Source organism: Dendropsophus ebraccatus, chromosome 14 (assembly GCF_027789765.1).
Source record: "Dendropsophus ebraccatus isolate aDenEbr1 chromosome 14, aDenEbr1.pat, whole genome shotgun sequence".
Classification (NCBI taxonomy): Eukaryota; Metazoa; Chordata; class Amphibia; order Anura; family Hylidae; genus Dendropsophus; species Dendropsophus ebraccatus.
In genome coordinates, this window is record NC_091467.1 from 66851822 (window position 1) to 66973717 (window position 121896).

Below are 121896 nucleotides of genomic sequence, written 5' to 3' on the forward strand. Positions count from 1 at the left end.
CTATAGTAATTGGGCCTCTATTTTTCTGGGGGTCACATAGCTATACAGATAAGCCTGCCATACATTGGAGACCTCAGAGAGATGTTATGTAGGTGACTTGGTTGGACAATGATGTTGTTTTTGTTTCGATGAAACAATGAAAGTGAAAGTGACAAAGCCTTAAAGGGATTGTGTCACCTAAATTTTCTTTTACCAATTAGATTCAGATACTAAAACTTGTTTTTTTATTCTGATCTGTTTCTATTTTCTGGCTTTATTTTTTTTTAAATTTATTTCACTATTTGTACACTGTTACAGGGGTTGCCATATTGTCTGGACTGTTTTTAACAGCATTTAGTGACATGCTTTACAGCAAGACTCATGGATATAGACAACAATAGACAGAGTCTGCCCCCTTGAGAAAAATGTGAGACATCACTGAACGTACTATGTGACCTTTCAAGAGGTCACTCCACAGGGACCTGCTAAGTCTCCTCTATCTACTGATGTCACATGACGTTGCAATGCTGAACAAATCACTTTACAGCAGCCTCCTCTTATCATCACAGACACAACAGGAAGTCTCAGCTTAGTTTTAACCCCAGTGGTGAGAATGAAAACTGCAAGATCTCAGGAATATTTTATAATATAGTTAGAAAACTTTAAAAAAAAATGTCAACAAAAATTCTTAAACATATTTAACATAACATTATAACTTTTCAACAGATATCTGCCATTGGTCTACATCTGTCATGCCCATTCATGTCATAAAAAGGCTAAAAAGGGTTTCAATTAGCGCATATTGACGTTAAAAGTTACTAGTGTATGACCAGCTTTTGTAGATATAGATATATATAGAACTTTTTACTTAAAGAGTATCTGTTATCAGATAAGGAGAAGTTTTCTATGGGGATTTGCTACTGCTCTGGACAGTTCCTGACATGGACAGAGGTGGCAGCAGAGAGTACTGTGTCAGGCTGGAGAGAATACAACACTTCCTGCAGGACATACAGCAGCTGATAAGTACTGGAAAACATGAGATTTAAATAGAAGTAAATTTACAAATCTCTGGCACTTTCTGGCACCAGTTGATTTGAAAGGGAAAAAAATGGTGAACTACCCCTTTAAGTGACAGTAACAGTGTTTTGGAAATCAGCAGTGCCAACAATGTGGTTTTCCCCTTTTAAGTAGAAATAATATTATACCTGCTCCAAATGGTATAAAAGCCTCATTCTTCACAAACTTTCCGTTCCCATCTAGGAAGCGATCAGGGTTGAATTCTTCAGGTTTATCCCAGTATTTTTTGTCATACAGAGCGGAGTGTAAAAATGTGATAATTGTTGTGTCCTGTAAAAAAAACGACAATCATTGAGAGTTATTGATAAAGCCAAGTCTCTATAACACTATGGTTCGCTTACTTCCCGCTCCCCCCTGCACTGTGGATGTTTACCAAAAATAACCATCAAAAAAGGCATGGACTGTACAACTATCTGTATGGGATTATCTTGGTTCCATTGTGTTTGTCTGTAATTGTTAATTAGAGAATAGAGATGAGCGAACCTGGAGCATGCTGGAGTCCATCCGAACCCGATCGTTCGGCATTTGATTAGCGGTGGCTGCTGAAGTTGGATAAAGCCCTAAGGCTATGTGGAAAACATGGATATAGTCATTGGCTGTATCCATGTTTTCCAGACAACCTTAGACCTTTATCCAACTTCAGCAGCCCCCGCTAATCAAATGCCGAACCATTTGGTTGGATGGACTCGAGCATGCTCGAGGTTCGCTCATCTCTATTAGAGAACAATCAGACCACATTAATTAGTCATAAGTGCAGAAATTTAAATAAGATCAGTTTTTCTCTGCACTGTGGATGTTTACTCATTGTGCTCAATAAAAGATTAGAGTACAGCTGTGTTATTAGGTCACTTAGATTGTGTTTGCCTATGTTTTTAGCTAATATAACACCAAGACATAATTTTGCTTATGGCTCAGGGCAGAGGTGGTCTGCACATAAATTAGTCTTAAAGCGAATGTACATTCACAACGCCGACACGGGGAAGCTGGTGGGGTCCTATTCCCTGGTACTGGCAGGGGATAAAGCACTGGGGGCATGTCGGAATAGAACGGCGCCGTATGCGAGAACTGGGCCGCTGTTCAACAAAAGGACCCCACCGGCTTCCCCACGCCAGTGCCGTTCTATCCATGTGAAAATCTTAAAGCCAATGTACTGCTGATACATTCGCTTTAAGTGGAGTAATTCCAATGGGATCACTTTCTCCCTGCACTGTGGATGTTTACTCATTTTGCTCAATAAAAGATACGGACAGTACAGCTGTGTTATTAGGTCACTTAGATTGTGTTTGTCTATGGTTTTAGCTACTATAACACCAGGACATATTTGTGCTTATGGCTCAGGGCAGAGGGGGTCTGCTCTTTGCCCTATTCACTATCTCTCTTACCTTTGGTATAGTGTATCCCTTAAATTTGATATCATGCAAGGCGGCGTGGGGAAGACCATTGGGGACAACGCTTGCAAACCTCTGCACTTCATGGAGAACAGCATCGGTATACGGCAGAGACAAGCGATGTTCCAGGGACGGCCATATCTCCGACCCAATGACGCGATCTATTTCATCCTGCACCTTCTCTGCGGTTGAACACAAGTAAATAAGCCATTCCAGCAGGATGAAGAAGATCAGCGATGGGAATTTTACTACTACTCTTACTTACTCTGGATTTCGGGATATTCCAGCATAAATTTGATGGCCCAGCGGATGGTGGAGGAAGTAGTTCCAGTCCCGGCGATAAACAGATTGAAGGTGGTCAAGGTGAAGCTGTCTATAGAATGGTGGGGATTTGGGTTCTTGGCTTCCTAAAGAAACAAAAAGTATGTAAGAAAAGTGGGAATACGGGAAATATGCTATAGATGCTGAAAGGACATAAAGCAACTGCAAATCTCTAATATTACTAGCAGACATTAGACAGCCTGGACTTGACTTCTTAGACCTATCCCTTAGTAATGTAACATGCAGAATCCAAGTCAACTACCAGAGGTGTAACTTGAAGGCAATGGGCCCCAGTGCAAAATTTGTCAAAGGGCCCCTTAACTATAAGGTTTCATTTATAGTATTGCCTCCTTATTTGAGAAAAAGAGACTTTATGACCCCATCAGGCGCAAGGCTCAGGTGCAACTGCATCCTTTGAACCCTTTGTGGCTATGACCTTGCCAACTACAGTCCTTTTACCATTTTTGCACAGTAGTGTCAACTTAGGTAGCTAAGAGGACTGCAAAGGTTGCATCCACACCTATAGCCTGAGTGGGCCTGAAGACTTCTCTGCACATCAGACCGCATACTGTATATTGCACTTGACTACTGAGGGCTCTGCAGACTTTGCATTGGACCCACCATCCTTGACAACATGGATGTCTTCCTAGTCAATGATAATACTACAAGGATAAAGAACATTGGATCTGGTGGAGATTCTAGTAAAGGTTCTGTCTTTACCTCTTCTATTTTATTCAAAAAACAGTCCACAAAATCTCTGGGGCAGTTGGCGTCCCGCGTCAGGACGTGATTCTCAATGAGACCTCTGAGGAACGTCTGCAGCATGGAGGCGTTCTGGAAGATCTTGTTGTGTTCTCCAGGCAGCCATCTCAGAATCTCAGGGAAAGCATTGTAGAGCTGTAGCATGGAGAGACGCAGAAGTTGGTCACTTTCTGTATCTCCCAGGGGGCAGTGCATCCAGCTTTGCAAAACCACAATCCTCATCATGCCTGGACAGCTAAAGCCAAAGCTCTTCTTACCTGAAAACCTCGTTTCCCAAGGAAGGAGAGGTTCTCGTTGATCATTGTGTGCAACGTCTGGAAGGTTTTATCTTGGGTATCGAACCGATCTCCAAACACGACGGAGCAGATGGCATTGGACACAGCAGCAGTCAACTCAGGACCTGGATTAAAGGGCTTCCCTGAAAGGAGAAGAACCTAAGAGTCAAAATGGTGGGGCTGTGGACCTTTCCATAGAGTAAGACTTCCCATCGTCATTGGTGCCATTTCTTATGATGTCCCGTACAATTTTTACCACCACTTTAATGGCATGATCTCACAATGGGGAAGTTGTAGTATTGTGAGCTTTGGGGTAAATCGGTAAGAACTTCTGCTTACTGACTTCACAGCCCTGGTGAGCACCATTGCCCAATAAGCATTTCTAGGGGGAATGATGATCACACATTCAAAGTATTCGATCCTCACCAACTAGTTCACCAACTAGTTCAGAATGCACATTTTTGGAGAACCTTTAAGAAGTTCCAGGCTGTAGATAAAATTGATGCAAACTGGTGCCAAAAAGTAGAAAATACTTTACCATTGCGAGCCTTGAAGAGCTCCATCAGAAACTTGGCCTCCTCAACCACTCTTTCTTCAATGCTTTTCCTGCCCCAGCCAAAGTTACGCAGGGTGGTCAAGGCGAATCTCCTCTGGTGAACCCACTCAGGTCCATTAGAAAAGACCATACCTAGGAGAAGACAAAATTCTTTGTAGCCCTGCCATAGTATGCTCTGGTCTTAGACAATTCTTCTGATGGATTTTTACCTTTATTCCGAGCAACCCTTTCAAAAACTGGCGAAACGTCCCTCCCGCTGAAATCCTCGGCCTGTCCCAGCAGGGACTCCTTCAGTGTATCGTAGCCGTACAGGATGACGGCCGGCTTCCGACCCATGAAGATTGTGTAGACACTTCCATACTTCTCCCCGAGCTGGAACAACACAAGAATAGTGTAAGGTGAGCTCAATATAACTAAAGCCAAAACATTGTGGAAGTTCTCTAACCTTCTAACATACTTTGTGTATTTTTACTTCAGAATTCTTTAAGGGGCCTTCCAGTGATTTTTTTTTTTTTACATTTTGGATCAGATATTGAAATTCCATTATCTGACCCATTTTTTACATTTCAGAATTTTATTTAAGAAAATGGAGTGGAGAACTGCTGACAAGTGGCAAACAACTGTGGCTCCATATACCATGTGATTCCATCCAGGATTATAAAACATAGCCAAAAACAGCGCCACCCCTGTCCTCAGTTTGTAAGTGGTATTGCAGCTCAGGGAATAGAGCTGAATTGTAATACCACACACAACCTGAGGACAGGGTTGGTGCTGTTTTTGGAAGAAAGCAGCTATTTTTTTATGATCTTGGATAACCCCCTTTATAGCTTATCATTAGAACTATGTCCGCCTTTATATTTCCCATAAATCCTGCCTCCTGGGCTTTGTATCCTCTGATGTCCTTTGCCCCTGTTAAGAACAATTACAGACACTCATTGACTTCATTGCATCCTATTGTGTTCAGATAATTGCCAGTTAGACAGGTTTCTACCTGCTGCACCTATTCAATTCTTTGTTCTCACTTTCGTGAGGTTTTTTTAGGTCTTTTTGTTGTGGAATAGTTCTACATGTTACACACTCTATACCATCTAGTCGCCATATCTTCCTTATAGCTGGTGTCTCTAGTTATAAACAGATTCAGTAGCGCACTCCACTCCCTATCCGGGTGCAAGATCGGCCTCGTTCAGTCCATTGTAGTCTATGGCGCGGATGAGTTGGGTAATGCAGCCACCAGGGAGGGGATGTCACTACTGTATGCTTACCTCCCTGGAGAACCAAGGATCTGGCATGTTAAAATTCCATTCCCCGACACTTTTCTCCCTTGACATTTGTCATCAGGGGAAAGTCAAGATACCACTGTGCACATTACAGCCTTCCAAGCTTATAGTAGCATTGTCTAGCAAAAAGAGAGAGACTGACGGGCCAATCGTAGAGCTGCATGCACCCTCTATTGTGGCTATATGGGGTGCATTCATGATGTAGGGGGTCCTAAGGGATTGCATTACTATATATGACATGTTGGGGGTCCTCGAAATGATGCTGTACCATGATTCTATAGCTCCATGTTGCACCTCTATATAACTTTACATACATATACCCCATCTTATCGTACAGGAGGGGCCACCATCTTGGCACCACCATCGCTGCCCAGCATTTCCCTGGCACGTGAACATTTTCCATTAATGTTCTTGTGTTGCCTTGAATAACTGGCTCAGGATCTGCTCCGGCACGTCTCTGATCCAAGCTGTTATATAAACATTGGGCTGGTCCTGTTTACCAAGTGCGGCGCCACCTACTATGTGTAATTTGTTCAGTGTTTTTCTGCCCCCTCCCAACTACTAAGACAGTGTGTTGCTGCTGGGGTAACCTCTAGGATCGATTAGCCATGACTGCTATTGACCTATGTGTAAATAAGGAGCAGACCTGACCAATCAATCCTGCAAGTAGAAAATTAGAGAAAACAAAGTCTCCTGCACCCACAATCCCCGAGATCAGCGTCCAAGGGTCAAAGCTTGTCACATGTTACTATATCAGAGTCATAGATGTGCAGAGTAGAAATCCCCTTTAAGGGACTTACCTGGGTGAAGGTGTCATAAGGTCTAATTTTATCGATCTGGTGCAGGTTGCCGATTATAGGCAATGGAGTCGGACCTGGAGGTAAACCTTGCCTTTTCCTCCTTGCAGATATAAAGAGAAAGACCAGGACTGTAAAGAGTCCAATGAGCAGAGCGGACAGCATGTCTACACTGTGCACTCTATATACTGGGTCTGAACACTCTGTATACTCTGTGCACTCTATATACTCTATCTGCTCACTCTGTATACCCTGTGAGCTCTGTATACTCGATCTGCACCCTCTATATACTCTGAACTCTGTATACTCGATCTGCTCTCTCTGTGCCCTCTGTATACTCGGTCTGCACCCTCTATATACTCTCTGTCCTCTGTATACCCTGTCTGCTCCCTCCGCTTCCTGCTCCAGCCTGGGGCTGCCTGTTTAATACTCCTCCACTGAGTGACTCCTCCTCTGAGCGTAAACTTTCCTCCACAAATATAATCTGATGAAAGCGAGTGACACCTACACAGTGCGTTATATAATTCTTATAAAGGTTCACTGCAAGTTCTCAAGAGTCCAGAAACTTGTCCTCTTAGGAACTTTAAACATCCGGACAGTCACAGACTCTCTGGACTCTCTTCTACCACTCTTTATCTTCTCCCCATAGTGCAGACACAGCTACTGCTTACTTTGCTCTTGCCTCATCACCCCTTTAACACGCAGGGCAACTATGATGAGAAGAGTGAGAATGGTGCCACTCTTGTCCTCAGTTTGGGTGTGGTATTGCAGGTCAGTGCCATTGAAGTGAATGGAGCCAGGCACACTTTGCTCATCTCTAGTTTACCTATCTGTAACCTTTGCACTTAGTTAGGAAGGGACTATTGCCCATTTGGGGGCTGCTATCCAGGGCAGAGCATTCAGGTAGGCAGGGACAGGGGTGCGGGTGGAGATTAGGTCGGCAAGTCCTTACCTCTGCCCTGACACATCTTTTCTGTCTCATAACCCCAAACAACTAGTTAGCGCCTTTATATAAGGGGGAACATACAGCTTGGAGGCTCCGGATGGCCCAGACAGACAACAGTAGAGATAATTGATCCACCGACAAGCACAAGTAGCTCCCTGCAGGGCCGCCATCAGGAATTTCGGGGCCCCATACAACCAAAGTGTCTGGGCCCCCCACATTAATAATAAAAAAAAAAATAGTGTGTTCGACCCACGCCTTGCTGGGAGGTATAATTTGTTTCAGATCAATTCTAGAGAACTGGCTCATATTCCCCATTTTCCCCAGTGGCTTAAAATGTAACCTCTGTTATACAGTTATAAAATTGGTGAAACTAAATGTGAACAAGGTGCAATGTAAATGTCACCATACAGACACTTACTTGTATAGCTGCCTCTTGTGCTCTGTATGCAGTGCATTATATCCACCCCTGCAACGTACAATTTATAGCGTGTCTACAAGCCCAGCGGGGCTCATTATGATGGAGACTAAAACTTATACAAGAGTGGGGTAGGGGTTCCCCTGTATTCAGAATGCTGTTGAGTACTAGGCAATGCCCCGTTTGGGGTTATTGAATTTGGAGGGTCTGGGGGGCTGTTTGATTTGTATATGTTCACCAATATCCCCCCCCCCCCCCCCCCCCGGTATGCTCACTAACATAGAATATGTTGATAAGGCTAATATAATGAGGCTGTTCCATGTTAGTGAGCATATACAAATCACCCCCCCCCCCCCCAGGCAGACTAGTTTAGCTCACCCAAGCCAGTGATAGCGAATACATGGCAGTGAGAACGCTTTCTAGGAGATCCTGTTTGTGCAGCAGAGGTGTCTTTATCCTGCTCTGCATAGACCCTCGAAATTCAATAACCCCAAACGGGGCATTGCCTAGCACTCAACAGCATTCTGAATACAGGGGAACCCCTACCCCACTCTTGTATAAGTTTTAGTCTCCATCATAATGAGCCCCGCTGGGCTTGTAGACGCGCTATAAATTGTACGTTGCAAGGGTGAGTATAATGCACTGCATACAGAGCACAAGAGACAGCTATACAAGTAAGTGTCTATTTGAATTGCACCTTGTTCACATTTAGGTTCTACAATTTTATAACTGTATAACAGAGGTTACATTTTAAGCCACTGGGGAAAATGGGGTATATGAGCCAGTTCTCTAGAATTGATCTCACACACAGACACCAGCACACATGTATACAGACACCAGCACACATGTATACACACATACAGACACCAGCACACATGTATACAGACACCAGCACACCAGGGCACAATGAAGTTTGAACTTCTGCAACCTGGAGAAATCACCTGATATCACCTGCAGTCCTATGTAACACCACATAACACAGTGGTATCTCTGAGTACAGATAATGTAGTAGATTTCACCTGCAGTCCTATGTAACACAACAGATAACACAGTGATATCTCTGAGTACAAATAATGTAGTAGATGTCACCTGCAGTCCTATGTAACAGCACAGATAACACAGTGATATCTCTGAGTACAGATAATGTAGATATCACCTGCAGTCCTATGTAACACAACAGATAACACAGTGATATCTCTGAGTACAGATAATGTAGTAGCTGTCACCTGCAGTCCTATGTAACACCACAGATAACACAGTGATATCTCTGAGTACAGATAATGTAGTAGATGTCACCTGCAGTCCTATGTAACACCACAGATAACACAGTTATATCTCTGAGTACAGATAATGTAGTAGCTGTCACCTCGGGGCACCCCTACTAAATGATGTTCTACAAAATAAGAAAACCGTCATACAGTGACTCACAGGTGACGTCTTCTTTGATCTGAGGCGTCACTTTCCCTTTTCCTCTCCATCCGGCCCAGACCTCCATGATGATTCCTTCCAGATACGTTTCATCCCCTTAGAACCTGCGAGACAAACAATTTAGGCTCCGCACATTTCTAGCAGCTTCCTTTCCTTTCTCCCCCCTGTAGGCTCCCATAGTAACTGCGCTGTGTGGGATGCCCTCTGTATGTAGGATCCCCTGCTGTGCCCCCATGAGCTAATAATGCCCCCAGAGGTGCCGCTATGAGCTAATAATGCCCTCAGAGGTGGCCCCCATGAACTAATAATGCCCTCAGAGGTACCCCCATACACTAATAATGCCCCCAGAGATGCCCCCATGAGTTAATAATGCCCCCAGAGGTGCCCCCATGAACTAATAATGCCCCCAGAGGTGCCCCCATGAACTAATAATGCCCCCAGAGGTGCCCCCATATACTAATAATGCCCCCAGAGGTGCCCCGATACACTAATAATGCCCCCAGAGGTGCCCCCATATACTAATAATGCCTCCAGAGGTGCCCCCATACACTAATAATGCCCCCAGAGGTGCCCCCATACACTAATAATGCCCCCAGAGGTGCCCCCATACACTAATAATGCCCCCAGAGGTGCCCCCATATACTAATAATGCCCCCAGAGGTGCCCCCATACACTTATAATGCCCCCAGAGGTGCCCCCATATACTAATAATGCCCCCAGAGGTGCCCCATACACTAATAATGCCCCCAGAGGTGCCCCCATATACTAATAATGCCCCAAGAGGTGCCCCCATATACTAATAATGCCCCCAGAGGTGCCCCCATATACTAATAATGTCCCCAGAGGTGCCCCCATATACTAATAATGCCCCCAGAGGTGCCCCCATACACTAATAATGCCCCCAGAGGTGCCCCCATATACTAATAATGCCCCCAGAGGTGCCCCCATACACTAATAATGCCCCCAGAGGTGCCCCCATATACTAATAATGCCCCCAGAGGTGCCCCCATATACTAATAATGCCCCCAGAGGTGCCCCCATATACTAATAATGCCCCCAGAGGTGCCCCGATACACTAATAATGCCACCAGAGGTGCCTCCATATACTAATAATGCCCCCTGAGGTGCCCCGATACACTAATAATGCCCCCAGAGGTGCCCCCATATACTAATAATGCCCCCAGAGGTGCCCCCATACACTAATAATGCCCGCAGAGGTGCCCCCCCATGAGCTAATAATGCCCCCAGAGGTGCCCCCATATACTAATAATGCCCCCAGAGGTGCCCCTAAAAAAACAAACATCCTACTCACCTAATCCGTGCTGTGCAGGCAGCAGCTCTTCCTCCTCTTCGGGCTCCATCTTGCGAGCCGCAGGGACGGGACTTCCGGCAGGCGTGATGACGTCACATGATCACGCCTGTCGGAGAGGCACATGATCACGGCCCGGCCTCCCATAGGCTGCTGGTATGAAGTGCCGGCAGCCTATGGGAGAGAATACAGGAGGAGGACGCTGACAGGTCCTGCTCCTGTATTCTGATCACTTTAATGTTCCGCCCGCTCACTGTGCTCACTGTGCGGGCGGAACATCAAAGCGATCAGTGCATCCCGAGAAGCTGCGCGGCCGCAGCTTCTCTGGATGCTCAAAAACAGGTGGCAAGGGGGGCCGTGCGGGCCCCCCTAGCGTAGCGGACGGGGGGCGGCGGCCGGCGGGCCCCCCCCCATGTCTCTTAGGGTCCAGGCCCCATACGGCAGTACCACTTGTAGTGCCCTATCGGCGGCCCTGGCTCCTAGGCCCCTTCATTACACCTCCTGTCTCTGCCTGGACCTTCTCCAGGTACTTAGCAGAAGGAAATTCGGGGTCACAGCATTCATTATTTTCCTACCATTGGCAAGCAGATACTTTTACTTCCGTTTGCTGTGTCATCATGAAAGAAACCTGTTTTTCTACAGACCTACTCAGTGCTTCTTCATATAGACCTACCCTCTCATTTCTCCATTAGGCTGCGTTCACACTACATATATTTCAGTCAGTATATGTATATTTCAGTCAGTATATGTATATTTCAGTCAGTATTGTGGTCCTCATATTGCAACCAAAACCAGGAGTGGATTAAAAACACAGAAAGGATCTGTTCTCACAATGGTGAAACTGAGTGGATGGCCACCATTTAATGGCAAATATTTGCTGTTATTTTAAAACAACGGCCGTTATATTGAAATAACTGGCAGTATTGGCAGTTATTTACTGTTATATGGCGGCCATCCACTCAATTTCACCATTGTGTTAACAGAGCCTTTCTGTGTTTTTAATCTACTCCTGGTTTTGATTGCAATATGAGGACCACAATACTGACTGAAATATACGTAGTGTGAACCCAGCCTTACTCTGCGTTTCATCTTCTAGACCTGTCCTCTCCGTTATCCTGCATTTCCTCTTCTAGACCTGTCCTCTCCATCACTACTCCTCTAGACCTGTCCTCTCCATCACTACTCCTCTAGACCTGTCCTCTCCATCACTACTCCTCTAGACCTGTCCTCTCCATCACTACTCCTCTAGACCTGTCCTCTCCTCTTCTAGCCTTGTCCTCTCCGTTACCCCATGTTACCCCTTCTAGACCTGTCCTCTCCATTACCCTGTGTTCCCCTGGGGTGGCCTGCCGCAGAAAGTCCATCCTGCCTTGTCGTTGGCATTGGTGAAAAACAGCGGCCCCTTAGACTAGTGGTGGTACAGCGGATCCACGACTCCAGTTGTTTTTTTTTTTGTTTTTTTCCCCCCATTTATTTTATTCCTGATGTTTATATAATGCCAACATGTATCAAGAATATCATTGATATTGTATGACATTGGTCACAGTTTAAGTTCCCTAAATCAAACACATTAATATATACTAGGGCTAATCCCATGGGAATACAGATGGCCTATGAACATGTTTTTGGAGCATGGTAGGAATCCAGCTACCCGAAGGCAACCTGCAGAATCACAGGGAGACATACAGACTTTTTTTTTTTTTAAAGGAGAACATGGACATGATTGCAAGATCATCATTAGAATCAATGGAGCCACGTCCCAGAGGGGATTTTGTCACACTGACAGGCCTCCCCCCCAGTGCCCTGGGGTGGGCCAGTGCTACCGTAAAGACCAGCACAGTGTACAGTAACCGGGCGGTGGTTCAAGAAAAGGACTATGTGACCATCATCCCCACGCCAGCGCCGATCCATTAAGATAAAAAAAAACAAAGTGGTGTACCTGATGGGGCATTCGCTTTAAACAATGGAAAATCTAGGCACGAAGTATAGTTTGGAAATGTTTTATTTCTTAAATTTGTTGAAAAGCAATACTTTCCTTTTTATAAGCATGTAATTGCTAGGCAGAAAAAATTCCCACCCTGATGTTTTTATGGACACTACCAAATCTGACTTTTAGCAACCACCATTTTACGCACATTTCCGAGTTATGAAAATTATTGCAATTTAAATAAAAATCCTCTTATCATTAAAGGTACTGTGGGGGAGATCAAACATGGTGCAAAGTGAAACCAGCCCAGCCGCCCCCAGCAACCAATCAGATTCCACCCCCCCCCCCCCACTTCTTACATACTCTTTGGAAAATGAAAGGTGGAATCTGACCGGCCGCTAGGGGCAACCTGAGCCAGACCCACCCCACACCATGCCTGACAAATCTCCCCCTGTATGTTTTTTTTTTTCCCTGTTAGATCAAGGAAGGATGACATTTATAGTTTGTGTGATCTTAGAGTTCTCTCAATTCTCTTTGCTGTGCATTTACAAGACCACAGCAATGACGTGACCTCATAAACAGCGGCTGTCATCTACGTTCAGTAGTCAGCATGGAGTGAGCCCTGATAATGGCTAATCTACGATCTTTATGCCACTGTTATTGCTGTTTATGGCATTTAAACAGTTATATCCATATTAGACTGCCCGGAATTTCCAATTAAGTGAACACTGATTTTCTATATCGGCGCTCATGTTCATGCAGCCCGTGGATTCGTACGGATAGTATAGAGGCTAGCTGCGTAAGATGACTACAGTTGTTACAGTAGGCTCCAACCATGGACCCCGGCAAGGTGCCAGAATCCTGAGAGATCGCCAGAGTGGTCGCTAAACAGACCGAGCAGATTCTACAGTAGTATCAGCAGCTTCAGCACCAGTGTCACCTCCCCTTGGGTCGAGTCTGTGCCTGACGTTGCCGTCCAAGTAAGGTGGTGGCCCGAAGACGTACAAGGGCTTTGTGTCTCACCAGTGCACCAGAAGAGAGAACTTGTCGTTGGGTGCAGAACCTGTGCCTTTATTGTGCCAGCCCCGACTACTTCCGCCTGAACTGTCCTCAGCTCCCACAGCGGTCGGGAAACTCTCGCATCTAGGGTTTGTCTTTGCCAGTCACCATCTCGACTCCTTCTGGACAGCGGTTCCAGTCCACTGCCTTTCTTGATTCTGGCTTTACAGGCAGCTTCATTGCAGCATTATTGGTCTAGAAGTGGAAACTTCCAATGGTTCAACTTATCAGACCACTGTCTATCCCCTCGGTCACTTGCGAGTCTCTCAATAAGACTGTCCAGTTCCAGACCGAACCGATGACATTTCAGGTAGGCGCTGCACACAGAGATGGTCACCCTCTACATTCTGTCCTGCTCCTCTTCAGACATCTTGTTGGGTCTCCCTTGGCTGCAACTCCATGCCCCGTCGGTCTTCCAGGAGATTGTTAACAACTTCCGGGACCTCCTCTACGTCTGTTTTATTATCTGGATGACATCCTGATCCACTCTCCAGATCTGCAAACTCATGTTAGACGTGTTTGCCATGTGCTGCAACGGTTAAGAGCCAATCGCCTGTACGCCAAGCTGGAGAAGTGTGTGTTCCGTGCGTGTTGATAGGTGCCGGTGCTTACCCAAAAGGAAAACTGGGAAGACTAGAACCTGTGACTTCTTCTCCAAGACTCTCTCCCCTGCCGAGCGTAATTACACCATCGGGGATCGAGAGCTTTTAGCTATCAAGCTGGCTCTGGAAGAATGGCGCCATCTCTTGGAAGGGGCAAATCATCCAATCACCTTCTTTTTTTTTTATACTATAAAAACCTTTATTTGCAGACTGCGCAGCATCTCAATCCCAGGCAAGCCAGGTCGTCACTATTCTTTTCCACATTCACCTTAGTCATTCACTTACCTCCTGCAGAGAAGAATATCAAGGCCGACGCGCTTTCATGCGCATCTGATATCTGGGCAAGAAGACACTCCTCGTCACATCATCCTCCTGAGTGTCTGCTTCCTGTAGGCGCCTCAGTACTGCAGAGTGTCCCTCCCGTTCTGTCGCTGGGTCACACTTTCTTGATCACTAGGCATCCTGGGATCCATAAAACCGGGTAGCTGATCTCTTGTCACTACTGGTGGCCAAGCCCAACCAAGGATGTCAAGGACTATGTGGCTTCTTGCACCACCTGTGCCTAAAACAAGACCTCCCGTCTGAGACCTGCCAGTCTGCTTCAGCATTTGCCCTTTCCAGACCACCTGTGGACCCATATTGCCATGGACTTTGTGACTGATCTGTCCTCTCTTCTCTATTACCCTGTGTTCCCTCTTCTGTCCTCTCCTATCTCCATTACCCTGTGTTAACTTTTCTAGACCTGTAACGGGTACATTACATTACCGTGTTCCCTCTTCTAGACCTGTCCCCTCCCTTCTCCATTATCCCTGTGTTCCCTCTTCTAGACCTGTCCTCTCCTATCTCCATTACCCTGTGTTCCCTCTTCTAGGCCTGTCCTCTCCCGTATCCATTACCATGTGTTCCATCTTCTAGACCTATCCTCTCCCTTCTCCATTACCCTGTGTTCCATCTTCTAGGCCTGTCCTCTCCCGTATCCATTACCCTGTGTTCCATCTTCTAGACCTATCCTCTCCCTTCTCCATTACCCTGTGTTCCATCTTCTAGGCCTGTCCTCTCCCGTATCCATTACCCTGTGTTTCATCTTGTAGGCCTATCCTCTCCTGTATCCATTACCTGTGTTCCATCTTCTAGGCCTATCCTCTCCCGTATCCATTACCCTGTGTTCCATCTTCTAGGCCTGTCCTCTCCCGTATCCATTACCCTGTGTTCCATCTTCTAGACCTATCCTCTCCCGTATCCATTACCTGTGTTCCATCTTCTAGGCCTATCCTCTCCCGTATCCGTTACCCTTACCCTGTGTTCCATCTTCTAGGCCTGTCCTCTCCCGTATCCATTACCCTGTGTTTCATCTTGTAGGCCTATCCTCTCCTGTATCCATTACCTGTGTTCCATCTTCTAGGCCTATCCTCTCCCGTATCCATTACCCTGTGTTCCATCTTCTAGGCCTGTCCTCTCCCGTATCCATTACCCTGTGTTCCATCTTCTAGACCTATCCTCTCCCGTATCCATTACCTGTGTTCCATCTTCTAGGCCTATCCTCTCCCGTATCCGTTACCCTGTGTTCCATCTTCTAGGCCTGTCCTCTCCCGTATCCATTACCCTGTGTTCCATCTTCTAGACCTATCCTCTCCCGTATCCATTACCCTGTGTTCCATCTTCTAGGCCTATCCTCTCCCGTATCCATTACCCTGTGTTCCATCTTCTAGACTTGTCTTCTCCCTTCTTATACTACGCTCAGTGTTTTAAATAAAATCTAATAGAAATAGCTGAATATCCAGGTAATCCCGATGTGCCGTAATGTTTTGACTTCTTTGGTATTGCAGGGACGTAGCTCATGGGGCTATACAGGTATACACTGGCCCTGGTGACTGACATATGAATGACACATAGACGTACCCACCATCCCCTTGCAGCGTCGTACTCCCTTGGCACTGATTACATGAATCTGAAGCCAAAGTTAATGAATGGAGTTTGCTTATCAAACAGGGCAGAGGTAACACCTTGGCACATGGGTGCGACCAGCGTTGACATTACAGAAGCTCTTCTTGCTTCAAGGCCGGAGTCTTGAATTTCAGGATGACTTGGCATTTTCTTTACGATTCCTAGGTGATGGGTGACGCTGACATTACACGGCAGATATGGTTGTAATCTACTGTCCTATCCTCCACTTTGGGTAATAGTACAGATACACCTGCCTTACCTCCGTATGTCATCAGAGTGTGTGGTCTGTATTCCATCTGTAGTTCAAGGTGTAGTTCCACTTTGTACCAGGAGGGGGCACTGATCTCTAGTACTGAAGCAATACTGGTGATGTGTCTTAATTGCGGATGTGATGTGGAGCTGTATCCCAGAGGTCTTCCAACGCAGCTGTGTGAATAGGGCCTTTATCCGGCCATATAGATTAGTTTAATCCACACACCCTTTTCCTGAAATACTCTGTGCTGGTAGAATCCCTGTGACCTCCTACAATGTCAACACAACCTTCTGAAATAATCTGTGCCACCATGTCACTCACTCTCTGTGACCTACTGAAAACTCATGTGTATGTTTCTTCTGAAATATTCTGTGCTGCCGGAGACTTTGCTTCTTCCATTATTTATCTATATGTCTGTGACCTATCATAAGATTAGAGCACGTCTCTCCTGAAATACTCTGTGCTGCTGGAGACCTTCTTCTATTATGTTAACGTGACCTACTACACGTTTAGCAAACATGTCTCCTGAAATACTCTGTGCTGCTGGAGGCTTTGTTTTCCCATTATGTAACAATGTCTGTGATCTAGCACAAGCTCAGCACACTTTTCTCCTGAAATACTCTGCGCTTCCTCACCTATGTAACTATATCTATGATCTGCCAAAAATTCATTGCCCCTTTAATCTGAAATACTCTGCACTGCTGAAAAACTTAACTCTGCCCCTATATATCTTGGATTATTAAAGGGCCACCTTATAATAGTTCAGCATCACAGTCACAGTCATCCTATTGGAGAACGCCATTCTTACCTTCTCTCCAGCCTGATGTGGCTGATAACAGGGAACAATAAACGGAATTTACCCGCTAACAGAGAGCATTGACCTTATAATGTCTGATATCACCTGAATTTTGCTTAGTCTGAGGATTCTGGGAAAAACAAGCCAGGTCATGTCCCAGTGTGTCACTTTACTCATGTTTTGCTGACATACTCTGCGCAGCTGTTACCAATGCTAAACCAGTCTGCCTTCTACCCTCACAATGGTGTCATGTAACCGAGCTGCTCTTACTTATAGACAAAAAGTAAATCTGACCTTTCCGCCACTTACACCATTTTTTTTAACCATTGTGTAGTAACAAGATTTACCTCCAGGTGGCAGTGTCGTACTTGAAATTACTTTTTGTCCCAGACCAAAATCAAGGACCATCAGGCAGGATTCATATATATATATATATATATATATATATATATATATATATATAGAAATAAAAATTTAAAAAAAAAAACATTTTAGCATATAGTCCAGATATCCACATAGGCTCTCTGGGTGAGATTTATCAAACGTGGTGTAAAGTAAAACTGTCTCAGTTGCCCCTAGCAACCAATCAGATTCCACCTTTCATTCCTCACAGACTCTTTGGAAAATGAAAGGTGGAATCTGATTGGTTGCTAGGGGCAACTGGGCCAGTGTCACTTTACTCCATGTTTGATAAATCCCCCCCTCTATATATATTTCTTTATTATCTTTATTATATAGGCATCTTTTGTGATAATATATACTGGTGTCTTGGATTAGGAGCATAATCCGTTCTGGGACCATGCTTGTAATCCAAAAACACTGTTAAACCAAAGCAAATTTTCCCATAAGAAATCACTGAAATGCAGACAATTGGTTCCACACCCCAAAAATAATTCTTTTTTTATTCTGAATAACATGTAGAACATATGAAATAAACAATGAGAAACCGCTGAATATGTGATAATATAAGTTACTGTACAGTATAGCAATCAGCATGTGGTGTATAATGTATAGTAACTGTATAACCCTGATAACACTGCAGCTGGATATGTGATATATGTTACTGTACAGTATAGCAGCATGTGGTGTATAATGTATAGTAACTGTATAACCCTGATAACACAGCAGCTGGATATGTGATATATAAGTTACTGTACAGTATAGCAGCATGTGGTGTATAATGTATAGTAACTGTATAACCCTGATAACACAGCAGCTGGATATGTGATATATAAGTTACTGTACAGTATAGCAATCAGCATGTGGAGTATAATGTATAGTAACTGTATAACCCTGAGAAAACAGCAGCTGGATATGTGATATATAAGTTACTGTACAGTATAGCAATCAGCATGTGGTGTATAATGTATAGTAACTGTATAACCCTGATAACACAGCACCTGGATATGTGATATATAAGTTACTGTACAGTATAGCAATCAGCATGTGGTATATAATGTATAGTAACTGCATAACACAGCAGCAGTTTGTAGATACAGAATGGAGCTGCAGATCCCCATAATGCAGTAGTGTAATACAACAGGCTAGAATAGAAAAGCAGGGCTGCTGTCAGAGGTCTGTGTGGTCACATGACAGCAATGGGGAAGGGGGGTGTTCACAGACAAATCAGGAAGGGAGAATCACAGAGCTGTGCAGGAGGACAGTGACAGACTTTTCTATACAGCAGTGTGAATGGCTGAGTGTAAGTGCAGGCACATTATAGCAGCAGTGTGTATAGCTGAGTATGAGTGCAGGCACATTATCATAGCAGTGTGTATAGCTGAGTGTGAGTGAAGGCACATTATAGCAGCAGTGTGTTTAGCAGAGTGTAAGTGCAGGCACATTATAGCAGTGTGTATAGCTGAGTGTAAGTGCAGGCACATTATAGCAGGAATGGAGAGAATGGGGAGCAAAAGGACTGACAGAAACTGCAGGGAATATGAAGGAATGAGCAGGACAGATGTGGGGACATACATGCAGCGCTCTCTGTCTAAGGAGAGAGGGGTTACAGCTATGGAGAGATCACCTCCACAGTCCTGTCCCCTGATGTAAGCCCCAGCCTGAAGTGGATCTGCTATGATTTGGAAGGTGAGGGAGACTTCCTGGGTCAGAGTACAGGGCTGTAGACCCCGCTATGCAGACCATGTCCCAGGGACCCAGTACAGGGAGCTCTTAAACTTAAAGCAATGCTCTTAAACCAAGTTACAATATTGAAAAACTGTGAGCTCTTAAACCAAAATGCTCTTAAACCAAGGTGTGTGTATGTATATATATATATATATATATATATATATATATATATATATAATATTATCTTTTTTTTTTATTTTTTTAAAGCACCCCAGAATGGCATTATAGACAGCAGGTGGGATGAGACAACGTTGTTTCCAGCATTGTGAGATGTGGTCGTCCATAATTCTATAATTCTAAGTGATAAAATGTGATCAGCTGTTTTCTGGTTTGCTGCCCCCATTCTTATATAGGTCATTTCAGGAATAATCGATGGGACTTTCCCGCCAGGAGAAACCTACAGTAGACAAATGGAGACGTCCCTTGTTACCGTGTATTATCTGCAGCAGCTCTCCTCTTTGCTGAATAGGTTGGGGGCTGTAGGTACGGGTATAGGGACAAGTATTGCCCCATCAAACTCTGGAAAACCGGTGATCATGTGATTGTTTGGAGGCAAAACTAACGTATCCAACAATGATAGTAAGAAAAAAAAGATAAGGAGAGAGGGAAGCTGCAGATCAGAAGAGACCCTTCTCCTATTACATAGGTTTCTTACCTGTATAGAAGAGACACAATGATTGCCCCAGAGACAGGGCCCACCCAGTACACCCAGTGGTAATCCCAGTAACCAGCCACGACCGCTGGGCCCAGAGCCCGAGACGGGTTCAAACAGGAACCTGATATGGAGCCTCTGTAAGACAAGAGGAGGTCATGGTCATAATGTCATCACAGATCCCATTTAGGCCCAGACAATAGTGTCATTCATATTAAAGGGGTAGGTCAGAAAAATATGTCCTGCAGGAAATGGTGTATTCTCTACAGTATGACACAGTGCTCTCTGCTGCCACCTCTGTCCATGTCAGGAACTGTCCAGAGCAGGAGAGGTTTTCTATGGGGATTTTCTGATGCTCTGGACAGTTCCTGACATGGACAGAGGTGGCAGCAGAGAGCACTGTGTCAGACTGGAAAGAATACACCACTTCCTGTAAGACATACAGAAGCTGATAAGTACCGGAAGACTTGATTTTTTAATAGAAGTAAATTACACTCTAGCACTTTCTGGCACCAGTTGATTTGAAAGAATTTTTTTTTTTGCCTGAACTATCCCTTTAACAGGTTTCATGTTTAGCATTCTCCAGTCAGGACATCGGCATACTGGGAGCCATAGTTTTGCAGCAGTTGGAGATGCATCGGTCTAGTCTATCAATTCCCTTAAAACAGAACATAATAGTAAGAAATCAGGATACTCACCCTGCCAAGATTCCCATCACCACAGTCAACCCAATAGAGTACGGGGCCAATGGCGTCCGGCTACGCTCCCCCACCGCTCCCATTACCACAACGAAAACTAGGAAGAAACTGAAGACTATTTCCACCCCGACTGCTTTGCCCACTGAGGTCTCGCTGTTTAGCATGCAGACCGCCCCAGTCCGGTTCACGTAGGATGACTCATCTGCCAAACCCTGGAAGTAGCATGGAAACAACCAGCAAGAGAGATCAGTACAGTGGGATCTGGTCAATGAACGAAAGACATCGCAACCATCAAAGCGTGTACGTACCTTGGCCAATAAAGCTCCCAGCATCCCCCCTGCTAGCTGGCACACCCAATAGGGTATAAGCAGAATGGGAGTCAATCCACCAGAGATGACTACGCCAAGAGTGACGGCCGGATTAAAGTGTCCACCACTAGACAAGAAAATATACACATATACATGCATCTATAATCATTACAGCATCAATGTCCACCCACCGCCCTCCAATTCGCTATTAGTATTGCACCCACTAAGCTAATGATGACCTACAACGTCAACTGGAGATCACTGAGGATCAAGCCCCATTGTGAGCAGTTGTGACCACCCTTTTGACAGTACCCATACCACAATACCACAACTCTATAGACTGTCAATGGGGTTATAACCTCTGCCTAGCTAACTGGACAAGAACCTGACCACTCACCTCATTAAAAACCGAGCAAATATTATATTATACTGTATTATGCATCCAGATAACATTAAGAAAATCTAGAAAAGGGGAGGTCTCTGCTCAACCAACAACTCCCTCTCTAGTTGGAAAAGGGATATGAGGGTTCCAGAATTCAGCAAAGTAGTGTGTAGAGTCTACAAAAACCTTTGGGTTGTATGGGCCTACAGACCTTCAAAGAGAGCTGAATACTTAGTTTTCCAGTCCTAACCAAAGGGTTTCCTAAAAACACTCATAATATAGTACAATGTCGGACTGGGGTATCTGGGTCCCACCAGAGGAAATGATCCTGGGGGCCCACCAATGAAGAACCAGTGAGAAATGACATGTCAGTTAGTTGTAGTGCAGGTTCTAAAGCTGAGGGCCACCAGAGGTTCCTCTTTTGGGCAAGTCTGACACTGTATAGGTATATTGGTTAGGAGAGCCAAGTATCTACTAGTCAGCAAGAATGAGACAGTGACTACAAGAACCTTGTTATAATCCAGGACCAGAAAAGCTTCTAGGAAGGCCTAGTGGTTCAAGAGGCCAAGAAAGTCAGTCCACAACTCAAACCGCAGCAGCCCATATTGGGGTCAAGGAACACATAAAGAAACCCTTTATGCCTGTGACCAAACCGTGCCAAGGCTGGGGAGTTAAATTGCCCAGGTTGCCCACAGGTGCCTCAATCCAATGTGTCCATTCCAAATTGTGTCCTGCCTCACTGTCCCGTCAAGTGTTGCATGTGGACAATGTAGTTACCACTTCTCCTACATCTTAGTCTTCCATCCCATGCTGCTTTTACTATACTTACTTATCTCTTGCCACGACTCACTAAACTTGCCTTATATTGCCGAGAACAGAGATGACGATGGCTAACGCCAAACCGTGAGCGACAGCCGGCAGCATGGGTCCGGCCCCGGTGGGATTGACCAGCACAGAGAGACATCCGGTGGAGATGAAGAGAACACATCCCAGAAGCTCCGCTAGACACGGTTGGACAAACTTCTCGAAGATGTTGAGTTCGTCGTCCTCTTTATCTTTCTCGGCCAAAGATTGTCTCGATGTTGAGCTCATGATCTGAAGTTCAGTCTCTGTAGTATCATACGTGTGCGATTTAGCCATAAACGTACCTTTACATCGCCCTTGAGGAAATACGGGAACAAAAAAGACAATCGTGAAGACCACAAAGAAAGAGAAGTCTTTTCAGCCCAACATTTTACTAAGTCTAAGGCCACACACCAGATCTCGCACTTACATGGCTCTTTTCTTGGTTAGCTTCAACCATGGAGAGAAGGGTCACCACATGTCTCTCGTGTTGCTTCGGTATCACAAAGTTAGCCCACAGACCACAGACAAAAAGTTCTGATAAAACTATGTTATCTTCTGACTCAGAAACATGGAGAAGATATAAAAGTGACCATACATTTTAGAAAGCTGGTGGCCAAATGCTCATCTGCTCCTCTCAGCTTTCCCCATCACCATATACTTTACCGTCATCTAAAATGTGTAGGCAACTTAAGCTTGTGTATTGATACACATCTCTGGGCAATGGCATCAGTTGCCAATGGTTTTACCAAGGAAGAACCAATGACAAAAGTTTCCCATTGTGAGGAACCACTCGAGGTCCATGGGTGACCAAAACATTTCATAATCCTCCATTTGCCTTAGATATTAAGCCTTCAAGATAACTCCTGAACAAGACTCAAGACCACAAAGTTCCACTAAGTCCATGTTGGGGACCACAAGTCAATGAGAACTGAGGGTTCCTAACCACAGGTGGGACTTGAAATACTAGTTGTCGAAAGGTTCATCTTCCAGATCTGAGCTATGTACATGATCTCTATACCAAGGTATATATGGGTGTTGGCTGTTCTCATTACATATGTCCCATACCATGAATATACGGAGACTGTGTACTTACATGGAATATCATTGCCTGCTCCTCTGCTCGGCCGCCAACGCTCTGACTGTTACCGATTCTGAATCCTGAGCTTCCAAAGTTCAGTATAGAGAATATCTGACCAGAGGGAAAGGACAATGACCTGAAAAGCACATGGACATGAACGTGACCTCTGAAATATCATCAATCCCTTACAGGTTTATTATTTGTTTTCTAGTATGACACAAGGTAAAAACATGAGATGGAGCTGGGAGGCGAAATATGTGGGAAGAACATTATTTACTATAATTTTCATGTTTTCTACTCAGTGATCAACTATCAGGACTAGGAAAATAGTTACAATAAATAAGAGGTATAAGTATATATATATGTGTGTGTGTATGTATATATATATAGAGAGAGAGAGAGATAGTAGTTATATTCTTGTATATAGGAGCAATATTACAGTAGTTATATTCCTGTATATAGGAGTAGTATTATAATAGTTATATTCCTGTATATAGGAGCAGTATTATAGTAGTTATATTCTTGTATATAGGGGCAGTATTATAGTAGTTATATTCCTGTATATAGGAGCAGTATTATAGTAGTTATATTCTTGTATATAGGAGCAATATTACAGTAGTTATATTCCTGTATATAGGAGCAGTATTATAATAGTTATATTCCTGTATATAGGAGCAGTATTATAGTAGTTATATTCTTGTATATAGGAGCAGTATTATAGTAGTTATATTCCTGTATATAGGAGCAGTATTATAGTAGTTATATTCTTGTATATAGGAGCAGTATTATAGTAGTTATATTCTTGTATATAGGAGCAGTATTATAGTAGTTATATTCCTGTATATAGGAGTAGTATTATAGTAGTATATTCCTGTATATAGGAGCAATATTACAGTAGTTATATTCCTGTATATAGGAGCAGTATTATAATAGTTATATTCCTGTATATAGGAGCAGTATTATAGTAGTTATATTCTTGTATATAGGGGCAGTATTATAGTAGTTATATTCCTGTATATAGGAGCAGTATTATAATAGTTATATTCCTGTATATAGGAGCAGTATTATAGTAGTTATATTCTTGTATATAGGAGCAATATTACAGTAGTTATATTCCTGTATATAGGAGCAGTATTATAATAGTTATATTCCTGTATATAGGAGCAGTATTATAGTAGTTATATTCTTGTATATAGGAGCAGTATTATAGTAGTTATATTCCTGTATATAGGAGCAGTATTATAGTAGTTATATTCTTGTATATAGGAGCAGTATTATAGTAGTTATATTCTTGTATATAGGAGCAGTATTATAGTAGTTATATTCCTGTATATAGGGGGCAGTATTATAGTAGTTATATTCTTGTATATAGGAGCAGTATTATAGTAGTTATATTCTTGTATATAGGAGCAGTATTATAGTAGTTATATTCCTGTATATAGGGGCAGTATGAATTTGCAGCTGTTCCTCTCTCTCCATATCGGATTATAGTAGTTATATTCTTGTATATAGGAGGCAGTATTATAGTAGTTATATTCTTGTATATAGGAGCAGTATTATAGTAGTTATATTCTTGTATATAGGGGCAGTATTATAGTAGTTATATTCTTGTATATAGGAGCAGTATTATAGTAGTTATATTCTTGTATATAGGGACAGTATTATAGTAGTTATATTCCTGTATATAGGGGGCAGTATTATAGTAGTTATATTCTTGTATATAGGGGCAGTATTATAGTAGTTATATTCTTGTATATAGGAGCAGTATTATAGTAGTTATATTCTTGTATATAGGAGCAGTATTATAGTAGTTATATTCTTGTATATAGGAGCAGTATTATAGTAGTTATATTCCTGCATATAGGAGCAGTATTATAGTAGTTATGGCTCAGGGAAGAAACAGAGTGCTGCACCTCACACCTATGGCTGATACTAGTGCCGCTTGGCTAAATAAAAAACACATCAGAATTTTGTGTATGAATTGATCAAGCCATACTGCCCCATGTACCTCGTGCCGGTATCTGATACACATGGGTCCCTACACTAAGTCCACACCGTGCCAGTCAGTGACCACCAACCCCGCAGGCGTGCACAGTCAGGGAACGGGGGATGTGTTTTTTATTTAGCCTAGGGGCACTAGTATCAGCCATAGGTGTGAGGTGCAGCACTCTTTTTCTTTCTTGAGCTGCATTATAGTAGTTATATTCCTGTATATAGGAGCAGTATTATAGTAGTTATATCCTTGTATATAGGAGAAGTATTATAGTAGTTATATTCCTGTATATAGGAGCAGTATTATAGTAGTTATATTCCTGTATATAGGAGCAGTATTATAGTAGTTATATTATTGTATATAGGAGCAGTATTATAGTAGTTATACACGACATGGAGAGAAAGGAACGGCTGCAACATGGGGGGCTGGCTATGGGGGCGATGGACAACATGGGGGGGCTGGCTATGGGGGAGATTGACAACATTGGGGGGGGCTGGCTATGGGGGAGATGGACAACATGGGGGGGGGCTGGCTATAGGGGGGATGGACAACATGGGGGGGGGCTGGCTATGGGGGAGATGGACAACATGGGGGGGCTGGCTATGGGGGAGATGGACAACATGTGGGGGGCTGGCTATGGGGGGAGATGGACAACATGAGGGGGGCTATATGGGGGGAATGGACAACATAAGGGGGATATCTATATTGAAGAAGGACAACATGAGGGGGCTATATATATGGGGATGGACAACATAAGGGGGGTACCTATATGGGGGATGGACAATATGGGGTGCCATTTATAAGGGGGACAACACAGGGGAGGCCATCTATAATGGGGACAACACAGAGGGGACCATATACTGTAAGGGATATATAGGTATATATATATATATACTAGAAATGAGCGAACCTGGAGCATGCTGGAGTCCATCCGAACCCAATCATTCGGCATTTGATTAGCGGTGGCTGCTGAAGTTGGATAAAGCCCTAAGGCTATGTGGAAAACAAGGATATAGTCATTGGCTGTATCCATGTTTTCCAGACAACCTTAGAGCTTTATCCAAGTTCAGCAGCCCCCGCTAATCAAATGCCGAGAGTTTAGGTTCGGGTGAACTCGAACCCGAACCTGGTTCGCTCATCTCTAATACATACATAGTGTCAGGGCTGCCTACTAAATGAGGGTGTAAAGGGGCCAATACAGATGTGCAGTGTATAGAGATGAGGATGGTGCTGGAGTGTGGAGCCTAATGTATTTCTCTGGCAGATTCTGTGGATTCGTGGCTCATAGAAGTTCTCATAATGGCCCAGGGCAGATGGAGAAGATGAAAAGGGAAGAACTCTGATCAGAAAAGACGTCCCCTGTGAGTTACCTGATATATTTGCACTGTAATGTTTATGGAGTACAGAACCTGTGTACAGCTGCATCCACCTCTATATTACTGGATGAGGTGATGGTGATCTGTGTACAGTGGATTATTCAGTAGCAGCGGTGGTGTTAGTCAGTAATGTGGATGTGGTGGTGTTAGTCAGTATGTGGTGGTATTTGTTGCTTGTAATCCGGTACTGTGTTTTATTGGTCTTAGTATACTGGATTTGGTCAGTAACAATAAAGTGATGGTATTGGTTATGGTGTGGCGGTAATATTTCCCCCTTGTATACTGGTATTATTGGTAATATTGGTATACAGGATTTGGTCAGTAACAGTATGGCGGTAATTGTGGCGGTAATATGTATGATGATAATATTTCCCTCTTATATACTGGTATTATTGGTAAAATCAGTCTCTGTATACAGGATCTGGTGAGTAATAGTATAGCGGTAATATGTGTGGGGATATTTGCTCTTTATATACTGGTGTCATTGGTAGCTGTATGACTTTTGTATCTAAGTATACAGTGTTATCATACAAAGGAAATTGTCTTATGGTACTTTTACACGGTGCGATAATTCGCCCAAACGCACGATTAACGATTTTGAATGAACAATGTATTTTTTATAACGATCAGCGTTTAGACGGAACGATACATCATACGGAAAAATCGTTATGCGATCGTTTAAGCCTATCTCACACATAGGGGAAATCGTTGAAAGAATGTTTACACTGAATGATCTGCGATTTTTTTGCGAACGATCAACGATGATTCAAGAACATGTTGTAAGATCAAAATGAACGATTTCTCACTCGTCGATTGATCGTTTGCAGCGTTTACACGTACGGTTATCGTTCGAATTCGACCGTTATCGTGCAAAAATGAACGATAATCGTCCTGTGTAAAAGGACCATTATAGCCCAATTACACCGGCCAATTATCGGTAACAAGCGCTCCTAGGAAGCCCCATGTTAAAGTGTCAGAGATCAGCTGACACGCAAATGCCCGATAGTCTTCTGATTTGATCTTTTGTGCGGCCGTAAAATTCATTGCTGTCGGCCGCACATCTCTATATATTCCTGCCCTGCTGATTAGCAATCATTTGCAGCCCTACACTGCCCCATATCACGCCGTGTTAATGTACCTTTATTAATGTTACCATAGATAAGTATGGTGGCAGAAGGGTGGGCCCCAAGAATGATTTCCCCTGGTGGGCCCAAGGCACTCCAGTCCGATACTGCTAATGCGGCTAGGCCTATTTTAAAATTCAACACCAGGGTGTCTGTATATAATTTGATCAAACCATAATAGCCCAGTGTACCACGTGCAGGGGATGTGCAGCTGTTCCTTTCTCTCCATGTCGTGTATTATAGTTGTTATATTCTTGTATATAGGGGGCAGTATTATAGTAGTTCTATGGCCTCCCTTCCCTGGTTGTGCACGCCTTGCGGGGATGGCGGTCGCTGACTTACACGGTGATGAGTTAGTGTAGGGACCCATGTGAGCCAGGAGACCTGCACGCTGGTACATGGGGCAATATGGTTTGATCAAATTATATACCAACATCCTGGAGTTGGTTTTTAAATGTAGCTGAGAAGCATTAGTATCAGCCATAGGTGTGAGGTGCAGCGCTATTTCCTCTCCTTGTCCGTATTTTACATTTCTCCCTTTTCTCAGTGTTTGCACTCCTGGTAAGACCCACATGACCGCAATTAGCAGGAGACACCTGTGCACACATGACTTGTACCTCCTATCCTTCCCATTCTACTTGCTGGAGTGTGGTGAGTGTTTTAGACCTTGTTCACACTTGTGTTGTTTGGTGACAGCCTTCTCCGCCGGCGGTGCCTGCTGGGATTTACGGGGGCCTCTGGGTATTGGTCCTGTGACAGTGGGGTTGCAGGGCCGTTCTATGGCCTCCCTTCCCTGTTTGTGCGCGCCTTGCGGGGACCCAAGGCAGTATATAGGAGGCAGTATTATAGTAGTTATATTCTTGTATATAGGGGCAGTATTATAGTAGTTACATTCCTGTATATAGGAGGCAGTATTATAGTAGTTATATTCTTGTATATAGGGGCAGTATTATAGTAGTTACATTCCTGTATATAGGAGGCAGTATTATAGTAGTTATATTCTTGTATATAGGGGCAGTATTATAGTAGTTATATTCTTGTATATAGGAGCAGTATTATAGTAGTTATATTCTTGTATATAGGGGCAGTATTATAGTAGTTATATTCCTGTATATAGGGAGCAGTATTATAGTAGTTATATCCTTGTATATAGCGGCAGTATTATAGTAGTTATATCTCTGTATATAGGAGCAGTATTATAGTAGTTATATTCTTGTATATAGGGGCAGTATTATAGTAGTTATATTCTTGTATATAGGGAGCAGTATTATAGTAGTTATATTTTTGTCCCCTTGGAGCAGTATTATAATAGTGTTTAGTAATTTCCTAAATACAATATGCATATCATGTAAGAGTATATTTTGTGTATTTCTATATTTAGAAACTATTATAGTGTATAAAGAGAAGTACATAGAACTACAATATAATTTACCTTTGTTGATTCAGCTTTACAGCCTTCCTCTGGTGCATTTTATTTCCTCTCTCATCACGCACAGTATCTGAGGTTGGTACATGTATGTTTTCATGTTGCGCTTTATCCAAGGTGATTGGAAAGGAGTCGTGTAATATCTCGTATTCTGCTCTGTATTTATACCCCTATATGTCTTGGCATTGCATATCGGCTATTGTCACATATTGGTTTATACCCAGTGGCCTCTTTCCTTACTTGGGGCCAGTGTGTCCTCTTCATTGTCCCTGATCCTTCATGTGCATAGCCCTGGCTCCTCGCCCAGTCCAGTGGTCTGTAAATATGGACGTCCGGATTGCAGAGCTCCATTCTGCCAACTGCAATATCTCCAGAGCACAACTACGGTATTAACAGCCAAATGAAGACTTCAAGGGCAACTCATGTGAGCAGATGTCAGGAGCCCGGGAGGTCTGCACATAATGTGGACGATGCTCCAGCAATCTGTGTCCGAAATTATAGCTTAAAGGGCAGGTCCAGTTAACCTCATAATAACGTTATTGGTCCAAAATTGTTCGTAAAGCTTTATTTAAAAAAAAAAAAAAAAAAAAAGATGTTATTCATTTATATTTTCTCTTTATTTTTATTTTTTTTATGAGAATCACACAGTCCTGAATCTAAAGGATTAAATTATAACTGCCAGCAGCTACCACTAGGGGGAGCCCCTGCACATCAATTTATTCAGCTACTAAACAGAAGGGAAGCAAGTTAAACTGTCAGATCCAATTGTTTGCTGTTTCCCTGGTTACATCCTGTAATATACCCCAGAGCTGCACTCACTATCCTGCTGGTAGGGTCACTGTGTACACACATAACATTACTGATCCTGAGTTACATTCTGTATTATACTCCAGGATGTAACTCAGGATCAGTACAGGGTAACAAATGTATGTACACAGTGACCGCACCAGCAGAATACTGAGTGCAGCTCTGGAGTGGTGATCCAATTAGTTTTGGGTGTGGTCCTGCTGTGTGAGGCTGTGCGAGTCTGCTGCTCCTGAGCTCCAGGCAAGCAAGATCTGCCCCTGGGCCTGCTCTCTCCTCCCCAGGGAGGGAGCAGGTTTTCAGGCATGAGCGAGCCAAGGAGAGTCCCAACTCCTGCCCCCCGAACCAGGTCCGTGGGGGGCAGAGGAATCCAGCGACCAACAGAGGGAATACCATCAGAGGTACAAGGGCTGAGGCGTTCTACTAGGAGGTGCAGCGATGCTTCTCCAGCCGCCCCTGAACCTGAGGTAACAAAGGGTAGCCGCAAGGCTACAGCAAGTTGTGGAACTACAAGTGCCAGAAGTTCTGGAACAACTGTGGAAACCAGCCAGGAAAATCTGTGCAGTGACACTCCTCCTGGAGCAAGGCTGTCTGCCCATGAAGGTGTGGAGGAAGATTGGGGGGTGCAGCGGTCCCAAGAGACGGGGCAGACCTATGGCCTACGGATTGCTGCAAGCCTCTGTGGGTATGAGGAAGCCAGAAACCAGCTGTACAAGCTCCAGGAGGAGGTATGTGCTGTAAAAGCATTGATGGACACTGCTGCTAAGCAGCAAAAGGCTGAGTTATCAGCGAAAATTAAATCTCTGAAAGTTGACATCAAAAAGATTGTGAAAAAGAGAACTTTTATTTTGGAGAACAGTGGGCCGTTTAAAGAGAAACTTCAGAATGATGATCGTTTTGCTCAAACAGAGAGAGAAAGGCAGAGAAGGCTGAGAGGGCTCCAGCCAGAGAGCCGGGTGGAGGAGGAAGGAGACGCTGCGGAGGTACGTGATGTTGAGCCGAATCCACCCGGGGGTCCCCAACAACAGACCCCATACAGTGGGCTCCCTGCAGGGCAAGCAGCATTGTCATCTAGCCGCGGTTCGGGGGATGAAAGCAACACCAGTTACCAGGGAGGGGCGCTGATGGCCCAGATCCAGCTCCTGGAGTCACCAGGGCGCCTCCAGGACTTCGTATTCGGAGATGAGTTACCAGAGGAGGCGCCTGGGAGAAAGACCAAGGTAAAGACCACCAAGCTTCAGGAGCAGGTAACATTTGTATATTCCCCCCTCCCTGTGCCCCCCGAACTGGCCTCAGGGTCAGCTCACTGTGTGAACCCCATATCTCAGCCTAGCCTGAGTTCTGTTGTGGACTCAGTGCAGGAGAATGGGGAGAGTATGGAGTCTAGTATGGCGGTAAGCTCCATCTCTGTTTGCAGTAGCAGAGGTGGAGCAGGTGAGGAACCGGCCGTAAGGTCGGACAGTGATATTGGCCCAGTGGCGGGCAGTGGCAGGAGAGGTGGCCCAGCGGTGGGCAGTGACGTTAAAGGCACTGGTACATCAGCTCGCTCCCTGACGGGAGGGGGGAGCGGGTGTGTGCCGGTGTCAGCTGCGGGAGCTCCGGTGGCGCTTGGCGCTGGCGCTGCTGTTCCTTTGGGGCAGCGGTGTCATCGTCGGGATGCTGCCGGGGCTAAGATGCCTTCGCCTCCCAAGAGAAAGACTGGACTTAAACCTTTATTTTGTATTGGTGTTGCTGGACCAGATCGTGCGGAGGAGTCTAGTACTGATGAGGCAGAGGGTACCAGCAGAAATAGGGCAGGGGCTGCCTCTAAACAGTCCAGGCAGGCTGTTCGGTCCTTTCTAAAGGGACCAGTGGCCTGTCCTGTGGAGGTGGCTCCGGTCCTGGTACCCAATGACGCTGATGGTACAAAATCTCTTTCTGTCCCAGAACACACCGGTCCACCCAGTGTGAATGGGGGAATTAATGTTGGGGGGAAGGCAGGAGTGAATGTGGGGAGGAATCTGTCTGGGGCTTTGGAGGGTGGTCGGGGCAGTGTGACATGTGGTATTGGTGTAGGTATGGATTATGTGGAGGAGGGTGGTGAAGGGGCACAGACTAGTGGTGGGAGCATAGGGCCTGGTCCAGTTGCACCCCCAGCGGCTGCAGCACCTGTACGCAGCTATGCAAATGTTGCCGCTGGGGGAAGTGGGGTGCTTTCCTCGTCCTCGGGCCCTGGGGATGGTGACTTGCATCGACGTGTCCTGCAGGCCTTAAAGAGAGGGGAGAGAACAATCAATGTAGAGGGTAGGGAGGTTGATCTGTCTTTCTTGATAGAAAGGCATGGCCTTGCAGCCTTCCGAGAGGAAAGGGGTAGGGAAACTGTGTGGTCTCTCCCAACAGCCGGGCCGGGTGGTGTCCGAAGGAATGTGGTCCGTCTGAGGTGGAGAGGCAGTGATACATGTCCCCCAAGATCTAAAGTTGTTGAGCTCCTCCTGAGGATGAGCTTCAAGGCAGCCGACATCTTTGCCTTGATACATCCCTTTGGTACCCCTGAATTCGATATCAGCTTTGTTCGGCCGGAGGGGCTTGAGCTTTTTTGGTCGAACTATGAGCTGGTAAGGGATGAGCCCGGCTGGCGAGACTTTGCCATTCAGGTGGTGTCTCGCCAAAATAACGTCAAGAGAGTGACCGTTTTAACCCGTAACGAATCACTCTCTTGTATTGACATCATGACGTGGCTTGGCCGGTATGGAGAGGTGGTGGAAGTCCCAAAAAAGAACAGGGACGAATATGGCATCTGGTCAGGGGCTTGGACCTTTATGGTCAAACTTAGGTATTCAGGAAACACCGTTACCCACATACCATCTGCCACCTTCCTAGGAAGGGATCGAATCCAGGTCTTCTACCAGGGTCAGCCTAAGCTCTGTCACAGGTGCGGTGACCCCACACATTTCAGTGCTAGGTGCACAGTGATGAAGTGCTCATTGTGTGGGGAAATAGGTCATCACGCTGCATCCTGTGCGGAGATTAGGTGTCACCTGTGTGGTGACTTAGGTCACCCATTCAGTCGCTGCCCTCGTTCCTTTGCCAACGCAGTTGTTACCCCGGTGGAGAAAGGTCGTGAGGAGGAATCTACTGGGGGGGCAGCTGGCGGGGGTGAAGGAGTAAAAGAGCCAGGGAGGAAAAGTAAGCAAAAGACGCCAGCCCAACTGAGGCGTCGGGATAAGCGCCAAAGGGAGAGGGAGATGGGGGAGTCTCAGGAGCCTTGCGCAACTGTGGTGACCTCTGATCTCATCCCTGAGGCCAATCTTACTGCTGAGGCTCTGAGGGACAGTGATCTGGATGAGGAGATTTGGAGGATTCGGAAAGAAGAAGGTGCCATCTCTTCACTGTCCTCCCATGGTGAGAGCGCGGATGAGGATAGTGGGAGATGGGTGGAGCACAAGCGGGGTACTAAAAAGAATAAGAAAAGGGGAGATGTAAGATCTTCTCCCACCCCCCAGATGCCAAAGGAAGGTACAACCATCCTCCCTCTGATTGGTCTCTCAAACCGGTTCCAAACCCTCCAAGATGTTTCCTCCTCAGAGGTGCAGGAGGCACAGGGTGAGGTTCTGGTTGTTGCGGTGACGGAGGGGCCTGCAGGGGACGTCGAATCCTCTCTCCCTGGGGAACGTATTTCCTTTGGGGGGAGGATCTGCCCAGAGTCGGGGGACGAGGAAAATGTAAATAAAGGGGACATGGATACATCCATTTCACTAAAGAGAGGTAAACCATCATCAGATGAGGAAGGTGGCGGGCAGGATGGAAAGGATAGTGGGAAAAAGAAAGCCGTCTAACTCAATCACCCATGATGGCGGCACCCTCTCCGTTGACGCTGGCTTCCATTAATGTAGCCAGCATTAAGTCAGATACGGCTAGATTTGCGGCCTATGATTATTTTGCCCACATTAATGCTGATATTTTCTTTTTGCAGGAGACCAGGCTAACAGACCTGTCATCTATATTTAAAGCCAGAAGGGAATGGAGGAATGGGCCCTCCTACTGGTCTCTTGCGGCCGAGCCGTATAGCGGGGTGGCGGTACTTTTTGCCGCACCGGTAGAATGCCGACGGGTTATTGAGTTAGAAATGGGGAGGTGCCTGATTCTAGATGTCCTCATGAAGGGACAAGAACTTCGCCTTATTAACATCTATGGTCCACAGTCCAAGTGGGATCGGAAGTGTCTCTTTATGAGGATCAAGCCCTATCTTTTTACAAGTCGGCAGGTGGTCTTTGGAGGGGACTTCAATGCTGTCACGAGGCCCCAGGATAGGGGAGGTTCCAGAGACAAGCTGACTTATGATAGCGTCGCCCTGAATAGTATAGCTAGTGAGGCTCGCCTGGTGGATGTTCACATCCGGCATACACCAGGCCACGCGGGATTCACCTATCATAGGGGTAGTTGTAGGTCCAGGATAGACAGGTTTTATTTAAAGGAGGAAGCCGTCTCTTCAGCGGTGTCCGTTGTTGAGGTGGAGTTCTCCGACCACTGTTTAATTTTGTTTTCTCTGAATGTTACAGAGACCCCCCGGATGGGTAGAGGCTACTGGAAGCTCAATTCGTCTCTCTTGGAAGAAGCGGAAATAAGACAGTCCTTTGAGGATTTTCTTCAGAGCCAGGTACCATTGCTGGGCCTTTGTAGCAGTAAGTCAGAGTGGTGGGAGATGTTCAAAAAAAGGGTTGCGAGATTCTTCCGCCAGCTCTCGAGCCTCAGGAGTCTGGACAGGTATCGCCTGTACCAGGGCCTGAGGAAGAAACTTGAACGTCTTGTCTCGACTGGAGGTAGTCGTGATGATATCTCCAGAGTGAAAGCCTTGCTACTGAGGTGCCAGTACGATAGACACGCATCTTTGGTTTTTGAGAGGGACTACGGGAAGTACCGCTCGCCCGACCCTTACAGAAACTGCAAGATGTCAGTGAATAGTAAAATCGTCTCAGGACTGATTGATAGTACAGGATCCCTGAAAAGGTCCAGATCAGGGATCCTGGAGGTCGTCAGATCCTTTTACTCGCACCTCTTGGGGAGGAAGGATCTAGATCGGGATAAGGCCTCAGCTTTCTTGACTGAAACCGTCCCTGAACCAGGGGTAGACCCCTCTCTTGACGTTTTGACAGAGATGATCCAAGAAGAGGAAGTCAGGGTGGCTATTGATGGTCTTGCCCTCAAGAAGTCACCCGGTCCAGATGGCTTAACATCTGAGTTTTATAAGACCTTTAAGGACACTTTGGTACCCCTCTTGACTGAGGTATTTAATGAGTGTCTCTCCTCGGGCACTCTGCCGAGGTCAATGAGGAGGTCAGCCTTGATCATCTTGTCAAAGGGTAAAGACCCGACCCGCATTGAGAATTGGCGTCCCATAGCGCTTCTCAGTGTGGACAGAAAGATTCTGGCAAAAGTGCTGTTTAATCGGCTGGTGAAGTTTGCGCCCCAGCTCCTTTCGGGGGCCCAGCATTGCTCTGTTCCAGGCCGCAGTACCTTTAGTGCTGTGCTCGGTGTCCGGGAGGCTGTGGAGCAGGGTAGGGCAGGTCACTGGAAGGGGTACTTGCTGTCCTTGGATCAGGCAAAAGCGTTTGATCGGGTTAACCACGAGTACCTCTGGTCTGTTCTTCTGAGATATGGCCTGCCGGGGGGGTTTGTTGATTGGCTTAAGACCTTGTATGCAGGGGCAGAGAGTTTCCCGCTTGTGAATGGTTGGATTGGCCGCTCTTTTGAGGTTGGGTCTGGTGTCCGTCAGGGTTGCCCTTTGAGCCCACTGTTGTATGTGTTTGCAATTGATCCTTTCCTTAGGAGGATTGATTGTGGACCGTTGGCAGGGGTGAGAATGGACCCTGCGGTGCCGGATTCCACTCTGAGGGTGGTAGCGTACGCCGATGATGTCACCATATTCGTCTCCTCGCAAGAGGAGGTGCAGTGTGTGATGTCAGAGGTGGAGCGCTACTCAGAGGCATCTGGGTCCAAGATCAACCAGGGAAAGTGTGAGAGTCTCTGGCTGGGAGGTGGAGATCCTGGATTTGATCTCCCGGACACCCTTCCAGAGCCCCAGGAGTTTGCAAAAGTTCTCGGCATTGAATTTGGCCAAGGGGATTACCCCAAACAAAACTGGGACAGCAGGCTTAAGATCGCCGCTCAGAAGGTGGATCAGTGGAAGGGTTGGTCTTTGACCCTCAGGGAAAGGGTTAACCTGATCAAAACATTCCTGCTCCCTTTGCTGATATATCTGGGCAGTGTTTGCATTTTGCCAGAGCCGCTCTGGACTCGGGTCTACAGTGTGTTCTTCCAGCTGTTATGGGGGAATAGACTGAACCTAGTCAAGAGGGAGGTTACTTACCGTACGAGGAGACAAGGGGGGTTGTGTATGGTCAACCCCGTGGTGTTCCTGGTGAATACCTTTCTTAAGACCAACATTGCAAACCTCTGGAAAGAGAGGGCTCCTCCGTGGGTATTCTCCTGTAGGGGATGGTTTCGGCCTTTCTTCCAGGAATGGGAGACAGGAGGGCAAGTGAAGGATCTCCGCACACCACACGGGCATCTTCCGGCTTATGCTACCCTGGTTCTGAAGGTCATTCGTCGGTAGGGTTTGGGGATGTGGGAGATTAGGACACTGTCGAGGAAACTCCTTGACAATAGAGTCCTGTCATCCCATTTCCGAAAACCGCTGGCGCTCAAGGATTGCCCAAGCTGGGATCTGGAGGTTGGTTTGGGCCTATTGAATTCCATCAGGATCCCCTTGAAGTTTTGGGACTTGGCTTGGCGCTGCTTCCATGGGAAACTGTATGTGAGGGACAATCTGAAGTGCAGGAGCTCTGAGGATCGGGGATGTCCCCGGGAGGAGTGTGGAGGCATGCTGGAAAGCATGGAGCATTTTCTGCTTCATTGTCCCTTTAATACAGAGGTTTACAACAGGGTGGGCGCTTCCATCGGGTGGCCCAGGTTGGCTCGCCTCTCCTATGCGGAATGGGCCTATGGAGCATTCAGAAACCTTGGTGGCTGGGACCGGAGCACTTTATTCCTAGTCAGCATAGTGGTCAGGTACCACACGTGGAGTGCACGGTGTTTAGTGTCGACGCAGCGTAAAATCCTCCCTGTGGATGAGGTGGTTAGGGGCACACTCGGTGACCTGGTGAAGGTGCGCTCTCTGGAGTACGAGAGGCTGGGGGCTGGTAGGGCCTCTTGTCTTTGGAGGGGCTTTGCCTATAAGGTTCCTTAGCCTGCGTCTCCTCTCCTGGTGGTGGGCTGATGCTGGCACATTAGTCTTTTGTTTTGTGCTGTAGAGATACTGGAGTATAGGGCTTGCAGGCGCTGAACTTGGGTTTTCGGGCTGTGTGTGGGGCTGAGAAGTCTCATTATTGTTGGGTTTAGTAAGTTATATATATTTTTTCAAAAGTTTGCGTATTTGTGTCTATTATATGTTTGTATAAATTGTATATACTGTATATATTATATATGTTTTGTTTGCACCTGGGGTTCGGGTTTAGTGATAGGTTGGGTGGTGGGTAAAAGGGGGGAGGGGGCTTCTGTGGGACTTTGTGGGGACTTTTATATATATAAAAAATCCTGGGCTGGTTCATGGACGTCCGTGATCATGTACTGGGGGCATGGGATGCGGGACCAGCTCAGGGCCAAAAAAAAAAAAAAAAAAAAAAAAAAAAAAAAAAATATTATATGTATTGTTTAGTTGTAGGTTATTATTTTGTATCGTGTCTTGTTTAGTTTTAGTTTATTTGTGTAATGATGTCTTGTTTAGTTGGTGTTGGGTTGAGTAGAATTGTGTCTGTGGTATTAGGTTGTGCACAATGCAACTGGGCCAGGGGGTTCACATTTAATTATTTATATAGGTGTATTGTATATAGTAGTGTATATAGGTGTGTTTATAGGTATAGTATATAGGGGTGTATTGTATATAGATGTGTTTATAAGTGTATTGTATATAGTAGTATATATAGGTTTGTAGTGTATATAGTTTATTAATATGTTTAGCTAAATAGTTTATATTGTGTATATATTGTATATAGGTATATAGGTTGTATGTGTGGAAGAATGAGTGTGGGGATGGACCGGTGCTTTATGTTATGGTTTCATTTTCTATTGTTTTGTTCTGGTCAGATATGGTGTGTTATTTCTGTATTTATTTATTGTTATGTTTAAAATTTTAATAAAAGAAATACAGGATGTAACACAGGATCAGCACAGCATCAGTAATGTAATCTATGTACACAGTGACCCCACCAGCAGAATAGTGAGTGCAGCTCTGGAGTATAATACAGGATGTAACTCAGGATCAGTAATGTATATGAACAGTGACCCCACCAGCAGAATAGTGAGTGCAGCTCTGGAGTATAATACAGGATGTAACTCAGGATCAGTAATGTATATGAACAGTGACCCCACCAGCAGAATAGTGAGTGCAGCTCTGGGGTATAATACAGGATGTAACTCAGGATCAGTAATGTAATGTATGTACACAGTGACCACACCAGCAGAATAGTGAGTGCAGCTCTGTAGTATAATACAGGATGGAACTCAGGATCAGTAATGTAATGTATGAACACAGTGACCCCACCAGCAGAATAGTGAGTGCAGCTCTGGAGTATAATACTGGATGTAACTCTGGATCAGTAATGTAATGTATGTACACAGTGACCCCACCAGCAGAATAGTGAGTGCAGCTCTGGAGTATAATACTGGATGTAACTCAGGATCAGTAATGTAATGTATGTACACAGTGACCTCACCAGCAGAATAGTGAGTGCAGCTCTGGAGTATAATACAGGATGTAACTCAGGATCAGTAATGTATGTACACAGTGACCCCCACCAGCAGAATAGTGAGTGCAGCTCTGGAGTATAATACAGGATGTAACTCAGGATCAGTACAGGATGAGTAATGTAATGTATGTACACAGTGACCCCACCAGCAGAATAGTGAGTGCTGCTCCTCATACAGTATCACACATGATTTGCTTAGATACATCAGCTCAGTAGCGAATAGTGAAATCTTATAGTAGAGGGAACCTTTCTGTTGTCAGTGAGACGTCCAGGACGCGGATTATTCGTGTTTCCTCACACCCCTCTCATCTCCACCCGGTGATTTTTGGATATAACATGACCGTCTGCATTTCCTAGTGAAAATTAACCCCTTGTGCTGATCTGAGTGTCCCCTCAATAATTGATGATAACATGAAAGGAATGGATAAATAATTGATAGTGAAGTATAAAAGGTCTGTGCTGGTGTGCGTCTTACTGCTGACAAGTCCTGACTACAAGGAGGTGGGTGAGGCCTCCTGCCTCCACCATCATCCTTCTCCTTCCCCAGGACACCAGGACAGTGGAGCCGGCTCATAGGTTTCTCCAATCCTCCACATTTACTCTATTGGGATCCTGAAAGACAAACCGAGGGATTGACTGTGATTTGCGGTGGTGAACACGGGCATGATGCCATTACTATCCTAGTATCCTACCCACTGAAAAGTGGGTGAATACAGCGCCACCGGGAGGCTATATACTGCATAGACACACAAAGGATACAGAGCACAAGGTAGTGACAGGAACAATGATCAATGTGAAACAAAGGACAAGACCAGACTAATCTGTGATCATTTAGATTAGACTTTCCTGTCCTGAGTCTGCGATCACATGACTTTCATCAGCCAATGAATGGCGACTCTGATGCCTTATGATGCCAGTTTTTGCCCTATTCCTTGTTCTCTATGTCAAAGACAAGATAGGTGAAGGAGAGGAGCAGACCTTGGCATCATAGCTTTTAAGGGGTTGTTCACAAAAAAAAAAAAAAAAAATTATTTCAAATCAACTGGTGCCGGAAAGTCCCAGAGATTTTTTAATTTACTTCTATTGAAAAAACTTCAGTCTTCCAGTACTTATCAGCTGCTGTATGTCCTGCATGAAGTGGTGTGTTCTTTCCAGTCTGACACAGTGCTCTCTGCTGCCACCTCTGTCCATGTCAGGAACTGTCCAGAGCAGGAGAGGTTTTCTATGGGGATTTGCTGCTGCTCTGGACAGTTCCTGACATGGACAGAGGTGGCAGCAGAGAGCACTGTGTCAGACTGGAGAGAATACACCACTTCCTGCAGGACATACAGCAGCTGATAAGAACTGGAAGACTTGAATTTTTTTAATAGAGGTAAATTGCAAATATCTGGCACTTGCTGAGACCAGTTGATTTGAAAGAAATTTTTGTTATTAAGAAGTATCATACTTATGGGACAGTCAGGAATCTTCTAGGATGTGATGGAAAGAGAAAAACCTGATGGGAGAATCCTGAGAAAGTGGCAAAGAAACCACAGGCAACGTCCCGGGAAAGTCAAGCTGTGCCGCCCGGAGCCATGTGCAGTGACTGTTTCCTCCGATACCAAAGGCCACACAGTGGACAAGACGGGTCTAAGGGCAAAGCCAAGGAGGATCCCACTGCCCAACGGAAGGCAGAAAAACTGAGAAACTACATTGTTTCTATGGTTACATAGGCGACCACCATCAGTAATGGAGGCCAGCGGGGCGCGGTCACCGAGTGCTGAGGAGTATAGTGCATAATAGTCACCGACACCCCGCCAGCTCCATAACTGAAGAGACCGAACCTCATCTGGTATCATCATAAAGACTGTGCCCACCAGGAGCTTCATTACATGGGTTTCCATGGCTGAGCAGCTGCATGCAGGCCTTACATCACTAAGCACAATGCCAGGCGTCAGATGGAGGGGTGTAAAGCCGCTCGGGACCAAAGGAGACGTGTTCTATGGAGTGACGGATCACACTTCTCTATCTGGGGTCTGATGGATGAGTCTGGATAGATAGATGTAATGGTGCGTTTACACAGAAAGATTATCTGACAGATTTTTTAAACCAAAGCCAGGAATGGTTTTGAGAAGAGGAGAAATCTCAGTCTTTCCTTTATGACCTGTTCTCTGTTTATAGTCCATCCCTGGCTTTGGCTTCAAAAATCTGTCAGATAAATCTCTCTGTGTAAATGCGCAGATAGATAGATAGATAGATAGATAGATAGGAGATAGATAGATAGATAGATAGATAGATAGATAGATAGATAGGAGATAGATAGATAGATAGGAGATAGATAAATAGATAGATAGGAGATAGATAGATAGATAGATAGATAGATAGATAGATAGATAGATAGATAGATAGATAGATAGGAGATAGATAGATAGATAGATAGATAGATAGGAGATAGAAAGATAGATAGATAGATAGATAGATAGATAGATAGATAGATAGATAGATAGGAGATAGATAGATAGATAGATAGATAGATAGAAGATAGATAGGAGATAGATAGATAGATAGATAGATAGATAGATAGATAGATAGAAGATAGATAGGAGATAGATAGATAGATAGATAGATAGATAGATAGATAGATAGGAGATAGATAGATAGATAGGAGATAGATAGATAGATAGATAGGAGATAGATAGATAGATAGATAGATAGGAGATAGAAAGATAGATAGATAGATAGATAGGAGATAGATAGATAGATAGGAGATAGATAGATAGATAGATAGATAGGAGATAGATAGATAGATAGATAGATAGATAGATAGGAGATAGATAGATAGATAGATAGATAGATAGATAGATAGATAGATAGGAGATAGAAAGATAGATAGATAGATAGATAGATAGATAGATAGATAGATAGGAGATAGATAGATAGATAGATAGATAGGAGATAGATAGATAGATAGGAGATAGATAGATAGATAGATAGATAGATAGATAGATAGATAGATAGGAGATAGATAGGTAGATAGATAGATAGATAGATAGATAGGAGATAGATAGGAGATAGATAGGAGATAGATAGATAGATAGATAGATAGATAGATAGATAGATAGATAGGAGATAGATAGATAGATAGATAATAGATAGATAGATAGGAGATAGATAGATAGATAGATAGATAGATAGATAGGAGATAGATAGATAGATAGATAGATAGATAGATAGGAGATAGATAGGTAGATAGATAGATAGATAGATAGATAGATAGGAGATAGATAGATAGATAGATAGATAGATAGGAGATAGATAGGAGATAGATAGATAGATAGATAGATAGATAGATAGATAGATAGATAGATAGATAGGAGATAGATAGGAGATAGATAGATAGGAGATAGATAGATAGATAGATAGATAGATAGATAGATAGATAGATAGATAGGAGATAGATAGATAGATAGATAGATAGATAGATATGAGATAGATAGATAGATAGATATGAGATAGATAGATAGATAGATAGGAGATAGATAGATAGATAGATAGATAGATAGATAGGAGATAGGAGATAGATAGATAGATAGATAGATAGATAGATAGATAGATAGATAGATAGATAGATAGATAGATAGATAGGAGATAGATAGAAGATAGATAGATAGATAGAGAGATAGATAGATAGGAGATAGATAGATTTAGAGTTATTGGATAATAACATAGCTCAGCACACACGGACATGGCAGATGACACATATAACACGCTTCCTCCTCCTTCTTTCTTTCCTCACATCATTTGCAACTAAATTACCACCTTGTCTCCATCACTGCGCTCACACAGGACTACACTTCCCGTCATGCCGCGCTGCCCCATCCCCCGCGCATGCGCCGTGCCTGCCCGCTGTCCGGCTGCAGTGCCATAGCTGCTGCTGCTGCTGCTGCTGCTGCTGAGAATGTGAGAGCGGCGGAGGGGGAGGACCGGGCTGTACATCTCCCAGCTGACGAGGAGGGGGCGACCAGGCTGCACCCCCGGAGCTGGCCACCTGCAGCGCCACCCATGGATGCCCCGTGCCCCCTGGCAGCCCCTGAGCGCCGGAGGATGCTGAGTGCTGCAGCCCCCCTATAACAGGGGACATGTAATGCGCTGCTCACACCGGGGGGAGGGGCTATTTATTTATTTATTTTCTGCATCTACGGATCAAAGGAATCACTACAACTAATCTATATCTGTATATAGCTGTATACCTATCTCTATATATATAATATATACCTGCTGTACACTGCGAGGATGAAGAAGCAATTCAACCGGATGAGGCAGCTGGCCAACCAGACAGTGGGCAGGTAAGACCCCCATCATGGCATACTGCCACCCCCATCATCCAGCCGGCCTCTAATGATGGGGATGGGTGCAGCCTCCCTGCCAGTAACCCCTGCACTGCCGGCTGGGAGGACCCAGAAGCCTATAGGTCACAGCTGCTATTGTTCAACCCTTCTGTGTCATCTGCCTCCCTCCTATCTGTACAGCAGCCTGTCTGTCTGTCTGTGCTTCTACATTATCATCTATCTGTCCATCAAACATATACATCATATCTATCAGTATCTCTAAGTACCTGTACATCTATCTATCTATCTATCTATCTATCTATCTATCTATCTATCTATCTATCTATCTCCTATCTATCTATCTCCTATCTATCTATCTATCTATCTATCTATCTATCTATCTATCTATCTCCTATCTATCTATCTATCTCCTATCTAATCTATCTATCTATCTCCTATCTATCTATCTATCTATCTATCTATCTATCTATCTATCTCCTATCTATCTATCTATCTATCTATCTATCTATCTATCTATCATCTATCTATCTATCTACCTATCTCCTATCTATCTATCTATCTATCTATCTATCTATCTATCTCCTATCTATCTATCTATCTATCTATCTATCTATCTATCTATCTATCTATCTCCTATCTATCTATCTATCTATCTATCTATCTATCTATCTATCTATCTATCTCCTATCTATCTATCTATCTATCTATCTATCTCCTATCTATCTATCTATCTATCTATCTATCTATCTATCTCCTATCTATCTATCTATCTATCTATCTATCTATCTATCTATCTATCTATCTATCTATCTCCTATCTATCTATCTCCTATCTATCTATCTATCTATCTCCTATCTATCTATCTCCTATCTATCTATCTATCTATCTATCTATCTATCTCCTATCTATCTATCTATCTCCTATCTATCTATCTATCTATCATCTATCTCCTATCTATCTATCTATCTATCTCCTATCTATCTATCTATCTATCTGTCTCCTATCTATCTATCTATCTATCTATCTATCTATCTATCTATCTATCTATCTATCTATCTATAGTCATGAATATATCTGTGTATCGCTGCTTCTCTCCATCCATCCATGTGTGCATGCTTAGCCCAGCCCAGTGGGTATATGGAGTATATAGCTGGGTGTGTGTATACAGCTTCCTACGCTGCAGGATTTCACCTAGGGTTGCATAGAGGGCACAGGGATACACGATGCATTATATTATATTATATATAGTATTGTACATTGCCCCTGTGGCTGCAGTCTCGGAGGTCACACATGCAGCCCCCCCCTCCCCACTCCCCCTCCCCCCCTCTGGATCAGTACCAGGCTGCTGGATGTGCTCAGCATATAGTGTATCCTGCAGCATGGGCGGCCCGGCTCTCGGGGGCTCCGGTTACCATTGTCTGCCATTGTTCACCATTGTATGGGGTGCAGGTCAGTGGGCAGCGCAGGGTGTGTAGTGATTGTACTGGAGCTGCTCTCTAGGTTTCCTGGTTTTATAGTATATATCTGCTGTAGTGATATCATGTATACAGGGTGACCCCCGAACAACCCCCCCCCCCATTAGGTGGGTTTGGTGCCATCACAGTGAAATCCAGCGGCATAACATGGGGGCAGCCATTCGTTAACCACCCAGGCTCAGTGTCCTCAATGATTTCACCAGGAACAGGCCTGGTTACCACCCAGCACAATATGGCTGCCTCCACGGTGTGCAGCTCTCTATACACCTTATATACCCACAGCTGAGGCCCGAGGAGGCTGGATAACACGTACCGCATATACAGCGTGTTATGTGTGTCCCCTACAAGTATACCTGCTGGTTACCTGAGCTGACACTTGGGGTACCAGATAATGACACACTGACACTTGGGGTACAGGATAATGACACTGACACTTGGGGTACAGCATAGTGACACCATGACACTTGGGGTACAGGATAGTGACACTTGGGGTACAGGATAGTGACAGGCTGACACTTGGGGTACAGGATAGTGACAGGCTGACACTTGGGGTACAGGATAGTGACACTTGGGGTACAGGATAATGACACTTGGGGTACAGGATAATGACACACTGACACTTGGGGTACAGGATAGTGACACTTGGGGTATAGGATAGTGACACTGACACTTGGGGTACAGGGTAGTGATACTTGGGGTACAGGATAGTGACATGCTGACACTTGGGGTACAGGATAGTGACACTATGACACTTGGGGTACAGGATAGTGACACCATGACACTTGGGGTACAGGATAGTGACACGCTGACACTTGGGGTACAGGATAATGACACTTGGGGTACAGGGGTACAGGATAATGACTTGGTGATGAGACCCCCAATGGTAAAGAACCCCATTAATGTCTAAATACACCATTTATATTGCTCTATTGCTCTGTTATAGAGACTATGGGGGGAGATTTATCAAACATGGTGTACAGTGACACTGGCTCAGTCACCCCTAGCAACCGATCAGATGCCACCTTTCATTCCTCACAGACTTTTTGGAAAATGAAAGGTGGAATCTGGTTGGTTGCTAGGGGTAACTGAGCCAGTTTCACTTTACACCATGTTTGAAAAATCTCCCCTTTGCGTCTCCATGGTAACAGACAACATACAATCCCTGTGTAGTCGGCTCCTGCTCTCGGCTATGATTGAAGCAGTGTGGGACAGATGGGAGGGATGAGGTTGCAGGATGGGGCTCATAGTGCTGGCGTGGCGGCACGGTGCTGGGATTGTGCTCTCCAGAGTAACGTTACGTCACATGGAGGTTTTGCAATGTTGCAGTGATTTCCCTTTAGGAGCCGCGGGAATATGGTTCTCCAGGGGTAAATCTAAGCCAGAGTGTCTTTCAGCAGGGGAAAGGTTAGGAGCATGTAAGTAGTTCAGTAACATTTCCATTTATGTGTACGGCTCATCCTGGAAGTGATTACACTCAGCAAGTCCTGGACCCCCAAGTACAGCGTATACAGTGGCTGCCGGGGGGTCAGAGGCGACTACTGATCACTCCTCTCATAGATCAGGGAACGTTCTGGAAGGTGCAGTGTGAGCCATCTACTGACACTTGGGGTACAGGATAATGACACGCTGACACTTGGGGTACAGGATAGTGACACGCTGACACTTGGGGTACAGGATAATGACACGCTGACACTTGGGGTACAGGATAGTGACACTTGGGGTACAGGATAATGACACGCTGACACTTGGGGTACAGGATAATGACACGCTGACACTTGGGGTACAGGATAGTGACACGCTGACACTTGGGGTACAGGATAGTGACACTTGGGGTACAGGATAGTGACACGCTGACACTTGGGGTACAGGATAATGACACGCTGACACTTGGGGTACAGGATAGTGACACGCTGACACTTGGGGTACAGGATAGTGACACGCTGAAACTTGGGGTACAGGATAAGGACACTGATACTTGGGGTACAGGATAGTGACACACTGACACTTGGGGTACAGGATAATGGCACTTGGGGTACAGAATAATGACACGCTGACACTTGGGGTACAGGATAGTGACACTTGGGGTACAGGATGGTGACACTTGGGGTACAGGATAGTGACACTTGGGGTACAGGATGGTGACACTTGGGGTACAGGATAGTGACACTTTGGGGACAGGATAGTGACACTTGGGGTACAGTATAATGACACTTGGGGTACAGTATAATGACACTTGGGGTACAGGGTAATGACACTTGGGGGACAGGATAGTGACAAGCTGACACTTGGGGTACAGGATAGTGACACTTGGGGTACAAGATAATGACACGCTGACACTTGGGGTACAAGATAATGACACGCTGACACTTTGGGGTACAGGATAGTGACACACTGACACCTGGGGTACAAGATAGTGACACGCTGACACTTGGGGTACAGGATAATGACACTTGGGGTACAGGATAGTGACACGCTGACACTTGGGGTACAGGATAGTGACACACTGACACTTGGGGGTATATATATATATACACTGCACAGCAGGGGTTATGTTTCCTCTATGAGTCTGTTTCCATCATGTAACCCCTTCTTGTCCGCAGCCTCTGGAGGGGTCACAGTCGGCCTAAGATGTGGAGACTCCGACCTCTTTGGGAAGTAATATTCCCTGGCTGTAGAGTTCTGAGCCGCCGCCGAGCTTCCTCTCTACTAAGTACTAAAACCACATCTTACATCCCAGGATTTTCCCCCTGTAAAGCAGGAAAACGGGAAGGAGCATAAATCATGTTTTCAGCGTTGCCGGGAACTTAGCCAAAAATATCAGAAAAGACAAAAAACTGCAGTTTATTTATTGTTTTATGTGTCTAAGTAGTGGTGTTACTTCTGTTTATTGTGTGTAGATATTAACTCAGTCAGTTCCAGTACATTATAAGTTACATCCTGTATTATACTCCAGAGCTGCACTCACTATTCTGCTGGTGGGGTCACTGTGTACATACATTACATTACTGATCCTGTACTAATTTACATCCTGTATTATGGTCCAGAGCTGTAATGTAATGTATGTACATGGTGACCCCACCAGCAGAATAGTGAGTGCAGCTCTGGAGTATAATACAAGATGTAACTCAGGATCAGTAATGTAATGTATGTACACAGTGACCCCACCAGCAGAATAGTGACTGCAGCTCTGGAGTATAATACAGGATCAGTACAGGATAAGTAATGTTATGTATGTACACAGTGACCCCACCAGTAGAATAGTGAGTGCAGCTCTGGAGTATAATACAGGATGTAACTCAGGATCAGTAATGTAATGTATGTAAACAGTGACCCCACCAGTAGAATAGTGAGTGCAGCTCTGGAGTATAATACAGGATCAGTACAGGATGAGTAATGTATGTACACAGTGACCCCACCAGCAGAATAGTGAGTGCAGCTCTGGAGTTAATCACTTTATATAACGCACTGTTGATGTGATGTACACAGTGAGTTGTAGCTGATGATTATATAGCTGTAGTTGGATATTAGGACACAATAAGGAGCAGATGGGAGCGTTGAGGTTGCAGTATACAGTAACGTCCTCCATGTCTCGGAGCCTCCTTCCTCTGCCCCCGGCCTGTGAGTTCTCCCTGTAGATGCACTTAGCATAGTGATGCATATTCAGGCTATAATTTATGCCTGATGATGAGCGGTTTCCTTGGAGCGCTCATTCACACTGGACGAGCCGTCACTCACAGGATAAGACGTGATCAGTGAGGTTTACAGTAAGAACAGATTGTCTCCCGCGCTCTATACAGTGATGTCATTGTCTTTATTATGTGGGGTCCTCCAAGAGGGTCCCGTGTGGGGGGTCTGTATTATACCTTCCCTCTATTGACACGTTACTGGGCTGAATGTCATTTTGCAGGTTAGATTTCCTTATAGTGTTATTTAGCATTCAGAGCTGAATTCATAATGCTGCTTCTCTAACAGTTGCTCTCTGCTGGGTCATTGTTTCTGACCTGCTTTAAAACTACAACTCAGTGGATGCTGAGCGTTATAGTTTCGCAACTGGATTTGTGCCTTTCCCAGCTTTATAGTCGCCATATAATAGTATTTTGTAAGAACCATATGGCAGAAGTATTTCTTGCTTGTTAAATATTCATTGTACAGTATTTCTATTTTAACACTATATGGCAGTATTATGTGGGACTGTGTTGCACTGTTTTGTGATCACTATATGTCAGTATTATGTGGGGACTGTTGTGCGTCCACTATATGGCAATATTATTTGGAATGTGTCGTGCGATCAGTATATGGCAGTATTATGTGGGGACTGTTGTGTGATCACCATATAGCCATAGTATGTAGGCATTATATGTCAGTGTTATCTAAACACTGTGATGTGTTTATAGTACGGTCGTCCTATGTTATGTGGGCACTGTGTAGCTCGGTTATGTGTTGACCGTATAGCCTCATTATGTAAGCACTATATGGCGGTGTTACCCAGCCCGGTATTATGTTTGTAGTACGGTAGTCCTATGTTATGTGGGCACTGTGTGGGTCTGTTATGTGTTGACCATACAGCCTCATTATGTAAGCACTATATGGCGGTGTCATCCAGTACCGTGTTATGTTTATAGTATAGTAGTCCTAGGTTATGTGGGCCCCATGTGTTATGTGTTGATCATACATGCTTTTATGTAAGCACTATATGGCGGTGTTAGGCCCAATCACATCACTTTTGGGGCATATTTTGGAAGAAAAAAGAACAACATAAAAGAGTCAAACTATGAAAACACTGTAAGCCCCAATTCACATTATGTTCAGGTTATACATTTATTGTATACATCGGAATATCAGCCAAAAGGTATGTGGACATATACCTTGTTGTAGCCTACTGATGGTTCATAGTAGACACTATATGGCGGTTGTATGCCACCGCTATTGGGTCTGTATTATATTATAATTATTATCTTATACTCAATTTTTTTTCTTCCAAAAGACACTGTCCTCTGGGCCTCTAGAGACTGTGATCCTCCGCACATAGAGGCAGATGAGACTGTATAGACTTGGCATTGGGCTAATGGATGCTAAAAGTTTAGAGGCACCATGGGATACGACGCTGAGTACTGAGGTGGAGCAGCCCTTTAAGCAGCGCATGTGATCAGAAATCATCTCATAAATGTTTCAGAAAATCCTCTCAGCGTTTCCTCTCCGGAGCTCTGGGATGTTTGTCTAGGAAAAAAATTTATTTTTATTTTTTGGAATCTTAAATTTCTGTGAGTCATATACAACATTAGCAGGAAAGAATAGATGGGAGTGTGCGCACAACCCAGGGGGATGGGGGGGGTCTGGGGGGATCAGGAAAGCGCACAACCCAGGGGGATGGGGGGGGGGTCTGGGGGGATCAGGAAAGCGCACAACCCAGGGGGATGGGGGGGGTCTGGGGGGATCAGGAAAGCGCACAACCCAGGGGGATGGGGGGGATCAGGAAAGCGCACAACCCAGGGGGATGGGAGGGGTCTGGGGGGATCAGGAAAGCGCACAACCCAGGGGGATGGGGGGGATCAGGAAAGCGCACAACCCAGGGGGATGGGGGGGTCTGGAGGGATCAGGAGAGCGCACAACCCAGGAGGATGGGGGGGGGTCTGGGGGGATCAGGAAAGCGCACAACCCAGGGGGATGGGGGGGTCTGGGGGGATCAGGAGAGCACAACCCTGGGGGATGGGGGGGGTCTGGAGGGATCAGGAGAGCGCACAACCCAGGGGGATGGGGGGGTCTGGAGGGATCAGGAGAGCACACACCCCAGGAGGATGGGGGGGTCTGGAGGGATCAGGAGAGCGCACAACCCAGGGGGATTGGGGGGTCTGGAGGGATCAGGAGAGCGCACAACCCAGGAGGATGGGGGGGTCTGGAGGGATCAGGAGAGCGCACAACCCAGGGGGATGGGGGGGTCTGGAGGGATCAGGAGAGCGCACAACCCAGGGGGAATGGGGGGGTCTGGAGGGATCAGGAGAGCGCACAACTCAGGGGGATGGGGGGGTCTGAAGGGATCAGGAGAGCGCACAACCCAGGGGGATGGGGGGGTCTGGAGGGATCAGGAGAGCACACACCCCAGGAGGATGGGGGGGTCTGGAGGGATCAGGAGAGCGCACAACCCAGGGGGATTGGGGGGTCTGGAGGGATCAGGAGAGCGCACAACCCAGGAGGATGGGGGGGTCTGGAGGGATCAGGAAAGCGCACAACCCAGGGGGAATGGGGGGGTCTGGAGGGATCAGGAGAGCGCACAACTCAGGGGGATGGGGGGGTCTGGAGGGATCAGGAGAGCGCACAACTCAGGGGGATGGGGGGGTCTGAAGGGATCAGGAGAGCGCACAACCCAGGGGGATGGGGGGGGTCTGGAGTGATCAGGAGAGCGCACAACCCAGGGGGATGGGGGGGTCTGGAGGGATCAGGAGAGCACAACCCAGGGGGATGGGGGGGTCTGGAGGGATCAGGAGAGCACAACCCAGGGGGATGGGGGAGTCTGGAGGGATCAGGAGAGCACAACCCAGGGGGATGGGGGGAGTCTGGAGTGATCAGGACAGCACACACCCCCGGGGAATGGGGGGTCTGGAGGGATCAGGAGAGCGCACAACCCAGGGGGATGGGGGGTCTGGAGTGATCAGGACAGCACCCCCCCCCCCCCCCCCCGGGGGATGGGGGGTCTGGAGGGATCAGGAGAGAGCACAACCCAGGGGGGTGGGGGTCTACAGTGATCAGGAGAGCGCACAACCCAGGGGGATGGGGGGGGGGGTCTAAATTGATAAGGAGAGCACACACCCCAGGGGGATAGGGGAGTCTAGAGTGATCAGGAGAGCGCTGTGATATTCCTTGGCCGACGTGGCCGTTGGGGTGTGTGGATGGGGTGATGGGGGCCATATTGTCTGCTCAGCACATGTGCCACAGTGCAGCAATGTATTTACACGTGTGATACTGTCAGCTGAGCTGTTGTAGCTAACCTTGTCTTATTTAGCCATATGTCATATGTCTGTACAAGCCAGGGTATCAAAGCATATTATGAATCTATTTAGTGTATCTAAGCTTGTCATGTTTGATAATTGCTGCTGAGCTGCTGTGATATTATCTGCTGAGCCAGTGTATCTAAGCTTGTCATATTTGATAATGGCTGCTGAGCCAGTGGGTTAATATCTCCTGAGCCAGTGTATCTAAGCTTGTTGTGTGTGATACTGTCAGCAGAGCCTCTGTATCTAAGTCCGTTGAGTGTTAATAACTGCTCAGGTGAAGTATCTAAGCCTGTGTTTACATATTTAATTATTAAGATACAGTCTACAGAGCTGGTGTATCTAAGTCTATCATGAGCTATAGTCACTTCTGTGTGCGTGTATCTAAGCCTATTTACTTTACCCTGTGTGATACTGTCAGCTGAGAAGTTCTATTTAGTTATATCCTGTGGGATAGTATCAACTCTGTATCTAAGCTTATAGGGTGTGATGCTTTTTTGATGAACCAGTGTATCTAAGCCTGTTGTCTGTGATACTTTCTACTTAGCCAGTGTATCTAAGCCTACTGTGTGTGCTACCTTCTAAAGACCCCCTCTATCTTGCCTCCTATAGATTCTACCACAGTCGTGGTGGTTTTGCTCCTGATCTGGGGTTAGATGATGTCTTCCATAGACAATACCTACAGTCTGATGCCCTGTATATCATCCGTATACTCATATGGACACATATACTCTATGATTTCCGCTCCTCTCATACGTTCAGTTATCATAGGTGTAGATTTCTGTGATCACACAGCGCTCTCACTATATCCTGCGCACGAGAGTCCCGGGGGAGCGTTCACCTAAGGAGGCGAGAGAAGTCACCTTCATAGTATATACTTCCGGAGGACGGCGTGTAATAGATCCCAGGGTGATGGCCAGATATCAGGTTATACAGATACGACATTGATGTATGGACACAGGTAAAGATTCCCAAAACTCCCCCTGCCCCTTGTGTGTGATTTCCTTACTAGAATAAAAAAAAAAGTTGCTCCACTGAATATTTTTCTGACTGCACAGGGCTTGTAATACCAGACTGAGCCATGGACTGGGGTGGCGCTGTTTCTAGGCAGGGATGATTTACATAATTGATAAATAATATACCTTAATTATCTATATGCAGACATCGCCTCCCTAGTCTGTTACACCATCACTAGTTATTATTGCGAGGAAGGGGGGTATCCAGTCGCATGACTGCAGGGCCGGGCCAGGCCTAGATCTGGTGGTGGAGGGGGATCAAGGGAAGGACCCGACCTGTTCATGTATTACATTTATGTTCGGTTATATTAGTGTTGTCAGGTAAGTTTTAATTGAGAGCCATCTTGGCCTTAAAGGGGTTATCCAATGCTACAAAAACATGGCCACTTTTCCCCTCTCTTGTCTCCAGTTCAGGTGTGGATTGCAGTTAAGCTCCATTTACTTCAATGGAAATGAGTTTGAAACCCCACCCAAACTGGAGACAAGAGAGGGGGAAAAGCAGGGCAAAAAGTAGTCACATGACAATGCCCTATAGACCTAATCACCTTTGAAACAGCAGAGGAAGTTAAAGAGGATGTACCACCAGGTACATCCTCTTTAACCTGAAGCCACGGATCCATTCATTCTAAGGGAGCCGCGTCATACAGGGGAGGGAATTCCCTCCCACTGGGGGTGGGTCGGCCTACCTCCAGTGCTTGAGCACCGGCCGATTCCGATGCATAGAAAGGCGCCGTGCACGGGAACCGGGCCTTGGGCCGGAAAACGGACTGCGGGACTGGCTTTCCCATGCCGGTGCCGTTGGATCCGTGGCTTCAGGTTAAAGAGGATATACCTGGTGGTACATCCTCTTTAACATCTTTCCCACGGGTCTCCAAACTGCGTCCCTCCAGCCGTTGCAATACTACATTTCCCATCATGACTGGACAGCCAAATCCAAAGCTTTAGCTGTCCGGGCATGATGGGAATTGGGGTTTTCTAACAGCTGGAGGGTCACAGTTTGCAGACCCATGATTTTCCTGTTGGTCAGCACTAATGGTGGTCAGTGCAGTTGCTACTGTGGTGTGGTGTCCATTGGTTTAGCTTTTTAAGGCCCCCTATGAGGTATCCTGGGAATGTTTCTAGGTGTTCGGCATAGAATTGGCTATGGGCCACAGCAAAGTGCAGCATAAAGTTCAGTGATCGTATTTTGGTGGCTCAACAAATCCACATTAGATGGACCAGGGGCAAGGATTGGTCATTGGGATGGACTAGCCAGGCCCAGGATCTCACTGGCTTCTCTAATACCTGAGGGGGGACATTTTGACATTTGGGCTTATCTACGCATTCTGGCCAAATTGGTCTGTCCATGGCGGCTGTTTCCCCTGTATCAGGAGGAGACTGTCAGAACGACTATGCACCGTACCCGTAGGTTGGGATGAGGTACAACAGGCTGTTCAGTTCATGTAGGTGCAAGAAGCCCTCTTGTCCATATAGGCCGATATCTCTGCAGAAGGATTTCACCGCCTAGTGGAGTCTATGCTGTAACGAATGGCTGTGGTTCTGAAGACCAAAGAAGGTCCAACCGGCTACTAGATGGGGGCTGTAATACAGGGGACCATTCATTGTATATTATAGCACAGCCACTACCTGGTATTAGGATATATATATATATATAGGGGTAGGGGTATGGAGCGCATTATCTTATATACTCCTAATCCAGAATATTTGATAATCCTGCTAATGCTGAATTATAGAAATTTTCCCGTATATGTGACTGCGGAGGAACTTGGGTAATTGGATTTGTGGCTCAGGCTTTATGCATAATGCGATATATATTTTTTAATACCGATGGCCTCTATACCCTCCATATTAGATGAACTAGGTGTCGTTCTTCAACATTGATGGCTATTGCAGCGTATATTTGGGGGGGGGGGGGCTATTGTATTTACTTATTGTGTGATGGGTCCTTTCTGGTACTTAAACTACAAGTCTCAGCAGATGAAGGCTTGGACTTCACAACAACTATAATAGTATGCCTGTACTTATAGTTCTACAATAGCTGCTTATACTGTTCACTGGTGTCCATGTTGGTGGTTGTAGTCCTACAATAATTAATACTATTTGGTGGTTGTAGTCCTGTGTAGCTGCTAATACTTTTTGCTGGTGACCATGTTGGTGGTTGTAGTTCTGTGGTACTTGTTATTAGTGTTCGGTGGTCACCTTGTTGGTGGTTGTAGTTCTGCGGTACTTGTTAGTATTGTTCCCTGGTGACCATGTTGGTGGTTGTAGTCCTGCGATACTTGTTAATACTGTTCAGTGGTGACCATGTTGGTGATTGTAGTCCTGTGGTAGCTGCTAATACTTTTCGCTGGTGACCATGTTGGTGGTTGTAGTTCTGCGATACTTGTTATTACTGTTTGGTGGTCACCATGTTGGTGGTTGTAGTTCTGCGGTACTTGTTAGTACTGTTCGGTGGTGACCTTGTTGGTGGTTGTAGTCCCGCAGTACTTGTTAGTATTGTTCGCTGGTGACCATGTTGGTGGTTGTAGTCCTGCGGTACTTGTTAGTACTGTTCGGTGGTGACCTTGTTGGTGGTTGTAGTCCCACGGTACTTGTTAGTATTGTTCGCTGGTGACCATGTTGGTGGTTGTAGTCCCACAGTACTTGTTAGTATTGTTCGCTGGTGACCATGTTGGTGGTTGTAGTTCTGTGGGACTTGTTAGTATTGTTCCCTGGTGACCACGTTGGTGGTTGTAGTTCTGTGGGACTTGTTAGTACTGTTCAGTGGTGACCACGTTGGTGGTTGTAGTCCTGTGGTACTTGTTAGTACTGTTAGTCGGTGACTTTGTTGGTGGTTGTAGTCCTGTGGTACTTGTTAGTATTGTTCCCTGGTCACCATGTTGGTGGTTGTAGTCCTGCGGTACTTGTTAGTACTGTTAGTCGGTGACTATGTTGGTGGTTGTAGTCCTGTGGTACTTGTTAGTACTGTTAGTCAGTGACTATGTTGGTGGTTGTAGTCCTGCGGTACTTGTTAGTACTGTTAGTCGGTGACTATGTTGGTGGTTGTAGTCCTGTGGTACTTGTTAGTACTGTTAGTCAGTGACTATGTTGGTGGTTGTAGTCCTGCGGTACTTGTTAGTCGGTGACTATGTTGGTGGTTGTAGTCCTGTGGTACTTGTTAGTATTATTCCCTGGTGACCATGTTGGTGGTTGTAGTCCTGCGGTACTTGTTAGTACTGTTAGTCGGTGACTATGTTGGTGGTTGTAGTCCTGTGGTACTTGTTAGTACTGTTAGTCAGTGACTATGTTGGTGGTTGTAGTCCTCTGGTACTTGTTAGTACTGTTAGTCGGTGACTATGTTGGTGGTTGTAGTCCTGCAGTAGTTGTAGATCCAGGTTACCTGGCAGCTATATGACAACCTTGGCTTATATGGCAGATTCTCCTCATGCGTAGTAGCCCCTCCTGCCGCCTCCTCGCCCCCTCCATTCATGTCCTTGCTCCCACCTTGCTCCCCTCTCTTCTTACCGCCCCCTCCTGGACTCCTCTTACCTGCAGCCGTCCCCCCATAATCCCCCCTCCCCAATACGTCACGCTCCATTATATAAAAGATATCGCCCTCTTTTGTCTCCGCTCCCCTCAGCTCATCGCCTCTCTCCCATGGCTTCTCGTTCCAGCATCTCCCCATTTTCTCACCCCTCCCACAGTCTCCATGGATACCGTACAGGAGGCTGATACGGCCTCCATGATGGGTTACCGTGGAGACGGGAGGAGGATGCGCTAGGTGTGTGCCAGGCCCCAGTCTGAGACGTAATACCTCACACGTTTCTGAGCTGCAGAGTAATTCACATCTGACGTCTCAGTGTCCCGAATTACTGGGAATCCTGTGGTCACCGACCAGAATGTGTTACAGAGGCTACTAGTCATATTGTTAGGATGGGCGGGGGGATCTATCTATCTCCTATCTATCTATCTATCTATCTCCTATCTATCTATCTATCTATCTATCTATCTATCTATTTATCTCCTATCTATCTCCTATCTATCTATCTATCTATCTCCTATCTATCTATCTATCTATCTATCTATCTATCTATCTATCTATCTATCTATCTATCTATCTATCTCCTATCTATCTCTATCTATCTATCTATCTCCTATCTATCTATCTATCTATCTATCTATCTATCTATCTATCTATCTATCTATCTATCTATCTCCTATCTATCTATCTATCTATTATCTATCTATCTATCTCCTATCTATCTATCTATCTATCTATCGTTCTCCTATCTATCTATCTCCTATCTATCTATCTATCTAATGTCCATAATAGAGCGCACTCCCAGTTCCAGTGCTGGAGTGCCAAGCAACGGAGATTGGATAAAAATCTCCACTAAATAAATCCAAGAATTTTGCGGCACATCCGTATAGTGAAAAAAAGTTGTGGTATTTATTGGTACATCAAAAAGCAAGTGCAACGTTTCAGTCTCATCTCGAGACCTTTCTCAAGCAAATACAAACAGTAACTCATATCCTTTTATAGTGTGTAGCAAATCATGATTAACAGGTGATTAGAAGTGATAAGGAGTGATACAAATCTGGTGCATAAAATAGTGATAAATAAGGTTCTATATACTGAACAAATTATGAGATGTGATTACATATGATACACTCAGTGTGTTATACATTCATATGTGTAAAAGTATATTTAAAATCAGACGGCGGAGTTGGCTTCCACTTGTCACTGCTCTATCAGTAAAGCAAAAAAAACAGGCATAAATAGCATATTCACAGTAAGTGCCCAGTCTTGAATATCTGTATCATAGACTGTCTTAGAAAAGTCACTGTGAAATAATCCTCAGGGAAAGTCCGTTGTCAGAACGTCAGAATGTAAAAAAAAAAAAAAAAAAAAACGCATTGGTCCGTAGACGTCTGAATAGTGTTCAGTCAGGTCAGCGGGGTAGATCTTGGAACTCCTTCCTTTGAATAGCAGGTTATCCGGCTTGAGAGCCATGCGCCCCTGAGCTTCAAAGGCACATAGCACTCATTACAACGCGTATCTCAACTGAGACCACACTGTGGCTCAGGAGATACCCGGTGAAGTCGCCCAAACCCATATGCTAAATGTTGATCACCCCTACACCCATGTATTGTAGAACTACAAAACGGCTGAATCCCTTGCTCAATGTGAACATGTTCCTACTGACTTCAGCAGTGATTTGCGGTAAGCCTCCTCCGCCGTGTTCCATAATTTCTGTAACAAAAGAAAAGGAGAAAGGATATAAGTAAAAAGGTATAACAGAGCTTCTAAGGCAGGTATCTATCTATCTATCTATCTATCTATCTATCTATCTATCTATCTATCTATCTCCTATCTATCTATCTATCTATCTATCTATCTATCTATCTCCTATCTATCTATCTATCTATCTATCTCCTATCTATCTATCTATCTATCTATCTCCTATCTATCTATCTCCTATCTATCTATCTATCTATCTATCTATCTATCTATCTATCTATCTATCTCCTATCTATCTATCTCCTATCTATCTATCTATCTATCTATCTATCTATCTCCTATCTATCTATCTATCTCCTATCTATCTCTATCTATCCGTATCACTGGGCATATATTGTGCTGTATAATAAAGACAACGATCAGCTGAGGAGCCGATTATGATTTAATCGTTGTTTTTCACCGAGTAAAAAAAATGATCGGCCGCTAACAGCGCATTGCTCGGAAGATGCGATCTGTGAGCGAATTTTCATTTGTTGCTGTGTTTGCTCCAGAAGATTATCGATTAAAATGGAGAGGTGTAATAATTTATTGCACCATAATCGGCCTTAGTTGCCGAGATAAGAGATAACTCTGAATCTGGCTGTTTAACCCCTTAGATGCCACAGTCCACAGTGCATTTGGCATCTAGGTGGTGAAATGCCAGACGGAAGCTTCCTCTCTACTTCATTTATGCTATATAGGCTGGTTGTAACATAAGACCCCATCATTATATATAGCACACGGTGCTCAGGAGCATGAAGCCCCCATTGTGGAGGTCATGTCTGCCTTGTGCTTTATATTAGGGGGTCTGGGGTGTGGTCTGTATTCAGTGTTGGGTATACAGAAGGGTTACCATGTATGTCTGCTGGGAAGGAGTCTGAGAACAATTATAAAACTGTTGGCAAATTGCTGACTGGTACAGTGTCTAATACCGCCATGATACAGTGTAATGAGATTAGTGCCGAGCAGAAACTCCTGCAAGATTTCCATCTGAGGCCGAGTATTATTGCTGTGCCGGCTTCCTGCCAGTGGCCACAGTGCAAACACAGTCATAAATCATACCGCCATATAATAGAGCCGCTCCGAAGATCTAATTGCTGTCCCTTCTCTAACCATTGAAAAAAGTAGTTTTTAATACACTTAAAAATTATAGTAGTTATATTCTTGTATATAGGAGCAGTATTATAGAAGTTATATTCCTGTATATAGGAGCAGTATTATAGTAGTTATATCCCTGTATATAGGGAGCAGTATTATAGTAGTTATATTCCTGTATATAGGAGCAGTATTATAGTAGTTATATTCTTGTATATAGGAGCAGTATTATAGTAGTTATATTCTTGTATGTAGGAGCAGTATTATAGTAGTTATATTCCTGTATATAGGAGCAGTATTATAGTAGTTATATTCTTGCATATAGGAGCAGTATTATAGTAGTTATATTCTTGTATATAGGAGGCAGTATTATAGTAGTTATATTCTTGTATATAGGGGGCAGTATTATAGTACTTATATTCTTGTATATAGGAGCAGTATTATAGTAGTTATACGAACTGGAGAGAATGGAATGGCTGCCCAACCCATCTATGGCTGATACTAATGCCGCTAGGCCTATATTAAAAATCAACACCAGAGTGTCTGTATATGAATTGATCAAGCCATATTGCCCCGTGTACCACCGCGCAAGTCCTCTGGTCCACACGGGTCCCTACGCTAACTCCACACCGTGTCAGTCAGCGACCGCCAACCCCGCAAAGTGTGCACATGCAGGGAAGGGAGGCCATGGAACGGCCCTGCAACCCCAATGTCACAGGACCAGACCCAAAAAGCCCCACCAAAACCCGGCCAGCACCACCGGCGGGGAAGGCTGCCCCCAAACGACACCAGTATGGATATGGTATTACACTTCGTGTTTCTCCGTGTTTTGCACTCCTCCTGGTGAGACCCACATGACCGCAATTAGCAGGAGACACCTGAGTGCTCATGGTTTTAATCCCTCCTGTCTGTCCCATTCTATCTTTGATAGCTATGGTGAGTGCAATACCTTATCCAGACTTGTGCTGTTTGGGGGCAGCTTCCTCCGCCGGTGGTGCTGGCTGGGTTTTGGTGTGGCATTTTTGGGTCTGGTCCTGTGGCATGGGGGTTGCAGAGCCGTTCCATGGCCTCCCTTCCCTGACTGTGCACGCCTGCGGGGGGGGGTCGCTGACCGGCACAGTGTGGACTTAGTGTAGGGACCCATGTGTATCAGATACCTGCACGAGGTACATGGGGCAGTATGGCTTGATCAATTCACATACAGAATTCTGATGTTTATTTTATGCAGCTGAGAGGTACTAGTGTCAGCCATAGGTGTGAGGTGCAGCACTCTTTTTCTTCCCTGAACCGTATTATAGTAGTTATATTCCTGTATATAGGAGCAGTATTATAGTAGTTATATTCTTTGATATAGGAGCAGTATTATAGTAGTTATATTCCTGTATATAGGAGCAGTATTATAGTATAGTAGTTATATTCTTGTATATAGGAGCAGTATTATATATATATATATATATATATATATATATATATATATATATATATATAGTACTAAAGTGAAAAACAGAAAGAGCCAGAAGCTGATGTAATGTGAGGCATGCAGGAAATGGCTATATGGGCAGTCTTATGGTCAGGATGAATGGCCGTCCTCATGTACACATTACATGCATTTCTGCCCTATCTGGATGAGCGGTAATTGATTACACCATTGCTTCCATCCTGCTGCAGCCATACATTCAGCTGATGTGTCCACAATAAGCCAGCATTGTATGTAAATCATTCCACCACTGGTTTTATATGTCCCATTTCCATTGTATTGTCTCAGATGACAGAACGGAGCCATGCGGCATGATGGGAGATTCCATCTCTGGCAGTAAATACTTTGAAAACTTTACACTTAGTTGGCAATTTTCTGAAAAGAAGGTGAGAACCGCGTAGCAGAATTCAGGTCACATGTAATATATCCCTCCTCGCTGGACCGGTCCCACAGGTTCTGATACTTCTGCTCAACCAAGTCCATGAATAGGAGAAGAAGCTGATCCCTTCCCCTATTGTATCCAGTACTATACAGCAACCCACCTGCTCTCCAGCACCTCACATGTGGTGTTGTCATCTATTCTCCCTTATATACACCATGCTGGTATAACCTGGGTACCTCCTGTATATAATTATATATGTACAGCTGGTATAACCTGGGGATCTCCTGTATATAATTATACATGTACAGCTGGTATAACCTGGGGATCTCCTGTATATAATTATATATGTACAGCTGGTATAACCTGGGTATCTCCTGTATATAATTATATATGTACAGCTGGTATAACCTGGGTACCTCCTGTATATAATTATATATGTACAGCTGGTTTAACCTGGGTATCTCCTGTATATAATTATATATGTATAGCTGGTATAACCTGGGTACCTCCTGTATATAATTATATATGTACAGCTGGTATAACCTGGGGATCTCCTGTATATAATTATATATGTACAGCTGGTATAACCTGGGGATCTCCTGTATAGAATTATATATGTACAGCTGGTATAACCTGGGTATCTCCTGTATATAATTATATATGTACAGCTGGTATAACCTGGGTACCTCCTGTATATAATTATATATGTACAGCTGGTTTAACCTGGGTATCTCCTGTATATAATTATATATGTATAGCTGGTATAACCTGGGTACCTCCTGTATATAATTATATATGTACAGCTGGTATAACCTGGGGATCTCCTGTATATAATTATATATGTACAGCTGGTATAACCTGGGGATCTCCTGTATATAATTATATATGTACAGCTGGTATAACCTGGGGATCTCCTGTATATAATTATATATGTATAGCTGGTATAACCTGGGTACCTCCTGTATATAATTATATATGTACAGCTGGTATAACCTGGGGATCTCCTGTATATAATTATATATGTACAGCTGGTATAACCTGGGGATCTCCTGTATATAATTATACAGGTACAGCTGGTATAACCTGGGTACCTCCTGTATATAATTATATATGTACAGCTGGTATAACCTGGGGATCTCCTGTATATAATTATATATTTACAGCTGGTATAACCTGGGGATCTCCTGTATATAATTATACAGGTACAGCTGGTATAACCTGGGTATCTCCTGTATATAATTATACATGTACAGCTGGTATAACCTGGGGATCTCCTGTATATACCTATATATGTACAGCTGGTATAACCTGGGTATCTTCTGTATATAATTATACATGTACAGCTGGTATAACCTGGGGATCTCCTGTATATAATTATATATGTACAGCTGGTATAACCTGGGGATCTCCTGTATATAATTATATATGTACAGCTGGTATAACCTGGGTACCTCCTTTATATAATTATATATGTACAGCTGGTATAACCTGGGGATATCCTGTATATAATTATATATGTACAGTTGGTATAACCTGGCGATCTTCTGTATATAATTATATATATATATGTACAGCTGGTATAACCTGGGGATATCCTGTATATAATTATATATATATATGTACAGCTGGTATAACCTGGGGATATCCTGTATATAATTATATATGTACAGCTGGTATAACCTGGGTATCTCCTGTATATAATTATATATGTATAGCTGGTATAACCTGGGTATCTCCTGTTTTTATTTATTTATGTACATTTGGTTAAACCTGGGTATCTCCTGTATATAATTATATATGTACAGCTGGTTTAACCTGGGTATCTCCTGTATATAATTATATATGTACAGCTGGTATAACCTGGGTAAGTCCTGTATATAATTATATATGTATAGCTGGTATAACCTGGGTATCTCCTGTTTTTATTTATTTATGTACATTTGGTTAAACCTGGGTATCTCCTGTATATAATTATATATGTACAGCTGGTGTAACCTGGGTATCTCCTGTATATAATTATATATGTACAGCTGGTATAACCTGGGTATCTCCTGTATATAATTATATATGTACAGCTGGTATAGCCTAGGTATCTCCTGTATATACCTATATATTTACAGCTGGTATAACCTGGGTATCTCCTATAGAGCAGGAGCTGTTTATATCATGCAGGCCTCTGTGCTATACATAGCAGGGCACATTAGTCCTGTACATGCTCTGATGGTGACAGTGATCCCTCCGCCATATAATTATAGTGCGGTCCATGTACGCAGCTGGCGATCCCGTCCTGCACTCAGCACACAGCTGGATATTTTCTGCATGGCCCAGCAAATTGTATGTAATAGCAGATCCTGAATCGCTTCCTTCCCTTCTGGAGGAGGAGGACGGCCAGAGCGCAACTTAATCTGATTAAAGCAAATTGCACTTTTCTGTGCAGTGATGAGTCCGGGACTCACACCCTGCAATAACATAGGGACTAGATGTGGTGACTGCAATAGAGAGTCTGTAGATGACACTGTTATGGGGGATGTGTAGATGTGTTATGGGGGATGCGTAGATGACACTGTTATGGGGGATCTGTAGATGACACTGTTATGGGGGATCTGTAGATGACACTGTTATGGGGGATGTGTAGATGACACTGTTATGGGGGATGTGTAGATGACACTGTTATAGGGGATGTGTAGATGACACTGTTATGGGGGATGTGTAGATGACACTGTTATAGGGGATGTGTAGATGACACTGTTATGGGGGATGTGTAGATGACACTGTTATGGGGGATGTGTAGGTGACACTGTTATGGGGGATGTGTAGATGACACTGTTATGGGGGATGTGTAGATGTGTTATGGGGGATGTGTAGATGACCCTGTTATGGGGGATGTGTAGATGACCCTGTTATGGGGGATGTGTAGATGACACTGTTATGGGGGATGTGTAGATGACCCTGTTATGGGGGATCTGTAGATGACACTGTTATGGGGGATCTGTAGATGACACTGTTATGGGGGATGTGTAGATGACACTGTTATGGGGGATGTGTAGATGACACTGTTATGGGGGATGTGTAGATGACACTGTTATAGGGGATGTGTAGATGACACTGTTATGGGGGATGTGTAGATGACACTGTTATAGGGGATGTGTAAATGACACTGTTATGGGGGATGTGTAGATGACACTGTTATGGGGGATGTGTAGGTGACACTGTTATGGGGGATGTGTAGATGACACTGTTATGGGGGATGTGTAGATGTGTTATGGGGGATGTGTAGATGACCCTGTTATGGGGGATGTGTAGATGACCCTGTTATGGGGGATGTGTAGATGACACTGTTATGGGGGATGTGTAGATGACCCTGTTATGGGGGATGTGTAGATGACACTGTTATGGGGGATGTGTAGATGACACTGTTATGGGGGATGTGTAGATGACCCTGTTATGGGGGATGTGTAGATGACCCTGTTATGGGGGATGTGTAGATGACCCTGTTATGGGGGATGTGTAGATGACCCTGTTATGGGGGATCTGTAGATGACACTGTTATGGGGGATGTGTAGATGACACTGTTATGAGAGTATGTGTAGATGACACTGTTATGGGGGATCTGTAGATGACACTGTTATGGGGGATGTGTAGATGACACTGTTATGGGGGATCTGTAGATGACACTGTTATGGGGGATGTGTAGATGACACTGTTATGGGGGATGTGTAGATGACACTGTTATGGGGGATGTGTAGATGACACTGTTATGGGGGATCTGTAGATGACACTGTTATGGGGGATGTGTAGATGACACTGTTATGGGGGATGTGTAGATGACACTGTTATGGGGGATGTGTAGATGACACTGTTATGGGGGATGTGTAGATGACACTGTTATGGGGGATGTGTAGATGACACTGTTATGGGGGATCTGTAGATGACACTGTTATGGGGGATGTGTAGATGACACTTATGGGGGATCTGTGATTGGCATACTATTTCAGGGGCATCTGAGGTTGTCATACTTTAGCCCTCGCTTTCTCTTTTGAACACTGGAGACAATAATATGACATCTCTTCGGGATAATTCTCCATTCCTTCCCTCCAGACCCACAGACTCTTGATAGTATTATTCACATCACTTCTCTCATGTACCAGATACGTCCCCCCAGCCCTGGTGTAGGAGGAACCCTTCCTATATAAGGTTGGTTATTTCTCTGCATTCCCTTTATGGATCTTCAGCCTCAAGATTGTTTCCATTATCTGACAGCAAGCAGAGATCTTATCCTTTAAAGTTGTACTCTGGTGATTTTTTTTTTCTTTCAAATCAACTAGTGTCAGAAATTAGTAATTTACATAAGTCTCCAGTCTTCCAGTACTTATCAGCTGCTGTATGTCCTCCAGGAAGTGGTGTATTCTTTCCAGTCTGGCACGGTGCTCTCTGCTGCCACCTCTGTCCATGTCAGGAACTGTCCAGAGCAGGAGAGGTTTTCTATGGGGATTTGCTGCTGCTCTGGACAGTTCCTGACATGGACAGAGGTGGCAGCAGAGAGCACTGTGTCCCACTACAAAGAATACAACACCTTATACAGGACATACAGCAGCTGATAAGTATTGGAAGACTGGAGATTTTTATATAGAAGTAAATTAGTAATCTCTATAGTTAAGTTGAAAGAAAAAAAATCCTCTTTAATCTCAGCACCTATTAGAAATTTGGCAGATTTGATCCATTGATGAAGTTTATTCACATACAATCCCATCCAGCCTATTCATTTAGGTCCTTTGTCTGGGCGCCGATTTGTTTGTCCTCGCTCGCTTCTTGTCGCCTTTGTTTGGTGTCTAATCCACCGCGCTCACAATTTCCAGCAGCCTCCAGTTATCCCGAAAAAGGCGTGCGGAAATAAAAGCCTTCCCAGCAGCAAAATGCACGGCTTCTCAGGCCAATAAATTAGGAGGAATCTGCCATGAAAGCGCTTAGCTGCGACGCCGCCAATAATTAATTGAACCAAAGTTCATTTTCTGAAGTTGGCGTCTAACACTGTGTCCCTTATGGAGACTGGGAACAGATCTGCACATGAACCAATGTGTTCTGCTCCTGATTATTAGTAATGAGTCCAATCATCAGCCCCAGATTATTATGACAACGACGACTGATTTGTATTAGGAGCGCGGTAAATAAACAAACAGACCGTTACCACTTAAAGGGTAGGGGGAGCCGCCAAGATTTATCTCATTATTTTATGTACCAGACTGTTTTCTAACACTCCTTAAAAATGTATAAAAATATCTGTGTATAATACTGCCCCCTATATACAAGAATATAACTACTATAATACTGCCCCCTATATACAAGAATATAACTACTATAATACTGCTCCTATATACAGGAATATAACTACTATAATACTGCTCCTATATACAGGAATATAACTACTATAATACTGCCCCCTATATACAAGAATATAACTACTATAATACTGCTCCTATATACAAGAATATAACTACTATAATACTGCCCCCTATATACAAGAATATAACTACTATAATACTGCTCCTATATACAAGAATATAACTACTATAATACTGCTCCCTATATACAGGAATATAACTACTATAATACTGCTCCTATATATAAGAATATAACTACTATAATACAGTTCAGGGAAGAAATAGAGTGCTGCACCTCACACCTATGGCTGATACTAGTGCCCCTAGGCTAAATAAAAAACACATCAGAATTTTGTGTATGAATTGATCAAGCCATACTGCCCCATGTACCATCGTGCAGGTATCTGATACACATGGGTCCCTACACTAAGTCCACACCGTGCCAGTCAGTGACCACCACCCCCGCAGGCGTGCACAGTCAGGAAACGGGGGCCATGGGATGGCCCTGCGACCCCCATGCCACAGGACCAGACCCAAAAACACCACACCAGAACCCGGCCAGCACCGCCGGCGGAGAAGGTCGCCCCCAAACAGCACAAGTCTGGATGAGGTATTGCGCTCACCATAGCTGCTGCAGACAGAATGGGAAAAGACAGGAGGGATTAAAACCATGTGCACTCAGGTGTCTCCTGCTAATTGCGGTCATGTGGGTTGCCAGGAGGAGTGCAAAACACTGGGAAAAGAGAATATAACTACCATAATACTGCTCCTATATACAAGAATATAACTACTATAATACTGCCCCCTATATACAAGAATATAACTACTATAATACTGCTCCTATATACAGGAATATAACTACTATAATACTGCTCCTATATACAAGAATATAACTACTATAATGCGGTTCAGGGAAGGAAAAGAGCGCTGCACCTATGGCTGATACTAGTGCCCCTAGGCTAAATAAAAAACACATCAGAATTTTGTGTACGAATTGATCAAGCCATACTGCCCCATGTACCTTGTGCCGTCCCATGTGTATCAGATACCGGCACGAGGTACATGGGGCAGTATGGCTTGATCAATTCATACACAAAATTCTGATGTGTTTTTTATTTAGCCTAGGGGCACTAGTATCAGCCATAGGTGTGAGGTGCAGCACTCTGTTTCTTCCCTGAACTGAATAACTACTATAATACTGCCCCCTATATACAAGGATATAACTACTATAATAAGGTCTCCTATATACAGGAATATAACTACTGTAATAATCAAACAAGAAAAGAAAGTGTCCGCACTATCGGTGTATAGGGCTGAATGAATTCAGGTAAGGCGTATATGGATAGACATACACTGTGAGTGTGTCAGACCGAGTCTGGGGTGCAACGGCAGAAAGCACAGTGTAAAATGGCACAAGCAAGTAGATACAGGAAATCCAAAGCACTCACCGGGTCGTAGCAGTCTTCAGCAGTTTATTACACAAATCATCACAGGGCCATAACTACTATAATACTGCTCCTATATACAGGGATATAACTACTATAATACTGCCCCTATATACAGGGATATAACTACTATAATACTGCTCCTATATACAAGAATATAACTACTATAATACTGCTCCTATATACAAGAATATAACTACTATAATACTGCTCCTATATACAGGGATATAACTACTATAATACTGCTCCTATATACAGGAATATAACTATTATAATACTGCTCCTATATACAAGAATATAACTACTATAATACTGCTCCTATATACAGGGATATAACTACTATAATACTGCTCCTATATACAAGAATATAACTACTATAATACTGCTCCTATATACAAGAATATAACTACTATAATACTGGTCCTATATACAGGGATATAACTACTATAATACTGCTCCTATATACAAGAATATAACTACTATAATACTGCTCCTATATACAGGAATATAACTATACTATAATACTGCTCCTATATACAAGAATATAACTGCTATAATACTGCTCCTATATACAGGAATATAACTACTATAATACTGCTCCTATATACAGGAATATAACTACTATAATACTGCTCCTATATACAGGAATATAACTACTATAATACTGCTCCTATATACAGGAATATAACTATACTATAATACTGCTCCTATATACAAGAATATAACTGCTATAATACTGCTCCTATATACAGGAATATAACTACTATAATACTGCTCCTATATACAGGAATATAACTACTATAATACTGCTCCTATATACAGGAATATAACTACTATAATACTGGTCCTATATACAGGGATATAACTACTATAATACTGCTCCTATATACAAGAATATAACTATTATAATACTGCTCCTATATACAAGAATATAACTACTATAATACTGCTCCTATGTACAAGAATATAACTACTATAATACTGCTCCTATATACAGGAATATAACTACTATAATACTGCCCCCTATATACAGGAATATAACTACTATAATACTGCTCCTATATACAAGAATATAACTACTATAATACTGCTCCTATATACAGGAATATAACTACTATAATACTGCTCCTATATACAGGGAAATAACTACTATAATACTGCTCCTATATACAGGAATATAACTATTATAATACTGCTATACTGATCATTGTTGGATGGATACCATATGGAGGTAGTTGTTACAAGTTGACTGTCCTGGTGGCCGCTTGATGTTCTGTTACATGCGCTGTTAGTGACGCTCCACATGGCGGTGTGTGACACAATGTGATCCCGGGGTGTGCGGTTTTGCCCTCTCTCAAGGAATAAAACAAATTACCATAGTCCAAGTACATCTCTTTCTTAAAAGCCGCCGTCTCCTCCGCTCCGCAGGCCATCTTATAAAATGATCGCACAAAGCCCAGCACAATGACGTCCTGTCCCATTCACTTAGCTTCACGCAGGGCAGCAGCGACACACAGCTCTTCCCAGAATCCTCCATTCTCCTACAGGCACCAGAGCGCACAGCAAGGAGCTTGGCTGCCATACACTGCGCGGTCTCTGGCTTCACGGCCGTACGAGCTGATTCAATGTGACAGGAAGAATCATTGGCTGCAACTGTGGAGGAAAACTACATGAGCACAGGAACAAGTCCTCTGTGTGTGCAGTAGTTATATTCCTGTATATAGGAGCAGTATTATAGTAGTTATATTCTTGTATATAGGAGCAGTATTATAGTAGTTATATTCCTGTATATAGGGGCAGTATTATAGTAGTTATATTCCTGTATATAGGGAGCAGTATTATAGTAGTTATATTCCTGTATATAGGGGGCAGTATTATAGTAGTTATATTCTTGTATATAGGAGCAGTATTATAGTAGTTATATTCCTGTATATAGGAGCAGTATTATAGTAGTTATATTCTTGTATATAGGGGGCAGTATTATAGTAGTTATATCCCTGTATATAGGGAGCAGTATTATAGTGGTTATATTCTTGTATATAGGGGGCAGTATTATAGTAGTTATATTCTTGTATATTGGAGCAGTATTATAGTAGTTATATTCTTGTATATAGGGGGCAGTATTATAGTAGTTATATTCTTGTATATAGGAGCAGTAGTATAGTAGTTATATTCCTGTATATAGGAGCAGTATTATAGTAGTTATATTCTTGTATATTGGAGCAGTATTATAGTAGTTATATTCTTGTATATAGGGGGCAGTATTATAGTAGTTATATTCTTGTATATAGGGGGCAGTATTATAGTGGTTATGGTAGCTTTTCTGCAGTGGGTTAGGGCAGTTTGCTGACTGTGTTGTTGGTTCGGTATTCTTCATTGTTCGTTGGTTAATCATTCCCTGACTACGGTTAGTCACATAATGCCCCGGTAATCTGCGACAAGTTGAGGCACTTACTGGACGGGTGTTGGGCAACCATTGTGGGAAATGTTATTTATGACTTGACTTATACTTGGCCTTATCTTTACTGACACAATTCTTGATGACGGACGAAGGGAACGTTGCTTTGGGATCTATAATGTGTAGCCGCTTTAGATACTCTGGATCAGCTGACAGTATGACATATGAGGGGCTGGGATACTCCGGCTCTGCAAACAGTATCCCAGATGATAGATTTTGATGCGTTGGCTTGGCAGCAGAATATCAGGCATGACAGGCTTAGATACACCAGCTCTGCAACTAGTAAGATAGATGGTCAGCTTGGATTCTTCGCCGACCTGTAATAGGTCTATATACACAGGCTCAGGGGGCAGTATCACACATAATAGGGTTAGATACACTAGCTCAGGGGGCAGGTTTAGATACAACAGCTTAGCATACACCAGCGTATCACATATGGTAGGCTTCAGTATAGCAGCTTAACATACATTATTACACAGGATAGGCTTAGATACACTGGCTCAGCATACAGTATCATACAGAATAGGCTTAGCTACAGTGGCTGAGCATACAGTATCATACAGGGTAGGCTTAGATACACTAACTAAGCATACAGTGATAGGCTTAAATACTCTGGCTGAGCATACAGCATCGTACAGAATAGGCTTAGATACACTAGATGAGCATATAGTATCACACTTGATAGGCTTAGATACACTAGCTCAGCATACAGTATCATACAGAATAGGCTTAGATACAGTGGCTGAGAATACAGTAACACACAGAATATGTTTAGATACACTGGCTGAGAATACAATATCATACAGGATAGGCTTAGATACACTAACTGAGTATACAGTGATAGGCTTAGATACACTGGCTGAGTATATAATATCACGCAAGAAAAGCTTAGATACACTGGCTGAGCATACAGCATCATACAGAATAGGCCTAGATACACTAGATGAGCATACAGTATCACATTTGATAGGCTTACATACACTGGCTCAGCATACAGTATCAAACAGAATAGGCTTAGATACACTAGCTCAGCATACAATATTACCCAGGATAGGCTAAGATACACTGGCTCAGCATACAGTATTACCCAGGATAGGCTTAGATACACTGGCTCAGCATACAGTATCACACATGATAGGCTTAGATACACTGGCTCAGCATACAGTATCACACATGATAGGCTTAGATACACTGGCTTAGCATACAGTATCACACATGATAGGCTTAGATACACTGGCTCAGCATACAGTATCACACATGATAGGCTTAGATACACTGGCTTAGCATACAGTATCACACAGGATAGGCTTAGATACGCCAGCTCAGCACATCTGCACAGTGCCCATGTCTCCCTGCCTCCTGGCCCCAGGCCTGGGATATTGGCTGTGTGTGCAGGATCCCTCTCTCCGCCGCCATGTTGGATGGAGTTGTCTGTGTTGTGTCCGGGGGGCAGAGCTCCTCCATTTAGACATTTAGAAGATGCCTGCTGGAGTGTGATACGGATGGAGCCAGCGGCCTCCTCAGCTCTGCTTTGCGGGATGCCGCCTCCTCTCCCCTCTACTCAGATTTTTTAATTTGTTCTAATTAGCGACCATGGCGAGATATGTAAATAGTCGCGGGCGGCGGGGCGGGGGGGATGAGGCCTGCGGGCCGGGGGGCTACTCTGCTCCCACCCTGCACAGATCATTATGCAATTCAGTGATTTTACATCGCTGCCCGCAGCCTCACTCACTGGCATCTCTACCCGTCTGTTATAAGAGACAGCCTAGTCAGGATACTAGGCAGGAGGATAGAGCCAGCTCCACAGCAGCACAGAGGATTTTAAAGTGTCACTGTTGCTTCGTGTTTTTTTTTTTTTTGCACAAATCAATAGTCCAGGCGATTTTAAGAAATGTTGTAATTGGGTTTATTAGGCAAATATGCCATTATCTGCATTCAAAAAGCCTTTCCCCAGGCCCCCCCCCTCTCTCTCATCCACTGCTCATTATCAGGAAATCTCGACTCTTTTACATTAGTCGGCCCTGTGTAACCTATGGAGGGGGGAGGAGGGAGATCAGTCGGCAGCAGAGTACAAAGGATTACACAGCGGGACCTGTGTGAAAGCCGGTATTCTGAGGTCAGAGCTGACTTCAGAAGAGATAGCCCGGTGATGTAGCTGTAAATTAACTCTTTTTTGTCCTGTTTTGGTGCCTCATCTCCCTCCACCCCTCCCCTCTCCATAGAGAACAATGAAGACAGGGGGGAGAGCTTCAAACTGCTTTTTCATGATAAAATTGCATTTTTCGGCTAATAAACCCAATTACAAAGTTTATTAAAATCGCCTGGACTATTGATTTCTGCAAAAAAAATTTAAACAACAGTGATACTTTAAGAGATAAGTTTGATGATGGGGTGCAGTGACCTATCACTTCTATTACTCTCCTGGTCTCGTTATCATGATGTGAGAAGGACAATTGAGTGGTAACTGGTAAGAGCAGAATCCTCCAGCAGCACAGAGTATTTCAGGACAGTACTGTGCTGATCTTCTGGGAGATTACAGGGGTCCACAATATTTCAGGAGAGGAGTGTGTCCATTTTGTGGGATGTCTGGAAATAGTAGTAAAATACCCAAGCAGAACAGAGTATTTCAGGAGAGTTTGCTGATCTGGCTTGTACTGGCGACCCTTGAAGTTCAGCTGATGGTCAAGCTCAAGGTCACAGGCTGAACATCGCAAAGCGGGAGAAATCTGCAGCAGCACAGAGTACTTCAGGGGAGGAGTTTGCTAAATGTGAGAAGTAATAGATTTAGAGTTATCTAGTGTTAGGGTGGATTCATACTGAGGAATTCTCGCGGAAAATGTCAGCGGAATTCCGCTATCTGTCCGCGCACGGCTGTGCGCCTTTCCGGTGCCTTCATAGACACCATTCTATGGGCCGGCGTATTCCACTATCCGCCGAAAGAAGTGACATGGGGTCTATGGAGCCGGCAGAAAGGCGCGCGGCCGTGCGCTCGGACAGACAGCGGAATTCCGCGGACATTATCCATGAGAATTCCTCAGTATGAACCCACCCTATTTCAGGATAGGATTGTGACGATCATGTGGGAGGGTATAGACTGAGAGTTATATAGTGTTAGAAGCAGCACAGAGTATTTCAGGATTGGATTGCGCTGCTCATGATGGGGGGTATAGACTTAGAGCAGTGATTTTCAACCTTTTTTGAGCCGCGGCACACTTTTTATACTTAAAAAATCCCGGGGCACACCACCAACCAAAATGGCACAAAATGACACTAAAACAGTACATATTATACATATAGTTCATAATATAGATTATAAATGTATTTATACTCACTCAGTGTGAAACCTGGGCCTGTTTTCTTCTCCCCCCTGTGCTTCTCTCCTGGTGCTTCTCTCCACCATACTTCTCCCCCCTGCTTCTCTCCTGTGCTTCTCTCCACCATACTTCTCCCCCCTACTTCTCTCCTGTGCTTCTCTCCACCATACTTCTCCCCCCTGCTTCTCTCCTGTGCTTCTCTCCCCCCTGCTTCTCTCCTGTGCTTCTCTCCCCCCTGCTTCTCTCCTGTGCTTCTCTCCCCCATGCTTCTCTCCTGTGCTTCTCTCCACCATACTTCTCTCCCCCCTGCTTCTCTCCACCAAACTTCTCTCCCCTGCTTCTCCCCCATCCCCAGGTTTCTCTCCCCTATGCTTCTCTCCCTGTCTCTCCCCCCCTGTTTCTTCCCCATGCTTCTCTCCCCCATCCCCAGGTTTCTCTCTCACTGTCTCTCCCCCCCCCTCCCTGTTTCTTCCCCATGCTTCTCTCCTCCATCCCCATGTTTCCCCCATCCCCATGTTTCTCTCCCCCATCCCCATGTTTCTCTCCCCCATCCCCAGGTTTCTCTCCCCCATGCTTCTCTCCCTGTCTCTCCCCCCCTGTTTCTTCCCCAGGTTTCTCTCCCCCATCCCCAGGTTTCTCTCCCCCATTGTTTTCTCCCCCATCCCCAGGTTTCTCTCCCCCATTGTTTTCTCCTGTTTCTCTCCCCCATCCCCATGTTTATCTCCCCCATCCCCAGGTTTCTCTCCCCCATGCTTCTCTCCCTGTCTCTCCCCCCCTGTTTCTTCCCCATGTTTCTCTCTCCCATCCCCATGTTTCTCTCCCCCATTGTTCTCTCCCCCATCCCCAGGTTTCTCTCCCCCATTGTTTTCTCCTGTTTCTCTCCCCCATCCCCATGTTTATCTCCCCCATCCCCATGTTTCTCTCCCCCATGCTTCTCTCCCTGTCTCTCCCCCATCCCCAGGTTTCTCTCCCCCATTGTTTTCTCCTGTTTCTCTCCCCCATCCCCATGTTTATCTCCCCCATCCCCATGTTTCTCTCCCCCATGCTTCTCTCCCTGTCTCTCCCCCATCCCCAGGTTTCTCTCCCCTATGCTTCTCTCCCTGTCTCTCCCCCCCTGTTTCTTCCCCATGCTTCTCTCCCCCATTGTTCTCTCCCCCATCCCCAGGTTTCTCTCCCCCATGCTTCTCTCCCTGTCTCTCCCCCCCTGTTTCTTCCCCAGGTTTCTCTCCCCCATCCCCAGGTTTCTCTCCCCCATTGTTTTCTCCTGTTTCTCTCCCCCCATCCCCAGGTTTCTCTCCCCCCATCCCCAGGTTTCTCTCCCCCCCCCCTTCCTCCTCACGTCCTCTGAGATGGTCGCCGCTGCTGTCCGCCTCACCTACTGGCCGCCCGTAGGGCCCGGACGTGCTCCTGCAATCAGCGGAGACCGGGAGTGTGGTGCGCTGCGCTGGGCCGTAGCGCACACATTGATTGGATGCGTGCAATCGGTCCGCCGCAGCGCACCACGCTCCCGGTCTCCGCTGATTAGATAGGAGGAGCACGTCCGGGCGCTACAGGCGGCCAGTAGGTGAGGCGGACAGCAGCAGTGGGGCGATCTGCAGGGGCACCATAGTTTGGGGAACTTTCCCTGCGGCACTGGTTGAAAATCACTGACTTAAGGTTATAGTTTGTTATAGGCAGCACAAAGTATTTCAGGACAGAATTGTGCTGATCATCTGGGAGGGTAAAGCCTGAAGGTTATATAGTGTTAGGTCGTCCCTCCTGAAACACTTCTGTCTGCTGTGAGGGCGGGGACATGTGTCGCCCGTGTCTGACCCTGAGGACGCTGCGCTGTTCTTGCCCCCTGCGTCGCGGGGGTCTCATAACTGAGTGAACACGTGTCTGCACCATTAATATTAATAGAGACTTCCTGTATGGCGTGACAGCCGGCCGAGCAGCCGCGATGTGTTTGCCTGTTCACCGCAGATTGATGACATTTCCCTTAATCTTCATCTCATCATAACAATTCATGGAAATTCTGCTCTCCCATCCCTGACAGCAGCAGCCGCAGCAGCAGGGCACAGCGCCACCACCAGTCTGTCTGCTGCAATTGCTCATCTACCGTCACCGACATTTCCTGACAGCTGGCGGTGCTTACTGACACAGTCACCTCCTCATTGTGGAGGGTGTGATGGATGAGGATGTAACGTTTCTACCATCATTAATCATTGTATAATTTACTCCTTCTCAGTACGTCTTCTTGCTGTCAGTGAATGGAATTTCTCTTGTTGATACCTAGAGGCTCAGGGTTTTGTTACAATTGTATCCAGCGTAGCCAGTCCAGCCTGCACTGTTACATTAGAGCCGCACTATTCCAATAAACTCGTACAGTAGAGTCGCACTGACACTGATCCAGTAAAGCTGCATTCATACAGTCCACCCCCACTCATACAGTTGACTCGCACCAATCCATTACTGATACTGTAAAGCCGCACTGATTTAGTGGACCTGCACTGATACTAATACTGTAGACCTGCACTGATACAGTAGACCTGCACTGATACTAATACTGTAGACCTGCACTGATACAGTAGACCTGCACTGATACTAATACTGTAGACCTGCACTGATACAGTAGACCTGCACTGATACTAATACTGTAGACCTGCACTGATACTAACACTAGACCTGCATTAATACTAATATTGTAGACATGCACTGATACAGTAGACCTGCACCGATACTGATAAAGTAGACCTGCACTGATACAGTAAAGCTACACAGATACTAATACAGTAGAGCCGCACTGATACAGTAGACCTGCACCGATACTGATACAGTACAGCAGCACTAATGCAGTCAACTCACAATGATACAGTAAATGATACTGATACAGTAGAGCAGCACTGATCCAACAAACTGATACAGTAGAACCGCACTGGTACTGATGCAGTAGAGCAGCACTGATCCAACAAACTGATACAGTAGAACCGCACTGGTACTGATGCAGTAGAGCAGCACTGATCCAACAAACTCATACAGTAGAACCGCACTGGTACTGATGCAGTAGAGAAGCACTGATCCAACAAACTGATACAGTAGAACCGCACTGGTACTGATGCAGTAGAGCAGCACTGATCCAACAAACTGATACAGTAGAACCGCACTGGTACTGATGCAGTAGAGCAGCACTGATCCAACAAACTGATACAGTAGAACCGCACTGGTACTGATGCAGTAGAGCAGCACTGATCCAACAAACTGATACAGTAGAACCGCACTGGTACTGATGCAGTAGAGAAGCACTGATCCAACAAACTGATACAGTAGAACCGCACTGGTACTGATGCAGTAGAGCAGCACTGATCCAACAAACTGATACAGTAGAACCGCACTGGTACTGATGCAGTAGAGCAGCACTGATACAGTAGAGCAGCACTGATACAGTGTAACAATATTTCATCTTCTTTCAGGGCTGAGAAGACGGAGGTGCTGAGTGATGATCTGTTACAAGTAGGTGTCCCTTTTTTCGTTATACAATATGGCGCATTGTCCGACAGTCTCCGATTGATGGGATCTCTACAGGACCCAGTTGTGGTGACCCATAATGTCCATCTCTAGTGATGTCATTGTGCTGTGGTGTTGGGGGGGTGACCTCACATATTGTTTTTTTCTCGCAGGTGGAGAAACGTCTGGAGTTGGTTAAACAGGTCACTCATAGCACCCACAAGAAACTTACAGCATGTTTACAGGGTCAGCAGGGGACGGACACGGATAAAAGATCGGTAAGAAGGCCACAGTACCCCCCATAACAGAGCAGGCCACAGTACCCCTCCATAACAGGGCATGCCCTAGTACCCTCCATAACAGGGCAAGCCATAGTACCCCATCATTACAGGGCATGCCCTAGTACCCTCCATATCCGGGTAAGCCATAGTACCCTCCATAACAGGGCAGGCCACAGTACCCTTTATAACAGGGCAGGCCACAGTACCCTCCATAACAGGGCAGGCCACAGTACCCTCCATAATAAGGCAGGCCACAGTACCCTCCATAACAGGGCAGGCCATAGTACCCTCCATAATAGGGCAGGCCACAGTACCCTCCATAACAGGGCAGGCCACAGTACCCTCCATAATAAGGCAGGCCACAGTACCCTCCATAATAGGGCAGGCCACAGTACCCTCCATAACAGGGCAGGCCACAGTACCCTCCATATTAGGGCAGGCCACAGTACCCTCCATAACAGGGAAGGCCACAGTACCCTCCATAACAGGGCAGGCCACAGTACCCTCCATAATAGGGCAGGCCACAGTCCCCCCCTTCCCATAACAGAAAAGGCCACAGTACAGCTGACTATAAAACAACTGTGCTGCACAGAGCTGACTATAAAACAACTGTGCTGCACAGACCTGACCTTGAAAACAACTGTGCTGCACAGAGCTGGGCAAGATAATGAAAGGTATTTCTGATCTGTGTGACATCACCTGATAAACACTGAGATGCCTGATTTAGATGCTTTTCTGTATCTTCTTGTATCTTGGAAAACCCCATAAAATGAACTATAAAATTCCTCCCTGTCTCTTTTTCTTTGTTCCCACAGAAGAAGTTACCTCTTATAACACTGGCTCAGTGTCTGATGGAAGGATCTGCTGTCTTAGGGGATGACTCTTTGCTCGGGTGAGACAGAGATTGTTGCTTCTTTGGGCCCCGTAGCTTGGAGAAAGTAAATTATGACCTGAAATAGCAGCTAGGTGGCCCTGTTGTTACTGCTTCCTGTTGAGGATGAATGCTGCTGTAGATGATGGCGATGAGAGGTCTGTAGTTCTCTAAATTGTATTGACTGGTTACTTTCTAGGAAGATGCTGAAGTTATGCGGGGAAGTCGAGGACAAGCTAGCCCAGGAGCTCATCCACTTCGAGCAGGAGGTAGAGAGAGATGTGGTGGAGCCGCTGTTTGTGCTCGCAGAGGTACGTGGGGCATGTACGGACATCCGAATGCATGTAGCTGTGTCACCTGTGCATGCTCAAAGGGAAACTCCAGTTCACTATGATGTTCTGATTTTCTCAAAACCAAATGTGTTTCAATATGGTATGATAAAAAATATAACCCTTCCCGCAAAAAACAAGCTACGTGAAAAAATGTAAAAAAAGTTACTGTTTTTGGAAGGCAGAGATGAAAAGCTAAAGAGTTTCCAGAACAGGCTGTGTCCTTAAAGGGGTACTTTGATAGGGATCCCTTTTAGTCCAGGGAAGGTGTGAGTGAAAACAATTATTTACAATTACCTCCCCGCAGTAGTGGATCATAATAGGGGCGTTCCGGGCGGCAGCCCGGGGCCCTGAGCTCCTGGGGGGCCCATGACCACCCAAAAAGACTTATACTTTCAGTGGTGTACTGTCTCCTGGCTACACTTCCGCCATGATTTGCAAAAAAAAATCACAGTTTTTTTATGGCAATTTTGCACAAATCAGGACATCATGACATTATCTATCCGGTACTAGGAACGCCAGGCTAGTGCCACTATAGTTACAGTGGGGTGGGGGGGCCCAGGCTTGGTGAACAGCCCGGGGCCTATGGTGAAGTTAATCTGCCCCTGCCTCCCCGTCTCCAGCTCTGCCACCCACATTCAGCGGCCCCGGTCTCTGGCCACTTCCTAGTCTGAGACAGGACTTAGCATGTGATGTGTCCTTAAAGGGGTACTTTGATAGGGATCCCTTTTAGTCCAGGGAAGGTGTGAGTGAAAACAATTATTTACAATTACCTCCCCGCAGTAGTGGATCATAATAGGGGCGTTCCGGGCGGCAGCCCGGGGCCCTGAGCTCCTGGGGGGCCCATGACCACCCAAAAAGACTTATACTTTCAGTGGTGTACTGTCTCCTGGCTACACTTCCGCCATGATTTGCAAAAAAAAATCACAGTTTTTTTATGGCAATTTTGCACAAATCAGGACATCATGACATTATCTATCCGGTACTAGGAACGCCAGGCTAGTGCCACTATAGTTACAGTGGGGTGGGGGGGCCCAGGCTTGGTGAACAGCCCGGGGCCTATGGTGAAGTTAATCTGCCCCTGCCTCCCCGTCTCCAGCTCTGCCACCCACATTCAGCGGCCCCGGTCTCTGGCCACTTCCTAGTCTGAGACAGGACTTAGCATGTGATGTGGTCAGGCCTGCTCAGCCATTCAGCAGAAGAGGCAGGACACTGCCACAGCTGCTGAATGGCTGAGCAGGCCTGACCACGTCACATCCTAAGTTCCGTCTCAGACCAGGATGCAGCCGGGGACCAGGGCAGCTGGATGTGGGCAGCAGCCCTGGAGTCGGAGAGTGAAGTGGGTGTAATTGTTTTCACCCCCTCTTGTGATTGTGAAAAAAGGGGCCTGGGACGGAGTACCCTTTTAAGGGTTGTCTTGGCACCTATAACATTAGCAGTTCTGGCCACATGAAGCCCTGGCAGCATTAAAACAACTGTATTGCACAGAACAGTCCATGAAAACAAGTAGGCTGCGTCCTTCAGGGTTGTCTTTGCTCCTATCACATTGGTAATTCTACCCTGGCAGCATGGAAACAACTTAGCTGCACAGAAAGTCTCAGCCTCGCCTTATAAAGGAGACTCCATCCACGATTTATAAAGCCCACATTATTCAAAAATAATACCTGGAGCTTCTGTTGCCTCTTCTATTGATTCTTGTGTCGTGCCTCTTTCAGGTGGAGATCCCCAATATCCAAAAACAGAGGAAACACTTAGCCAAACTTGTCCTGGACATGGATTCTTCTAGAGCGAGGTAAGTGGCTGCATCAGTCACACGTTCCTGACCTCAAAGAGTCTCCCCAGCAGCATTCGCCTATATATTACACGTATCATGTTCGATAACTTTACAGATACTTTCTTTATATTGTAGCAGTCTTTATCTGTATCATATCTTATACTTCAGTCACATCCAGAGCTGCATTTATAATTCTGCTGGACATGCTGTAACTTCACACTGTAGTTGGTTTTTGCTGATGTAGCCTGTAAGGTGATTTCTTGTCGTTGCAAAGTATCTCTTCTACAGCACTTTCTCAACCTATTACTTTACCGCTGCTGCAAAACTACAATTCCCAGCATGCCCTGACAGCCCAGCATTTCTTGATAATACATCCACAGCAAGCCCTGGCAGCATGAAAACAACTTAGCTGACTGTTGCTGCAAAACTAGAACTCCCAGCATGCCCTGACAGCCCAGCATTCCTTGAAATTACACCCACAGCAAGCCCTGGCAGCATGAAAACAACTTAGCTGCACAGAATTTTGTTCTAGAACTACAACTCCTAATGTGATGTGGAGCTTTGTGCATTTCAAAACTACAATTACAACATGGCCACACAGTCTTCAGCTTCTGTAGAACTACAACTCCTACCATGTCCTTCAGCTCTCAATTAGTGACGGTGATGAATCTGACCTATTCACAGGCTGTCTAGTCTAAGTTTATGCTCTGCCCCATATGACACTCTTTTAGTATTAATCTCTTCTTATATAAGTGAGGTCCGAGTTGTCCATCGTAGCTGACTCCTATGTATATGTGCGAGTAGCCCAGTATCTGAGTGACTCACAGAATGGATGTTGGCAAGACACAATGTAACACTCGGAGACGCTCGCCTGGGTGTCGGGATGAGTCACTTGGCTCAGAAGGATCGTGAGTATTTTGGATAATTCAGGTAGCACAATAACATCCAGAGACAATGGATGAAAATGAAGCAGAACAATTATGGAGAGGAGGGGGCGGGGAGGAATTGGCGTGAAGCTCAGCGTCCTCGTAGACTGACGCGTGATCTGCTGTGTCCACCGACTATGGTGTTACTGAAGCTTCGTCCCTTGTGTGCAGGTGGCAGCAATCTGCAAAGTCGTCGGGGATCTCCAGCAACCTGCAGCCCTCCGGAGCTAAGGCTGACGCACTCAGGGAAGAGATGGAGGAGGCGGCAAACCGCATGGAGATCTGTAGGGTGAGTGGAGATAGATTATCCTATACAGTCCAGCACCTTATAGAGTTATTCCAGCATTTTGTCATGATGATCAGGGTGATCAGTGGTGGTCAAGACGTTGTGACCCCCAACAATCACAAGTGCATGGAGCCAGTGGCGTAGCTACCATAGTGGCAGGGTAGGAAGTTGCTATGGGGCCCGTGCAGGAGGGGGGCCTGGAGGAGTAGGTAAGAGCGTGTGTCCTTCTGCTTAACCCCTCGTCTACTGCAGGGTGTAAGTGACCCGATGTTTACTTACATGCTGCAACACAAAGAAAGGGTTAACAAGCAGAAGACAGAGATCTCTGCTTCACTGCACTGATAACCTCTGACCTCTTATGCTCAGTGCTTTGTTCTGCAGAGGGGAGGGAGGCCCCTTAAAATTTTCTTGCTATGGGGCCCCGTGAATCATAGCTACGTCCCTGCATGGAGCAGTAGTCAAGCTCTATAAGACTGATGAGGATCTCCCTGCTCGTCTCTCTTCCCAGTCCTATAGCAGGTGTTTGACTAATGATAGACTTTCTGCTGAGTTTCTGCATATACACAAGAGCCAGTCTTGACAAGCAGAGCTGCAGTGTAAAGCATGGCTGAAAGTAATAACAGCCTGAACCTCTGCTGAGACAGAAAGCAGATATCAGACTCTAATAGACGTTGTAGATAGAGTCATTGTGATCAGAGGGAGGAGACCTGCAGGGTAAAGCATAGGGACAGAGAATCAGCAGGAGTCTTTGATGAAACAAGTAAATTTTAGAGTCTGCATTCAGTGATCATAGCTGTGCAGTATACAGATACGTTCCCTCCCATCTAACCCTCAGTCTCTCCATGTATTATATGTCTCTCTTCTCCCTCCCCAGGATCAGCTGTCAGCAGATATGTACAGTTTCGTGGCCAAAGAAATCGACTATGCAAACTACTTTCAGACGGTAAGCTGATCCGCGACCTGCATAGTGTGTCAGTATCATCTACTCCTAGCATCATCTTGTAGACATGACGGCGTATGATCCCGTATCAGGGATGACACATCATAGATTTTATTCCTTTGCTAAAGACTAGAGATGAGCGAACCGGGTTCGGGTTCGAGTCCATCCAAACCCGATCGTTCGGCATTTGATTAGCGGGGGTTGCTGAACTTGGATAAAGCCCTAAGGTTGTCTGGAAAACATGGATACAGCCAATCACTATATCCATGTTTTCCACATAGCCTTAGGGCTTTATCCAACTTCAGCAGCCACCGCTAATGAAATGACGAAAGTTCGGGTTCGGATGGACTCAAGCATGCTCGGGGTTCGCTCATCTCTACTAAAGTCATATCTCATAGCTAACAAGTATAAACATTTCGTCCTACATCCCTTCTGATTGACACCTTTCTAATATGCCTATATTGTTTTGCTGTGATTGGGAACATCTAGGCCTGAAGGTTTGCCTTCCCCCAGTTCTGAGTTGCTGCTTTTAGGTTGCTGCCCATGGGGAGACTAACAATTAATTCCATACTTATTATCTATTCAGTCTCCTTCCCCCAGTTTTGAGTTGCTGCTTTCCGCTGTAGACACAAAAATCTGTGTGTGAGCTTTTTTCCCTCTCCTCCCCCTCCTCCCCCCTTCCTTCTGAGACGGCTGATGTAAACAAATCCCTGGCAGGCTGTATCTGCAACATTGTATGCTGGGAGGGTTAATCTGGGGTCAAATTCCTAATGAACTCACTGTGATTAATCCTCCCAGCATTACAAGAAGCTACATTGTTGCTGATAAAGCCTGTCTGGGACTTGTTTACATCAGCCATCTCAGAAGGGAGGGGGGAGGAGAGGGGAAAAAAAGCTCACACACAGATTTTTGTGTCTTAAGCAGAAAGCAGCAACTCAGAACTGGAGGAAGGATACTGAATAGATAATAACAAGCATGAAATTAATTGTTAGTCTCACCATGGGCAGCAACATATCAAAAGTTATGTTTGAGTGGAACACCCCTTTAATTATAACACCGAGCGGGGAGGAGGCTGCCCGGACGATCTTTAGACCCATAGAAGATAGCAGCAGCCAGGAGGCCGTCGCTTTTGTTTTAATAAAACATGTTTTAAGACAACGATCAGCCGTCATCATACATGTGACCTATTACACCAAACGATTATCAGTTGGAATGGTCGGTAATCGGCCAAGTACAGACGATAACCGTTTGGTGTAATAGGGCCCTAAATGTACACATCGTTCGTTCTCTTGCGGGGATCAGATCGAGTAAACAATCGTAGTAATGACTGTTGTTCTTTGTGTTATGGAGAATGATTTCAGGTCATTCCCAAAAGCTCCCGTTTGCGATCGGTAACCGTTAAAAATCGTTTTGTCTAGAGAACGCTATTTCGTCCATAACATTAAAAACAATGTCACCTGATGCTAAAGGTCATGGCTGAGAAACCTGTAGGTATCATCTTATGTTTTCGTGATTGTTCCTATAATAATGTCCTATTAGTGGCTGTAGATTGACAGGCCAAGCCTCCATGTTTCCAGGTGATGCCATAGATCTGTCCTTTATGGTTCAATATGGTACTGGTATATAATACATAGAACACTAAATTAAAGGATTATTCTTGTGTCTCCTCCAGCTAATAGAAGTCCAGGCCGAATACCACAGGAAGTCCCTCGCTTTACTGCAAGCCGTTCTGCCGCAAATCAAGGCTCAGCAGGGTGAGTGTGAACAGCGTGCAACATCACACACTGGAATAGTGCACATCTCTACAATACTTTGAATTTGGCGGCATTTTCTAGATCTCTGCTTGCTGTCGGTGAATGTGAACTCTCTTAATACATCTTAACTAGGTGCAGGACTCATTATAATGTATCCGATCTCTATGGCTATGAGTCCTGCAGCCGCGTCGGCCCGACCTGATCTGTATGGGTGTGAACAAGTCTCTAGGTGGGTAAGGTGCTGGTGGGGGGGCTTATCCGCCTCAGAACAAAAGGATCGGGGAGTTAGAATCCAACATGATCGATCCTTCTTTCCCCAACATCATCTGCACAACTGGGAGATCCTCGTGTCCTATAGGTCCATAGGGGGAGCTTTATTGGTAAGAACACTTGCTGTTGCCCATAGCAACCAACCACAGCACAGCTTTCATTTTACCAGGCCTCATACATATTTGAAAGCTGCGATGTGATTGGTTGCTACGGGAAACAAAGGACGCTGTTACCATAAGACGGCTTGATAAATCTCCCCCATAGTGTTTGTAAGGGTGCGTTCACACCTACAGGATCTGCAGCAGATTTGATGCTGTGTTCAGTTATTTAAATGAAATCTGCTGCAGAAAATCAGCTGCAGATCCTGTAGGTGTGAACGCACCATAGAACTACGACTCCCTTCATGCCCTTTACCCTTCTGGAGTCCATACTGGTTGTAAAACTACAACTCTTATCATACCCTGGTAGACTATGGCTCCTACGGGCCCATAATGGTTGTAAAAATACAGCTCCCAGCCTTTGGCTACCTATGGGTGCGAACTGGTTAGATTACTACAACTCCCATGATGACCTGACAGCCTTCTCCCTCTTATGGGTCCGTACTGGTTGCAGAACTACTACTCTTTCCATGCCCTAACAGCAGTATAGCCTCCTAAGGGATCACATTGGTTGCAAAACTGGTCTCCTATGCATCAAAACTAGTTGCAAAACATGAATGTGGGTATGATGGGAGTGGTAGTTTTGCAACAGCTGAACAGTTACAAGTTGGGGAACACTGCAGTTGATGGTTGGTTAACCGCTCAGATGTGTAATGTGTATGGGGGTCATAGGGGTGAACCTGTAAAATTGTTAGACTACCTAGACTTCGTCTTTAAGAAAAAAAAAAAAGCCAAAAAGTATATCATAACTTTCCCATTGTATTTATGTATGCATTGTTGCAGTTTTTTTGAGGACTGAAAGTAACAATTCAGGACTGCCTTAAGGGGTACTTAAAGGTGAAAATGTTTTTTCTTTCAAATTGTTGTCATAAAGTTATATATATTTGTAATTTACTTCTATTCAAAATTCTTCCAGTCCTTATCAGCTACTGTATGTCCTGCAGGAAGTGGTGTATTCTTTCCAGTCTTACACACTTCTCGCTGCTGCCACCTCTGTCCATGTCAGGAACTGTCCAGAGCAAGAGAGGTTTTCTATGGGGATTTGCTACTGCTTTGGACAGTTCCTGACATGGACAGAGATGGCAACAGAGAGCACTGTGTCAGACTGGAGAGAATACACCACTTCCTGCAGGACATACAGCAGCTAAAAAGTACAGGAAGACATGAGAATTTTAAATAGAAGTAAATGACAAATCTATATAACTTTCTGACACCAGTTGATTTGAAAGAAAACTCTTTCTGCCGGAGTACCCCTTTAAAGGCCTGACTGTATTTGCCGCTGTCATTGTGAATATAAGTCAGCAGTAATATTTAAAGAGATATACACCTTTCTAGTTAGTAGAGACCCTGGACACCATGGGGGGGGGGGACTATCAGACCTTGTGCAGTGGAGCAGTTACTCATAGCAACCAGACATCTTTTTAAAAATGAGCGCTGGAATCTGATTGGTTGCTATGGACGATGCTCCTGTGCACCGTGTTTGTGTATCCTGGATATATATAAAAGCGTATTACTTGCTCAGTCTCTGTATCCTCTTCCAGAGGCCTGGATTGAAAAGCCATCATTCGGAAAGCCCTTAGAAGAACACTTGACGGTGAGCGGGCGGGAGATCGCCTTCCCCATCGAGGCCTGTGTCACTATGCTCCTGGAGTGTGGAATGCAGGAGGAGGTAGGAGGCCGCCACTGCCGCCGTCATGGCTTGGAGATTCAGCTGTTCCTGTTTACAATAAACTGCGCTCCAGCTGTTGTTGTTTTCCTGCGATGCGAGGCCAGTGGCACGCAGGGCGTCACCCACATACCACTGCATGCAGCCCCTGGTGGACATGGCACCGTAGAAGAGCTACGAGCACTACTACAACTCCCAGCATGCCTGGAAAACAAAGGGTGGAGAACATTGCTCCATACTACATGCAGATGTTGCAAAACTACGACTCCTATCATGATCTGATTTCCCTCAGATGATAGGAGTTGATGTCTTGCAACAGTTGTACATGGTATATAGCAGGTGTAGGGAACCTTGGCTCTCCAGCTGTTGCAAAACTAGAACTCCCATCATGCCTGGACAGCCAAAGCTAAATCTTGGCTTGGCATAATGGGAGTTGTAGTCTTGGCATAATGGGAGTTGTAGTTTTGCAACCGCTGGAGAGCCAGGGTGTCCTCCAACCTCTGGCTCCCCAGCTGTTGCAGAACTACAACTCCCAGCCTATACACATCTGAGCAAAGATGAGAGTTGTAGTTTTGCAACAGCTGGTGTGCACTATATACAAATGCTGCAAAATTATACCATATTTAAATGTTGCAAAACTACAACCCCCATCATCCTCTGACAGCCTTCAGGTGATAATAGTTGCATATAGTATAGAGCAAAGTTCTCCAACCTGTGGCTCCCCAGTAGTTGCAGAACTACAACTCCCAGCCTATATCTGTCTGGGCGAAGATGAGAGTTGTTGTTTTTCAGGTGGGGAAACACTGCGCTATGGCATATGTGATTGTTGCAAAACATATAACTTCCAGCCTTCAGGTTTCCATGCATGATGGGAGTTGTAGTTCTGCTACAATTGGGTAGCCATGTTTAGGAACACTGCTCTATATTATATGAAACTCCTGCAAAACCACAACTCTTATCATTCAGTTTGGATTCCTAGAACTGCAGTCAGGTCAGGGCTTCTGCATTACACAGGATCCCCTGACATCTATTATTTCCCTGCGTGTTCATAGCATTACCTGCTGCATTGTATTGTGGTAGATGTGGTGCCTATGCCAAGCACTGAAATTAAAACTATGTGTGAACACAGCCTCAGAGATGGGACTATAATAGGCATCGTATGAAGGTGAGGAAGCCCTGCTGTCAGTCTTTCCCCTCCTACCCGGTCACATCTGCAGGCACGAGAACATGTTCTCCTGCTCCTTCACAGTTTATAAAACATATTTCCAAGTTAATTTAAGGTCAGAGGAAAAGGGAGAGGACAGGAATGGCAGAGCTTTGAAATCCCGCAGCTGGGACTCATTTCCACTTCCCGTGGGGTAGCCTACATTCCTAGCAGTGTTTCACTATGTGCAAAAACTGTGCCGAGACCTTTACTGGTTAATCTGCACAATAACCGGGATCACTTAAAGGAGAAGGGTCCCTACAAAGTACTTGATGGTGCCCAATCAGGGGTATCATCCCACACTTAGATCCTGTGGCTGAATATAACCAATAGGGCGATGATCAAACCCTTTAGCATTCAAGTCATGCAATGACTGCTGAGAACGTATACGTAGTCACATGACCGCTGAAGACCTGAAGGGACCTTTCACCAGGGCTATGTTGTTTACATACAGTTGCTAAAAGGGCAAGCCACAACTATAGACACATATAATGTAACTAAACTGTTAACACAGGGCTGTACTGTTCATGTCTTTTACTAAGTAAACATCCACAGTGCAGAGAAAAAGTAAGCGATCCCATTTGAATTACCTGGATCTCTGCATAAATGAATAATAAAATGTGGTCTGATTGTTCCCTTAGTAACAACTGTGGACAAACACAGTGCACCTAAACTAATAACACACAAACAACTGTACCACTAATGTATTCTATTGAGCACAATCAGTAAACATCCACTGTGCAGGGGGAAACAGTAGATGAACCCTTTACATTTATTATCTAGTAGATTCGCTTTAGCAGAAATCATTTCCAAATGTTTTGCTTAGTGGCAAATAAGATTTGCAGTGTTGAGGAGGAGTCTATACCTATTTCTCCCTGCATTGTGGAGGTTTACATCAGTACAACAGTATTAGTTTGTTTATATGATGTTTTTCTAGAATTTGGACAAATCAGAGCAGATTTTATTACTAATCAATGGAGAATTCATTTTATTAAAATCTTCCTTTTTGCTGTAGAGTCTGTCTAATGCTGCGTTTACACAGAGCGATAATTCGCCCAATTGATCGTTTAACGAATCAATTGAAGCAACGATTTAGTTCTTATAATGACCAGCGTTTAGATGAATAAATCGTTAGAAAATTCGTAAGAAAAATCGTTATTGCTAACGCTTTTAAGATCGCTTGAGCCCATCTTTCACATGGGGTGAATCTTTGAAAGAAGGGATTTGCAAATTTTTTAGCGAATGACGATTTAAGAACATGTTGAAAGATCAAAATGACGATTTCTCGCTCGTCGCTTGGGCGTTCACTGTGTTTACACGGAACAATTATCGCTCAAATGCGATCATTATTGCGAAAATTCGAACGATGATCGTTCAGTGTAAACGCAGCATAAGGTTACTATTACACGGACCGATAATTGTCCGAATTGGCCCTATCCGGCCGATTATCGTTCCGTGTAATAAACACAATGATCAGCCGATGATCAAAATTGATATAGGTTTGGACCTATAATTGTCGGGTGCCGACTACGGACCTCTACGTGTGATAGCGGTGCGCGGCCGGCGGCTAACGATATTCAAAGAAGAATACTTTACCTATCCAGGCTGCAGGGCTCCTCTTGCGCTCTGCTTCTCACCGGGTCACGCACGCTCCAACTTCAGAGCGCCCTGTCTGAGCTGACAGGCCACTCAGCAAATCCCAGGCCAGGACCGCCGCAACCAGTGATTGGCTGAGTGGCCTGTCAGACCGCAAGAGGAGCCCTGTAGTCTGGATAGGTAATGTATACAGTTTAAACAAGGGCTGCAAGGACATCAGTAACGATGTCCCTGTAGCCTTTGTTAAACGCTTATGGGGCCGTGTAATAGGCCCAGTAAACAAGCGCCAATCTAGCAGATCGGCGCTCGTTTACATTTATTATCGGGCCCCCATCGGCCCGTGTAATAGGACCCTAACTCCTTCACATAGCTGACTGTGCTGCTTCTTCTGATATAGATCTAATAGTATATGGATCCTGGCTGTTGTCAGCTGTCTCCAATGTATGCGGCAGATAAGAGTGTGTAAAGGGGGGAAAGCATCCAAGCTATCAGGGAGGGCAGATCACACAGGCTGTAGATATAGAGGAAAGTGCATACAGGGCAGTATGCAGAATAAGGAGGGGGTGTACAATGGTAGAAAGAAAGCAGAGCTTTCCTGGCAGAGTCTGCAGAGGGAAGGGGGGTCACATTGACTGTATGGTGTACAGAGAGAACTCAGAGGGAACATAGCTTACACAGTCCTCGACATCAGTGTCTGTCAGCACATGGAGGAAGAGATCCCTTATGGACTACGAAAAGAAGGAATTAGTGGATACACACACATTCAGCATGTATTACTGGGACTGAAACTAGGCTGCAAACTGCATATCAGGGGTCCAAAAAATGGAAGGAAGGAAGATTGCACCCTGAACCCTAATACAACTTTTGTTAACTCATGATCAATGCTAACATATATCAAAGTGCCATAGGCGTCCATTATATAACCTGCAGCCGAGACGCAGTACAACATTGTCACCCTGTAAGGTCCAGGGAAGCAGCATTGTGTGCCCATCATCCGTAGCAATGATCATAAGGCTTGTATAATAAGGAATATCACCGGCAGGGGAGGCAGTCATGTGTAGTCAGCCAGTGCCAGCGGCGCCCAGGGACAAACATTAGTATTGCATTGTTGTGAAGACGGCAGCCAGCGGTGTATGACTGTATCCGAGGACGCCGCACATCTATTGTAGAAGAGGGCCGCTGTAGCTATAAATCAGACTCCTGCGCCCTTTGGAGAGCGCTGACCTAATTGCTTGCTATGGGCCTTTTCTCTTCATTTCCTTTACAGCAGTTTTGATAAATCTCCCTTACGTAATATAGTGCAGCCATCAAGCACAATGTAATGACAAAGTCGCAGGACGGTGGGGAGGACGTACGCAGCAGCAGCAGGGTTACATAGTGCTGCGTACGTGTAAAATGACCATTGCTGATCAGTATTGCATGGAAACGCTTCTCATCAGCAGTTTAGATACCTCGCCCTTGAGGCGTCCCCTTCCGTCATGGAATCTAGTCATCTGTTTCTCCGAATGAAGACTTACTGCACGGGTAGGGAACCTTGACTCTCCAGCTGTTGCAAAACTACAACTCCCATCTTTTGGCTGTCCAGGCATGATAGGAGTTGTAGTTTTGCAACAGCTGGAGAGCCAAGGTTCCCTACCCCTGACTTGCTGTCTATGTGGCCTGATGTCTTGTATTCCCTCTCTTGTCCTCTAGGGGTTGTTCCGAGTTGCCCCCTCAGCCTCCAAGTTAAAGAAGTTGAAAGCTGCCCTGGACTGCTGTGTGGTGGATGTAGCCGAGTACTCCGCCGACCCCCACGCCATTGCAGGTTTGTTGTCTTTTTTCACTAGTAGGCGCAGTGGTCGCCGTCTATAGCAACTTTACCAGTGCTGTAAATGGAGAATACACTACACCAAACATCCCTGCTGCAGTTGTTCATTATTAGTTGAGATTGTACCATCTGTTTTAGGGGCATTGAAGTCTTACCTCCGGGAGCTTCCGGAACCCCTCATGACCTTTGAGCTTTATGATGAATGGATCCAGGCTTCCAAGTGAGTGTAATACTACTGTTCTGGAAATATGTTACCACAAGTACTACTACATCTGTAAGTGACTGAAGGTAAAATCTGTATAAGAAGTTGAGTCACTGTGTACATACATTACATTACTGATCCTGAGTTACATCCTGTATTATACTGCAGAGCTGCACTCACTATTCTGCTGGTGGGGTCACTGTGTACGTACATTATATTACTGATCCTGAGTTACATCCTGTATTATACCCCAGAGCTGCACTCACTATTCTGCTGGTGGAGTTACTGTATACATACATTACATTACTTACTGTCTATATGGCAATGTGATGGAGTTGTTCTATAAGTGTTAGTGATGGGGTCGGCCTAGTTATTGTTCTTCTTCCTCTCTCCTTATTCTCGGCCTCCAGCATCCAGGAGCAGGACAAGCGGCTGCAGGCTCTGTGGAACGCATGTGAGAAACTTCCCAAATCCAATTACAACAACTTCAAGTAAGTGCAAAGCAAACTGGGGTTATTGGGGGTCCTGTCCTGGAGGATAAGTGACCCGGCATCACGCCATGTGCACCCCTGGTATAAGTTATGGGAGCCTTGTGACCTATATACTGTGCACTGCATTGTGCCTCTTCTCCTAATCCAGCCAGATCCCTCTCGATCCTCAAATTTTCCGCCTATTTTGTGCTATTATATGTTATGTTTCTATTCCGGCTCATTTCAGGTACGTCATCAAGTTTCTGTCCAAGTTAACAGAATATCAGGACACCAATAAGATGACTCCCAGCAATATGGCCATTGTGTTGGGGCCGAACCTTCTCTGGCCGCAGGCAGAAGGGTAAGAGACCAGGATCAGTCAGTAAGTGTAAAATCCGGTGTCTGTGGAGGGTGAACAATACCTGGAAACCATGGCTTTATCTCTATTCTAATAATGGTTGAAGCTTCCACCCAGGATAGTGAATTCACCCATATACAGTAAAATGTATTGACCTATTGAGCTGCAGTACCCCAGCTTGGCCACTACAAAATATACGTCGCTGTCTGCTTCCAGCTCTGTTCTGTCATGGGAATCGGGGCTCTAGCAAACAGCTGATTGGCTGATCCTGGATGTCATTTTTGTGTTCTTTTTTCCTCCAATCCCAGCATGCTTTGAGTTTTCCTATAGGCTTCTTTATAAAACAGATCCGTCAACTGGATTTTGTCTTGTTATGGACATAGTAGATTGTAACTTTGCGGTTTTCCTTTCTCAGACATCGTTGATGACTTTTATTTTTTACATATAGTCAATGCCAGTTAGAGGTGATGCCATTGCCAATTGGAGGAGTAAATGTTCCCGGTGTATATATATATATATATATATATATATATATATATATATATATGACTGACGTATAATTATTTTACCTTTTTCTTTATGTAGCAATATCACTGAGATGATGACCACAGTGTCCTTACAGATTGTAGGGATCATTGAGCCCATAATCCAACATGCTGACTGGTTCTTCCCAGGCGGTGAGTGTCTGTGTATTGTGTAGTGCTCAGTGTCAGACGGCTGCCTGTAAGCCCGCTGTCTATAAGCCTCGTCCCCAATCAGGTAGGTGACGTGTAGTTGGGCTTTCCATTAAAAATGATTTTATTCCAACAGAGATAGAGTTTAATGTGACGGGTAACTATGGCAGCCCCGTACACACCAACCACAATGCTAACTACAGCTCCATGCCTTCTCCGGACATGGATCATTCTGACCGCAAGCAGCACGACCAGGCCAGGCGACCGCTCAGCGTGGCAACCGATAACATGATGCTGGAGTTCTACAAGAAGGATGGGTATAGCATTTTGTTTTATTATAGTTGTGACTATGACTAGTTGCTTATTAATTGGTATAATTTATACTGTTTAGGTTTTGGCTTTTTACAGGCCATGAGTTCTAAGAGTGGGTTTGCCATTGAAGTGAATAGAAGCTGAGCTGCAGTAACCCAGCATGGCCACTACTCCGTGTATGGCGCTGTCTGATTTTGGCTCTGTTCACTGTGTATGCGGGTGCTGCAGCTCTAACAGCTGATCAGCATGGAGCAGGCTAAGGAGCTGAGCCTGCTCCATACACTTCAGGTGTATGCTGTGTTATACAGCAGCCGATAACCCACATAAACTCTCCAAGCTGTTAGAGGGGAAGCTCTATCTGTCGTTCGCACCTCAAAAGGACTGACTACCAAAAAACTGCTGGTGTTTGGTCTCCTCATCTCCCAAAAAATATGGATGTACTGAAAATGGCATTCATGAAAACTTCAGCTAGTCCAGCAAAAAACGAGCCCTCACAATAGCTGGGAAACTAAATGATAACATCCAGAGAAAGATAATGTAAAGCAAAAACTTTATAACTTTATAACTGGTACAGATTTGTAAATTACTTCTATTTAAAAATTTCAAGTCTTCCAGTACTTATCAGCTGCTGTATGACCTTCAAGAAGTGTTGGAAAATTTCGAGTCTGACACAGTGATGTCTGCTGCCACCTCTGTCCATGTCAGGAACTGTCCAGAGCAGGAAAGGACAATTATGGCAATTTTCTGGACGGTTCCTGACACAGACAGAGATGGCAGCAGAAAGCACTGTGTCAGACTGGAAAGAATCCGCCACTTCCTGCAGGACATATAGCAGCTGATAAGTACTGGATGACTTTTTAAAAAAAAAAAAAAAGAACTCATTTACAAATCTGCATAACTTATGACAGTGGTTGATTTAAAAAAATATATATATATTCCCCCTCTGGAGTACCCCTTTAAGGGTGCCTTTAAACTGTCTAATTTATCCTGCACAAAACAAACCCCTGTACTGCTCTTGGAAGGTGAGGATGAAAAAAAAACAAATTATACATATAGAGTATACATTCTTTCCTCATATGGTGCCACCTACAGGCTAGACAGGGTACTGCACTTAGCACACTTTACAATTAGATGAGCTGGTGTTGCAGAGCTGTGTTGTTGTTGCTATTCCATAAAGTAGGGATGGGGAACCTTGGGCCCTCCCGCTGTTGCAAAACTACAATTCCCATCATGCCAGGACAACCAAAGCTAAAGCTGTCCAGGCATGATAGAAATTGTAGTTTTCCAACAGCTGGCGGGCTGCAGGATCCTCACTACCTGAAAATGTGAACACAGCCTTAACAAAGCTGCCAGGCAGAGAGGGAGCTGTGCTTTCCCCCTTGTATCGAGCGGCGTTCTGCCGTAAACCTAAGATCTCAGCTCGCCCACTGTGCGTATCCAGGCGGCTCGTAATAGGTCGTCGTGTTGCTAGGACGCCGTTCAATCTCCTCGGAAAAGTTTAGAGTTTATCAAGATGAAAAGCGAGACGTCTGTAAATCACTGGGATCCCCCACGGAGACGAGTGTTTCACAGCAGTGCGCCAAGCGAGAGGCGGGTGGCTGGCGGCGCAGATCACGCCGCTCCTCGTCCTTAACAGAATGGCTGCTGATTAGGTTGTATAGCTGATATAGAAAAACAGATCTATAGAGTGAATAAGGACTGAGAGCGGGTAGGTCGGGCCTAGCTGTATACAGCTGCTATGACACAATAGCTGAGTGTTCTTATCTGTAGTAGGAAGGACAGCTCTGGAGCACCAACTGCTGCTCTAACAAGAGAAAGACTGCAATGTTTTTTGGGCCCCCTATTACCTACAGTAGTCAGACGTGGCTCATTCGTACCCCAAGACCACTGTGCCCGTATCACTTCATCTTTCTGAAGTCTGGACCATTGAATGAAGATCATGTGTCAAACCTTCCCACTCCTTGGAAATTCCGTAGTAATTTGGTCAGTTACCATGGTAACCCGACATCCACATTCTACAGCTCAGCGTAGGGTTAAGTCTAAATCTCTCACTAAATTCTCCACCATAATGGCCAGAAACGTTAACAATCCCGTTCCCGGTGTCTTCTAATGCACTCACAGCCGGAGCTGAACTCTCAGCTATAACCTCATGTCCCTCTGTCGCCCCCTGCTGGTTCAGTGTCTGCAGTGTTAAGGTAACTATACACCTTCAATAGCTATCCTCTCCTGACCACTTGGGCTTAATCGAGTGGTCACATGTTCTGAATGGAGAGGATTAGACTCCACTATTGCCACCAGACTCCTCTGTTCCCTCCACACTCTTTTGGCAACAGGATTAGATAGTTGGAATTCAACATGGCCCAACCTTCTCTTCCCCAACCTCATCTGAGATTCGTGAGGCCCCCATATCCATCAGATGGTCGGCCATGTCTATTGTGTATGTTTGTTTGTTGTATGTAAATAGGGGATTTGGGATTAGTTGAGAGGTAAGTCAAGTATTTAGAGGCTACTAACATCCTATATATCACACTAAACCTTTGTCTTGTACTCGGTCAACCACCATACATCACCTATTACCCCCTATGGGTGACACCATCTAACTCTGGACGGCCCCATCCTTCCTTCCAGCCCAGACCTCGCTCTAACATTATTTGTGTTTCTGTCCATGCAGCCTTAGGAAAATTCAGAGGTAAGATGTATCTCCCGGATGTGTCCCCAAGATGCGTGTGGCGTGACCCATGGTCCCGTCAGTCCTCCACTATGTGCATGTCTGTTATATCGCTTCCCTCCCTTACTGTGATTGTTCTGTGTAGTCCCTTCATCGGTGTGGTGTCCTGTGTGTTCGTCCTTTCCTCTACCAAGTCCGTTGAGAAAGACACCGTACTCGTTGAGATCATGGTGGCCCTCCTTCCTTTGGGTAGCAGTATGGAGTCCATTGATGAAGGAAAGATCGGGGAACATAGTCTTTGGTGGTTCTTACTAGAAGGTCCATCTGGACAATGGAAACATTGACGTTACAAACTATTGTTTCGGATTTGGCCAAAGCAATTAAGTTTCCACCAGACAGTCATGGTCATGTTAGGGCAACAAGAAACCTTCAGTGTACCGATACATTGACACGGCAGGAGACAATTTTGCAACATGGTTGGTTGACCAAGGGTCAGAAAAGTCAACTTTCTAACATATACAGTATGGTAAGGCCAGATGTCCAGCCCAGCCACTTCACTATGGCCCTGCCCATTGGTCATTAGTTATGTAGATGTAACCTATCACTATTGTCTATAGTTGTAACTGAATTGTCTTTTTTATGTATGTTTTATGTTTTTGCCTATAACCACCGTCATGTCAAACAAAAAATGTGTGAAAGGTAGGATTTATGTCTGAGGAACTTTACCAGAGCACTGCGATATTTATAAAGTAGATGACTATAAAGAAGTATAGAGAGGCCCATGTTCTAAGTGGCCCTAAATAAGGGCCCATAGGTGCCAATCTGTATCCCCGGCAGAGAGTGCGTGTTATAGTTGATGGGTTTCGAATACTGATCTATGTGTCATTGTTCTTTCTTATGAAGGTGGTCAATGTGCTTCATTGTTGATATGTATGTTTTATTTTTAACCGTATTTTTTTATGCTTCTGTTTGTCCTTTTGTTCCCCTCCTGTTGGGGGAGCCTGTTGTACAGTGTTATTGGCTCAGTCTCTCTCTTTCTTTAACCTCCCTTGTAGAGATGGTAAGCAGATGTCTTTGTATTCCCCCCATAGCATGGGCGTCAGGGTGATGGACACCACTTGGGTTGCCCGCCGCGGTTCTTCCTTAGTCCGCAAAGGCCCCTCCACCCCGCCCGCCATTCAGCCCCCTGCTCCTCCTCCGCTCGATACCGCAGCCACACCTCAGTCACCAAATCCCGACCTGTCCGTAGAGTCTCCCTCCCCCACTCCTCCCAGTAGCGGCTCACAACCAGGTCCCGAGAGGACAAGGTAAGATCTCAACCAACGACCATCACCACCACAGCTTTGCTTTGAGCCAACCTGCCCTCAGTAACAAAACCTCTTTTCCAAGACCGCTTTTAGGTCATTTTTATTTTTTCTTAGCTCATTCCGCAATTGTATGACTCTTTATCCAGTTTTGGTCAACATTTAGTGACATGTTACCCATTTTTTCCCCCTATGTCTGTAACATGAGGGGGAAAAAAAGTCCCTTTTCCCGCTTATGTATCAATGTCCTTCCCTTAGGAAATCTGTTGAGTCGAAGTGAGTGCGCTCTTTGGTATAGATATAAAGCATAGCTCAACCTTCGATCTTCATACTTTTTCTGGTGCTCCTGCTTACCAGACACAGCCCATTATGGCGCTGTTTCAGATGCAACTGGTTTGTTACATTGTGTAGCGCTGCTTGTTCAGTGTCTGCACCGAGCACCTTTTAGAAAACGTATATATCTGCATTATCTTTTATAATAATATGACGCCCATAACCACAGATTAGGGGGCCTGAGGGCCACCGGTGGCCCCTGAGTGCTTGATTTTGGGACCTCAGATGTTGAGCTATGCTTTAGGTTTTTCTGGCAGTGAAAAAGTAATGATAAGAGGTCCATACAAAATCAAGAAAAAGTCACACAACTTCTGGATAGTCACAATGGCCCAACAACGTAAAATTAACCTAAGTTTAAAGTGTCCCTGTCGTTATAACTTTCAAAATCTAAATCAACAGTAGAGGTGATATAAAGCAAGTTTGCAATATACATTCATTATTTATGTTGTTGTTATCATGCTGTAAAACAAAGCTGAACTTACCAGAAATCCAGGTCCATTCTCCTGAAGGCAGCTATATAACAGTTATACTTACTGTATTCAGGTCCAGTCTCCTGAAGGCAGCTATATAACAGCTATACTTAATTGTATCCAGGTCCAGTCTCCTAAAGGTAGCTATATAACAGCTATACTTGCTGTATCAAGGTCCAGTGTCCTGAAGGCTGCTATATAACAGCTATACTTACTGTATCCAGGTCCAGTCTCCTGAAGGCAGCTATATAACAGCTATACTTACTGTATCCAGGTCCAGTCTCCTGAAGGCAGCTATATAACAGCTATACTTACTGTATCCAGGTCCAGTCTCCTGAAGACAGCTATATAACAGCTATACATACTGTATCCAGGTCCAGTCTCCTGAAGGCAGCTATATAACAGCTATACTTACTGTATCCAGGTCCAGTCTCCTGAAGGCAGCTATATAACAGCTATACTTACTGTCTCCAGGTCCAGTCTCCTGAAGGCAGCTATATAACAGCTATACTTATTTGTATCCAGGTCCAGTCTCCTGAAGGCAGATTTTCTAACTTGTGCTGGTTGAAAAAAACAAACTAAACACAGGAATTCTGGCCAGTACTGAGAGTCACGGCTTAATGTGTCCATCAGTCACATGACTGCCTTCTCTCTGTGAGCGCTCAGATGGCCTGGGATACACAGGACTTCCTGTTTCCTGTTTTTTTGAGAAAAAAAAAGTCAGAAAACAGGAAGTCCTGTACTTTCCATGACAACTAAAAAATAAATAATGAATGTATATTGCAAACTTGCTTTATATCACATCTACTGCTGATTTAGATTTTGAAAGTTATAATGACTGTGACACTTTGAGGATCGGCCAAATTTATCACAATTTGTAAAATCTTTAGAATTTTTTTTAACTTAAAAATCTATTTTAAAATTTTTTGTAAAATTTAGTGCATAGCCATGCTCCTCCTCTATGTCTAAAACACCTAATAAATAAATGTTTTATGACTATGACGAGGCACCATTATTCGGTTAGAATTATTGAAATGGACTGAGCCTATAAGGCAGCTTACTTTTGTGAACGTTGACCTCACCTGTGGTCTCCCCAATTTTTTTTTACGACCTAAAAGCGGCCTGCACGTTAAGCAATACCATTCAGCTTTGGCATACGTGTGGCCCCCGATTTTGCGCCTCACTCATCTGCTTTGTGGCTGACTCATGGTCTAACGCTGCTGTACGGCTTCTTTTTAAGAATCAATATCTATTTCACTACTTTCTATACATTCTTAGGCACAATGGATTTAGCTCAGCCCCTACAGGTCATAACACTTCATACTTGTTCCTCCCCCCCCTTTCTAACTCTCACCTGATACTTATATATAATGAACATTATCATTCCTGACATATTTCTTTATTTAAAGGGACTGATCACACTGGAAATACAGTCCAATCTGCAGGCAGCATGTTATACAGCAGGGGAAGCTGAGCGGATTGATGTATCATTTTGTGGGAAAAGATTCAGCAGAACTTGTCATTTATTTGTTTAAACCTCTGCTCATTCTAGGTTTAAGAGTCCAGGGGGCGGTACTAATCATATTCCATAAAAGTTTAGAGTAATAAATTAAAAGATCTATTGAATATTTTCCCAGACAATGATATATCAATCTTCTCAGCTCTTTTTGCTCTATACAATATTGCTGGCAGATTGGACTGCTTTTTCAACAAGACTGACCCCTTTAAGGTGACTCCTATCCCTTTGTCATTGTGTCTTCTTTAGATCCAAATTCTGTTCAGAATAATTTCTGTGTGGCTGTCAGAACTTTGTAGAGAGCTCCAAATACCCCATGACAGATGTCAAGGGAAATACGGATCAGGCAGTTGGATTTAAATATGCCCAATCCTTTTGTTCTCAGTGAGAAAATCCACTGCCAGAAGTGTCTAGCAGTGGCTCACCTCTATTTGCTTTTTCTCAGTGACGCCCCATTGCAGTAGTATGCATGATATTGTATATTAGCAAGGGCAAAATGGGTGGGGCATGACACTAGTAGAGAGGCACTGTGCCAAAAACATCTAGTATTGAAGGGCACTCTCACTAAGTGTGTTCATACCTCCATCTCGGGAGGTTCCCCATACACATTAGATGATATTGACAGGTTCAGCTGACTCGTGGTCAGGTTGTGTGATGAGCTGAAGACAGCACTAACATGCCCCATCCTATTCTCACCCAACCTCATCTGTCAGGGGAGAATTGGGAGGCTGCCACATGCATTAGACATCGGCTGGCCGCACCAAAATCGGTGGGATCGGCTGACTTTTTTCTAATGTGTATGGACTCTGCTCACACTGTTGTTCATCAGTAATCCTGGGTGAATAAGTCACCAGCATCCCAATATTTGACTTATATGCCCATGTATATGGACCACAGGTGCACAGACTCTTAGGCGGTTATTGACCTTTAGATTTTTTAGGTTGCTTAAAGGGGTACTTCAGCAGAAATATTTTTCTTTCAAACCAGCTGGTGTCAGATAGTTATACAGATGTGTTATTTACTTCTATTTATAAATCTCAAGTCTTCCAGTACTTATCAGCTGCTGTATGTCTTGCAGGAAGTGGTGTATTCTTTCCAGTCTGATGGAGTGTTTTCTGCTGCCACCTCTGTCCATGTCAGGAAATGTCCAGAGCAGCAGCAAATCCCCATAGAAAACCTCTCCTGCTCTGGACAGTTCCTGTTTTGGACAGAGGTGGCAGCAGAGAGCACTGTGTCACACAGGAAAGAATACACCACTTCCTGCAGGTCATACAGCAGCTGATAAGTATGGGAAGACTTGAGATTTTTAAGAAGTAAATTACAAATCTATATGACTATATAACTGATACCAGTTTATTTGAAAGAACACGATTTTCGCTGGAGTACTCCTTCAAAATTACATTTCCACCTTCTCATCACCTTGGTTTATGGATTGCACCCTCCTGCTATTTTAACCTGAATAGTATTGTTTGTGTCTATTTTCCTGTATTTAAGCCACACTCACTTCTGTTAGAGTATAACGCAGATCACTAAGCGTCGGCATCTCTACCTGATCATATTCCATTTGACTTGCACAACTTTACTTTTCCTAACCTTGAGATTCATCACGTCTTATCCTCCACTTACCAGCAGAGCCGCAGTCACAATTCTTTTTGGCAGACTCCGTAAGGACATACAAGGAGAGAAGTGCGAACTAAGGGGAGCAAGTGAGCTAAAAGGAAATGAGCAGAATTATGAATGCAGCTCTGGGGGTGACTGGAATACCTGCCTAATTGCTGAATATTATGTGTAGATTTATACTGTGTGATTTGGAGCTTTGGTTTTAATAAGATTTTGGATCCACGTAGCGTTTTCTTTTCTGTAATCCATCTTTTTCTCTGTAATAACCCATAACCCGTAATATCAACCATTGCCCAACATTTTGCACAAAAAAAAAAAAAAGTTTTGAGCATAAAAAGAACCCTGCATATGTGCCGTGTCCGTATTTGTGTTGTCTGGGTAGTGACTTGCATGTCTTGTAACTTTGTTCCATTCGCTCGACCAGACTCATATGTGTTTGTGAGTGTTGACCGTCTGTCGCTGACCCCTGACCTCATCCGCATTCATCACCCTCTGTCACCTGCAGAGCGAATGGCTTTTCTTGCAGATCTCTCTGACCTCCTCACCGCCCTCCGCGTTTCGCACTTCATGACCACTTTTACTCTCTTGTTGGGTTCTTCCATGTACAAATATTTTTGCTCTTGTCTTCTGTTTCTATTTTTTTTTTCTTTTGTTGTTCCTGTGTTCCTTTACCTCGCCTCCCCCACCTTCCCTTCCATCGAGTACAGCGGAGATGAGATTTCGCCCCAGTGGTCGGATACCTGTTACACCTATCCTTCCCCTGAAGAAGACAGACCCCTCTCGTACCCAAGCTCACAGCACCCTACCCTTCATCCTCACCCTCCAAAAGCTCCACCATCTGCCAGGCCTGATGCCACCTCTACCTTTCGGTGGTCTGGGTACAGCCAAACTTTGCCTCCTTCCCCTCCAAAGCTTGACATAAACTCAAACCCGAAACCTTGCTTTCTACACCTCACTAAGCAAAGCTCCCTCACTGAACCTCATGCTTCTGAGCCTAATGTCTCACCCCTCTACATCAAAACCCCACTCGTTCTAACCAAACCCGATCCATCTGGTACCCCTAACCTACCCACTATGTCAGCCTCACCCCCGTGGCTCAGCTGTTCCTGCGCTCGAGACAAGGGAACCAAGCTGACTAGGTAATTCAATACAGGTTTGATATATGTCATTGTAAAAACTGCAGCTCCATGGGAAAGAATGTTGCACTAAAAGACTTGCTTAAAAAAAAAAAGGCGAAAACAATATATGCAATGCCAGGTAAATCCTCCAAACAGCCGAGATGAATTCAGCAATTTTTCGGTGGCTTCATTTTAAAGCTGCAGCAAATCCCCTCGAGGGCCTTGTGAAGCTTAAAATATCCACCAAGAATGAAGGAAATAAATTTTCTTCGCTAAGGGGACGGAATGACTCAGCGGCATGAGTCAGTCCCGTAAAGATGAATGCCAGCCGCTCATTCTGGAATATAAATAGGGGGGGGGGACAAAAAGTTCTCAAAAATGAACCGATGAGAAATGTAGCAACGCGAGCTGTGGGAGTCTTCCGATTCTGAATGGAATCTGTTACCCTTAGCTTCAGGTTCCTTAGGGATGGGGAGAACGTAGAGGAAGTCTTAGGAGCTTTCAACCCATTGTCTACAATATTCATTGGGTGTCGTTCCTAATTTAAGTAGACAAAATTTGTCCCAAGTCTTAAAGGGGTATTCTGGCCATAGAATAATACTATGCTGCAGAGAGTCCTCCAATATGCCTTAGTCTGGTCCTCCAATATGCCTTAGGGTCCTATTACATGGGCCCGATCATTTTAGTGATCTGCTAGATTGGAAATTGTTTACTGGACCTATTAGGCAGCTTAATAATCGGGCAGTAAGGGCTGCACGGACATCATTAGCGATGTCCATTCAGCCCTTGCTCAAACACCTGACACCTTACGTCTCCCTGCTCCCAGTCTTCTCTCCTGTGCTCCGTAGCTTCCCGGCGCCAGCAGCAGCGTCTGCGCAGCCTGTCAGCCGACAGGCCACTCAGCCAATCACAGGCTGGGACTGCCCGACCTGTGATTGGCTGAGCAGCCTGTTGGCTGACAGGTAACTCAGAAACTGCTGCTGGCGGGACCAGGAGGCTGCGGAGCACAGGAGAGAAGATCGGAAGCGGGGAGAGGTAAGGTATCAGGTGTTCGGGCAATCGTCGGCCACACATCACCATTACAGGAAGCGATGTGCCGTCGGTCCCTGTGTTTATATAACACAGAGCGATAATCAGCCCGATTCAGCCAATTATCGCTCTGTGTAATAGGGCCCTTAGTCTGGTCTTCCAATATGCCTTAGTCTGGTCCTCCAATCTTCTGTTTCCCAGAATTTGTGAGCAAGACTTGCCACAGTGGTGTTCCAATTCCCAAGCACTCATGTTTTTTTCTGTCCCTCCAAATTTTTACTCTAGGCCCAGAATATCCCTTTAATGTCTAAATCTAGTTACCAGACTAGGTCCTTTTAGATGGGCTGATCATTGGCAGACAGAAACGCCCACTGCCGATAATCGTCCTCTGTAAATGGGCCAATAAATGAGACATCTCTTGCTTGTTGGCCCATGCGGGCATTATCGGTAGTCACTCGCATATTATCCTCTCTATCCTAAAGCAATAGGCCGCACAAATGATGCAATGATTGATTGATTGTAGTGATCGATTGTAAAGGCTCTGCAAACGAGCGCCGATCAGAGAGGCATGGCGTGTATCAGGCCATGTAAAAGGGACTTGGGGTCTAAGATTGTATGTTTAATACAGCAGTAAATAAATTACATTAACAGGGTTCTCTGATTTAGACAATGCCTACTTGTTAGAAGGGTCTCTTGACAAATAATGGATCACAAATTCTCCCCCAGCCAGAACCACCAGCGAGTAGTCACCTGTAATCATGGCATTAAGTGGTCAATTTTTCTGCTGCGCCACCACTGGAGAAAGGAAGCATTGCACTTGCCCATTTAAGTAGGAAGGACAGGTTCTATAGGGTGAGACGCTCTTTGTAACCGCTTTCCAGCCTGGATAAGAGAAGTTTCCTAAACAGAGGTCCCCCCCAATTGACACAGAATGCCACAATATGATCCCCCCCCCCATAAAATTGGAATTGCTATTTTTAACTAATCAGAGCATTCCAGATATCTACCCCCAGAGAGTTAAGAATCACAGCTAAAGGCATCCTTACGACAGTCTGGAGTCAGTTCATAGGTGGTAGCCCATAGTCTAACTATAGATCTACAAAGAAATTTGAATTCCCCGATAGGCCGGCATCTGTGCTCTTGAGTTATTCCTACTAAAGCTCATACGGTATCATGGATCATCCATACGTATGATATACATACAAATAGGTCTCTCCGGAGGGCTCAAAAAGTTCATACAATACACAGACAGATAATTTCCTTCCCTATGCAATACTCCTTATGCCCTGTGATGGCGCTGCTGGAGAAATAAGCACATTCAGCCAATCACTGTGATCAGCCTATTTTCGGGAGAACCATCTAACAAATATGAATTGTAAAAAATGGACGATACCTTTAACATTTAGGAGGTCTCACTGCTTCTCTCTAGCTCAGCTATGACAGTACGTAGTGAGAGTCCTGGGGTGTCCTCTGCAGCGCTTGATTCCCTGTGGCTGCAGAAGTTGGATGCTGTCCTAGGGAGTCCTAGAAAACATAGATACATCCATAGGCAACACTCATCATCTTCAGCTGCAGGGAATTAAATGCAGAATGTTCTGGTTCAGATAACGTTGCCGAACCCAAACATTTTGACAGGTTTGGTCAAAACTCGGGGAGATAAATAAAACCTGAGCTAAAAAAAAAAACAAAAAAAAAACTGGCCTCCATGATTCCACCACATTTTCAGAAAGAGGGTGTGGCTTACAAGAATGTGGGTGTGGTTTGATGATGGGGCATGGCTTAAATTTGCCAAGTTTTGGCATAAAATGAAGCCAACTATCACTTAGACTAGACAATCTAAAGGTGTGCCACATTTTTAAATACTCTGAGCCATTGGTCCTTTCCAATCCGGTGCACTCATAGACTGTCTAATCTAAGTTTTACACTAAGAACTAGCCTGGTTTCATTTATCTCTCCCAATTTATTAAGGTCATACCGATCTAGCAGAAATGCTCATCCTGATTGGTAATGACCGGAATCATTTTTAGGCCATATTAGAATCAATCTTCCTTAGATATATAGACGACGTATTTAGATATATAGATGACGTATTTGTAGAGAAATTCACTTGATCTTGTATACAAAGTAAGAAAATTCCATCTAATTCCCAGCATCTCTTTTTACAAAGCTTGCGATTTTATTTTGCAGTACATTGAAAGGGAAGGAGCTTTCTCCTGTATCTGGGCCAAAGGGAAGTCCTAGCACTGGACATATGGTATCTGCGGGCGGAATAGGGCTGAACCAGCTGTCAACAGAGCAAAGTCCTCATTCTCTTAGGAAAGGTACATTTGAGAGTGAACTTGGTAGGTAGCAGCAGAGGATGATGTACGATGGTCCTCTACATGCTAAACCATATAGACCCAATACACTCAATGCCATTGTGAATGGACAATGTTGACCTCGTAACCTTTTATAACATCTTTTTTTTTTCTGTCCATAGTGTCTAAGAAACTAGCGCCTGTTCCACCCAAAATCACGTACACTCAGACAGGGGCAGTGTCAGATCAGTCAACGGGTCAACCTTCTCCCGTCAGTCTTTCCCCAACCCCTCCTAGCACCCCTTCACCCTATGGACTCAGCTACCAAGGTTCTCTCGCTTTGACGCCGAGCCTGGCGTCCCCTCCTCCCGTGACCAGCACTTTAACAAAATCCCGTCCTACTCCTAAACCGAGACAGAGACCCTCACTTCCCCCACCTCAGCCTCCCACAAGTCAGTCTGCTTCCAGCCCTCAGTCTTCGGAGAACAGTATCTTAGATGGCCTGTCTCCCGGAGATAGTATGTCTACAGGTAAGTAGTCCTTGTTGGCATGTCTGTCTCCCAATATATATTTATTTTTTATGTATTTCACAAAAAAAATATATATAATTGTTTTACATTTAAAGGGGAGAAAAATAAAATGCCAACTTTTTAAAAAAGAATTTTAAATAAAAAAAATTGCCCATTTTTTCACTGTCCATCTCCCACCAACGAATAGCACTAAGCGGTTTGTTTTTTGTTTTCTTTTTTGTTTTCCTTTTATGTTGTGTTCCCTCTGTCTCCCCTCGTTCTCCCTTCCCGTTTCCTCGCAGCCGTTTGACGTGAGTGGCGCTGTGTTGGATATGTGTGAGGGGGAATCTCCTGGTAAGCTGGAGCTCCAACCGTTTCACACCCACCTTGACCATATGCTACCAGTAGTCTTGAGCAACCAAAATGTAACTATTGATGGAATCACCTTTGTCATTACGTCCTCTCTAGCACTCGCACAGTTCATTGTATTTTCATATTTTTCTTTATAATAGAAAGCTCCAATGTTTTACATTGTTTCACAGTTTAAATTTACATATAATGTTGAGTTACGTTATGTCTTATGCTCCAGTCACATCCCGAGACAGTGGTGGCCACTTAGACACCAGTCACCATCTAAGACTTAAAGGTGATGGAGTCAGCTGATCCTGCCCACTACCTAATTCTCTTCCAATGACAGATGTCGGAATAAAGAAGACTAAAGGTCTAAAGTGTAACTTTAAAGGCCCCCATACACATTAGTCAGGTCTTGACAAAACAACCATTTTTGGTGGAACCAGCTGATCATCGATGATGGAGAAGGATTGGATATCTTGAGTTTCTACTGCCATATTTCTGCCTTTTTTTTCTCAGAAAGAGAAACCATGGAAGGTCATTCCGTATACATGACAGATCCGCCATGCTGAGCTTAGGGGTTCAGGAGAGCTGATTTCTGGGCTAATAAAATATTTATGTTTACGTCTGCCTGTGCATTGTATAAAAAGGGCATACTTGCCTCGCTCCACAGCCACTCTCCGATCCCCATAGCACTTTTGTTCTTTGTCCAATGGTGTTTTACTCCTCATTGGTATGAGCGGGCATTTTCTGCAGGAGCAAAACATCATTGGACAGTGGATAAACGAGATATGACCAGAGAGCGTAAGATTTGACCCCAGCCACGACGGGAGGTTGATATGCCAGCTTTTATTCAGTTATTTATTTTAGGTATATACTGAAATTTTTTTTTGCCCAGAAAACCCCTTTGCGGCTCACATCTGACTACAGTTTAGATCAACTGTAGTCTGTTTCCATTGGCAACCGTAAAAATTCTGAAGCCACCTCTGGATGTGACTCAAGTATAAAAGATGACTCAAGATTGGTGAATAATAATTTTGTCAACAAGTACCCCCTAACAGAATTGCCAAACTAAACAAGTATACAAAATACTGTCAAAGTGCCCCCCACGGTAAAGTATCTAAGTATGTCACTCTCTGTGCCCCGTTGTGCTTGTGTTAGAGGGTATTCATCGTCTATACAATTCTTAGTCAGTCCCTTTTCTTATCGGATTTGGTTGCCCATCACTGCTACACTGTTGCCTTTTTCCCGTCTTCAGTCAATGCTTCTACACATAGCTGTCACAAAGAGAGTCCCAATGTCAACATTTTTGATTTTTTTTTCCTTGAGACTTTTTGAAAATGAACATGCAGTACGCTGACCATCACTGTAAGTTCACGGTCATACATGGCACCGCTTTACACCACAGCATGTTCAATTTCAAGAGAGCTCATCCAGGACGGCCTTGTGTATTCAATTTAATATGCCTACTATTTCCATTGGGAACTTGTGGGACGTTGAGACGGACCCCCTGACGGCTATATGTACAACCCTAGCACTAACTCCCACTGGCAGCAGCCTTCGCATGAGTCTGCAGGCCAAAATCTGCATGGCTTGGTCTCTCTTAACGCTTGACAAAAAAAAAGTCCACCAATGCAAGGACCCTACTGGGATAATCTGTAACGTTCTACCTCTTGTTTCCAGATGTTTTGGTCGTTCCGTTGCTTGTCAAGGGCTATGTCTAGTTGGCAGTGTCAGTGAGAACAGATGTCTTGGTCTTTGACGTTGTGTTGGTAGTAATATAAATTCTAATTGTTTTGTGGTGTCCGTGGTATAAACAAGTATCAGCAGTGCTGAATGTAGAGGTTATGGACTTAAAGGGGCTATACACGATTATAAAAACATGGCTACTGTCTTCCAAAAGCAGGGCATACCCATCCACACGCTGTGTATAGGATGACAGCTTTGCCCATTTCACTTATATGGAATTGAGCTGCAATACCAGACACAACCTGGGAATGGCTGTGGCACTGTTATTTATTCAAACACAAAGAAATTACGTTCCGTTTTTGTTTCGAGGTAATCCATTCACCATTGACCATGATGGAGATGTGTTCTGGCTGGGGATCAGTCTACATTTGTTTTGTGGGTGACCAGGATTCTAGTCCACCACTTTTTACTAGATAGTTCATGACTTTGTGACCCAATCTCTTCCAGCCCAACAATAACATTGAGACAAAAGCTGGCCCAGGTGGTAAATGACTGGCTACATCTGGCTGTATATAGTTATATACAGTTTATAAAGCTCCTTATTCCCCACAATGTCATACAAATAGAGTCCCCAACTTGATAACTTCACTCATCTCTTCTAGACAGCATCCAAAATAGGCTAGATAATAAACATGGACAAAAAAATAAGTGCAGCAGCAACCTACAGGTGCAAGGGCTTACCGTATATACTCCTCCCAGTGTACACACGATAAACACCTGCTCTGTAGATATTAAAAAGTGAGGATCTTAGCAAACTTTTTGATCAAACAGAGTGTACCATGTCGCCACGTTAAGGTGTCCTCAGAGACACGGTCCCTACTCTAGCCTTTTCACACTAGCAATGGCCCCTCATGGGCTGAATAAGCCTACAACTGGGCAGATAGGAGCCAAATGATCTCTTTTATAGCACCCTTGGGACATGGGTGGAGTGCAAGCCAACAGGAGGTAGCCATGATCCAGTGGTCTTTATCTATAGACTATTAAAACCCTGTTTTTGCATTTGGCCATTTCCCAAAGATATTTACTACGTCATCAATGACATCATAGGGATTCACCTGTAGCAGATGGAACTGGAGAGTTTACAGAGTAGATATGAAATGTGATGTCACTGTATGTTCCTCTAGATCACAAGTGAGGTTATGTTCATACAGAGTTTTATGGGCATAAAATTACCCCAAAAGTTACCCAAATGCATTTTCCAGTTTCCTCTTTACCTTAATGGATAATATTGCCCATGTGTGGGGGCAGCGTAACCTAAGGACTGGGGGGGGGGGGGGGTAAATATTTTCTTCACATTCTGTTTTTACATTTTTTTTTCCTGAACAACCTCACAATGTAACTATGTGAAGCCTTGTGAAACAGACAGCCATTTTTGTTGAACGGCCATCATTTAACTGCAAATAACGGCCATTATCATATCATTAAAATAACAACCAATCATAAAATAACAGCCGGATGTCTTTTGGAGGGTGTGTGAATGTTTCTATAAAGCAAAAAGATATAGGATAGGATCTAATAGGAAAGCCATATGCCTACCGCAAAACAAATTTAGCATTTTTTAAATACTTTTTTTTTTTTCTTTTGGTCAGTTTTTCCCCCCCCCCTATGGTTTAAGTTTGTTAGGACTTGTGAGGAAACCGGTAGGTTATGGATACGTTTGGATAGATGAGGAGGTGCAGATTGCTCATTGGTGGGCAGTTTTCACTGATGCTGGTAGTAAGGATGTATCGGTCTTTTTTTATGAAATTTATAGATGAACTTGTGTCCCACCAATCCTTGAGAATAATTAATGATACTTGGGCTGTGTTCACACATGGTGTTGTGGTCAATTTTTAGAGATGCCTCTTAGGTTCAGGTAGAGGAATACGTAGAGATATTGTGGACAAATCAACGCCGAATAATGGCCACTTACCCTTGGGGTTCATGCAATGCTGTGTCCATTGTAACCACATTAAAAAATAAAATAAAAACAAACCCATGCATCCGATAAGCTCAAATTCAGCAGCGATACAAAAAATTATACTAATATATATAACATCCCCCCCCCATTGCTTTCCAGATATCATCCATTTTGACATTCCATCTATTCTCATTGAAATCGATACTGCCTTGCAACGTGATGCAATGAAACAGGAACAGCAAAGGCGCGCCGCCGAAGGCAGGACGGAATCGGATGAAGAATCGGAGAGCACGGCCCTCTGACAATGAGCCTAATTTGTGCCCGCCACGATCAACAGCCAAACTTGTGCCAATCTGTATATGAGCCCCAGTCTGCTGTTAACAGGGGGTGCCTTTGTTAAGGGATCATTTTTCCTTTTTGTTGTAGGCCTTACCTCAATCGGGCCTCAAATTTTTAATTTCCCATAAAAAAAAAAAAAAATCTGGAAAATATTTTTTTAAAATGTCCATTTATTTTCAATGTCCCATTGAAATCTATAGTATGAATGATATCCTTGGATCTTCTAAGCATGGGAGAATTTTGTGGCCAATCCCAGACCCTTGACGGTCCTTATATGTAAGAATAATACTTTCCTTATAAATGCTGCAGGCTGTGATCCTTTATTGCCTTGACTATGTACTATGTGGAGAGTGGTTTTACTTTTTGTAGTTATGAGATGTATTGGTTATGCAAGTTTTTCGTTGTTTGACTTAAATGTTTCCCAAAAGTTTTTTTTTCATATATTTATGTTTCAGAGTTAAATTTAAAATTTCAGAACGTTTTGTGCCTGAATATTGTATCCACTTTCCCTTACAAAAACTATTCTGTGAAAAACTCTTAAATATAAGCCAAATCGAAATACTTCAATCTGTATAGAACTAGATTTCAGAATATTCATTTGCCAATACAAACAGAGCTTAAAAGTATGTTTATTTTTTACATTTCGGGATAGTTTTATAGTTTAAAAAAAAAAAGTTGACGGAAGCAACGGAATTATATTATAATAATTTTTAAGGGTGTCCCATTTTGTTCGTATCGTACTTATTTTCTGTGTTTAAGTGTCTTATGTTTTTTTTTTATTTATTGGGAGGGGAAAATCCCAACAATTCAGGGATTTTTGTAAATTTTATTTTTTAATTTGGCATTCTTAAGTCTAAAATTTACAACTATTTAATAATCACAATTTCTCAAATTGCAAAGTCAGCTGTGGTGCCAATTTATTTGTCAGAAATTTCTATAATTTTCAGATAAATGTAACAGATTTTATTAGTAAAAAAATGCATCCTAAGTCTAGGTTCACGCAACGTCCCTTTTTGGCTATTCGTTGGACGTCTTTTTGGACGGCCCTCATTTTGAAGCCAAATGACGTCCATGATTTCAAAATAACGAATATTATTTGGCTTCACGACAGACATCCAAAAACGACCAAGATAAGACGTGTGAACCTGGCCTAACAGTGTCATCGCTTCACTTATTTTATTTGCCAGATATCTTGTTATTTTAATTTTCGGTTAGTTTTTATGACTATGGGATAATGTTGGATCACCCTTTTAAGAGCATTTATATTATTTGTGGGGAAAAAAAATATTGCTGCCTGTACATTTTTTTTAAATGACAGATTATCTAAAAAAAAAATAATCTATACTTAATATAAAAATGATCACCTATATCATATTGTGAGGTTTCTATGGCCTGTGGATGGGATTCGTTGAAAATATTTTCTAAAAATAAAATACTATATATATATATAGATATCTATGGAAAAATTGCTATATGATTTTTTTTTTTATTTTTTTTTTGCTTGTGTATGCGTGAGTGTATGAGGTAAGGTGTTAATGGTCTATTATAGGGAAGAAGAAAAATATGCATATGGCATTGAATAATGTATATATGTATTTGTTATCTATATAAGATTCTAATGTATAATTGTAAAGAGAGAAAAATACTGCTTTTATCCTGGCCGTATTTTCCAAAAATATTTGTAAATAATAGAAAGAGTTCATCGTCCCGCCTCTCATCTCTGGTTTTATATATATTTTTCCTGTCTCACTGAAATGTTTACATTTTATCGCAAGCAATGGTCGAACAATATATGGAAAACCTTGTGGGTTTTTTGTTTGTTTTTTTATTTAAATTTTTTTGTATGTTCGTGAACAAACTTGCCAAAATCTGACTTAAAATTTGTTTCTATAGGATAATTCTCCTTGAACATATTGTGAATTTGCCTAAATGAACAAATTGTTTGTGAAAAATAATTCAGATTTAAAAATTGTGAACGCCCCTCCTCCCCCTCCTCACTACTGTTCCCTTCCTCATCGGCTAAAGTGCCCATTCTCGACCTGGACTTATGGGAAGAGGTAATGAAAAACTAGTGTAGAATTTTTTTCCGCGCCATCCTCTAAAATGTGGACTGTGGACAATATTCTTGTGGAATCAATAAAGACTACTAAAAGGAAATTGATCGCCATGGTTACATAAAACAAGAAATCTGCAAATTTTTGGTGAATTTCAAGCAGCCAATTTGTTTTTCCCGTTCAAAAAAAATAAATAATGTTACCACCCTGTATGTGTTACCTATGGAGGTTCTTATGCACAATTTTCACCCGAGTGACACCATGTTTATCTGTGTAAAATCGTATCGTTGTACATAACTACCAACCATGTATGCAACACGTCAACGGAACACCCAAGACTCATGATTATGCACTGCTGGAAATACCACGTTCGGACTTCAGCGTGTACAGTCTATGGATTTCACGTGGGGCCATGCCCTCTATGTTGTGTCTGAACATGTGATAATCCTGCCAATTACTATATTGTATCTGTGCGTACACATCTGTGGTAACACCAACAGGCCCTTAACCATAGCTTTTCCCCTGAGAGCCAAGGCTCAAAAGTTGTCTTTTTTTATATATAAAAAATAAAATAAAAACTAAATATGTATAAAATACAAGTTGTACGATGTGTTTAATTTTAGGGGTGTAGGGATAGGAATATTCCTAATTTGGTAACTCAGGGGTGGTATGGTTCCCATGTACCTAAAGGCCCTATTACACAAAGCGATTATCGGCAGTTACGGCCTATAATCGTCTCGTGTAATAGAAGACAACGATCTGATCATGAACCTAAGATTTTCCGCTGTTCGATCATCTCTAGTAATAGGGGCTTTATACTGTCGGCTGATCCCACTGCCAGCAGAGAATTCAGTCAACTTTTAGTATAAAAGCTTACGGGCACCTTTTGCTTACGGAGACTTTAAGTGGCCATACACCATCAATAATGGACATCCGTACAATCACTTGGCTGTGGGTCATCTCTCTCATCCGCCGCCCATCCTTTACATGCACAGGAATGGTCGAGGAGGGTTAAGCCGCGGTCAGAAACAAAGGGATAGGGCAGTATTTTTACACACCCAACCTCTATCTACACAATATTATCTGTTGGTGGTCAGTCAGGAGAACTCCATACACCTTATACCAACATCTGAATCCGCCACGAGGTCTATGGGGAGCTTTATTTTTTGGCAGTGCTCCATGGGTAAAAGTATGCAAATTAGCTTACTCCAGAAGGAAAAAGCTAACATATTAGCAAACCAGAGTGGCCCACCTGTAGACGGATGTTTCAAGGTTCTTGCCCCTCGTCGGTCCAGGGTATGGCATGAGTTGACCCAAGAGATGCCTTTTCAACACAGCTCAGGGGATACGAACCTTAATTGAATTGACCCAACTGGTGTACGGAGACTTTTTTTTTTTTTTTTTCAGACAATGCATTCCGTCCAACTTCTTCTGCGTTGTTTTACCTAGTATTCTCTGTATTTTATTTTGAATCAACATTTTATCTCCCACCAGTGACATTATCAATTCGTTTATTTTTACAACATTCCTCCCAACATTTCCCAGAATAGTCTAGCCCTTTAGTTATTCTAAAGCTGACCCAGTATGGGTAATAGTGAGCCTTGTAATAAAATTCACGTGTACACTATTTTTTTTTTCTATAGTTCATAAATTTTTTCACCATTTTTCATGTAAAAAAAACTGCTTCGTTTTTGAGTCGTGATCAAGTAAAAATTAAAGAGAAAATTGAAAAAAAACAATTGTTTTTCAAAAATAAATCTTTCTGTTTTATGGGGAATATTTTCTCATGTTCTCGTCAGGGATCGGGTCTTTGCAGGTGTTAAATGAACGGGGGTGGGCCAAACACGGTCTGTAAAGGAAAAATGTGAGAAATAATTTAGTTATAGTGTGTTTCTTCAGGTGATGTTCCCAGTTTTTTTTATGACTTATCCAGTGCATGAAGTTTGACTGATTATATGATAATTTACATTTTTTATTGACCCTGAATGGGTATGGGGCTCTAGAGTAATCGGTAGTAGCTTCTGCCCCTCTGGACTTGATTGATGATATGACCTCCCCCATTTGGTGATAGGGAACCTGGTTGGTAGAATGGGGAGAAGGTGGCTGGTCCCACCCCCGAGGTTCAGGGCCCTGTTGCAGTATTTCACACCATCGTAATAAATTATTATGTCTCTGTGGTGTATTTTTTCCAGTGCTCTCTGCTGCCACCTCTGTCCAGAGCAGGAGAGTTTTTCTATGGGGATTTGCTGCTGCTCTGGACAGTTCCTGACATGGACAGAGGTGGCAGCAGAGAGCACTGTGTCAGACTGGAGAGAATACACCACTTCCTGCAGGACATACAGAAGACTTTTAAATAGAAGGAAATTACAAATCTATATAAACTTTCTCACCCCAGTTGATTTGAAAGGAAAAATATATTCTGTTGGAGTTCCCCTTTAAACTGGTGTGATTATAAGAAACTAAAAATATCTAGTGTTTCTTTTCGATTATGTCGCAGGGTATTGGTACGTTGGATTAACCCTTTTTTTCCTGTGGATTTTCAGCAAAGAAAAAAAAATTAAAATGTTGAGTAAGTTTTAACTCCAGGTATGAGGTTTGGGGTTAAAGGGGGTTTCAATCCCCATGATTTTTTCCTACAACAATGTAAATGGTTTAGAATATTAAATAAATTCCGATCCCGCCCGCTCCTATGCCGATCCATCATTAGTCCCCAATGATCTCCGATCTCTTACCTTCAGCCAATCAGCAGTGACCATGAATGGTTGGAGATCTGGGAGGTGGCGGCAGAGGATTCACTGGGTAGGAGTATAAGGGCAGCTACTACATGCAGTTGTCTGAGTTACCATATAGCGGGTGAGTCTGTTGTTAGATGAGGGTGGCATGAAGCTATGGTAGGATATCTACAGAAGCATGCTGGGAGTGATAGTCTATAGAGATGTTACGTTACCTCCCGATTGGATTGTGGGAACCTACACTGTCGTCTGGTTTATATTCCCAAACACATGTCCTTTAACCAGATAAACAGGTTCAGAAAATAACATCAAATATCAACCACAAAGAAACAGAAAACAGTGTCCCCACTAAAGTTCCGGAATGAACCCCGACATCCCATCCTGTCCCTAGAACAGCAATTCCAGCCATTATTCACATTATTATTTTTAATAGGACCCCAATATCACTTATTTTGATCAAAAATCAACTTTTTAAAATCAAAAACGTGAAAATGAATGTTTTTTAATAGAACAAGTGAAGCTCAAAAATTTCAGATGATGACACGGTGCCACCTGCTGGCAATCTACTGTCAATGCAGCTTAACTTTTTTGAATTTACACTTTTGAAGACCATCATAGGGCTGGTGATACCCTCTTACAGAGGTCCCTGTGTTGTGTTCTACCAAAATCGATGTCCCTACCGTATGATACTCAATGGGGGAGATTTATCAAACATGGTGTAAAGTGAAACTGGCTCAGTCGCCCCTAGCAACCAATCAGATTCCACCTTTCATTCCTCACAGACTCTTTGGAAAATGAAAGGTGGAATCTGATTGGTTGCTAGGGGCAACTGAGCCAGTTTCACTTTACTCCATGTTTGATGAATCTCCCCCAATGTGTCATGTATTGCCCCGCATCTATGAAGACCCTTGTAAGGTTTGGAGACTTACCCGAGTCCAGCATTATATGTAGGGGGGTGTCGTACACCTTTAAGAACTGTTCAGGTGTTAGCAGATCCTTGCACTGAAGTAGATGTAAGATGGAGGTCTGAGGGATGATCAGCTCCGGGATCTTCTCAAACACGGAGTCTGGGATATTTTTGGAGCCCTGAAAAGGTCATTTCAATGCTCACATCAGATAGTGATTTCCATTAGGCAACCACTTACATAAATGGGGGATTGAGGAGTAGCTGATAAAACTTGGGTGTTTTTGTTGTTGTTTTTTTATAGGTTTTTGCTCCTCAGATAACTACAGAATTTTCCTAGTATTAAGTTTTAGCTTCTCCTTTACTGACCTTGGGGTATTTCGTGAGATGCTTCCCGATCTTCAGTACCTTGGTCAGACACTCGATGATGATCCCCTCCGTGGCGTCCTCACTAAACTTATCTCCCAAGTACTGAGCGGGAACATTCAAAACTTTGTAGCTCCACTGACTGAACAGGCGACTGGGGATGTTATGAGACATAACTACAATTTTGGGGTCCAATACTAGTGCCCTGATGGAGTAAACAAAAACATCCGGTCATCACAAAGATGATCTTGTATGATTGTTATAGATGGGCAGTTGACCCTTCTTCCCCCGGTGCCAGTGCTTGGTGCATCATCTCTCTACAGTGATACTCACCAGATCAGCACCAACAAACTGGAGATTGATTTGTTAATTTTTTTACTCGATGTCTCCGGGATCACAGTACACTACTCACCTGCCACCTTGTTTTTTCATTTCTTGAAGATCCCTGATCACACAGTAGAGGACGTCCCCGCTAGACTGAAATAGAAAAAGTGTCTAGGTTAGAGCGTGTCTCCAAATTCATGGCTTCTTTCACAACCAATAAAATTGTCAACCATGATGGACTTAGATTGTGTAATAACTTAGTACAGACACAGTATATGGAGTAGCATACATAGACAAGAGGGCTTCCCATAGTAAGGGGGCCCTCCACTATGGTGCCTGGCACATTTGCCCACTTCCATGACCCTTGGGCCAATCCCCACCCTTAAGGCCCTATTACACAAAGCGATTATTGTCCGAATTCGGCAGATACCAGCCGCTAAGGACGATAATCGCTTTGTGTAATAGAAGACAATGATCATCCGACATGCACGAGGTCGGCTTATTGTTGTCTTTTAACATGTTGAAAAATCAACAATCACGATCTGCTGCCGTGGAATAGGAGTGGTGGCAGCAGACCGCCGCTATGTTCTATGTAGCCCCCACGGGGTGACAAGAGGGAGCAAGCGAGCGCCAACCTGTCAGCTCTGAGCTCGCTTGCTCCTCCTTCCCTGCTCGCTGTCAGCGTTATTACATGTGGGGGGCTGCCCAGGTGATCTCTAGATCGTCAAGGCGGCCCATAGAAGATAGCGGAGGTCTGCTGCCACCGTTCCTACTCTACGCGGTGACTGCAGCAGATCGTTGCTATCCTGATCATTGATTTTTCAACGTTTTGAAAGACAACGATCAGCCGACATCGTGCGTGTCGACTTATTGGCTTCTATTACACAAAGCGACTATCGGCCTTAACGGCGTTATCGGCCGACTGCAGCTGATAATCGCTTTGTGTAATAGGGCCTTAACCCGCTCCCTGCCGACACATGTAATAGCGCTGGCAGCAAGCGGGGAACGAGGAGCAAGCGAGCGTTGACCTGACAGGTTGGCACTTGCTCGCTCCCTCTTGTTGCCCCGTGTAATAGACGTGCCAGCAATGCAGTTCCTCTCTATTGAGGAGTCCCGCACCCAGCAGTAAAGTCATGAAGCCAATTTCTCGCCACTGGCCCCATACCATCTCCATTGATGGAGTAACCTATCTTACCTCCAGACAGTGCACGGTGTATGCGGGATACAAGAGCAGAAGACCGGTGACGTTCTCGCCCTGGTTATACCTCTGAAATTGCTGCTCCCAGTATTCTGAGTGAGGGAATTACAAAGAAAATAACCCCAAAAAATGATCAAATCCAATGTTTTATCTCCATTTAGGGATCTCCACGACCCCCATCCTTGGGGCCAATAGCGTTGTGCTTTGAGGCCACCAGTAGACACAAAACATGGGCAATAGAGTATATATATCATTTTTTGTAAACAGCACCACACTTGTCCTCAGGATGTGTGTAGTATTACAACTCCACTTCCACTTAAAACTGAGCTGCAATACCGCACACATCCAGAGGACACGAGTGGCGCCGTTTTAAGAAGGAAGCCACATTGTTGTTTATTATGCTTTAGATTTAGCCTTTACCTCCAAGGTCTCTCTTATCAGCCAGATGAGGGGAGATCCTAGAGACGAATATCAGCCGGTGCAGAAGTGATTTCTAGATAAGAAATAAAAAAAAAAGGTGGCAATGTAGTTTCTTATAAATGGCTTCGATTACAGGGTATTGTCCTACATAACAGTACCAGTAGTGCTATTACTAGGGCTCTGTATCAAGCAATTATATCTAGTGCACGCTCTTCAGGGGCGGGGCATTCGGCTCCTCACTGACTATTGCCAAGGCTGATAATTGAACAATTTAATTCTTGTTAGAACATAGTATGATATTGACTATAACATAAGTTAGTGGGGTCACATGACTTTATGTGCACAACTGCCTCAACTGGCGGACTGGGGAGGCCAGCTGTCCGGACTTCTGCTGCAGTATACCTGTATACTGAGCTGCGCTGCTCTCCTCTGCACAGTAACTATGAGCGCTCGTAACGAGTGCTCATAGTTACCGTGCAGGAGCAGCACTGACAGAGATGGAGCCATTGGCTCCCTCCCTGTCAGTCACTCTTGTGGCTGCAGCGGTCACAAGAGGCCGCTCTGTGTCTCTGGTGCCGGCGCTCGAGTGACGTCACTGAAGCGCCAGCGCCAGGACAAGGGGAGAGCGGCCTCTTGTGACTGCTGCAGTGTGGCCACAAGAGGGGTAGAGGAGAGGAGATGCCTGGACCCAGGCAAGTAGAGTTTTTTTTTTTAATGTTATATGCTATGTGGGAGGGGGAGCACAAGGGGGCTATATAACTGGGGGAGCACACAGCAGGGGTGCTATATACTACTGGGGGAGCACAGAGGGACTATATTCTACTGGGGAGCACAAAGTGGGGGTCTATATTCTACTTGGGGAGCGCACAGGGGAACTACATACTACTGGGGGAGCGCACGGGGGGACTATATACTACTGGGGGAGCGCACGGGGGGACTATATACTACCGGGGGAGCGCACAGGGGGACTATATACTACTGGGGGAGTGCACGGGGGACTACATACTACTGGGGGAGCGCACAGGGGGACTATATACTACTGGGAGAGCGCACAGGGGTCTATATACTACTGGGGGAGCGCAACACGTTTACTAATGATGTTCAGCTTGGACCTTCACCTGACAATAGACCCCGGTAAGTGGACCTTCACTAAAAGTTGAGTACCCTTGAGATACACCATTGCTTCTATTTAAGGGGTAGTCTTTCAAATAAACTGGTCCCAGAAAGTGCCAGAGATTTGCAATTTACTTCTATTAAAAAAATCTCAAGTCTTCAAGTACTTATCAGCTGCTGTATGCCCTGCAGGAAGTGGTGTATTCTTTCCAGTCTGACACAGTGCTCTCTGCTGCCACCTCTGTTCATGTCAGGAACTGACCAGAGCAGTAAAAAAATCCCTATAGAAAACTTCTCCTGCTGCCTAGACTAGAAATAATACCACTTCCTGCAGGACATACAGCAGCGGATAAGTACTGGAAGATGGAAAAAAATGTAATAGAAGTAAATTACAAATCTCTGGCACTTTCTGTCACCAGTTGATTTAAAAAAAATTTTTTGTTGAATATGGCATATGCCTATGGGTTACAGCATACACAGACCACAAATCTATTAACCTCTTGCGGACGCATGCGTCCGCAAGAGGTGTTCAGAGCGGGGCCGCGGCTATTAGCGGGCATGGTCTGATCACCGTGCCCGCTAATTCAGTAATCAGACGCAGCTGTCAAAGTTGACAGCTGCATCCGATCGTTGTATGCAGCCCATCCCTGGTGTCTAGTGGGGTGGATCGCTCCTCCGGGACATCCCTGGGGAGCAATCCACACATCTTTACCGGCCAGGTGTCTTCTCCAAAATGGCGCTGATCCCGGCTCGGCACTCGGATGCTTTCGGCTGCAGCAGCCGAAAGCATCCGAGTGCCGAACTCATTGATCTTTGTTGTATAAGTATACAGCAAAGATCTCAATGAGACATCAATGCACTTATACTAGAGGTCCCCCAGGGGAAGAATAACCCTAACCCCAGGGGAAGAATAACCCTAACCCCAGGGGAAGAATAACCCTAACCCCAGGGGAAGAATAACCCTAACCCCAGGGGAAGAATAACCCTAACCCCAGGGGAAGAATAACCCTAACCCCAGGGGAAGAATAACCCTAACCCCAGGGGAAGACGAACCCTAACCCCAGGGGGGAATAACCCCAACCCCAGGGGGAATAACCCTTACCCCAGGGGGGCTTCTAGTATAAGTGTAAAAAAAAAAAGTGTTATTAGTAAAAATCCCCCTTCCCTAATAAAAGTCTGAATCACCCCCCTTTTCCCAGATTATAAATAAAAGTAAATAAATAAATAAATAAACATGTTTGCTATCGCCGCGTGCGTAATCGCCCGAACTATTAATTAATCACATTCCTGAACTCGTACGGTAAACGGCGTCAGCGCAAAAAAATCCCAAAGTGCAAAATTGCGCATTTTTGGTCGCATCAAATCCAGAAATAATTTAATAAAAAACGATCAAAAAGTCGTATATGCGCAATCAAGGTACCGGTAGAAAGAACACATCATGGCGCAAAAAATGACACCTGACACAGCCCCATAGACCAAAGGATAAAAGCGCTATAAGCCTGGGAATGGAGCGATTTTAAGTGACGTATATTTGTTAACAATGGTTTGAATTTTTTACAGGCCATCAGATACAATATAAGTTATACATGTTATATATCGTTGTAATCGTAACGACTTGAGGAACATGCATAACAAGTCAGTTTTACCCCAGGGCGTAAAAACAAATACCCCCCAAATAAAAGAAATGCGTTTTTTTTGTTCAATTTCACCACACATTGAATTTTTTCCTGGTTTCGCAGTATACTTAATGCAAAAATTCAGCCTGTCATTGCAAAGTACAATTAGTGACGCAAAAAATAAGGGCTCATGTGGGTCTCTAGGTGGAAAAATCGAAAACGCAAAAACGAAAATTGGCCCCCGTCCTTAAGAGGTTAAATTGTAAAGGCGATGAATCCTTCTGCAGGGTACTACTGTATACAGACTAATGGAAAAAAATATCAGCATGCCTCAGGTGATGATAACATGAGTGACTATGGGGACAAAGAGTGTCTAAAAAGTTGCATAATATACTAGGATATTGATTATTTAATTGTACAATATTTATCAATTCAATTATATATAAAAAAAAAAAAAAAAAAAAAGAAGATTCAACTATACAATAGCAAATGGAACAATTCCTATTGTCACCAGGAGGTGGCACTATTTTATTCAAATTGCACAAAAAATTTTAAGCACAAAATCACAACTGGTCTCAAAAGGTCCCAGGGGTCTCCAGACCTATTTAATGCATCACTATAAAGTCCACTCCCCTCTTCCCTCCAATATCCGCATCCAAAAATTTACAGAACAAACAAGACTAACCACATCATCCCGGGCATTCAGGACCGCCCGCTTGTTGAGCAGCTGATGAAAAAAACTTGTTCCTATTTTTTCTGGGGTTGGTTCTGGCTTCCACGATGGCACCCTGGTCTTCACAGCCTCCATGTTTAGCTGGTAGCGTAAAAAAAATTATATTGAATAAAAATATATTTTTTTTTAAATTCAAATTTAAAAATGCAGAAAAAGTTGCAAAATAAAAAAAAAAAGTTAAAAATTTGCAAAATTCAAAAATATACAAAAAGTTTTCTCAATAAAATAATACAAATATATATATATATAAGTTAGAAGTGTATGTCAGGCCATGCTTGAGAGCACAGCGGAGTTTGCTAACACCCGGATGACTTACGTTGGTGGTATCCTGGTAACAGGACCGACCTCCTGCTTGGATTTGCTGCTCCTTTGTCTGGCTTGTTGGTATTTTTTGTGCTCGGTTGCCGAGTAACTTGTGAATAGTCAGTCATTTCCTGCGTTCCTGTCACCGGCTCATGATTTGATTTAAACTTTGTTTCAAAAACATTTCAAAAACATAGATAATTTTTTTTTTAAAAAAGTAAACCAGCTGCAGCGTTATGTCTAG

At 44.3% G+C, this 121896-nt stretch overlaps 4 protein-coding genes across 12 annotated transcripts in view; 1 reads left to right on the forward strand and 3 right to left on the reverse strand.

The window, feature by feature from the left end:
• The window catches only part of LOC138772337 (cytochrome P450 2F2-like), an 8188-nt gene extending 1338 nt beyond the window's left edge, over nt 1-6850 (reverse strand). Inside the window, exons 1-8 of the mRNA XM_069952660.1 lie at nt 6436-6850; nt 4568-4730; nt 4341-4490; nt 3785-3945; nt 3486-3662; nt 2710-2851; nt 2439-2626; nt 1185-1326 (exon numbers count right to left, since the gene is read on the reverse strand). Coding sequence (XP_069808761.1) covers nt 1185-1326; nt 2439-2626; nt 2710-2851; nt 3486-3662; nt 3785-3945; nt 4341-4490; nt 4568-4730; nt 6436-6597 — 1285 coding nt within the window. The 5' untranslated portion in view covers nt 6598-6850. The remainder of the gene's footprint in view (nt 1-1184; nt 1327-2438; nt 2627-2709; nt 2852-3485; nt 3663-3784; nt 3946-4340; nt 4491-4567; nt 4731-6435) is intronic.
• Nucleotides 6851-17985: 11135 nt separating this feature from the next.
• Nucleotides 17986-23291, reverse strand: LOC138772073 (aquaporin-8-like). 2 transcript variants are annotated; one of them, XM_069952174.1, is made up of 6 exons: nt 23221-23291; nt 22141-22441; nt 20900-21026; nt 20592-20803; nt 19897-20031; nt 17986-19638 (listed from the first exon to the last, which is right to left on the reverse strand). In XM_069952174.1, exons 2-6 carry the CDS (start codon nt 22419-22421, stop codon nt 19596-19598), a joined length of 798 nt encoding a protein of 265 aa, XP_069808275.1. In that variant the 5' UTR covers nt 22422-22441; nt 23221-23291; the 3' UTR covers nt 17986-19595. The 2 variants fall into 2 exon arrangements, with proteins under 2 accessions (XP_069808275.1, XP_069808276.1); XM_069952175.1 differs by lacking the exon at nt 23221-23291 and adding an exon at nt 22555-22645.
• Nucleotides 23292-42616: 19325 nt separating this feature from the next.
• On the forward strand, nt 42617-112468 carry ARHGAP44 (Rho GTPase activating protein 44). Of its 8 annotated transcripts, XM_069952404.1 has the most exons (22): nt 42617-43036; nt 76775-76814; nt 76982-77086; nt 77905-77981; nt 78160-78271; nt 80005-80081; nt 81161-81278; nt 82150-82218; nt 83888-83969; nt 85939-86066; nt 90556-90667; nt 90809-90890; nt 91283-91363; nt 91590-91703; nt 92286-92377; nt 92511-92691; nt 96446-96661; nt 101305-101736; nt 104932-105065; nt 105224-105571; nt 105853-105904; nt 109710-109794. In XM_069952404.1, the coding sequence occupies exons 1-21, from the start codon at nt 42984-42986 to the stop codon at nt 105858-105860; spliced, it is 2661 nt and encodes an 886-aa protein (XP_069808505.1). In that variant the 5' UTR covers nt 42617-42983; the 3' UTR covers nt 105861-105904; nt 109710-109794. The 8 variants fall into 8 exon arrangements, with proteins under 8 accessions (XP_069808505.1, XP_069808502.1, XP_069808510.1 ...); XM_069952401.1 differs by lacking the exon at nt 105853-105904 and having other exon boundaries at nt 109710-112468; XM_069952403.1 differs by lacking the exons at nt 42617-43036; nt 105853-105904 and adding an exon at nt 45879-45929 and having other exon boundaries at nt 109710-112468.
• Nucleotides 112469-113716: 1248 nt separating this feature from the next.
• LOC138773002 (testis-expressed protein 47-like) lies at nt 113717-121424 on the reverse strand. Its single transcript, XM_069953860.1, has 7 exons — nt 121302-121424; nt 117888-117960; nt 117465-117559; nt 116358-116422; nt 115949-116150; nt 115605-115761; nt 113717-113792 (listed from the first exon to the last, which is right to left on the reverse strand). Exons 1-7 carry the CDS (start codon nt 121422-121424, stop codon nt 113728-113730), a joined length of 780 nt encoding a protein of 259 aa, XP_069809961.1. The 3' UTR covers nt 113717-113727.
• Between the last annotated feature and the right edge of the window lie 472 nt (nt 121425-121896).

Excerpts from the sequence above, each read along its gene's own strand:
- ARHGAP44 (XM_069952401.1), top strand. The coding sequence starts at position 42,984 with ATGAAGAAGCAATTCAACCGGATGAGGCAGCTGGCCAACCAGACAGTG. Across the intron at positions 76,815-76,981 it reads TGAGTGATGATCTGTTACAA|GTGGAGAAACGTCTGGAGTT; the intron begins GTAGGTGTCCCT and ends TTTTTCTCGCAG. Across the intron at positions 77,982-78,159 it reads GGGGATGACTCTTTGCTCGG|GAAGATGCTGAAGTTATGCG; the intron begins GTGAGACAGAGA and ends GTTACTTTCTAG.
- LOC138773002 (XM_069953860.1), bottom strand. The coding sequence starts at position 121,424 with ATGGAGGCTGTGAAGACCAGGGTGCCATCGTGGAAGCCAGAACCAACC. Across the intron at positions 115,762-115,948 it reads ATCTCACGAAATACCCCAAG|GGCTCCAAAAATATCCCAGA; the intron begins GTCAGTAAAGGA and ends TGACCTTTTCAG. Across the intron at positions 113,793-115,604 it reads ACATATAATGCTGGACTCGG|ACCGTGTTTGGCCCACCCCC; the intron begins GTAAGTCTCCAA and ends TTTCCTTTACAG.
- LOC138772073 (XM_069952174.1), bottom strand. The coding sequence starts at position 22,421 with ATGGCTAAATCGCACACGTATGATACTACAGAGACTGAACTTCAGATC. Across the intron at positions 21,027-22,140 it reads TCTGTTCTCGGCAATATAAG|TGGTGGACACTTTAATCCGG; the intron begins GCAAGTTTAGTG and ends TTTCTTGTCTAG. Across the intron at positions 19,639-19,896 it reads ATTGTGTCTCTTCTATACAG|GTTTCTCCTGGCGGGAAAGT; the intron begins GTAAGAAACCTA and ends TGTCTACTGTAG.